Source organism: Drosophila guanche, unplaced genomic scaffold, assembly GCF_900245975.1.
Source record: "Drosophila guanche unplaced genomic scaffold, DGUA_6, whole genome shotgun sequence".
Taxonomy (NCBI): Eukaryota; Metazoa; Arthropoda; class Insecta; order Diptera; family Drosophilidae; genus Drosophila; species Drosophila guanche.
The window spans coordinates 7873214-8015422 of NW_022995744.1; the positions used below are offsets into that span (position 1 = coordinate 7873214).

Consider the following 142209-nt stretch of genomic DNA (forward strand, 5'->3'; position numbering starts at 1 on the left):
AATTTTAGTTTGTCGTCTTTTGTGCTGGCCTTGTTGGAGTCTCCTCTGGGTTGTGTTTCCGCTTTGTTGTCCTTTTAGTTAGTGAAATTAAAGGCTACACAACAGGGGAGCAGCAGCAGCAGCAGCAGAGGAGTAAAATGAATAAGGATAACGCAAGGTGCAAAGTGAGGATAAGCGCGTGTTTGGCTAATCCAAGCCGTTGATTAAACTCCTAATTGGTTGTATTAGAGTTCAAGTCCAAAGCATGTGTGCGTTGAATTTCTCTAAAAGAGCTTTGGAAAATGCGAGCTATTTCAATTTCCCTTCTCGCCCATAAATACGCCAGAAAATGTTGCGAAAATTAATATCCTTTTAACCCCCCACTCAATCATCCACTCCCCCCGCAGTGTCACACATAAATTCTGCACATTTACAACAGATAAAACTGGCAAAAATGTTGCCGCCTGACCCATTTAAAGATCAAACGCCCTTCGGGCCACACACACACACACACACACACACACAGACAATTGGCATTTACTGCCACGCCTCCTCCATCTAATTACAAACATTTTGGTACGTGGGTGGCTGCGGGGTGTGTAGGGGTAATAAATGGCATGTGTTGACCTTATGCTTATGACCCGAAAATAGATTATTGCAGCAAACAAAAAATAAATAGAATGGGGAATCCGCTGCTTATGCTTATGCAGACAGCAAACGAAACCCTAATTGAAACGAGCACAAACCGAACCCAAAAACGAACTCAAAATCGAATCGAACGAGAAATGGCGAAAATCGAGTTGAGCGGAAGAGCGGAAAATGTGCAACACGCGATGAGCATAAATTGCAATTCCAATTTCCGGTTTCTGTTTCAAATGTCGCACGTTCAAAGGGGCGGGCTATGCCACACACACACACACACAGAAAGAGAGAGAGAGAGAGAGAGAGAGCCTATGGCAAAGGGCTTTTCTTCAAAATCACCCACAGCAGCAGCAATGGCAGTGGCAGTGGCCCCGTGCAACGTTGCACAAAATTTGTTGCAATTCATTTAATATATACATTTTTGCCTTTTTGGCAATGGCCATGTGCGGCATGGCGTTGGGTTGGGCGTCTCGTAACGAATGTGCAACATTCTCTTAAGTAGCAAAAGTTTCAATTTGTTTGCCCCGTCGCAGCAGCAGCAACTGCGGGGAAATTGCTCATGTTGCTGCCATTGCGGATGCTGCTGCCTGCAATTGTAGTTCATATATATTTAACCGCCTAAATACTGTTTGGCAGTTGATGTTGCCCCCGTTCAACCGGCCACGTTACTGATGCTGCTGCTGCTGCTGCTGCTGCTGTTCTGCAGTTGTTATCGGCAGCAGCCAAATGGCGGAAAATGCAGCAGCAACATCGCCAGCAGCAGCCACAGCAACAAAAGCAACAACGTCAATGAAAATGAAATGAACCTCTTTTTGTACACTTTGTGAAGGGTATTGCCAATATTTCAGGGGTCTAAATATTTTAGATAATATTGGAAAGCATCAACAGTTGTCAGTCCTGTTCCTGGTTCCTCCAATGTCAGCTCAAAAATATTTTAAAAATCATTTGTTCCACCCATCAAAAGGCATCTACAACGTCGACTTGCGACACTCAATTCCTTCCCCCTGACATGGCATCGCGTGTGTTAGGCTCTCCCCTCTGCACTCCCCCTCGATGGCATTACAAGCTGCTTTTGTTGTTGCAACTACAAATTGTTATCGAACAACGAGCAGTAGAGGCAGAGGAGACCAGTACCAGCAGCAACATCACTAGCTGCAACAGCAACAAACAAAATTGTTGCAGTAGTTTTTGGGCTGGAATTACAACGAACATTGAATGAGCATTTTGTACGGGCTGCCCTGCCTGCCTGCCACTCCCTACTCCTATGTGGCATTATTTATTCACATTTCGCTTTTGCTTTGGCTCTGTTTAATATTTCATCATTAATTTGCTCTCTCTCTCTCGCTCGCTCTCTCTTTTGCATTGCTAATTGCCGTGCATTTTGGTGTGGCACTTTGTGTGTCTGAGTTTGTGTGTTGTTTATGTTTTGATAAGTGCCCTGCCACTCAGCCCAAAGAAAGTTCTCAAGTTACACATTCATTACCTATATAATGCCGCCTGATTTCAGTTGAATGTGGTTAAGTTTAAAGTATGATTCATGGTGCATTGCTTGTGCATCCATAATTGAGTTGAGTAAAATGTGCTTGGGATTCCTTGAATTTCCCTGCTTAGGTAGTTCCGTTTTGCATTAAATAAATTCGATTAAATGAAACATAGTTTGCGGAGAGAGTTCAGCGGCGTGGAATGATTGGAGTTTGATTATTAAGTTGCAGATATTTTGATGGGGAAATCTATCTCTAATCCCTATCCAAAACGGAAACATTTCTGTTACGCTCCTTAAAGTAAAGCCAAATCTGTTACTAGTTAAGTAATTGTATCATTTATCTTTTTTTCACACATCAAAAACTTTACACATTTGTGCAAAACATGCCACACCCACAGAGTCACATGCAACGCCCACTTTTGCCATGGATTCTAAGCCATTTTCCAAGAGTATTCAACTTATTTGATGTGCTGCGCATGATTAATCTTCCCAAAAACATGTCTCCCACTAGAGGGACTGGCGGGAGATGGGGAAATTGAAAGAGCCACAGACGAGGGAAAGGGAGGCAAAGCAAGAGGCAAAAAGCAGCAACATCTCTGGCTAGTGAGAGTGATAGAGAGAGCTAGTTTAGAAAGAGATAGAGATGGATGGCTGGCTGGCTGGTTGACTGGCAAATGTAAAGCATGCCAAGGCGAAATAAAAACCAAAAACGTTCTCTCTGTGTGTGTGTGTGTGTGTTGTATGTGTTGACTGAAAAATGATTAAAAACTTAACTTTCAAAGAAGTTTTTGCACCCTTCCGCCATGCACCTCTGCCTGCTCCAAGCTCCCTCCGTCATCCCTTCTGACAAGTTTTGTGGGTAATCCTTTAATGCAGCAAACGCGTATGTCACAGCAGCTGCAACTATTTCTCATCGCACAGCACACAGACAGCGGACAGCTGTACTACAAAGCCACCCTGCTCCCCGCTCACTTTTCGCCCAACGCCTTGGGTGACATTTTCCCGGAGCTACTTTTGGCTACAAATATTTTTGCCTCACTTGTGCCTTGCCTTTTTATTGCATCGCCCCTTTTTTTTTGTTTGTACCTAAATCCCGGCAAAACATTTTACCCAAGTTTTCCCACACACTCTGCTCCTTCCCCAATGTTTCGGGCACTCTTTTGCCCCACACTCTTTCGGGCGCCTTTCTTCCTGTCTGTGATGCATTCTACCCAAAGATTTTGACATGGCATAATAAATTGTGGTGTTGCCGAGAACGTGCGTTGTTTTTTTTCGGGTGCAAAAACACCTGTACAAACACCTGTACACCCACACCCACACCCACACCCACAATCGCTTATGTATGTGCGAGAAATCTGCTTATTCGCCTGCAGCTATGCAAAACTTTAAAACTGTTCCGTGGATTTTCCACTCTACACTTTTGATCTCTCTCTCTCTCTCTCTCTGTGTGTGTGTTGTCTTGCCTCTGCATTCCTCACTCTTCTTTGTTTCTTGGCCATTTTCGCGCCACAATTTTCCGCAACATTAATTGCTTGTCATTGTCAACAACACCGCCCAGCCAGAGTGTAAGGGGTAGAGGGGCACAACCTAATGCAGCCTCGAGATACGCTCATAAAGTTTTGCACGCGTAAATTGTAAAATTTTCATTGCATACTTTCGTGCGTCACTCGAAAAGATAGAGAAAGCAGGAAAGATGCTCCAAGAGAGTTAGAGAGAGAGAGGAGTGCTTCCTCTGCCACCCCCCATAAACATTTTTGCCTTCCGGGAGCAATTGCAAATTAACGTGTGAAATCTGCAGGGGGGTGGGCTGGCGAAGCTTCTAGCTAAAGTTGGCAGCAGCAGCAAAATACCAGTTGAAGCTTTTGCATAAGTTTGACCGAAAAGTTTCCATCATGGCAGAGAGGAACAGAGATGAGGATGGAGTAGATTATGTTTATGTGCTTTCCGAGTGCTTATTGAGATGGCTTTAATTAAAGCCAGGCCGAGTCAACTGAAAGTTCTTCTCTGTGGGTCGGGGGCGGGCAGAGTTAGTTGCGGGGCAGAGAGCGAACATTGCCAGAATGAGATTCTTAAGCGCAAAATATTCATCCAAATTGTCTAGACTGGTGAAGTGTAAGCGTAATTAGTTAACATAAGTCTTGTTGCCGAAGCACCAATCAAAATGAAAGTGTTATACTCCAAGCAGAAGCGTTCAGTTTATGGAAAAGAGTTGAAAACGGGTTAAAAGCAGTTGGGAAAGTCTTTAGAGAGCTACAAGTCCAGGCTTTTTATAAAATAGAACCACTCCCTGGCTAAATTCTGATAAAAACCCACTGTTATACAAATAAAAAACTGTTATACACAAACAAAATGCATAAAAATCAAAGTTTTCCTCAGAAACAAATGCCCTAAAACTGTTATAAACTCATAGTAAACTGCTATACAAATTGTTATACCACTTCAAAATGCAGACAATAGTCGAGCTTGCACATTGACCTGATCCCAAAAGGCACGCAGACGCCTCTGGCACTCAGTCACGCCCATTCAACCCACTCACATTCCTACCTACAAACGATTCAAAGCACCGCAATCGCCGAGCTTTATAAACAACTCATTTTCTCGGCACGTCGGCATATTAAATGATTGCTAAGCGCAAAAGGCAAAAGGCAAAAAGCAGAAAAACCATTTGCAATTCATAAAACCCCCAACGATGGAGGTATACTGAGAGAGAGAGAGAGAGATTCCCAATCCATGACGAAGTTTTTGCAGGGGATTGCAATGAATTGATGCGGGAGGGAGAGAGACTGAGAAAGAGCGGGTAAAGCGAGTGTGCGGGGAAAATTGCAGACAACGCGCGACTATTAATAAAAATATGCGAACAATGCTAAAGAGCGTAGCGCCGCTCAGGGGGCCGAGTGGGGGAATGCAGGGGGAACAGAACGGAAGCCGCCTTCAACATTGATTTCAATATGGCGGCTCACACACACACACACACAAACACACACAGAGATAGAGACACACACAGCTGCACAATGAATGACGAACGTCGCTGAAATGAATGAAAAAGCAAAACAAAAACTTTAAATCCTTTAGTTAAACAAAAGGAGTCCGTCCGCAGCGCACAATGGGCTGATGGGAAAATGCGGCTGGGGGGAAATGGCAGGATGTTTGTGAGCCAAGGGGGAAGTGGGTGTATGTAGGTCCCTGGCTGCCAAGGACTACACACTGAAATCAGCATATCCTGTCGACTGCGGCTCGCTCTGGTCGGGAACATTTATATTGTTTACGCGATGGATTAGTGGCGACTAAACGTGGCATATTGGCAACGAGACTACAAACCGATGATCTTCATAATGATGATGACGAGAAGGCATGGCATAGAGAAAGAGCCTTGGCCGGACTATAAAACAATGCTGACCGCTTTTTCCGAAAGCGATTAACTGGCGAGAACAGCATCAAACTTTAAATGAAGGCCCGGCAAAACTAAGGGGGAGAGAAGGACTCGTCTGACAAGCAAAATCTTTTAAATGATGGCCGGGATTCAGGATCCCCTACGACCACCCTTAGTCTGCTCTTCATCTAACGTTATTCTTTTGCCATTTCCTTGTCCATCTACTCCTTCTATCGATACTTTCGTTTTGTGTGTGCTCCCTCGTACGTGACCTTTGGGCTAAATTCTTTTAGCAGACTGTCGTCGTTGTCGTCATTGTCGTCGACTGAAACCCAATATGCTTGAAATGAAATTGTAACATTGAACCCCACCAATACACCAACAACAGCCCACACACACACACACACACACACACACACACTTAAAGGCAATGGGCAGCACCCCACGCACATCCCACATGGCCTGAGAGTTTTTTTTTTGGGGCCAAAAACCAATGTTCATGTCGGACATATCTCAAGTGTTTCCCGCCCCGGAAAAAACCCATTCCCACGTCTCTTCATTGAATAATTTTTGATATTTTTCCTTGGCGTCAGAAATCTTTGCTCATTATTATTGGCAGTCAAACGCAACTCGGCCCCAACTGGAGCAAAATTATGCGAAAAAATTATGATGAAATCTTAGACATAAAAGTTTTCTAGAACTTTTCCCGTTGCGTCTCTCTCTCTCTCTCTCTCTGTGAGGAAAGGGTTCCGCAGCGTAGGTAATTATACACCTAATTATAATAAAGAAGGTTTAACCAACAGACGGACAGACAGACAGACAGACAGACAGGCTAGGGATAGTAGAAAAAACTTTGCCCATAAACAAAGGCCCAGAAAATTCTATTAATGTGCTCAATTTGTGATGAAGTGAAGTCTGAAGAGCGTTGAAGACCCATCATAAAATTTGTCCATGAGGTTAGAAGATGGGGCCCAGGGACTTAACCAACTTGAAGTACTTTTACTTACCAGTTTCTAATTTCGGCGGTAATAAAGTTTCCCTAACTATTGATTTGAGCCAAGAGCATTGTCTAATTGGCCAGAAAAGGAAGTTACACAGCAGCAGGCACCCTCCAAAAATGGCGATGCCTTCAAGGATATTCATTAAGTGTAGTCGTAAAGTTTCAAATGAATTTTAGAATTTTCAATTCAAATAAATATCTAGATAAAGTTTTATGTCAGCAAAATGCACTTTAAGCTGGTGTTTTGATGTGTAAAAACACTTGGGGAAATGTCTTGTCTTTAAATTCATAAATAACTTCCAGAATGTCCCGCAGCATCATTCATACGCGACAATCAGCCACAAAATGACAGCCAAGCCATTCATAAATTTCATTAAATTACCACCAAGAAAAAGAGAAACAAATACAAAACCGAAAATTTATTATGTTTAACAAACAATCTTTCTGTTCCAAAAAAAAAACAGCGCAAATAAATTGTACTTCGAAGTACAATTGCTGAAAGCTGCGGGCCAGAGGGCCAGACCCCGGAAATTTATTATGCCTCGAAAATTCATTCAATGCCTGCGCCAATGCAGCAAATGCTCCCCCCTGCACTCCCTCGACACTTGCTACCCCTCCGCTCGGCTGATGCAGCTGAGCCACAGAAACAACAAACAAACAAGCCACCAAAAAATGTGGCAATAAAATTGTATTTATTACATTTCTTGAACTTTGCCACATGAAAAATTCAAAAGAAAAACCCCAAAAAGTGCAAGGAAGCTTTTGCTGTGGTTTACTTTTGAGTCTGAAAGAAAGGGACTACAAGGGGCGGGGGGTGTGGTTTTCCAATTAAACGCAGTAAATAAAATAAAAGGCTAAGAAGTGGCCCGAATTTTGTACATCAATTGCAATTGGTAATTGAAAAAAATTGTTGTGAAGCCAAAATGGCGTGTTTCATTTGTGTGGCATGTCGAGGAAAATGGGTTACTAGAGTGGGAAAGTGAGCTAAAGTAGAGCTGGAAGAGAGAGAGAGAGAGTTTTGGCATTGCAGCGAAAGTGCAGCAGAGTAGGAGGAATAGCAATAAATATCCATGGAAAATGGATTATTTATACACATAACAGACATACACAGCTCTGTAGGACACTGCCTGGAGTGGCATAATAAAGGTCTGTAGTTCTCACAGAGAGGTTAGCTGCAGCTCGTCTCGTCATTTTAATTGAGGCCACAGCCGAGTGCCATTAAAAGTCGCTGCTGCCGCCGTTTGCCAACCAAAAAGCACTTAAAAGATTGCATTTAAAAAAAAACTAAACAAAAAAATACAAAACAAAAACGAAACCAAAACCAAACACGAGACGGAACGGAACGAAACGAAACGAGAAGAAAACGCAAGCCAAAAGCAAAGTGCCCCCAAAAACCCGCCCAACCCAAACCCATTTCAAGCCAAAAACTAACTAACTTTTTTTTTTCCTGGCCAAACAGGGCCTAAAGTGGCCAGGAACCACGCCTTCTGCTGCTCCTGCTCCTTGCTCTACGCCATGGCCCACGCGCTGTTGTCATACGCCCTAATGGATAACGTTATCAACGCCAACGAACGCGAAACGAACACTTAGAGAGAGAGGGAGAGTGAGAGAGTGGTAGGCAAGAGCCTGAGAGACAGAGCAACAGAGATGAGCGGAGAAGCGGCTAAACGCCAGAGAGGCCAGAGGGGTAGAGGGCGTACGAACGAAGGCTGATCCCCAATGAATGGTCCCTGGCCAGAGTCCCCCGTTAACCAAGTTAAAATTCAATTTTGAACACTGGGCTGCGTGCACAAAAACCGACAAAGTAAACAAATTGCGGTTACCGACACATGAGAGCTCAAAAACCACCAAAAACCCATTCCCCCGCCAAGCGACCGACGGACCAGACCAAAAGCTTACTTCCTTTTCCTCGTTTTTCATGACGGAAACGATGACAAATTCTGGCGCACAAACACGCCAAAAAGAAGAAAGAAATCCAAAGAGTAGAAAAGGAAATGCTCGTACCTCCGATTCGTGTGCTCTGCAAAATATTAAATTAATACGTATGTAACCCGATATGAGAGCCGGCAGCTCTGATTTGAGTGGGAAGGTGGAAAAACGTTTGGGCAAGAGGTGGGAAAAGCGGCGGCGGCAAGGAGGCAAAGAGGCAAAGAGGCAAGGCGACGGATGGCAAGGAGTTCCCCAAACATTCGACGGTTGCTTTGAAATTCAAAAGTTAAATATTTAGCAAGCAAATAGCACACAGGCAGGCAGGCAGGCAGGTCGTGCCCCGAAGGTGGAGCATGTAGCATGGAGCTTCAGCATTTTCGTATTTTCCAAATTAGAAACAGACTTCCCTTCCGACTTGCTTGGCCAAATATTTGAGAGCATGGCGCAGAATTGACAGTTCAAGTTTTGTATTTATGAATTTTCGACTGGGTTTTTCTCCATTTTTGTTGCTCAACAAATACGAGTAGTAAACCTCCAGCAGGTGTCTCGCAGGAGTGAATCTGTGTACATTATTATATAATTATTAATGGCCTGAAAAGTAACTTGTAAAAGTTAAGGCTAGCCGAAGTCTTTGGCAAATAGAACATGTCTCAAATTATGGCCGAAACTCTGAGCAAATAGAGTAGTTGCAGAGTTGAAGAATAAATAAACATAGTTATGGGTGCTAGAAGTAGCTCTAAATAAATAAAGTGTGTTATTTGATTTGTGGGCGCATTTCAAAATTGATTGAAGATTGAACTTTTGGAGGCGTCTTTGAGTTTACAATTTGTCTATTGAAACGGAACTGGGCCAATGCCTAAAAAAATAATCCACAGCAGAGCGAGGATCCATTGTAGTGGTTGTAGCTACATTTTTTTTCTTGCTTCTGCTGTTGTTCATATCTTAAGTGCAATATCGTGTCTCAGTTTCAATCACAATTGCTATCAAAGCAAAAGTTTTGCTGCTGCTGCTGCTGCTGCTGCCGCTGCTTCGGGCACCGCAATAAGGCAAAAACTATGCCTTCGGGAGGGAGGGTTTGTGGGGGTTGTGGGTTGTCCAGGGGGTGGTTAAAGTAAAATTGTATTTTGCACAATCAACAATGGGAAAAAGGAAAACACAGAAAACGTCACAAGTGCTTGCAGGCAGATTTTCATACCCATTCGTCGTGTCTCCGTCTCAATTTGCGTGCCATGACATTTGACTTGAACCGGAAACGGAAGTGTAATGCAAACATACACATAGGGCTGGGCTGGCTGCTGGATGGAATGGATGCACACAATTGAAGTGGAGTGGAGTCAGAGTAGGAGTCAGTGCCAGTGCCAGTAGTGATGAGTGTGGCTTGATTTATTGAGCCACGATTGATGCCACATGCCACAAGTGCTTCTTGATGCTTCACTGTTCTGGCAAATCATTGGGCATTCAAGTGCCCACCAAAACCAATCAACTAACTCCCCCCCCCCACTCATCTCTCTCTATCTCTCTCTGTCTTTCCACATTCACATCCATTGACCATTGAGCGTGTGTGTTTGTGAGTGAACCTGGTGAAGCTGATAAGCGCCTTTAGCTCTCTTTCTCTCTACGGCAATTTGATAAGAATTAAAGGCCAACAGAGCCAGTGGCAATGCCAGAGCTGACGCTGCAGCTGAAGCATTGGCAACGACAAGCCTGACGCTATGGAGCAGCTTTATTGTCCAGCATTCTGCTCTCTGCCTGACATATGAAGGAGCACCTAAAAAAACTGCAAAAAGGAGCAAATGGCAGCAAAACACATTCACTGCACAATGGTAAATCACTGGAAAAGTAAACTCCATCAAGAGCTTAGCATTCCCCCTGCCAAAACCCCTTAAGCAGCAAAGTTCTTATGCAATCCAGCGCCCGCCCAACCACCTGACACAATCCCCCACCATACGCTGGCATATAATTTCATCACTGGGAAAATCCTTTTAAGGTTTTAAGCTGCCAAGGGCAACAGTCAGAGAAGCTCTTTGTGTCGGATTGGTTGCTAGTTTTTGGAGCGAAACATCACGCTCCATAAATTCCAGTAATTCCAATTAATTTTTGGCCTTTTTGGTAGGGTTTAGACAATGAATATTAGTGCTGAAAATAATTATTTTGATATTACCTATTGCCTGTGGAGTTTGCTCTTCAAATCAGAGTTTCCAAGGAATCTTTAAGACACCTTCAACTGAATTTTCCAATCACATTCGGCACATCCAAATACGATGTCGCTCCTGTGGCGCCACCCAAACTTTCGTATTCAAAATCTAGTCACAAAAAATGGCACAAAAAGCCGCCATTCCCGTTGCCCTGATGGACCAATCTCATGTTATACAATCTTTACTCTCTGTTTGGGCAATCTCCACCGCCCCCCAACCCATCCCAGTTTCTCTGTAAAACTAGCAGAAGATTTGCACCAGGCTAAAACCAACGTGAAAAATAGAAACCTAAACCCAAACCGAAAGCGAAGGAGGCAAACAGAAAAAACGTAAAGGAAAACCATAAAAAAGTGCACAAAGTGGAGGAACGGGAGGGAACCGATGTCCAGGACAAAGCTATTGAACGGGGTATTTGGGTCGCTAGGTAACAACGGCGTGAACAAATGTCTATAAAACAAAGTTATCAACAGCAGCTACGGGAACGGGAACGGCAACGGGAACGGCAACTGCAACGGCCAACGGCAGCAGCAACTACAGAAAAACCAGAACGAGAAAATGTCTGAGGGCGAATCGAAAAGAAGAAAAAAAGAAAGGAAAATATAACCAGTAACCAGAAGCAAGAAACAACAAGTAAAACAGAAATACTACAAAATAGGGAGAGCAAAAAAATACTAGCAATAGGTATGACCGATCGGTCCGTAACTGAAACTTTAGATGCCCTTACGGAAGATCTGCATGGCGACTGATCCCAGCTATGACTCTCCCTTCAAGCTACATTTCAAGCATATTTCTGTAAGCAGCACTTAAGCTGTGGCAACATTTAAGCTAATTATTGTATTATTCATTTATATTGGGTTGTCTTTTAATGGTCTTTCCTTTGTCTTCAGTCTTTTTATACGATTCCTATTAAGTTTCGCTAAGTAGACATTTTTTAGTGGGCATTGTTAGTGGTAAATATTAATGAATATTTTGTAGGATTGTAGTTTTATTTACTTCTTTCTATTATTTATTATTTTGTTTGTTTCTTTCACAACAAACTGTCACCATTTTGGCTTCTTTTTAGGCTAGAGGATGGGTACATATTTACATTTATTTTCACTTTTGTATTTGCTTTTCTGGTTTTATCCACCTACCCACCCATCTCCATACCGATTTATATCTGTCTTAAATTCTCTATGAAAATTAAGGACGTTTCTCAACCGAAAAGAATTTACAATGAATGAATATTTTATTTATTATTATCCAAGAAAAGCCCCACCTTCTTTACCTTTCCATTTATCACTCTATAAAACGGTTGTACCCGGTTCATGGGCAGCGTATAAAACTGAAAACTAAAACTGAAGATACATGGCAAACGGCTAAAACGGCTGCAATTCAAAATGTTCGAGTGTGTGGGTTTTGTATCTGTGGCATCCACGGCTGTGTGTGTCAGTGAGGATTCAGCTAGCAAAGGTTTTTTTTTTTTGGTAGTAACCGAAAACGAGAAACCGAAACCTGGCCAAAGAAAACCCCTTCCCGAGGATAATAAACGAAAAACGAGTTTCGGGTATTAATTATTGGTTTCAGCTTCGTTTCGTTTTTAGTTTTAGGTTTTTTTTTGCTGTGGCAAAAACAGAAAATTAAAAAAAAACGTTTGACAAAAAACCAAAAAACCCGCAGAAAGAGAAAAGAATGGGAATAAACGAGAAGAAAAGACTGGGAAATGGCACAGAGAGAAAGGGCTCCGACTCTCAGAAGGGGATTCATTCAGAATTTGAAGTTAAGCGCGGAGGGTAGGGAAGGGCTTGTACTGAAATTCAAAACTTATTAAAACACAAAAGAGCACAACAAAAGGATAGCCAGGCGGCATGTCCTGGCCATGTCCTGGCCGCACTAACCCCTCCCAGACCACACTTTGGCAGCAGCAGGCGCGTCAGGCACCGCTTGTTGAATAATTTTTGGTCGCCTTTTGTGTGTTCTATGCCTGACTCAGACCCCAGACCTCAGACCTCCTCCAGCCAGAATCCTGCCTGAGTTTCAGCCTTCAATGCAATTGTTGTCAGCTGCACTTAGAGGACCAGAACGACTGTGTGCCGCCCCCAGCTCCACGCCTCCTCCACAGCATTTGAATGAGACTTAAAATGAGAATTTTCGCTTTTTAGTTTTAATTATGGCTAAAGTTTTGCGTTGGCCTGTTAAATGTGTTAGGCAGGAGTAGAAGAAGGGGGAGCTAAAAATAATTATGAATGGCAGGCTCCAAATTAAAATAATAGAAAGAAAATGCAAGATTCGAGGGGTTGCTGGAGATAACTTCAGGGATTAGAACTAGTTCCGGTAGAGAAGTTCGATTTGAAGTAGGGGGCAGATTCCAGATAGCATTTTGGGACTGAACACCAAGGATTAGCTATTGATTTGGAGCTTTTAAAAAGTTTTCCTGTAGTCAAATTCCCAGCTAAATTTGTGTTTTCCAACAAAACTAATCTTGGGGGAGTTTCCCTAATGTTTTATCCAATTTGATTCATTTAAAAGTCTATAAAAATTATTTAAAAAACATAAATCTAACGCAAACAAAACTTTGCCTTGGAACAAGCTCCCAAGAACTTATTTTCTCCCACGTCTAGCCCTCTGCCAAGTGATAATTCATACGCCATGTGTTCGAAATAGATAGTGGGCCAAGAAAAGAGATCTTCTGTGTGGCATCATCTGGAGTCTGGAGGCCCCAGCAAAATTATATTTTAATTAAAAATTCGCATTTAAAGTTGGTCCGAAACTGGACACGCATGGCTTTAATTGCTCATTGTTCTTTTTTTTATATGAATGAATGCCTCGAGGCATGCCCCCAGCCAAGCAACAGCAGCAGCAGCTGTCACAAGTTGACATCATACTCTGGGAACAAGGAGAACCGCAAAGGCAAGAAATGGCCATGAGAGAGCTGCCGAATGGGTGTGGGAGGGGCAGGGAGGCCTGAGATGAGGCTGCTGATACACAAACCGCACGCGACTGAAGGCTAACCGAAAATCCAGAGTGAGACAAAGACAGACACAAAGACAGATGGAGCAACGGAGACGGCGAGAGAAAGGACACATTCAAGGCCTCAGCTTCTGGTGGTTCTGCAACGCTAACAAAACTGGCAACAGCAAAAACATGGCAGTAGCACAAGTACAAGTGGTAAGGCCAAAAGAGCAGCTATCGAACGAAATGTTACCCGCAAAATGGGGGTAACATTTCCAAAGAAAAGATTTTCTTCAAACTCAACAAATACAAAGATTGTAAGCAGATCAGTGGGAGAAATGCAAGAAAACAAATGCAGCAAAGGAGCGTAATAAATCGAGAAAAATGCGGATTACCAGCTGCGCAGAGATCTCTAATACTTGAATACTTTTCCTCATGCCAGTAAGCCCCACGGTTTACACGTTTCTGCTCTACAATTACCACTGGGTATCCACGAACCAACTCTGGCATTGACAATTCACAAGAACATGGATGGCATCAGTCTGTCTGTCTGTCTGTCTGTCTGTCCTTTCCCCCTCTGCTTGTGCGTGTGTGTATGTGATAATTAAATTTTCCAGTTTTGCTTCCGAGCTGCATTTGTGGACCCTGCCTGGACTCTGCTGTTGCTCCTGATCCTACTCCTGCTGCCGCTACTTCCTGGTCTACTTGCTACTATTTTTTGCTTCCCCTTTTTTTTTTTTTTTTTTGGTTATAGCTTGTGGCTGGTGCACAGTTGATTCGGCTGACTTTTGTCCATTGCCTGCTCACATGATTTGGCCCAAACGTACTCGAAACCGGGCAAATGGTCCATGGCCTTTGGCCTGAAACCGAAAGTGCCAAAATGGTCATTGATGAACGTTTCCGTTATTGGTCGAAGGAAATTGTATTTCGCTGTGCGATGATAGTCGCAGACAGAGACGAAGAGAGTCCGTCGTAAGCCTAATGCGATTTGGTGAAAATGGTTAGGCAGCAGCAGGCGGAGGACAGGGTTCGATGTGCGGTGTGCGGTGTGCGGTGTGCGGTCAGTGTGTGTGCTGCCACACAGCCTTTTGATGGACTCTAAATTGGGGGCTTAGTAGCAGTTGTAACATTGACAGTGGCAGCAAAGATTATGTGAAGAAAAGTTAGCTGCATTTTTAATTGGAACTTACGAACATTTGGATAAAACTATTGAATGATTTGTGGTTAAAAATCTACCCCTAAGGTTCTTCCAATATTTTGGCCAAGAAATTCCAATAAATCTTTAAACAATTCCCTCTTTTCGAACCCCTTTTGTTGAGCAGCAAAAGGAGCTCTACAAATTCCTGTTTCTTTCTTAACTTCCTCTTCCATTTTGCAGCTCAGCTTCAACCCTCTGCATATGCCACAGGGTAGGACGGGGCAGCATGTATTCTCCACATGTCCTTGATGAAACTACCAAAACGTGTTAAACTTTGAAAGTCGCCAAGCATTGCCATTCACCATCCTCCATACACTCTTCCCCCTCCCAACGCTGCTATTTTCTAATGGCGCCGAATTGTTTGCCAAACAAAAAAAAAGAGAAGACAGCGAGGAAGACAGAGAGAGAGAGAGCGGAGAAAAAATATAGCAGCGAACATTTTGTAAATATTTTCCAAGTGTATTTTAGTGGCAAGAAGAGAGTGAGAGAGAAGCACTTCAGCAAAAGACCAAAGTACCAAGAGAAAAGTCGCATGGCAACAGCGATATAACGCACACACACACACACACACACACACACACTTGCCAAAATATATAACTGTACAAAGTGTGGACATTCTCGACAAGCGGCGGCTTATGTTTGGGTTTTGTTTCTGTTGCTGGTTTAAGCAAATATGGCCTGGCCGCTCGACACCGACCCGCAGCTTTTGGCACTCATTTCGAGCAGCATAAATAACAGAGACACGAACGGCCAGAGACATGGAAGAGAACTCTGCACATTTTGGCAAAGTCCTCGAACAGCACAGGACCAGGACAGACCAGGCCATGCCCAAGCCATCCCAGTCATTCGTTCAATCATTCATGCAGTCATTCAAACATTGACGCCAGCTGCTGTAGCCTTTCAAAAACTGTCGAGCGAAACAAATGTGTTTGTTTTTCATTTTCCAGTGCTTTGCTTTCCTTTTCCTTTTCCTTTTCCCTTGCCGACTGCTGCTGATTTTCCCTTTTGCCATTTTGGAACAGTGAAACGGTAAGGCGTTTTTTAAGTAGTTTTTAATAATGCGGCAACACACGCGAAAAAGGGCCAACAAACCCACTGAAGCTGTGGGATCAGGATCAACAAATTAGATATTTTTCAGAGCCAAAGCCAAAAGCGAAACCCCCAAAACAGCTGTTGCCATCGAAAGGACAGCAAAAGAAATAAAGGTAAGAAACAGTAAGCAGAAAAAATAGCATCAGCCAGCATAAATAAAGCTTGGATAATCATATATGACTGTATCCCCAGAGCGCAGAACGTGCTGCGACCCAGCAGAGGAGGGAGTGGCTCTGATTCCACCCAAGACAACACACAAGAGGGGCTGGGAGCGCAAGGACCCAAGGCCCAAGAACCCTCAGATAATCGTCGAGTTTTTCCTTGCTTACTAGTATTTTCCCTCTGCCCGACACAACAACGGAACACAAATTGAATTTAAATGGTTGTCAGCAACAGAAATTAGTTTTGCTTTCTCAGAAATACAACAAAAATAAAACGCAAAAAAAAGAGAAAGAGAACAAAACACACAACAAGAGAAAAGTGCAGTTGGAAATTATGAAACCAAATAGCGGCAAAAGAATAATCAAAGAATACTTACAGCTGGACAAGGCGCTCTAATTAAAAGATGGACAGGCGCAGATTCCATTTAGCCGCAGATCCAAATGATACTGGCATTATATGAAATATTACGAAAATAATTAGCTGACATTTGCAGAAGCAGAAAATGAGAGCGAGAAAATGCCTACAAATATTTTAAGATTTTTTTTTTTTGAAAGAAAATGTGCAAAAATATTTTAAGCTATTAAATTGTTCAAATTTTCATCTTAGTTACTTTATAGAGAATTTACCCAACTCTCTAGGTTTTTATGCGCTTCAAGTCACATCTTTAAATTCATTTATTTAAATATGCGGCTTATTTCTGCTTCCTCTGCTGTGGCAGGCAGCAACCCCTTTGTCACACAGGCCTCTTGACAACATACAAAAAAAAGTAAAGGGGAGGGAACCCAAAAAAGAATACGTACGAAATAAATATAAAGGAAGCCAACCGCAACAAAGTAAAGTCTACTTTAAAACACTTTTGCCCAGTGCATGAAACTGACAAAGAGACGAAGAGGCAGCAAGAGGAGGCTGTAGGGAGTGCCACACACTATCAAGACCAAAAGTGGGCGTGGGTGGGTGGTGGCAACCACAAGGAGCAGCACACTGCAGGAGAGAAGAGCAGCAAAGCGAATGGGAAGCAACAAGGGGTAAGAACAATGATAATGATGATGGGCATGCTGAGGGCTGCTGATGAGTGAATAATGCGGCACACGTTGAGTGCCGGCTAACATATGAGCATCATATATTTTGACAAAAGCCGGAGAGCGAGTTTTGCATTCTCTCTGCATGTGGCTGTGTGTGTGTGTCTCTGTGTCTCTGTGTCTCTGTGTGGAACCAGGACAGGACAGGCCAGGCCCCAAAAGCACTCCAATGTTCACGTGTCTTTGTCGCAGCTGGCGGCTGTCACAGCAAACAGCAAGATGGGGCCGCTCGTATCTCTTACCTGTAGCCTCTGTATGTATAAATATAAATAAATTTATAATAAGGGTTGTCGGGGCTTATTAAATTTACGCCAAAGATAGCCCGCAGTGCACTTTGTGTGTGTGTGTGGAGTGGCATTTGTTTGCTTCGTTTTTGCCAGAAACTCCATGCAAATATTATGACTATTTTCATTTTTTTCTTTGCCACTGACGGCCCTGACACGATGTGTGATATTAACTCAACAAAAAATATATATAAATATCACTTATTATGCCACAGGTGCAGTGCGACACAAATGCAAATGCACTCTAAACCACAAACCACAAACAACAAAAACACGCACGGAAAGCCACACAAAAAAGTGTTTTGTTTGACAAACAAAAATATTTAATCACAATGTATTTGCAAAGTGATTGAAATTGATTAAACATGTGCCGAAATAATGGGAAAATTGAATGCTTATTGAGAGCGAAAACCAACCAAAAAAATAATGCAATAAAGAATAAAGTTTATGTTTAATTTTGTCCATCCATTTGTTTGCTTAATGTTGAATAATGTGCCATTATGTGCCAGCGTCTTTAATGATTTCAGCCTTTCGTTTTTTTGTTGTATTTTTGTTTTGCCTACATACAGACATGGAGCTCTTTGAGCTGCAAATGAAATGCAAATTAGTAACTGGAACTGGAGTCGGGAGACGGGAGAGGGGAAATGTACTTAGCGCTAGTCGAGTCGTCGTCGACTGCTCATAAACTGCAAATGAACTCATTAGAGGTGAGCGTGTGCTGAATCACTTTGTATAATTGAGTTTCAAGTTTCGAGTTTCCACGTTTCCACGTTTCGAGTAGAGTTTTCCGTTTCCCAGTCTTCCCAGTCTCGCTGTGCCTCTCTTTGAGTGCGGAGAGGCTGCACCGCTGATGGACTGGCCACCACCATATTTGTGCTGCTAGATGGCCATGTGTCTATGTATCTCGTTGCAGCATTTTTCAATTGTCAAAGCCAGCCATATACACAGCTGTACCGAGTGTATACGAGAGTAGAGCCCGGGCATCATCAGCATCATCATCAACAATGTGCAATCCGCATGCCTTGAAGGCGACTTCCGACACAGTTATTTCTTCGCTGCTCGCCAGCTGCATCTGCATCTGCATGTGTGTGTGTGTGTGTGTGTGGGTGTTTTTTGTATCCATGTGAATGGGTCGCCCACACATACACTCGCACACTTTCAATAGCACTTTCCATTGACACCAAACAAAAAAAAGAACGAGGAACAGCAAAAAGTGTGAGACCGAAACGAAATGAAACCAAAGCAAAGAGTGGCACAAAATGTTACTGCCAGCAGCCTGAGATACTGAGTTACTGCTATAATGGTGAGTGTGAGTGTCCGCCTGTGCTGCTGTCCGTGTCCGTGTCGGTGTCCGTGTGTGTGTGTCCGTGAGTGAGAGTTAACAGCAATTTGTAACGATAATTGTGTGTATTTTTCAGTGACAATAACGTTGAATGCTGATGAGTTTGCCCGAACCAAAGCCAGGGCCAGAACCAGCATGTACAGAATGGACATTCGCAACAAGAAATGCAGGCAAACCCATGTCCATACCCAAGCCCATATCTTCCCCACTGAACCGATGTCCTTTACATCCTTCACAGCTGCACCCTGCAGCTGCTGCTGGCTCTCTGCTCTCTGCCATAAGTGCTGGCCTAAACGGCAAACATTTCCAGTTGCTGAGTGCTGCGAAAAAGTGGAACTTGGAGCCAAGAGTGAAAGAGAGAGAGAGAGAGCGACTAAGAGAAGTCAAGCGAATGCGGAGTCATTGTCAAGTGTGTCAAGTGTCGGGCAAACACCAATTTAAGGCCAACAAAAATCAGCAAAAAAAGAAACGGAAAATCAACACACACAAGGGAGCAAAATCAAGCAGCAGCAAAAAGCAGTCTGCAGTCTGAAGTCTGAAGTCTGCAGTCTGCAGTCTGCATATTCCCCAAAGGACCTTTTTGGCACCCTTACAATTTGCACCACGTTTCGCGGCAATTAAATTCAATTTGTCAGTGACTTTTCTTATAATTGATTTCATTTGATTTCCTTCCCACATCTCCCACATGTCTCACATCTAACTGCCTTCAATTGTTTCTGACAATTAATAAATGTTGTTGCATAATTAATTTATGTGACGCAGCAGCAGCGCCAGCCAACACAAAAGGACAACTCGCCTATTGACATTGCTGTCAAATATGTGTAGAATGTGTGTGTGTTTTTCTATACAAGTATGTAAAGGCTAATGTATGAAAATATGTATTCCTGCGATGGAAATTTACCAACAGTAATTAAACAGAATTATTTAAATTATTCTGGAAAATAAAATGATGCGCGTAGATAAATAAATAATTTAAATTGCCTAATTTATGTGAAATATGCTAAGGGATATTAGAAAATCTACGGCAAATGGAATGTTTAATTAAAAATGACGCACAAAAACTGCCACAAAGTACAATAAGTTAAAAGTTAATTTAACCATTTTTCACACCAAAAATGTAGTTTGAAAAGTTAATGAAAATTTGTGAGTTTTTCCTAAATTTGCCGCCCATCTGCTGGAGTACCATTTAAAGTTGCTCCTACTTTTCTTTGATTTAACGCTCCTCTAACTCTTCTTGGTTTTAAAGTTCCGTTCAACTTAAACCCTTTTCACCTTCATTTATCGGTTAGCCTCGCTAGCTGCCTTTCAGCCCCGTCACAGCAGAAATCTTTGCAAACGTTTTGTTGCCTTTCGGGCATTTTTAAATACAGCAAAAAACCCCACCCAGAGTGGGTGGCAAAACCCACTTTATGATGCTGAAATATGAGACGCATGTAGTTTGTATTTAGCAAAAGGATTTCCCCCTACACACACACACACACACGCATAAGTATAGCATTTTTTCCTACGTTTTTTTTTACCCCGCTGCTATGCAAACACAGACGGAATGGAGCGAGTCCCTCGGTCCCTCAGTCCCAGGCTTAGACCGCAGCGCACTGAGCACTGGCACACCGCATGAAACACGAACGAACACGTATTTTGTATAACGGCATTTATTACATGTTTACTCAATAACAAAACACTTGAGCTTCTAACCCAAATACCCATAAACATGTAAGCCACACCATCATACATAGTACGGATATACGATATATGACGACCCACTCCCACTCCACACTCTTCCTCTCTTCCTCTCTCCCTCTGGCTGTCGTTTAAGCTGGAACTTGGATTTGGATTTGGGTTTGGATTTGGGTTTGTGACTGTGGCTAAATTTGTCACTCCTAAAGGGGTTTTTATGCGTTGAAATGTTAAGATATTGAAGGCCTTTTTGTGTGTGTAAAGTTCCTGATGGAATATTTTTGTAAGTGCAATTTAATATCCATAACCTGACAGACAAATTTCAGTGGCTGAGGATATTTTTCTTACATAGCCAAAAGCTCACAAAAGAGTATACAAATAATGTCAACAAAAACCTCTATCCAATTCTTAATTAAATTATTAAAATTCAGCAACCTTTGCTGTCTGCCCTTATAAATATTTTAACACGGTTGTGTGTTCCTTTGTGAGTCCCAATATGCACGTTCCAGCTTTTCCAATTATAGATTACATTCAAATACAAATGAAAGCAAACTTAAACTCGTATTTCATATCCAAAAATGTATGCCAAATGTGTGTCCAAATCAAATTAAATTCCCCCAAAGAGCATTCAATCTTTTCCATTCATTTAAATTCTAGCTAAAACCGAAGAGAACATAGTTTCGATTTCAGCGGCAATGGAATTTGAACATATTGCAAATAGTTAACCAAAGCCAAAGCCCCGAAAACGGAAAAGCGAAACCTTACAGAAAATATTTAGCCCGGAGGAAAACGGTTTGCAAATGTTTGGCTGTAAGTGCGGCGGGGCAACATTGTTGAAGCGCACAGAGAGAGAGAGACAGAGAGAGAGAGAATCGCGGAATGGAGGGTTGGAGGAGATAGAGGTGTGTGCATACCATAAACAGGAGCCGAATAAATCAACGGCGTCATCATCATCATCGTCAGGAGTCCCCACACGCGGCGCTAGCCAACAACAAAGTAACAGACGAGACACACACGCACATGCAGAGACAAGGAAGCGGCAAAATCTCCAGCAGAGGCAGACCATAAAGCAGCCAGCGAAATATAAATGCAATAAAATATTTTTAATGGCTCGTAAATGTAAAAATTACGCAAAATATACAAAAAGGGAAAGAAAGCGGAGAGAGTCGAAGGAGTGAATACCCTGGATACCTCGGTATATCTGCGTCTGTAGATGGGTATAGTTTTGCCTTGAAAAAGTTGGATAAATATGGCCATGGGAGCCTCGACATGTTTCCCTCTTACAGTATACCCTCCGTCTAGGGTACACAAAAATATATGTATGAAAAAGAAAGAGAACCGCACAAAATAACGACCCCAAAAAATATTACAAGGATGAACATATGAATGGCCTGCAAATTGTCGCAGGACCCCCCCTCAAAACCCCATACCACATGTCGTAGGATATGCCAAAAAGTATTTTTCCTTCTATTTTTATTGTGTGGGTTTTGTGTGGTAGGGAGTGAGAAGCAGGCGAATATTGAAAACTTACAAATTAGTTAGCATAATAGTTGACGCAACAATGCAAGCGCCGCAGGAGTCGAAAATTTGCCTAATTGAAAGCAGCTCCAGTGATGGCCAAACAAAACAACAACAGGAAGATGCGGAGAGCGAGAGAGAGGAAGTGTTGCATATTGCAAGCTGTGCACAAACATTGTAAAGGCAATTACGACAAATGCCAAAGTGACAAGCTAAAAGCCAAACCCAAAAAAAAAAATAGAAACAATGCAGCAGGAGGTACAAAAGGAGTGGCAGAAGAAGGACACGGGGCTTGATTGAATGGTGAATTAGAAGGCAAAGTTTTTGGGGCCACAACGATAGCTGGAATATACTTTAGCAGATTTTTGCACACAGTATTTTTGTCTCTAGTCCTCAAGTCATTATTTCTCAGGCATCGTAGAGTATCTCAGAGACAGCCCAAAGCAAATTCTGGCCTTGTCCAGGCATGTCATCCAATCGTGTCCTAGCTTGTTCGAGTCTGTGCAACATGTCTGTGTATTAGTTGTTGATAAAATTAAACTCCATTGTTGAAAATCACAGCAAAATGACGATAGAGATAATAAAACAAAAGGCAAACGAGAAAGAAGCATAGATAAAGGTTAGGGCTATGTTTTGGGCTCTTGCGGTTTTGTGCATTTAAATATTTAAAAATATTTATTGCTGAAAAATGGCAAAATATTTATAAGCTCCAAAAATATGCCATGTGCATATAGGGATATAAAAGGGCAATTTTGGACGCATCTATTTTGTATGTACAGCCCTCGAGGCTGTACACAAGCCACAAGGAATGCAAGGACATTTAGAGCAGAACCTGCTGACCCGAAGACAGGAAGGTGGGTCTTAGGTTCAGCATCAGCAGCATATGGCAGGTCATGCGTAGACAGTAGATATTTTAAATATGCAGATCAGGCAAAAGGTTGTCTGTAAGACAAACAGCACAGAGGCGAGAGATGTGCTGGGTGGTGGGCAGAATGTCCAGCTAATGCCTGGCGATTGTCTCCCAAACATAAATACCAACTAGCGCCCCCCCGGGGGAGCAACAACAAGAGCTGCACAACAATTTGCACATTATTAGCATTAGGTTAAGGTTTTATTTTTATTTTGTGTGTGTTTCGGTTTGTCCATTTTCTGTTTTTATTTGATTTGATTTTATTTTATTTTTCCATCCTCCCTGTCCTGGGCTCTGTCTGGCGTTTCTGCATTTGCATTGAGTTGGGTGCAAATCCGTAACAAATCTTCGAAATTGTTTTACTGACTCTGCACAGCATTGAAATTCATTTGATGGCCAAAATCTTTTACCCATTTTTATATGCATATGTGTCGGAGGAAGTTTGTGTTTATTTTGGCTAAAAGGAATTTTCTATTTTAGCTTGAAATAGAATTAAGAGAGATATTTGCGTGTGGCTTACCCTCGCTATTGAATGCAATTCCTTATCCAATTGCAGCTTAACTCAATAAATATTGAAATAAATACACGATAAATGTTGCTTATGGTATTCGATTACCAGTTGAATGGATGCATAACCAACACAACAATAAAGTTAGTTGAGTATGGGCATTCCCGCTGCTAAAGCTTAGCCCATAAATACTCGATAAATAGCCAAAGACATTCGATAAGTGGTCCACAATCATTGGCAATTCCACCTTAACAAAACGAAATGCAAATAAATGCCCCCCCCCCCAAAAGGTCTCTAGAATTGAATGAATCCCGTATTAGATACATGCATTACCCACTCGTATGTCTGTGTGTGTGTGTGTTTGGTTTTATATAAATACGCACGAGATGTTACGCCCACAATCTCCTCCACAGACATATGCCAGAGTCCAAGCAGAAGACGGCAGCCAGCCAGCGTCCGAGGCTGACCCAAAGCCAATTGCCTTTTTGCAGTGACTAAGATTTATTTGCATTTCCGTTTGAATGCATTTCTATTTTATTTCTATGGACTGAACCCTGGCTGAACCATTGCTTTTGTACAGCAGACACGCACATGACTAGACTGAGGGGAGGGGCAACATGTTTCGACTTTTGGCAACTAACTTGCCCTGCGTATTCCAGCTACTGGTTCTCCATCATAGTTGGGTACAGTTGAGACTGCTACGACTACAGCTACGTACAGTCTCGTACTTCCCGCTCCATCCTGCACTCCTTCTAACGCTTTCTACTTATAATGCAGCGCATTTTCTATTTGATTTCCTTCTGCCATTGCCCCATTAACAAACTCAATTTGCAAAGCATTTTTCAGCTGGGCTAAAGGGACAGCCCAGAGAGGACAGCGTACAGCGTACAGCGTACAGCTTCAAGTATAATGGTTCAGGAATAAGAGTCTATTGGGTCTTTGTCTTTTGGCCATGTCGCTCTGCTCTCCATCTTCATCCCTCCATTTCGCTGCTGCTCTCATTCCTGACCAGTGCAACACGTTTCACGTGATGCTGCTGCTGCTGCTGCCAGCCACTGCGACTGCTGGAATTTTGCCCCGCTCCACTAACAATGTGCTTTCCGTGTCCTGGATCCTTGGGATCCTGTGTCTATGCAGAGCAGAGCAATTTAAAAATCGCTTACGGGCACGCCACTGCCATAAAATCAAGCACCATCCTCATCCACCCACCACCATCATCATCATCATCTTTAGCAGCATCATCACGAGGTGCTGGAGAAGCACCAAACCGTACCAACATGCATTTTGGTTACTTTTATTCTCATTTTTGATTTGGATATTCCCTGCTGTTGTTTTTTTCTCTTTCTATTTTTGTTCCAGCTGCAAAATGTACAGTACGTGACAGATTTGTTATAATTAAGATGATTGACGAGCTCGAGACGAGCCCAGACGTCGCAACCAAATATAAAAAAGAGAAAACCTCAACCCGATAGCAATACTTTAATGGCACATTTCAGGCAGTTGAGTTATGGCGGAGTAGAGTTTGTCAATGGGTGTTCTTCTGTCGCTCTAGAGTGCATAAATTTCAATGTTAACAAACAATGTTCCAATGCTTCGCATCGAGACACAGCGCCCAGCCACATGCGCTGTGCTTCGATTGAAATCTAAATTGCATTGCAAGCCCCACACTTCCGCCAGACCCTGCAGTGTGGGTGGCTACAAATTCAACTGTAAAAATTGCTGCAGTTAAATACTGCACTTGATAACAACTACAAATGCTCGATGTGTTAGATGCCGGGTCTAACAAGCGGTAGTACGGAGGCAGAGGGCAAAAGGCAAAAGGCACGGGCGATGGTGAACAAAAACAAACAGGATATGGGCGGTCTGCGATATGTGTTTGTGTTTGTGTTTGTGTGTGCTTGTGTGGGTGCACATATTGTGGCTGCAAGTGTGCGTGGGACATACATAACATTACACTGCAGTTTTTGCAACTGCAAAGAGGGGCCACTGCCATCGGCAGCAACAGCAGCCGAAGCAGGAGCAGGAGCAACAATAATGGCAGTAGCCTCCAACTGCAGGAACAATAATAATGGGGAATTTTGGTGCATTTTTGGGTGCCAGGTATAATACTCTTTGAAGGGATAACTGTGGCAAAACAAATCACAAATGAATCAATCATAGGATGTACATCCAAAAGGGAAATCTATCAATGTGATGTCAGGGAATAGTCTACGATTCAAATAATAATAAATAAATGTTCAATGATCATTCCAGGTGTACCAAAACAGTCTAAAAATCTTTATATTCTCACATTTTCTTGCTCATTCAATGCTTCATGTTTATAGCTCTGAGTATCTCTCCCTCTAACTATACCATTCGAAAGAGTATCACAACAATTACCAGGGACTCATTGGACTTCAACTTCAAATCAAAAGGCCAGCAGTTCCCGCAGCACTCTCCGCCGTATTGCGTTTTATTCAAAAGGATATTGGGCCTGGGCTGCCAATTGGCTGCCCCTTTAACGCACTTCTCTACTGGTTACTGTCCATGGCAGTGGCCCTGTGCCTGTTCTGCGACTGCTTCTGTCATTTACAAGTGCAACAGCAGCAGAGGCAACACCAACGACAGCCGCAGGCATCATGAAAGAGCATTGTAACCGCAAAGCGGAGATCGGAATTGCATATGCAAAAATGTAACTGAAATTCGTGAAATGCGAAGAGGCCAAGCCAGAAGCAGCAAAACGCAGCAACGAGCAGGCAGGACACACCCAGCACACAGAGGAGTCGCGGTGCAGGAGTTCGATGCGATACCGAGGCAGCGGCAGTGGAAGTATCCGGAGCGATGCTCTGGCCAATCGAATAAAAAGTGCATGAAATATGTTTACTGTTATGTGTTGGCGTTTATGCTACCCACACCCCTTTACTCCCCTCCACACCACTCCCCGACACTCGATGCTGCTTCAGTAATAGCTTCATGCCAGAGCTTCCTTCCATTCAATGCTTCCTCCGCCCAGAAGGTCAATAAAAGGTCATCGAGAAGGTTATAACGGCCACAGCCAGCGCATGTGAGTGGACCCCCCGAAGTCTGTGTGGCTGTGTGGCTGTTCATGCGTTTTGCGAATGTGTTCGGTGGGCAGAGTGGCCTTTGTGTAGGCACAACCTGCAGCCCCTAGAGTCAATAGGTAATCCAAAATTGTAGGCGCCTTTTTTTCGTTTGCCAAAAAAATGGGTAAGCAGTGCCAAAAAGTGAACAGATTAGAATGAAGTGTGAAACGCCAATGGACGAAGGCTGGAGAATGAGTAGCCAAAAATGATTAATTTGAAACTCTTTCAGTGGAAAAACTCTCTAGCCCTTGGAGAAGCCAAGCCACAGGCCGACACAAAAGTTGAGCGAAACTTTTTTTGGGGGTAACTTATCATTTTACATTTTACACCTTTTAATTGCCAACTGTCCGGGGGTTTTCCGGCATCGGCTTTTGGCTTCTCATATCAAATGGCCAACACTCAAAAATGTAGCAAAAATTAGAAGAAAAATCCTCTTAGCTGAAATGTAATTTTGGAAAGTTCCCCTCCAGTCGCCCAGCTGCAGCTCCAGCGTATCGTATAAATCAGCTTACTAAAAACTTTCAACGTATATCATCAACACACACACTAATTATGGTAATTTTATAATTTTCTAAAAACTGCAGGGAGCAAAAAAAAGAAAGAGACAGCAAACGGAAGAGGAAGCAGCTAACCGCAAGCCAGAGATAGAGTGCTGGAAGCCAGGGACGACCCAGGAGGCGTTTACTGTTGATGTTTAATAAGCCAAGATACACACACACACACACACACACTGATACACTACTGATACACAAACATTTTGCTGTTGGAGCTGGAAAACAAGTTCTTTTCATGAAATTTGAACATAAATTCCAATGAACGAAACAAAACCAAAGTGCACAGAACTGGCCAAGCACTCCTCCTCCTACCCATTCAGTTTTGCTTTTTGGCATGCAGTTTAGTGTTACCAGGCCCCCAAGGGGTGGACGAAGCCTGAGCGCCCTGAGCGCTCTGAGGAAACTGCCCAGAGTCCCGGAGTCTCAGTCTCAGTCGCTCAGTGGCAGTAAGAAAACGCCAAGCCCAAAGCAAAGGCAAACTATAAAATGAAACAAATTACTGGGCAAGTGCAACGAGTTAGCAATACCCTGTAAATTATAGCAGGGCCATACAAGGAGAAGCATAAATGTCTAAAATAATTCTACTTTGACTTACGATTTTCGTGCATTTCTCGCGGTTTCTGGTGCAATTTTTAGCACTGTTTTTGGGGGCCAGAAAATAGAGTTTTTCATCTGAAAAGAATACAAGAAATAAATATACAACTTAAAGCTGTTCTTTCTACAAGTTGTAGATATTATAACACAGTTTTTCCCAACCAAAGATGTACCCAAAGCCCTGCCCCACATGCAGGATATCAAATGGAAAACGAATACCCAGCAAGACCTAGGCACAAGGAAAGGCGTGGAAGGGACCATAAAGTTTTGTGCCCAGCCACAGGGTGGGCGGAGAGTACTGGGCCGCAGAGCAAGGGCCGAAGAAGGACCGACCCCGGCAGGACAGGGCAGGACAGGACATGGGGAGGGAAGACCACTGGCAAATCAACTTTGCAACTTGAGACTGTTGCAGTCTATTAAAATTACCCCGACGGGCAAGTGGGGCGCTGTGTGTCTTCTGTGTGTGTGTGTGTGTGTGCATGTTTGTAGGCGGTAAAAGAGGGCGTGTCAAGCGCAAGCACAGCAATGGGCGCTAAATTAAAGGCAACTGCAAGGCGATGGCGAGTTCGCTGCTTCTTCTCTATCATCTCTCTGCCACCGTGCCACTTCCTCTGCTCGCTGCCTCTTCCTCTGCCCACTATGTCTTCTTCTTGTGCTTCTTCTGGCTGTACTAGTTCTGCTTTTGGTAGTGCTGCTGCTGCTGCTGCTGCTGTTGCTACTTCTGCCTCATGCAGAGCTATGTTTCCGGCCGCCGCTGGCAGTTAGCAAACGTTCCAAGTCTCAGCCAACTTTCGCAATTAGAGATGGCAAAGCCCAAAAGGCGAGGGAAAATCCTCCAGCTATCGAAGCTCAGCTGCCCGACTGCTGTTCACATTTTCCCTGCCATCTTTTCACGGGTCACGTTGCCATCGCCAAACGTAATGGCAGGCTTCTCTTCCGTGCTATAGTACTTCCTGCCCGTGCACTTGGTTACGCTTGGGCTGGCCTTAGGTTGCTGCTGCTGCTGCTGCTGCTGCTTCTTCGGTTGCTGTTTCTCGCTTATTTTCTTTTTGGGGCTACAAAGATGGACTGGGCTGGGGGGGGGGGCTGGTGTGGATCCTACGGCCTCGTAAATTTAAAGACTATGCAGCTACTTGAAACTTTTGCTGCAAGGCGTTGCCATGTAGTTTATGGCTGGACCTAACCATCAAGCTGTTGTTGCCACCGCTGCTTGATGTTGATGTTGCTGCCCCCGCTGCTGTGTGTGTGTGCCTTCATTTTCATATCTTATAGCGGTAGTTACACTCGTACCCAAACTGCAGATTGAGTGGGGGGTGTGGGCCCACATTGTGGCGGGGCACTTTTGCATATTTCCTTTGAAGGGTAAGAGCTGCGCCGCACTGATTGAGCAATTCCTGATGATGATGTTCCCGCCTGCACACCAGAGAGTCATCTCCAGGGATATTTATTCATGTGGCGGCGCCATCATCAACGTTATTATGATTATTGAAAGGCATCAAGCGAAGTCAACGAGGCGGGGCCAGCACAAAATTTTGTGATGTTTTTTGGAGCAAAATCATCAATATCGCATCTTAGCCCCGGAACCATATCTCATGGCCCTCTACCGCCCTCCGTCTCTCCCTCTTGGGGCACTCACTTTGTGGCGCATTGTTCAAACATAAAATTGATATTTTTATGGTTGTTTTTCATTCCTTTCCCCTGCCCGTTTTGGCTTAATGAGCGGTAGTTGCCGTGTTTGTAGTGGCAGTAAAGTATGGCCAAGATTGTTTTCCGACCAAAGCCAAAAAGAAGAACCAAAAAGATGAAGAGAAAAAGCAACAAAAAACAAAAAAAAACTATGCAAATATTTGCCTCTTGATTGCCGAGTGGCTGTGTGGAAGGTGGAAAGGATAAGGAGTGGTAGATGGCAGCTGATGATACGCTACATTGCTTCATTATGAGTTTAGCGGGGGGGAGGAGCAAGAGCAAGAGCAAGAGCAAGAGCTGATAATGAGTAACTTTGTTTGATCGCATTTTAAATCAAAGAAATATTAATCATCCGCATAGTTGGTAAATATTTTGTGTAAGCGATAAAACATTCATCGATAGAAGCAACGAGGCTGCAGAAGGGATTAATTGAATGCCTTCTGATATATTCCTTGTATATTAATTGGATATATATAATATATAAATTAATTATATAAATAATCGCATTCCTCTGGGCATTAAGTACGAATTTGTAAAAGGATTTCTTGGCTCTCTTTCACTTAACTCCTTATAAATTAATTGCACTTCCCTCTTTAATTTTTTATTCGCTCATATTATTCCGCATGTATTTATTGTATTTATAATACCCTCTCTTTAGTGGCATTTCTCCATTTATCGCAGCCATAAGAATCCTTCTCTTAATTGTTCCAGCAGCTCACGTACTTCCCCCACACATTTTGCTCGCATTTTTCTGCCTCAACAGGCAAACAGAACGTGGCAAATTATTTTCACACCCTAATTAACGAGAGCTACAACCCCTCGCAGCTGCCTACTGCCTACTGGTCCTGCTCCTTGATGGAGTGGCACATGGCCTGTTCGCTGCCTTGTTTCCGCCCTCAAACTTTGACAAACAAAATTAATAACTTTCATTTGTATTTTTCTCTCTAAAGTTGCACCTGCGCTGCTCTCACTAATTTGAGGACTGCCTGACTGTCTCTCTGACTGACTGACTGACTGACTGATATATATGCTAATTTAGTTGCTGATTACTTACTTGCCAGCTTAATTAATATGCATGCGAAAAGTTGGCACGCCATAAAGCGAAATAGATCTGTATCTGTGAGTGTCTCCGTAATGCAATTGCCTTTGACAGTCAAAGTTCTTGTTTGATTTTTAATGAATACTCGAGGCAACATTCCGTCCCCCCCCCCGTGTCTCTGTGTCTCTGTGTAGCCTCCCCAAAAGTTAAATGTACTTAAACTCACATATTTGCTGTCGACTTTCTTGTCTTGTGGTAGCCAAATGATTTGTATGACCAACTTTTTGGGCCTGCTCTACGCCCTCGTTTCGGCTTAACAAGTTTAAGTTTTGGTACTCGCTTTTGCATATTTGTTTGTCTTTTTGTGTAACTATTAAATCTAGTTTTAATTGACTTGATCCAAAGTGGGTCAACTTTGCACCAATCAAAGGGAAATGGGTTAGCTTTACTTTCAGGTTTGGTTTCATCTTTTGTGTTTAGCCAGAGTTAATTAATTTCTTACTTTCAGTCACTGTTCGTCGCTGAAGTCCCACTCTGGGACAAAGCACCACTTAACGGTGGGTGGCAAAAATCACAGAAAATCTCACTCTCTCTCTCTCTCTCTCTCTCTCTCTTACCCCAAGTCAAAGCTTATAAAACAACAGCGCAAAATTCCTAGTTTTTCCTGATGCTGCTCTCCTTCGCTCTCCTTTCATTTCTTTTTCTTTTCGTTTTTTGTTACACTTTTGTAGTGCATTTTTTCGGAACATTAACTGCTGTCTGTTCCCATTATCCCTAACTAGCAACCAATAGACTCACACACTTCGTCCTTCCCTGCTGCTGCTGTTCCCTTGTACACTTTACCAGCAAATGGCAACTAAAGTAGCAGCCATTCCAAGGCAGGAGGTCTGGGGCCTGCACTCAAGTATTCACACGAAAGGGCAAGCTCTCTTCTCTCTGTGTGTGTGTGTGCTGCTCTCCCCCCCTTACTGGCATTTCTTCAGTAGTCTTTCAAATGTTAAATGATGCAGTTACAACAAATTACCTCGGAATGTCTCAGCTGAGAAGGAGAAGCAGTCCTTTGGAGTAGAAAGGAGGAGCAAGGTATGCCGCTTGTAGATTGCAGCTAGAGATGGCAGCGTGACAGACCAATGGCATTCATTTCTGTCACCACTAATTGCAGTTTGAGTCTGCCAGCTGCCTGCTGCCTGCTGCAGAGGGAGCCACAGATTTAGCCAAGATTTTAGCGGGGTTGGCGGAGCGAGTGTTTAAATATTTGGTGGGTTTTTGAATAGTTCGTGTGTGTGTGCTAAAATGAAGTTGTTTGCAGTTTCAATTTGGCAAGAACCAAGCTGCCTCCTTCCCCGAGGCAGAGCTCTTTCAATATCCGTTGTCGTTGAAGTTGACGTGCAATTAGGAAATGTCAGGCGGCAAGTGCTCTCTGCTCTCCTCTACGCCGTCCAAGTGGCAATGTTGCATGAAGTGCTGAAGTTGCTAGAGGGAGCAGCAGGTGCACACACACACGCACACGCACACAGAGGACACACACAGGAGACAGGACACAGGACACAGAGCAAGGAGACATGTCGCGCGGCTTACTGCAAACATAAACCCAGAGAAATGACTGCACATAAAGTTGCTTTAATTGAGTTTTATGCTTTCAATTTTCGGCGCTATTATGGACGCGCAGCGTAGAGAGACAGAGACACAGACACAGGGACACATGGAGGAGAGCGGGATGCCGTGGAGACATCTCTCCACACACATGACAAGCGGCAAAAACCCATAAAACTCATCTGTCAAACACTGGAAACGCCGCCTATCAACATTCATGTTCACTAATCCTTGGCATATATGCGCAAACGGATATATAGTCGAGGCAACCATCCACCAGGACACTGCCTGAGTGTGTGTGTCTGTCGAGCTGCCATTATCAAGGTTTTTTGTTTGACTGCATGTGTGGTAGAGTGAGAGAGTGTGAGAGAGAGCGTGGGGAGTAAAGTGTGCAAAAAGGATTAAGAGCAACGAAATGCGTTGCTCGACAGACAGTAGGTAAAAGCTGCAAAAGAACAAGCTGGAGCAGCAGCAGGAACAGCAGTCAAAAATCATATTTCTCGCTACGTTGAAAGATGATCTATCAAATGGTATTAGTTAGGGGCAAAAGCTGCAGCTAAAAGGAATGTCTAAGCAAAAAATCCAAGCCCCTCACATGACAGCAGCAGCAGAAGGAGCAGCATTAGGTGCAGAAATGTGCAAAAATTCACAGAAATTTATGGATGAAAATATGGCAAGAAATGTCGATTGTTGAACAAGAAATAATAGGCAAGGAAAAGGAATAAAAAAGTAAATACTTTAAAGGTGAAAAAGCTTCAAGAAAGATTGAAGGAGAGGTGGAAACTAATAAAACATGATCCAATGGGGAAATATGGTTTTAATAATGATAAAATCTTGAAGAAATAAAGGAATTATTTTATTAATTTGTACAGAAAGTATTCCAAATATTAATCATCAAGCTTGTTACTACTCCAATCAATAACCTAATGAAGTCTCTGCTCTATTCTCTCCCACTTCCATTAGTCAAATTTCCACATTCATAACTTTCAGCTGCAGACAAAACTTCTCTTTAATGAATGCAGCATACAGAAATTCTGGCTCAGAATAACAATTTGATCCACACCCCGAGGCGCAGTCCAATAGAAATCTTTGGCCGAAAAAGTGGCTTGAAAAAAGTTCTAGGAGTTTGGGCAGTTTGGCCTTGGCCGTTGGTAAGCGGGCAAGACGTCGCATGACATATTTAATTAGACGCTTGTCAGCTGTATTAATTGATGGATTATGCATACATGGAATATATGTATGTGTAGGACTGTGGCTTGGCCATCTAATTTCGTTGTTTGCACTCCCCTTGCCCACTGCCTGCCCTGACAGTTCCTTTATGTTGGCCATTGATGCAGGTTTTTGCCTTGTTTTGAGCTGCTTGGCTAACCAGCGGCAACAACAGCAACAGCAACAGCAGCTACGCTTTTGGTCATAATCTTGTTGTTGACATTTCTGCCCACACACACACACACAAACACACAAACACAAAGCTGTCAACCCTGCCACAGCCACCTACATCTGACAGTGCCACTGCCACTGCCTGTGACTCTGTGTGACACCCACAATTTGCAACCGAAACCAAACTCTGCACACACAGACACAGGCACTGATTTGGAGAGAAAGGGAGTAATGCGAGAGAGGGAGTAATGGGAGAGTGGAGACGTGGAGACGTGGGTGCTGGGGCCTAGACAAACGTTTAGAGTTTGACAACGAGCTGGGATCCTGACAATATATGCCCTAATGGCTGTGGAGGTGGAACTAGCATTGAAACTAATGACATTCCACATAGAAAATCGTTCTAAATTACTGTAGAATTATTAGCTAGACCCAAATCTATGTGGAATATATTATTATTATTATTATTATATTTGCTCTATTTTGCTGCTAAATTCAATTAAATTTGCCTTTAAACGCCTAAAGCAGCCTAAAACGGCTTAACAATCCTTAAAGAAAGTCTCCTTCAATGTTGTTCAACACCAATCAAATGATCTTCAGTTGTTCCTCAGCTCTAATCAGGCTTTTTACTCAGCAAAAATTATCAGGAATATGATTTAAGTTCATTGATTTGCCCAAACATTAATTTACTCTCTTTCAGTGGCAGCTTTGGGCCACAAACGCAAAGATAGTTGCACAAACTTCTACCATTTGATTCACTCTTCAATTTTAAATTCACAACCAAGTCAGCCCCGTGCCTGCCCTGTCCCTCTGTCTGCTAAAGTTTATTCCACCTTCTATCGCCTGCGAGTTGAACTTGCTGAACAATTTTCGCCCTCACGCAAAGGAATTTGACAAACAGAAAAGACCGCAAAACCAATCCACACCCCGACTATTCTCCACCCCACATATCGTTCCAACTCAGACATTTTTGGCCACACTGAGCGCCCGGTGTAGACGAGAAAATTGTAATGCATTTGCCATGATTTGGCGCATAATAAATTATAACCATGTTCGTGGTGTGGTGTGGGGTTGGTGGCTCTCCCTCTTCCTCTCTCTCTCTCTCTCCCTCTCTCTCTGTTTGTTTGTTGCAAAAACCAACAGCACCTACATATGTGTGTGTGTGTGTGTAAAAACACCTGACGGATTTAAATTTTATCATGAGCTCAACTACCGTTGACTGACGTACTGTCTATATGTCTGTCCAACTGTCTGTCTGTTTGTCTTTCTGTCTGTATATGCCACAACCATTCCTTATCTGAAGGCATTACCCAGCTCCATCTTTGGGCTGCCTCCGCCTCTGCCTCTGTCTTTCGCTCCTTGGGCTAAAATAGTTTTTGCCTGACATGTGTGGGTGTGCTTTGTGGGTGTACTGTGTGTGTGTGTGTGTGTGTTTGGGTTTCTGTATGCTCGTTTGCGGGTGTGGGTTAATGTTTTAAGTCTTTAAGCTTTTAATGCTTTACATTCTTTGGCGCTGTGTGTCGCACACCTGTGAGACCATCCATGTCTTTCCCTTTACCCACATACATTTTCTGGGATTTATATTATATTTTTCGGGGACAATTGCATTACACACACACACACACACACACACACACTCACACAGAGAGTAGAGAAGTTTCTGGCAGATTGAATAAACTTTGCAACTGATGACAGGCAGAGCCACAGTGAGGAATTTTTGCAGAAATCGAGACTTTGGAATGCACTGGAAATTGAATATGCCATCAAAATTAAAATAAAATAAAATAAAATAAAAATGCAATCCAATGAAAATGTTATGAAAAAATGTAGAAATTCCTTTGCTCTGCTCGCACTTGACATAATTTATGTTTAAAGGCAACTCAGAAAGGGTTGCAAATCCACCCACAAAAGGCAGCAAAAAGAAACACTTTTGACCAGAGTTTTGAAAGTTACAATCTCTGGTGACTCGCTGGCCTTCAGGCCCGCTGGTTCTTAATGTAATTAATCACAATTTGCGGATACACAAATTGTCGCAGTAAAAGTCACATTTCTTCAACCAAAAAAAAAGAGCAGACAAAAATCAAGGAAAAAGGAAGGCGAGGCGAATGAGACAACAAATAAAAGCAGCCAACGAAAATGGGGCCAAAATAAATTCAGGCTAAAAGAAATCAAATAGAAAAGGCAGAGCAAGAGAGAGAGCGAGCGAAGAGATGGTAAGGAAAAAACGGGCTGCACTTCCGTTGCAGAGGCTTCCGTTGATGGCCCTGCCCTGCCCTGCCCTGCCCTGCCCCGGCTGCTGCTGCTGCTTCAAACTTATTCGCAGTCGAATAAATTGCGCCCTCAAATGGAAATGCAACCCAGACTCAACTATTTGTCTCACTAAAAATGGCGAGACCATTTGGACCTGCCCCGCATCCTTCAAGGGGGCTGTGAAAAATCTCAAAAGGATGTCGTTGCCATTGTTTGCCTTTGACTGCGCACTTTCTGGTGCCATCTTTTGCCCGGCCCCTGGCTGCGGCCCTGCCATTTTCTTAACAAAAGTCAATGGCAATTAAGCAGACGTCGCGTCGCGTCTCTGGCCCTGGCGCAATGCGATCCCCATAGCGCCCATAGTCCCCCATTGGCAGAGACGGAGAGACAAACCCACGTTGATGGTCAAAAGTTTGTCGCAAAGAAGACAAAAAACCGGGCCAAATTACTGCCCGGGAGGCGTCCATGTGAGTGGGCACACAAGACGGATGAGTTATGCGATAAATACACACAAATATTACTTGGAATTTATTCTGCAAGTAATATTTTAAATCATTTTTGAATGCCATTTTAGTTGTCGCTTTGTGGGCGGTGGGCGGTGGGCGGGCTAGGATATGCCTAATTAGACTGTAAACTTTGACCTACAACTGGAGGTCTGTGCAGACAGCTAAATTATGGCAGATTTATGTACATTTCTGAGCGACGGGATGGAGATATACTTTAGTTTTGAAGAGGTCCTTGGTGGGTGAGACTGCGCACAAACTCATGGAGTGCATAGTTTTAAAGTCGGTTTGTATGTCGGACAAACGTGTGGGTTTTGTGGATGTACGACTAAGAGAGAATTTCTGTATTAATTTAGGAAATTTATAAACCTATACCTTTTCCACTGGCAGATCACTTGAGCTATAAAATCTAGCAGAAAATGTTGCAAATTATTTACAAATAATTAGCTAAAGTCCTCATACATCGGACCATTCATTTAAGTTTCGTTTAAATGTTTCTTTCCCCAAATCTTTCAGGCTTATTTATCACTGTGGCCAAAACTCACATGTGAGTTATCTGCTATTCACATTTGTATGCGCCCTACGAGTCTCCGCACCCATTCCATTCCTTTATCCTTTAGCCCCTCTGGTTGCGCATTTCAATTTTAAATGACAAAGTTATGGGATGCGATGCCCCGGCCCATTGCCATGCCCAACCAAGATTCTCCGAAAGAGACTTTCGGGAGCAACAGACAACTAAATGTTTCCCTTGAAACCGGATGTGTGCACAAAGTCTCTCTCTCTCTCTCTCTCTCTCTGCGTGTGTGTGGTGTGTGTGTGTGTGTGTGTGTGTTGTGGTTGCATTTTAAACAATGAATATTGCACATGTGCTGGTGGCGGCTTCCTTTAACCTTTTTATGACTGACCCGGCCAAAACCCGCTGGGGAAAAACGAAAAAACGAGCGGCAGCCAGGGAGTAAGCAAAAAACGGCATAGAGCGGAGAGCGGAGAGCGGCAAACGGGGCTGGTCCAAACCATTGCACGAAAAATTAGAATTGCTAATGTTTGCGGTAAAAATTTTGCTACTACCATGCCAAGTGTGTGTGTGTGTGTGTGTGTGTGGGTGTGGGTGTGTGTGCGTTCAACCATGTGTGAGTGTGTCGCGTTGTCTGCCCTCCCTCCCTCCCTCTCTCTCTCTCTGTCTCTTTTGGCCATGTTTGTGTTGGCCAGTTTTAGTTTTGACTCCAGCTTGCAGAAGCATGAAATTAATTTAAATTTTTGCGCACTTGGCTAATTTCTTTTGCTTCCCCAAGCAAAAAAGAAGCAAAAGAGCACGAAAAAGAGTAACAAAAAATGCAAAAAAATAACCAAAAAAGCCAACAAAACAAAAAACAAAAAGAGGAAAGACAAGATGAAAGCGATGGCCATGGAGTCGCAAGTTTGGATACACTGGCGGTCTTTGAAGTGGGTTTTTGTTGATTTCTGTGGGGAAAATATAGAACTAACTCTGGTTGAAATTCAATCCAAGGAATTCTATAAGGAACTTGAAGAATCTTCCTCCCATAATACCCTCGGATAGTGCATAACTTATGGGCTGCTCCTGGTTCTGTCTGTCGAGGGTACGGCACTGGTTTGGAGATTGTTTGGTAAGCAGATTCTCCCCCTATATCTCTCCCGCTCTCGCTCTCTCTCTCTCTCCAAGATAATAGTTTTAATAGTCCCTTGAGCGGCCTTAAAAATGTATGCGCCGCGTTATGAGCAAAGAAACGCTGCGATAACTGGCAACTGTGAACCCAGGGACCTCTCTGCCTGCCCCTATCCCCACCGCCTACTCTCTCTCTCTCTTTGGACCTCTGTTGCCCTGAAGCCCTGGACACTCGCTTTCTGCTTCGTTTGTATGCAAAATCGTTTTACATTTTCGTTTCGTTTCATTTCATTTTACTTTACGCTACACCCACCTCGTTTTGGGGCCAGTTTCTTTGGGGGATTGCGGTGGGTGGGACCCGTGGTCCGTGGCTGAGTGTAATCTATGATTAGCCGTGAATGTAGCAAAAGGTAGCACTCGGTCTCCATGGACTTGCAAAGTACGTTTTGCTGCTCCATTTCGGTATTGATATTTTATGATAATTTGGGGAACACTTACATGCAAATTAAGAGAATATTTTGAATAATATCTGACGTGGAGAGGGAGGCATAATGTTAATCGAAAGATTTTGTATAAAATATAATGTCTGTAGGAAGTTTCAAAAGGTTTGTTGGCATTCAAAGTCACGAGGGAGCTCGTCTTAAAATGATTCTCCACGGAACAAGGCAGAGGAAAAATCCATCCTGAATTTATTTACAAGTAAAAAACTATTAAAATCCCTCAAATATAGTCACCAAAGATAGTTTATTTGTAGACTAAAATCCTCTCATAAATCTACATAAATCTCCACCCAAAAAAATACTCCATGAAAATGTTGCAAACCCCAAATCGAAATATTTGACAGAAGCACAGAGACCCTCGCCACGGAGGGGACCCTCCACCTCTACCCCTCCGTGTGCCCACTGGAACAAAGTCAAACAACACTTGCAATTAATCAAAACCCATAACATCGCACAGTGCCTGCAATTCGTATGCAAACACGCATATCATATGGGGAATACCATGGGGCAGGCCAAAACTTACATGGCGCCTGCTGGTGGGGCCTACATTGAAGGATGTTGCAGGATGTTCGGGGCAGGATGGTACTTGGGATGGTAATGGGGTCTGAGGACGTCTGGCTGTGGTAACGCATTAAGTATGCGTTTTAATTAACTTTTGATGGCCGGGGACGAGCAGCAGCTCGAAAGCAGGCAGCAGGCAGCAGTCGCCAGTCGCCAGATGGCAGTTGGCAGCACCTCTCTCTCTCTCTCTCGCTCTTTCTTTCGGTAAAGCAACAGGACAACGGGACACGACGAGGCTGTCCAAAAAACCTTTTTTATGCTACAAAAAAAAAACAACACACAAATCTCCACCTCAGTGTGTGTGTGTGTTTAAATGTTTAATGCTGTTTTGAGAGTCCAAAAAGCCGGCTAATGAATGGCTTCGCTCTCGCTCTCGCTCTCGCTCTCTTTGCAGATTTAGCGTTTGGTCAAAAGTGGAACCTAAAACCAGAACGCATGCCTGAGCGTGCCAGAGAGACTTAGAGAGGGAATTGGGGAAGGTTCGGCAGCGTCTGCGCTGTGGCAAATGCCGGGGCAGGCAGCCGTCGGATGCGATGGCTGGCTACTACGCCAAAAAGGCTCAACAACTGAAATGCGTATACACACCGAAATACTCATGGATCCTGAGAGGGTAACGGGGCACACAGGGAACATGGAGATGGGTGGGAGTGTTACTCCCGGTAGTAGGAGTTACTACAGCGAGTGGAGGCGGTGGGTGGCGGGGAGTGCAGTTTGGAACAGCTGTTGCCGCGCCTGCAGATCTGCACTCTGCACTCTGCACTCTGCTCTGCGCTGCTCGGCAAATTCTCCCACTGTCCACTGCAAAATCTCTCACTGTCTTTGCTATCAAGTATTTCTGTGTTTAATTAGTCCAAGCAGCGAGTAAGCCTCATCCTCTTTAGAGCCATAATCAGCCTCATTCTCATCATCATCATTGACCGACCGCTTGCTGTGTCGGGCAATTATTGTAATTTAAGCAGACCATTAATAAGCCAGCCACAATATTTGTCTATTCATTGGAGCCGCCAGCCAAATCGAGAAATCCAAAAGTCCAGATTGAACCAGGAATGGGAATAGGAATAGGAATAGGAATAGGAATACGCCCAGTAGAATACTCCCAGCTTGCCATTAGGCAGACAGTTCAGGCAGTGGGTTCGTGCTTTCAATTAAATGCGCTGTGCTCTGGCATAAATCACGCATACGCCGCGTGCAACCCACCAGCAGCATTCGATTGGGTTTTAGGACTGTAGGAAGTGAAAGATGAGTGGAAAGTCGTGGTGCTCTATTAATTTTCGCACTGTCACTCGCCACACAAAAGCAATTGAAGATGAACTATTGCAAATGTCTGAAGCGGAAGGGCGAAGTAGGAGCAGGAGCAGGAGCAGGAGCAAAAACAGGATAAAGGATAATCAATAAGTGGCAATTAAAGTTGTAATTTAATGGAATAATTTTAGCAACTGGGGGCTGTCTTCAGTTAAAGAAATCTGCAAGAAGTTTTGGGTAATATTTGAATTGAAGAAGTGTAAGCTGCACTTTTGCCTGCTAAACTAAAAGCTAGACATTCTCCAATGCATTTGACACATCTCTAAGCAAACAAAATCAAATCAAAATCAGCCAAGCCCGATGCCACCCGTCCCTCGATTCATAAAGAGATGCAAAACGGCATCAAATATGCCAAACTCTAAATGGGCAGAAGAAGCCAGGCCCCAGCCACGTACAGCTGGCGACACAGACAGACAGACAGACAGATGGATGGATAGATGTTTGGTTGGTTGGTTGGTTGGATGGATGGATGCGAATGATTTATGCACAAACTCTAATTAAACTGTTGACTCAGGCAAATGAAACATGCGGTGATGTGTTATTAACACCAAAAGCACTTAAAATGTTTAAATAGCAATTTTCGCAAGGCAACCAGATCCCATTTATGGGCACCATAATTACAATAACCACATATGCAGCAGGAGCAAATGCAGAGAGAGAGAAATTTGGCTACGGATACCATTGCAGATAGAGAAAGAGAGAGAGAGAGAGGAGCATCATTGGTTGAATGACAAGTCAAATAGAAGACTACGACGGGGATCCACATGAATTATCGCATCTAAAACCGATAATGTGGTGCGGGGCTTTGCTTTGCCTTTGCCTTTGCCTTTGCCTTTGGGGACCTTTGCTGGCTTATTTAATTAAACGATTTTCATTTTGCCCGATAATTGGAAAGGAAAATCTTAAATTTTCCCATTTACCGGGCACATGCAGGACACATGCATGTACAGAGGAAAAAGGTTGTTAAACCAAGTCATCTCTCGGTGTATTACGTATACGTCATGTTGTAATGAACTTTCGTTCCAGAGGCCAGAGCCTCTGCCTCACTTGGCTTTCATTTGCGTAGCCTGCACCTCCCCCGCTTCTCATCTTTCCAGCGCAGCCATCATTTATCCATTTGTCCAGCCATCCCATCCCATCCATCCATCCCATCCCATCCAACCCATCCAAGCTCCTGCTCTGCTGCTGGCTGCTCTGATTATATTGAATGGAGCGCAAATTGCGAGCAGGCTGAAGTCGGCAAAGCCGAGTTGCAGCAGCAGCAGCCATACAACTTATTCATGAAAAATGAAATGAAATTAATTGCAAATATGAAAACTTTATTAAGCGAATTTATAGCTGCACAGAGCACAGATTTCAGACTTCTGTCTCCGCTTGGCCCCCGTCACTCCGGAAAGGTTTAAGCATTCAAATTGTGCAAGTTCCACATAAAAACTGGCGCCGACCCGCAGCAGTCTCTTTGCTACACGTACATAAAACGGTTGGTAAATCCAGTTTTATTTTTAAAACTAATCATTTTCGTAAGCCCGAAAAAGTGCTAAAAAAAAACAGAAGGGGTCCAATGAAAATACCAAAAACAACGCAAAAAATTACAAATCATATCGTTGTGGGCAAGGCAGAGGGGGGTGGCAGATTTTATGACAATGAAGATAACATTTTGAATGGAAAGCAGACAAAAAGATTGAGCCAGAAAGGCTTATCGAAACAAGATGAAATGAGCCAAAGGGAAGTAAGGAAATCCGTCGAAATATTTCCAACGATTGTAGCAGCATTTCTACTCTTAAATATGTTACATTTCAAAGATTTTACTAATAATATTTAGCGTATATTTATTGATAGAACTCCCAAGAATGCCAATCCAATTCTACTTAATTTTCTCGCATTTATTTCGCAGATTTTGGCCCTAATTATGGTTCATTCATCTGCGATTTTGGCTGGCAGCATTTGCCGGAAAAATTATGCGCCGCAATTAAGAGATAAACAATCAGTTAAAGCAAAATGGGGAAATCTTTTGGACATCTAGAAGAGGAAAATATGGAAGGACAGCAGAGACAGAGACAGAGACAGCGGCAGATGCAGAGACAGAAGTGGGTGACGTTGCCAAAAGCCCAAACACTCAGTGAGACACACTGAAAAGAGAGAGAGAGAGATAGTGGCAGTGTCAGTGTGGCAGCATCAAGTTGCAAGTTGACTTGTGCTGACCTTAATTACACTCCAAAGTGCATGCGACATGCGGCGGTGGCAAGCAGCAAGCGACAACGACATCAGCGAGTGTTGCGGAAACGGTTGGGCATCAGGGTCAGTCCTTCATTCAGAGCATCCAATGACATGCGAAAAATGCAGTTAATTAGCTATGAAGGACCGCACAGAACCAAACAGAACGGAGAGAAACACAAATAAAAATAAAAAAAAGAGAGGAAAATGGAAGCACAAAATTTATGTGCATTCAATTCAATTGCAGTCTCGCTCGTCATCGATTGAGGCATCGGCCCTGGCAGCGGCCAGTTTCCCGTTTGAAATATGCCAGAAACATTCGCGCACACACACACACACACACACACAAGCCCCCACACAATCACAATTGGGGGGCCATAAAAATTCACTCAATGGCAATTAAGTTTGGCCACCGCCGGGGCCTCTGACCAGGCAACCAAACAATACCAAATCAAGCAGAGAGTCGAGGAGAGTCGTGCCAAAGCCCCCCAAGCTCCCCCACCCAGTTACCGCTGACAAAAACCTCTGCAAACCGTCCGCAAACCGTTGATGACAACGTCGACATCGCGGCATTATGACTCTTGGCTTTAAGCCAGAGATCGAACAGCAGCAGCACCGTTGGTAACCGATACCCAAAAACTGAAGCAAAAATCAGCCAAGCAGTCAGTTTAGTTTTTGGGTTTTAGGTTTTCCATTTTCCACATTTTTTTCTACTGCCAAATGTGGCATAATGAAGCAATCCAGTTGCAATAGAGAGACAGAGCCAACAAAAAAAAACATAACCAAAACGTCCGAAGGGGTGTTCTGAAGAGGGAAATCCCCTGGAAATTCTACCAGGAAGAGTGCAGAAAGCAAATCAACAAATTGTAGAAGCACAACGCTGCTTTTCCTAAACAAAAAAAAACAGTTTCTGCTCCTAAAACACGCAAAATGTTTTACCAGAACATCTTCCCCCATCAAATATTGCAGCCTGCAATTGCTGTAAGCCAAAAGACATTCAAGGTAAGCTGCAGGCAGGTTGCTGACTGGCTGACTGGCTGACTCGCTGCCAGGAAGTCAGAGAAAGGCAGCTGCTTGGCAGTGGACCTGGCACTGGCACTGGCACTGGCCAGACCAATTGGCCGTGGTCACGCCAATGGGCCAACTCGGCAAAGACGTCTCCTACACCAGCCATGGCGTAGAGCACACTCAGGAGAGCAGTTTTACTGTGGGTCTGCACATGGTCAGCGTTGGCCCGAAACGATAAAATATCGCAAATCTATGAAGTGCCCAATGCAATACTTTTCTTTTTTTTTCTGCTGTTTCAAAGGGTTTGGGTACTTGTGAAAATGAAATTGAAAAAAATTGCATTGACGCCATAAATCAAATGGTTATGTGTCAAAGCATCATCATAGTGTGTGGCTGGCTGGAGGGGGAGTGGTATAGTTCCTAGATTGCTGATTTATCGTAGAGTTTGGCCAAAAGGCAGAGCTGCTGCAGGAAAGTTAATGGTATTGCGCTTAATGGAAGTTTGCCACGAGCCAAAAAGGAGCGAGCATTTTATTTTACATTCAGTTTTTAGCTTTTTACTTTATGGCACTCGAAGGAACCTTTTCTTTTGATACATAATAACCATTTAGCTGACATATTTCCATGCACTTTCCAGCTCTGATTTCACAGCATTCACAGCAGTGAGAGCCATTCAGTGGCTTTACCATTTGAATGCCTTGATTTGGCATAAAATATTGCGAGTGGTTTCCCCTTTTTTATTGTCATAATTGATAATTGCAAACGATTTACATTTTTACATTTTTACATTTTGCTGCAACTGAATTAAGGACCTGGACACACACACATGGGCAAAGTGTTTAAATATGCAAAAGAGTGAAAAGTTTGCCACTGCCAACTTGTTGCAGCCACAAACCACACGCAGGGAAGAGAAAGAGCGGAACATTTGCTATGCGCATATATGAAAATTTGGTACAAAAAGTTGAATTCCTTTCTGGAATAATTTTCAATTAAATGAACAGAAATTGCCATCAAGTTAAGTAAAACGTAGATGCACATTCCCTCTCTCTCTTACTGCTCCTCATACAGCCATAAAATGACTTAAGAACAAGCAGAAAAAACATTTATTAGCAACATTAAGTGCAGACACAAGCCGAGCACTACTTATGTGCACTCTGTTAGCCCTGGGAAAACTTTTAACTAAAACTCGAACAATGCCCGTAGAACTGTGAATGGGCCATGCGCCTGCCTGTTAAGTGACCTTTTTATTGTGCCCCCGCCGTAACTATAAACGGAATCTCAGTCAATTGTGATAACAACAATCAGAAGAGCTACAAGAGAGCTACCCAGCCAAGTGGACCATAAAAAAGTAAGCAACTGGGCGAGGAGCGTGCAGGGTGGAGGCTCTTAAAAAGCGAAGAAACACAGAGAAAAGTAAATTTTAAATGAAGCGCATTGCATTTATCCCAGAGACCTCTCGACAAGATGCTTAAAGGATTACAATTGCATTGAGCAGAGTGGTGTGCGGAGTGGGGGAAGGACACACGAAACTGTAGGAGCGCAGCAGCCCATCAGTGCAAGGACTCGAGGATGAGCGCCGACTTACGCACAAAAGCAAAGAAATAAGAAAAGAAAATGCAACTTTTCGCCTTCGGATCGAAACGAAACGAAACGCTGCTCAAAAATAAGAATACAAGTAAGACGACAGGCAGGAGCCAGGAGCCAAGCTGTTGGCAAACGAAGCTGCAGATACACTAGCAGAAGCAGAGCTTTGGCCATGAGATATATGCACAATATGGTGATCAGATTTATAGCTACAAATCTGTGAGAAATTAAGGTAACTAAACCCCCTACTAAGGGTTGTAGAAGTCAAAGAATGTCGCACAAATTGATTAAAGCTCAAAAGCAAAATACAATGCAATATATTAGCAGCTTCAATTAGCAGGTTCTATGGCAGAGCCACCACCGTCTCTGGCTGCAGGGCAACTAATCAAAAAGTGACATAACGGGAAGGTTGGGAAATGGAAACCATGGCAACCCACCGACCGACGACAAGTGACAACCACATGGCAATGACCAGAGTTGACAGCCAGGCTGAGGGCTGTGCTCCCCGCCATCGCTAATTTGCCGACATTTAACAGCAAATGGCTGCTACATCCACACACACACACTGCCTGCCTGCCTGCCTGCCTGCCTGCCTGCCACACGGTGCAGCAACAATTGCCATGAAGCCAGCCAATGCATCAACGCTGCTGCTGGATGAATTAGCAGGAGAAGTCCTGGAGGAGGAGAGGTTGAGCTGCGCATTGGCTGGCTGCTTGGCAAATTGGTTATGGAATGAACAGCAAATATGCAACAATTATGGATGCCATATGAGCCAGCGGAATAGTTGTAATTAGCCAAAGATATCCGATGGATAATGCACGCTGGCAAAATGCACATTGCATAAGTCCATGGCGAACGGAAATGGAGTCTAATAAATGATGCAAAGTAGTGGCAAAAAAGTGTGCAACGAAGAAAACTTTTACAAATGTTCGCTCGAGAATGCACTACGAATAAAAGGCAAAAGGCATCACTAATTAACCACAATCCACAATCCGTTTGTAGCAGCCAGTGAGTGTCTCTCCAATGCACACATCAAATGCTCATTTTCTGTATCAACCAAATTGGATTTTGTGACCAACACAAATGAATGGAAATGAATGAAGCTGCTGCTGCTGCTGCTGCACATACAATTTTCTATAAATTTGCATAATTTGATTTCCAATGCATTGAATTTAATGCAGCCAGAGAAGAGACACCCAAAAATATACCAAAAACCAACAGCTGGAACAACAGCAACGAATATCTACGAATACGAATATTTGGAATAGGCTGCTTCGGCGACCACTGCTGGACACTTCCTGTCCCAGGGAATTTTCGTGTTTCTACGTGTTTCGTTTTGCTAAGCAGACAGCAGACAGCCAGGCTCTCCATGTGCCAAAATAAATGTAAATTGATCGAAAATGCTGTAGGGCCGGGTGCCTAGTTCAACAGTATAATTAAAACCGAAAATGATATTTGATTTTCGGCGACAGGCTGTCTCTCATGGGTTAATGTATTTGTGGCCTTGCATTTTGCATAATAGATTCGCTCGGCGTGTGTGTTCTGGATTGCGATTGTGTGAAACTGAATTATGGACCCCGCACACAATAAGGCAAAAACACTTGCACACAAAAGTCAACGGCATAAACAAGGCTCGAAAGTGCAAGGAAGAGAGAGAGCAGAGTAGCAGCGGAGAGGAGGGGGTCGAGGTGTGTGTTAAGTCTCAAGCGCACTTAGCACTTTTCTTCTCTAAGAGAAAGAAAGAGAGAGAACAGCAGGAAAGTGTGAAGAAAGGGTTTGAATGCCTTGGGGTGGGGCAGAACCGAGTTAAATGCACTTACTTCAAAGCGCCAACAGCAACAAAAGAGCCAACGAGTTGGGCGCCAAAAAAGAAAGAGTGTGGCCAAGTCACACACACTTAGTTACACACACACACACACATACACACCGTAAGCAACAAGGGAAACCACTTAAAAGTAAACCCAAAAGCCATCCATGTAAATTTCTTGAACTTTTCTCCTTTACCATTTCATTTTCCACTCATATTTATTTAACATATTTTCCATGAACCAAATGTCTGTGTGACTGACTCTCTATCCATGTGAGTGTGCGCCTGCCACGCCCCTAAATTAAATGCCGCCCCGCGTCCTTGTGTACATTTCATGCAATTGGATTACATGGCACTGCTTTCTCTCTGCACTCTCTTTATATTTTTCCCAACGACGTTTTCTTACATTTTCGTTTCGTTTCGTTTTTCTTCTTTTTTTCCGCTGGCTTGCCTTTTGTACAATTTCATTATTTCATTTTGTAAGCAAAAAAAAAAAACAGGGGAAAACTGTTTTGCCAGTGGATTTTCTTCTCGTTACGAGTGCGAAATTGGGAGTAACTTTGCATACTTTGACATTATTTCGGTGGGTTTTCATTTAGCAGAATGGATCGGGGACAGAAGCAGACAGGTGGGCAGAGGTTGGGCTCCAAGCAGAGCGAATAATAATAATACTAATCAGGAAATTGTTGCACGAATGGTTTCCCTGTTGAGCGAACATATTCAATACAAATTAATAGAAATTGAATTTAAATTCAAACATAATAAAAATAGAACAAAAGATGAACCAAAATAAATCCAAGAAATATTGCTGGAAACCTTGTAAAGGCCCCACACACTTTTCCTTTGTTGGCGTTTTCATTTGGCACTAATTGAATTTATTTCTTATAACTCCGCCATTTAAATGTACAAAGTCAATCAATTATGTAACTTTCCATTTGCCTTGGCCCCAAAGCTTATCACATTATTTATTTAGTTGAAGAATAGCCTGGCCTGAATGCCTGTTTAAATTGGGGGGGGGGGGAGAAAATAGCTCTCGAAAACTGCCAACTAGGGACAATTTATGCCTGAGTAGCCAAGGCACGGGGCACGGGGCATAGAAATACTTAATAATAATTGAACCGGCAATGACAAAACTTTGGAGTGGCCGCCTTTTGTTTGTCTTTCTTTGCCCCGGGCATATTTTCCACTCATTCCCATCAACAAAAAAATGTAATTAAAACCTCGGGCATCGCGCAGTGGAAATTTTCTACTCATTTTCCAGCGCTCCACTGCTGCTGCTCTGCTCCTTGTTAAATAAAAACTTTATTTGATAATTTATGACATTTCGCGCCGCGGGTAAAACTATGTAAGGATCTGCAGCAAGCAGGACATGGCCAAGATGTTGAGGCGTCTTTATCTCCACTCCAAAAAAAAAATCCAATTAAATGCTCAAGAGCTAACCACACACACACACACACACACACAGGCGCATTGATGTCACCACAAGCTCATTCATTGTGTGCGCTTCCGTTCTGACATCAAGGACATGGACAGAGCCATGGGATAACGTCCCATCCCACCCATAATGCTGCTTAAGGTTAAGGAATTTAATTACCTTGCGGTTCGCTCGCATAACTTTTGCACCCAAAAAAGAGAGAAAGAGAAAGCGGAGCAGGGAAGGGGCATTTTCTGGCCTATTTTCATTGCATTTTCCACACACACCCACACACACAGACACATTGACACCTGAACGGACACCCACACCTACTGCTGCTGGCTGTCTGATGCTGGAAAATTTATAATTTTACCCTTGTGGCAGGTGCACATATTTCTGAGCGAATAAATCTTGAATATTTGTGTGTGAATATTTCTGTTCATAACTGCTGCCAGAACCCTCGCACTCCTGATAATCATCTGCATAAAGTTTGCCCATGCCATTCGCTGATATTTGACAGCAAATATTCGAAGCAGAGAATAAGTCATTTAAGCCCGGCTCCTCCGGGCCCTCGCTTGGCATTCACTCAAAATGATGTTTGCAAATGTAACCAAGAAAAGGCGAACCGCCCCCACGAGCTTTTAGTTGCCAACTTACTGTGGACTTTGCAGCGCACCCACGCAGCAGCCATTTGGAACGCACTATGCCAGCATCAGCGAAGAGAACGAATCAGGAAGGGCAGGGGAAACGCACCATTGCCTGGCAAATTGGTTGATAACAATGGGTTTACAGCAGCAGGAGCAAACATCAGCCACGCCATGCCAAACCAACACAATAAACCATTCCGAAAATCAAACTAACTAAGTTCCAAGTGGGTTGCAGCAGAGGCAAGAGGCTACAGAGGAGGGAGGCACGTGCCAAAAGTGCCAAAGTCGTTTGTTGGCTGTGAAGATGTGAAGCCAGAAGCTAGAACCTATCCAAGTGGCACACAGTTAGCGCTAAAAGAATCTACTACTACGACCCCCTGGCTGCATGTCAAACATTTGCATCCCAGCAGATAATGATCCTGATGGCCTCCACACACTCACCCCTCCCCGCACAAATGTATGGGAATGTTTAAAGTTTTGTTTGTTAGTTTCGATGTGGTATAAGTCCTTGAGCTTTGAACTTTTCAAATGTGTGGGGGGGTCTGGGTGTGTGTGTTTGGGGGGAAAAAAAGTTGTTAATAACAATTCGGCTAAAAGAAAGTTTTTGGGGCAAAATCTAAAAAAAAAACTGGAACAAAATTTTGAGCGGTGGGGTTTGCGGGTGCCAAAGCTCATTTATCACAATGATGAAGTTGCCAAACAAAACGAAGAGATGATCGAGTAAAGGTTGAGTGGATGATAGGGCAGCCTTCGATACGGAGTGTATTTTGCAATGCTTTTACTTTAATCATAAACCAGAACACGACGACACTGACAAACACTTGAAAAAATGCAAAACAAGTTCGAGGCACAGACTGGATGATGCTTTGTAGTCCCACCACACCCACACCCACACCCAACCCCATATCCTTTCTCCTCTCTCTGTTCAATTTTGATTGCAGTTCTCCAACTTCAACTTATCGTTGATGACTTTGTTTTTGTCAACGTCATGGCTGTCATGCAGAACGTGTTCCAGTACCCTCACTCCCACTCCCACTCCCTCTTGTGTGTGTATTGTGTAACAGATTTCTAATGCCCGCAGCCTCCTGCTCCCCCTCTTGAGGCAATATTTATTGTTTTCCAACTCATAATCCTTGGAGTGGAGTGGAGCAGCAGCAGCTCCTTCTGCTGTTACTTGTCGGGCTGGTCCTTCGGGCTGGTTGCCTGGTTAAGATGGTTTCCAGCTGCTTATTGGCATTGAAGTCTGTTTGAGTTATGGCTTTGCTGTTTGACTTAAGGTGCAGGCAGAAGCCATTAAAGTTATTATTGGGTGAGTTTTTGGCTGTCCACGTTCAGCTTCAGTGCACTGTAGAGAGCGGTGGAGAGGTTTTTGGGTTGCTCAAACCCTTATCCATTCATCATTCATCCATCAGCTACTATCGAGTATTTTTCGTAGCTTTTTTCAGTTATTCAAATAAGAGAAAAAACCCAAACCCACCATTAATTGAGAGCAATTAGAGGCTGCGGCAAATGTCACTTTGATGACCTCCCTCTCCATTCTGGATAAATATCCGCAACCGAAATGCCGCAAAAACCAACGCTCCACATTTCAATTTGATGACCCAATGACCTCGCCACTGTTTTCTGGGCAGACACCACGGATGCAGGGGCGTGGCTGAACTGTGCAACTCTGGTCATTGTTTGCCATCACGAAGGGTTTAAATGCTTTAAAGTCAACATTCCAAAGCTTTGTGGGGCGGGGGGGCAAGCAGAACCACTTTAAGGGTTATATGTAACATCCCTTAGCCTGGAATCCCTCTGCTATCGCTGCTAAGCTTTACAAATTTGTTATTAAGATGTTTAACCCACAAAAAAGCGAACCCACACAATCGTAGGAGGAAGGCCACACAAAAAATTGCCACAAATAAATGAGCAAATAAATAACAAGTTGCCCAAGCGAATCTTTTGTGTGTGTGACTGGCATGATACGAACACAAAACTGCTAGAAGTTTCTGTACACAGATGAAAGCTCTTGCAATTGCTTATACGAGTGGATGACTTGCCCTGCGGCGACTAACAATGTACCTGCAGGAGAATACAGATACAGACAACACAATTGGAAGGGAGAGTTTTGTAGCCAAAAACTAATTTCATCAAATGGTTATAAATTGCATTTTCTGTGGCAAACAAATCGGAGTTTAAATTGTAACTTAAACAAGTAATTAGCTCTTGTAACTATTGGTTTACATTTGCAGAATTATTTATACATTCGAGCTATACTGCGTCGCTGAGTGTCAGTGTATCAATCCCACAACGCTCTGTCACTGTTAACATCCATTAATTAGTACATTTCTGGTGGCTTCTTGCTACCATTTCCCACAGTCAACCAATCCTAAATCCTCTCTACACCCTTACTTTTTCCCCCATTACTATTACCATCCTTTATTCCTGTTCTACTTTGCTCTTCAATCTCATCTCTAACGACCCCACTCAACATAAGTGCATCCTTGAAAATTAAAAACTTCGCCGCACACACATGAAAAATTAAATTTAATGAAGCATCTACACAGTCGCCACCATTCACACACAGATACAAGTGCCTGACAGCCTGGCCTGGCCACACTCGCATATGTTACGCATACGCCACGTGGCACAGGGCACAAATTTAAAAATGCTGGTCACTGGCTGTCCCTGGTGCTCCTGCGGTACGCAATTGCGTGGCTAAAACCATAAATCACACTGTGCCTGCACAACGCCAACACCTGCCAACCGAATTGAGGTTTACACTGGAAACGTTCCGGCCATGGACAGTGGACAGAGGACAGAGGGCAGTGGGGCAGTGGGGCGAGCAGCCTTGAGCAAATGCACCAAATTTCGATGCACCTTTGCCATGGATATTGATATATCAGCATAAAACTATCAATGCACATACGGGAGGGGGGCGTGGGCCGTGATTATGTTTGTTGATGACAATCGTTGGAGGAGGAACGGAGCCGAAGGCCTTGGGGCAGCGTCATTAGCATCAAAGTAAATTTACGCTTATAAATTAGCTAGAGGCCAACAAACCGAACTCAGTGTCGAGCCATAATTCAGGTAAATCATATAAACCCACAGATAAATAGAGAGCGAGGACCTGTACGGGTATATCCACCCACTTTCCACTTGCAATGTATACAAAATATATTGCCGTAATTCCTTTTCGCTTGCCTGCTTGCCTGCTTGCCGGGGCACAACTTATGCAAATTGGCGGACAGACGGGCTCTTTGTCAAGCAAAAGCAAGTTGCATACCAGAGAAATAGAGCTCAAAAGTGTACACTCCCCCCCACACCCCTCTATATAATATACTATACTCTAATATATATGTAGATCTATATATATATATATATAGGAAAATTGCATGTTTCACTGCAATGAAAACAAATCGCAAAATTACCATAATCAAAGCATAAAAGGGATTTCTGTCTTATTCTTTGGCCCCCCCCAGCAAGCTCTCTCCCCAGCTTCCTGCTCAGCTTTGCTCTGCTTCCCGCTTCTGCTTAGCTTGTTGCCAGGCTCCATTTGGCTTGTTCTCCTCAACACTCTCTTACACTCTTTTCCGCCCCTGCCGACTGAGACAAAAGAGCGAACCTCTTTTCTGCTCGTTTTTTGCTTTTTTTCTTGTCTGTGTTTTTGAAACTTGTCGACCGACCAAGTTTGCTCGACGAAATATTTTAAAGTAATTGGCCTCGTTTGTTGGCTGCCCCGGTCGCACGATGCGAGATGCGAGATGCGAGATGCAAGTTGCTAGAGAGAGAACAAGAGCAAATTGAATTTCGAAATAGATCTATTTGAGTTTGGTAATTGGTGCGGGGCTTCTACGAATTGTTTTTGACAAGTTTCCCTCTCGTATTTTATTGCGGTCTCTTCGTCCACGTCCACGTCTGGTCCCCAATCCCCTTTCTCCCCCTCATCTAAGTCTACCCATGAATGGTGCGTGTAATTGCAGCCAGGCGCAGAAAATGAGAGCGGCAAGAGGCAAGAGCGGAACCACAGATAGAGATACTGCTGGACAAGTCTCAGATGAGTGAACACTGAGTGGGAGATATATATCAATGAGGAGGGGTTCTGATTTCTGATACTTTTGATAGTCAAAACTTCTTCGGTTTCTGTGCCTGTATTTTGCATTTGAATTTCATTCATGCTGACTTTGACATGTATACCCTGAATGAAAACTTCAGGAATATTCTTTGTTTGAACTAGGTCGCTGTCTTTAATTTTAAATTGAAAATAGAAAGACTTAAATTCCCTTTTGAATTTGAACTACAACTTTTTAGATATCTTCTCAGAGGGTATATCAATTGGTGTAGAATACTTTTAGCGTTGATTTAACATCAATAGCATCAATAACAATTTAAACCCCATCCGTATGCTGAAATCTTCTTATTAAATAAATTAAATTTCCAAACCCAACACCAAGTTAATTTTTAAACTCAAATTCAAACTTACATGCAATCGAATTTTTGAACCAAGGGTTGTGGTGCTGGCTAGACGATTTCGAAATTTTGAATACATGTCGGATGTTGTTTCCGAATGTCGAATACTTTTGGATATACTTCGAATGGTTCTAGTCCTTGATAGCGGTATTTCGAAAACCTATTAAAAAGAATAGATTTAAATATTGTATGTTCAAGTCACAAACAATTTGAATCTTAATTAATTTTCTCCGCATTGCAATGCAAATTGAGACTTATGTTAATTAATATTAAAAAGAATCCAAAATCCTAAAATTATTAACAATACCATTCCCGAGTGCTAATCGAATTTCAAAACCAGCCACCAAAATGTAGACAAGCAATTTCGAACTTACAATGTCATTTCTCAACCGAAAAGCTTTCAAATACTCCATCTTGCAAGGGTTGCAGTCTTGGCTAGACGATGTCTGTGTCGACAGCCGAATACTTTCTTTTGCGTACAGTATTTCGAATGATTCCATTCCTTGCTAACGGAATTTCGAATACCTATTGCAAAAATTAGATTTAAAATTAGTGCGTTTTCCGTGTTTACTTATAATTTAAGTTGCTTATTTATATATTTTCTTAATTAAAAATTCCTAATTAAAAAAATAAAAAAATATATGTTCAGTGTTTTCTTTTGCATATATATTTTTTTTATAGTTGCTAAGTACAAAAATTTGATACTAAAAAAATATTGTTACAATTTTGTTGCTAATTTAAAAAAAAAGTACTACAAAAAAGATATGTACATAAAATGTGGAAGACACCAGTTGACGGATTGGACCCGCAAAGTACATGCACAGATAAGTACAGTAGACACTCCCCTAAACGACTATGGACGTAAGATACTTGGATAAACGTGGACTAACAGCTAGGAACACACACACTGAACGATACGATACGATGGGGTAGACATGGACTGGATTCCTGGATTGGTTTGGAAGAATGGAGGGGGAAATGGGGGTGTGGGTTTTGAGACTTTGGGAAATTCGATTCAATTCTACTGTGGGGATTGGGTTTGGTTTTGGGTGGCGCAAAATTCTCCATAGATTGTATTTGGAAAAGCGCTTACCACGCCCACTTGGGGGACACCTTGTCAAAGTTCCACTCATCGGGCTGGCCCTCGTGGCCACCGTCCTCAATGGGATTCATGTCGGACCACTTGAAGGGTCCACTGCCTGTTCGCCGCATGGCAATGGCTCGCATATCATTGCGCACCGGTCGCCGCTCCGTGATGAGTTCCATTTCGGCCAGACTGGCTGCATCATCGATGGTCACACTGAGACGCTCGTCGCCAATGGAGGAGGGCACACCCTGATCCTGCTGTTGCAGCTGCTGATCCTCCTGGCTGTCCTCATCCAGCGCACGCGGCTGTACATGCTGCAGTCGCAGGAATATGGGACCCGCAAACGCATGATAATCGCTCATGCCCAGTCGCGCATTGTAGGAGAACAACTTGAGGTCGATGTTGCCATAGGCAATGGACTCCTCACCGCCCAGCAGATCGCCACGGAAGCCGTGAGCGCGCAGATACTTGTCCACCGATTCGAGGTTCGTCAGTTCCGCCTCATCGGCGGCAGACAGCTGCTGATCGTCGCTGTAGTTGACGCCGCTGGCCTCCAGGGTCTCCTTGAGGTAGGGCACACCATTGGCCAGCCACGAGGTGTTGCCAACGACAAGGAAACTCTGAGTAACATCCCGACTGGGCATGCGGCCCGGCAACTGTTCGGCAATCCAGACCATGTCTTTCAGCTGATCGTGACGCGACTGTATCGCCGCCTTATCCTTGTCATTGAGCGGCACAGGAGCATCATCGTGCTTGTCATCAGTGTCGAGGACATTGTACAGATTATCCTGCACGCCCAATTTGTTCAGATCGACGGTGATCCATTGCTTGGCTCCTGTTGCGGGATGCCTGGCCATGGCCCTGGCCCAAGTGCGTCTGTTCTGCGCAATGCGATTGGCAGCCATTACACGCGCCACCAGCGGCACCACATCCTTGGTGTCCACCGACTTCCACAGCTGCAGATTCTCATTCTTGATGCCCACGCCACCGACAATGGCCTGCACCTGCCTGCCCTTGATCACATAGAAGTCATCGGTGGAGCCGAGTATGCCGGGATACCCTGTGAAGGTGATGTCCGCACCGGGCACAGTGTTGCTCCGCTGATTGGGCGAGAAATGGTAGTGGAATTTGTAGCGCTTCTGTATCCGCAGCATCGAGGAGTAGCTGCCCGCCGTGCTGTGGCCAAAAAGCAGCTGCAGCGTCTGTGGGTTTTGCTCCTGCTGGATGATCCTCGTCAGCATCGATGCGCTGGGCAGAAAGAAGTTCTTGGGCTGATCACTGGCCTCCTCCTCCAGCACCGTGCTATTGGGCAGCACAAAGTTCTCGTAGTAGATCTTCAGGTCTTGTATGTCAGCGGCGGCATTCATCAGCAGGAAATCGGAGAGTGGAATCTCCTCCTCCAGATCGGAACGTGCACGCGTGGCGCCTCGAATGTAGCCCGTCTCCAGGCCCTCCAACTGATTGAAAAACAAATGCAACTGATGCCAGTAGTGATCGTGATCGGCCCGGATGGCCGCCTGCTTCTTCAGATGCTCAAAGTTTGTCGTCAACAGAACCCTTAGCCACTCGCAGAACTTTTGTGTGCTCTCATCTCGCTCACAGGATGAGGAAATTGTACTAAAAAAATGAAAAAATCCATTACAATCTATGGTTACATTCGTTTGTTGCTTGAGCTTACTTGGCCCACTGATTGTAGATGTTCTTCCAGGTGAGTGAACCCTCCAGTATGCCCGCCGCATAGGCCTGCACCCAATCCGGATACGTTCGCTGCGTCTCCACCTCAATTTGTGCCCAACTAGACAGGGAGAATGAGGGCTTATTAGAGTACGATCAGTTGGAATGTTTGCCAGTTCTTACCCATTCTCATAGACCGAATCCTTGTAGCATATCCTCGCCACACCCTTGGGTATGTTGACCAAATCATTCTGCTGCTTCCAGTTCTCAATTTGAAAGCCAACTTGCTTTGTCCAGAATGCCGTTGCACAGTAGGTTCCATCATACTCGGGTCGATCCATGTAGCCAATGAAGAAGGCACCAATTACCAGTAAACCAGCTCCGATGAGTATGTAAGTCCCTATCCGTGTTTTCTGCCATGATGCACCAACAACTTTAAGCATTGTTCCGGCCGTCGTGAAGCTGATTTGATAACCAAAAGCAAATATAGATCACACGCGATTGCTGCAGTGTGCGCAGTTGCGGGTCGTATCGGAGTATCGGTATCAGTATTCCTGGCTATAATTGAGATCGGCACGTGCTGCGTACGAGTGGCCAAAACGTTGACGAATCACTTGGCCAGTGTGCTGTTGGGGTATGCAGGCGCTGGTGCTGGAGCAGGCGTAGAAGCGGGAGCAGGTGCTGTAGATGGTGGCCACGCTGTACAGCGATGTGGCCGAGTAGTTCATTGGTCTTGCAGCGATTCCAAACAGTTCAACTGGGTTCTATTGTCGGGGTTTATCCTATGGTTGGCTGGATGGATGTTGTGGATGGTATTTCTGATGTTATCTTGGGCTATGTCTTTTTTGAGGTTCAAGTTGTATCCCTGAAAGCAAACGAGATGCAAAAATAATAAGAATATTTATTGAAATTTGAAAAAGAAAATGATGCCCATCAAAGTGTCCATTTAGTTTAAATATTTATTCAGCGCACAATCTCTCGCTTCCATAATAAACAGATTTTGGAAACTTTTCTGATCTGCTCAACCCCCGGAATTATTACCCATGAGAGTGTTTCCCTTTACTCTTTGCCCTTGAACCATTTTAAATATTTACATATATCCACTTTCTTCTACTCAAGAGCTGATCTGATTCCCATCTACTATACGCGCATCTATCTGTATGTTTATTTCACACTTTCCCTTGTGAGATTCGCGAACGGAATTCCACATTCAATGGGTAAACAAATTGTTAAGCATTTGTAAAACTAATAAATTAATTTTATGGCACAAAAAAACAGCAGCTAAAGCCACTGCTGGTCTTTGGTTAAATTGGCTACGAGAGTGTTGCTCGAAGATAAGCAGAACATCTGCGGTTCCTCTACCCTCTACCTCTACCCATATCATAAAAGAATCCACAAGATCGTGCCTAAAGTGTTTAAAGCAAGTTCATTTAGCTTATCTGATGGTGGTTTGTCTTTGTCCTACGGGTAAGTTAATAAACAACATTCTAATTACAAAACCAGATTTCCTTTTGCCAAAAAGATTATAAATAATCGAAGCTAAATTATATTTGGATACAAAGTTCTCTTGGCCAATCCACACTTACCAAAAGAATTTAATTGTATGGAGGAAATTCCAAAATTGATTCAACTAAAAGCAAATATCGAGCAATACCAAAACACAATAATATCATTCGTCTGGCACGTGGAGTAGCAAATTCCTTGTGCAAAATGTTGCTTAAAGAAAATCGAATAGTATTATAGCATCAGTCAGTCAGCGGGTAAATACAATTAAACATTTATATTGATGCCTATTACGAGTACTAGGCATGTACCGCATAATACTTTGCTGATTCTGATTTTGCCTTTTTGCATACAAGCGGAAATGTCTGAGAAGGCGCAAATATTTACCAAATGGAATGGAAGATTCTACTACTAGATGTAATTGTTTAAACTGAATGTAAATCATATAATTCTCATGTAAACAGAGATTTTAAGACCTTGTCTTACCTTTTGTTTCCCGGGTCCAGGAAGCTGCAATATCACAAGTCAACCCATTTGAAGAACTGCAAAAAGACGAGAAGAAAGAAAGGGAAAAGTTAATGTTTAGTCTGGAGGCGCTTATAATTTTGGGTGTTTCTTTTATTTGTTTATTTTTTCAATTGGTCGCGCGTCGTCTTGAGATTTGTCTCATGTCCGCCGACAATATCCACAGAGAAGGCGAGTACCCCGCAGTCCGGAGTTTCCGCAGAGTCTGTATCTGAAATAATCGCATCGTCCAGAGCTGGTCTGGACACGAAGCACGCGTGTGGTGCTCTGAATTTTGTTTGTGTCATAAAATGTTGATCGTGGCAGTCATTTGATATGATATATGACCATGCTAATTGATTGGTGGTCTCTGTGGCTCACTGTGTAGGAGTCATAGCAAATTTAGGAATCATTGCCATTGAGTCGTAAAAGCCAAAATTGCTGACAGTTGGAAGGAGGAGCCCTCCCCAATGAACTCGTTCAACTCTTCATTACTCATTACCTTTCTACTGTCTAAAAGTTTTACTAACTGTTGCTCAGCACGTATACCCATCTCCTGACATTCAATTAAGTAATCCCTAGAGCTGTCTCTCTGTGTGATTCATATTGGGTTCGATTTTCAAGGCTTTTGCGTTGAGAGAGCGGAATGTAAACAATTTAAATGCAATTGAAAGGAGAAAGAGAAGGAAAATTAAAATCGAAACATAAATTCGTTTTCCATTTCCATTTTGATTGCCAGTTCCATTTTCAGTTTCAGTCTGTGAAAATAAACAGCAATCAAGTTTGAAGTGAAAATGGCAGCAACAGCAACCTCAAGACAAGACATCAATCGTACAAAAATATCAATGGAACAAGTTTATATATTTATTGAAAAAACAAACAATATTATCTGTGTGTTAAAGGTAAAGCAGACTTAATTTTGCTGCCCTCTAGGAAGGCCAGAAAGGCTGTCAATATAGATAACATGCAGATCCAGTGGCAGGTCCAGTGGGAGATCAGAGTGCAGGGTACACTTTTGACGTCAGGAATTAGCGCTAACACAAAAGTGTCTAAAATAGCATTGTGAGCATAAAAATGCGAGTGGGAGAGTAGAACCCACTGACGTCTTTTGCGGCTCACTTAACTTACTTAACGCCGAATTAACATTATTATCGCTGTTTAAACACAGTTGTTTTTTGTGTGTGTTTTAAGCTTAGAGTAGGTGTACCATAAATGTACTTCAATTCTGTATGTCAGTCTAGTTGGGTGTTCAATCAAACTATAGCCTAGAGCAAATAGTTTACCTTTCCATCGTTGACCGACCTGAAACTGTCACTAAGGGGTTGCAGAATATATTGATAAGATTACGCCCCAACTTTCATACATATTTATGAGTGGAAATATTTAGATATGGAACGTGTCTACCTTTTGGCATATTAAGAACACAAGTTCAATCAATCGGTGGGATCGCCACAGATAAGATATAAATAATTAATCAGTGTTCCCATAATTTGAAGGGGATTTTCCTCTACCAGTATATATAATAAATTCTAACGCTTACAGTCTGTACTTCGATCATAATGGATTTTTAAATTGTTGAGCCCATAAATTAAATCCCACATCATTTTTAAAAGATTTATAAACTAAATAAACAAGAGAAATGTGGTAGATACTTTTAATTTTGTTTCTGTTACGTTTGCCGTAAAAAAGAAGGCAATTCATAATCTTTCCTAGAAATTTCAGCGCAGCGCCACATGTGGCATGTGCTGTAGCCGACGGTACGTGTCTTCACGTGCCACGTGAATGATACAGGAAATTCATACAATGTATACTCTTCACAAGGGTTCTACGAATGTGGGAAATGTCTCAATGAATAACCGAATAAAATAAAATCAACGAAACAGTTGACGGTGCATATAAAATGCTGACCAGTGGACGGCCAGGTTTCAGGGCTTTTAATCAATTGGGTTAACAGCAGCAAAGAGAAAACGAAAACTGCTTACTTGGCTGCTGCCACGCGTCGCCACAGATTATGATAAGGTCCCCGCCGGTATCCCGGGAGTCCACTGATGCCCCCACAGAGTACCAAAGTCCAGAGTCAGCTATGCAAATGCTCCACTGCAATGGCTCTTGTAATATCAACTGGCAGGCACATGCAGATACTATATCTTTTGTGGATCTGGCACATTTTCAGAGTTAACAGACAGTGCAGTGGGGAGAGGGAACAATTGTATAGTATAGTGTGGATGACCAGACGAAAGCGTCGAGACGTCTGGAACGTAGACGTCCCTGCCCGACTGGCACTCTGATTTTGATTCTGATTCGTACTGAATTTCTATGATATCAAACACGTGGACAATGCCGGCATCCGATCGCACATGCAAACGTGATTGGCAGTTTAACAAAAGGTCTGGGAAGGACTGAAACCTGAGGCGTAATATTTGCCATTCCCATTCGTGGCACATTCCCTAATCGAATGCTAACGATTCAATGAATGATCAGAGAGCGATTAAATGTGAATATATTCACTATATATAAAACATATACAATATGCATATGTATACATGATGATTAACTGTGATGTGGAATTAGCGGGAAACTCTTAATTAATAGATACAATATACAAATGCAAATTTGTCAGAGAATCAAATTAGCAAAGAATTGATCGTTGGTTTCCCTCTGGGAAAACTTGTGCCACAATCAAAGTGATATAATCCATTGTGAAAGATCCTTTGGTTTATATGTATTTGATTTTTATATCATTTTTGTTGTTTTCTTTTTTTACTCTTTAATCCATTTGTTTGTATCTGCAGTTTGTAAACATTGCAGTGGGATTTGCCTTGTGTTTGCAGACCAATTTTTATAGTTATTTATTAGCAACTTTTCGTGTGCTTTGTTCTTTTTTTAAGCTTTTCCACTGTATCTTTTGCACTGTTTTGTAATTTCCTCTGCTGTCAGACAGACAGAGAGACGGGGAGAATTATATTATAATTCTTAAGCACAAATTCTCACTAATCGGATTTGAAATTTGTATCAAAAAATGATGCAACTGAAACCTGTTATTAAAGAACTCTCTTCTCTTCCTCACAGCATGACGGGTCATTTACCTCTTTGTTAAATTTTCGGGGGGTTTGCGGCACACAAAAACCTCTTGAGTTTTAATCCCGCACAGGCACTGCAAAAATCTATTTGACGTTTCCAATTAACTGCAATTATCTGGAAATTGGTCAAGTGCGCGCGCGACTTAAATTGATGGGAAAACCGGAAAGATCTGCACCGAAAATATACTTTTAAATGGAATCCTCCTTTTGCGTCAAAGGTTGATCTTTTTTCTATCTCTTTGAATATATTCGTGTTTGTTCGTACTGATCCGTATGCCTTGACGTTCCCACCGAAAATGTCGAATGGGTTGGTGCTTTTTCGGGGTTTTCTTCGGCTCTTCGGGTTTCGGGTTTTTCTAGCCACGACGAAGCACTAACCGACTGGCAAATGCGAGGAAAATCGTCTTCGTGCAATTTTTTTGCGTTGTTTTCAACGATCAAAAGTTCTATTGAACTTGGCCGCTACCGAGACACTAGAGGGAGAGCTGGGCAGATGCTTCTCAGGGAAATGAGATAACCTATCCACCCAAAGAGGCGCTCTTTTGGGGGTCACTTGAGTGCTGAACTTTGCCCTTGTTGTTGACCGACTTCTGGGGCTTGTTTCCGCTTGTCTACAATTTTACAATTAGAATTGACATTTAATTGAGCGCAGCCGTCCCATCATTTTCATCAGTGCGCAATTGTCGAACGGGGAGTGTGTCTATGCAACATGAGTTTTCCCCACGCATTTCACTTTCTTTGCCTCTCACAAATTGATAAGAGTCGGTGTCTGTCTGTTTTTGCCTGTTTGTATCTGTCTGTGTTGTGGGGTCAATCAAATTCTTGGTCTGCTCTCAATTGAAATGAATTGAGAATTGAAATGGCGACAAGTCGTGTGTACCAGAACATTTCATTTACATAAGTCCCAGGCTGTCGTCAGCACAATGGGAATGCGAATGGGAAAAAACCTTGATTAATCTGCTAGCCACATATATAATTATATATCTCTCTTTCTATCTAGCCTTACCTAAGCAGCAAATTGATTGACAATTGTCGGTCAATATCAAAGTATACACAGAGACACAGACACAAATCCACTAACCGATCACAGTCTTGTTTCTCCTTCTATTTTTATACTTTTTTTCCCCTCTTTCCTGTTCTGCTGGTGCACGAAACATTCCTGTTGCTCACAAATATCCCACAGTCCCGACGAGCAAGCCTAAGCCAGGAAGGACAAGAACCCCAAGGATTTTGACCTCATTTGTCTGTCGTACAATGGGGCTCGTTGGCCGACTGGTTGCCTGTCTGCCTGCCTGCCGGGGCACTTCTTGGAAAGACCTGCCTCTCGCTCTCTGTTGTTGCTTTAATAGTTTTTATTGCCTTTTATTTGTTTGGCCGCTCCAGACGCCGAGAGGAGCAGGGCAGAAGAAGCCTGAGAAGACGCCGTCGCCGTCGCGCATGCGCAGTCTACAGTCTCCCCAGTTTTTCAACTCCAACTTGAATCCCATGTTGCTAGGCAGAGACTTTGCTTTAGGCTCCCCCTTCAACCGATTTTGGAGGTAATTTGACACGTTTTTTTGTGGGTTTTTTCTGCTGTGTAGTTTTGTATTCTAGGCCATTGGCTTTTGAGGTTGAACTCTTACTTTTATTGACTGAGAAAAAAAAACAAGGTTGCAAGGTTTTCAATTTGTTGGAAAACGAAACTCTTTTTAGAACTCTCTGTGCAAGCAGCTGCGTGGTAAGACCTTAACTAAACTGTCGCAAATTTTGATATTGTTTGGCCTGGTTTGGACTGGTATCATGTGCAAAATTAAATGTTATCTAGCCACAGATAAGGGAAATTTTTAAGCGAAAAGCCACTAAAACCGGACAGACTGACGGACCGATAACTATGTAAATACATCATCAAGTACAGAGTATTTTTGGATGCCACTGCGTCTTGGCCATTTTATATGGCATGTTTATTTGACAAACTTCAACGGCAGAAGTGTCTCTTCGTTGTGTTTGTCCGGGGTCTTCACCCATGTCAACGATTTTCTACCTTCTGTCCAACACCCATGTGATCTTGTCTTGTTCCGCATGTCTCATACACGTCGTATCTTGGCAAAATGTTATTCAACAAATGAGTCACAGCCAGAGGGCAGGTGGCAAGGTCTAGCTGATATCGGGCATGTTGGGGGAAATATACTTTAATCAATGGAATGGCAACATGTACTAAAAATAGGCAATTTCCATTGGGTTTTACCCTGACAAACCCCAGATAAGAGTACCCAGAAATCCTCTGAAGAGTGGTTGTTGTGCAGAGAGTAGAGAGAGAGGAGAGTATCATCCCTATACAGCACTGCGTCTCATCCTCTCTCTCATCAGATGTTGACCCTATTTCGGTGTTTTTTTTTGCCAGTAAACAGATATTGCGCGTCGCCTTTCTTGATTGTCTGTCTGAATGTTAAATATTACGAGGTCAATAATCAATAATCGAGAGAGCCTTACTAATGGCACTGTTAACACTAACACTTAACACTCGATGGAAGCGGTGCATTCTATATATTCGAAATCGAGATCGAGGACAACTTACCGGAAAATTGAAATGGCTCGTGACTCAGGCGAATGTTGCGCTAGCACTTGAGTGAAATTCGCTGGGGAAATTTGTGGTATGGAGGAGAATTCTTTGGATCTTTGCTATAGTCGGCCACTTTGTACGATATTTGAAGAGTTTAACACGAAACTGCTATATAGTCACACAACGCTCTCGTGTTAATCAAGCGTGAAGGGCTACATTGGAAAATCACTAAAGGAGATATGACTTTTTCCGGACTTCTCTCTTTTTGTGGCACTGGACAATTTGCACGCGTTTTGGTTTATAACAAATGCACGTTGATAACGCTTGAAATTATAGTTTATTTCATTGAAATTGTTGGGATTGTTGTTGCCATGCGGTTTTTTGTTTGAAATTAATTAAATATAGTGTGTTGTGTGTGTGTAGTGGAGAGAGTAGTTTTGTAGAACGCGAGAACGTGGCACTCCGTTAGCTAGCGGCTGCTACTCTTTTTAATGTACGTATTGTATTTTTAGCCGTCGGCAATTGTACAATTATACAGCAACAATAAATACTCGCACACGTTGAACACGACACGATAAAATACAAAAATTACAAAAATGTACGAAATAAAAGCACCCAAGTATTTTTCCCTTCCGATTGCGACGATGAGTAAAAGAGAAATAAGCGTTGAAATAATCGGCCCCAAACGATCAGTCAATATTTTGTTCCGACTCAAAGAGCGAAGAAATAAGAAGAGAGTGCGACCGATTGTCTGCCGTGAGAGTCGTTCGCTAGCGAGACTACACTACCCAACAGGATTAGCGGTTTTCTCTATAAATATATGCGGTTGGGTCTATTTCACACCCAAATACAGTGTGAAAGCAACTTAAGTAGCAGGCTATAGTGAAAACATACACTGTCATGTGAGATGAGAAGAGACAATTGAAAAATAACCCCAATTTCGATTATACACAACATCTCGCCTAGCCCAAATTTTGTAAGACAGTGTACGACTCTCACTCATTGCTCTCTCTCCTATTTGAGTTGGATGCTCTCCTCGCCGCTCTCTTCTACCTTTCCCACTCTCTGTCTTTGGATCGTTGCGAATTGATTTCAACATGCATATGTAAATTAAACAGTTATTCGTGACGTCAGACAGAGACAGAAAATTCCGCTAGCGACGACTTGACTCTGAAACTCCCAACATGTGGTCCCGCCCCCTAAACCGCCCAGCAGACGAATCACAATCGGAAAGAGCAAACAAAACGTGCCGCGATAAGAGATAAAAGTCATGGCGTGGAGGGCCGGCTGAGGAGTGAAGTTCTTAGGTGATCTAAAATGCTCAAATCCCACTCAAAGTCACAAATAAATACACCGTAACGGAAACGTACGGTACAGTAATACACTCTTATCTCTGCATGTTTGTTGAGCCGGGTATGTACCTGCAAAATCCAAGGTGTATTTACACAAAGGTAAGGCATTAATTACCAGGAAGCAGCGCTTTTGCAATTGTTTTTTATTTCGGTTAAATTGCGTTGATGCCTCAATTAGTAATGCATTCATGACTACATCTTGTCTGCCCACAGCCACCTTGCACCAGGTACCAAAATATGCAGCAAGAGAGCGGAAGGAATTTAAACCAAACAAATGGCGGACAACAAATGCTCAACAGAAAGAAAGATATTTAATTTATTAAATTATTAATTTCCTTAAGCGAATATGCAAATGAGCAGCAGTCTGTGCACAATTTCATCGTGCATTTCAAAAACCACTTTCCAAAATCATTCAAATAAGAATATTCCTTTAATTTTTGGCGAAGGCTTGGTGCCTTGGCTTGTGTAAGAACTCTGGCGCGAGAACCTCAACTGGTTCCATAGTGTAGCGGTTATCACGTCTGCTTTACACGCAGAAGGTCTCCGGTTCGATCCCGGATGGAACCAGGAGGAAATTTACTTTTTTTAAATTATTTTATTATTATTATATGTAATATTTAGTTTTTTTCTTTGGTTAAAAATAGCTGAAGGGTGATGCGAATTAAAACATAAAATATAAATTACATAAAAAAAAACCAAACAAAAAAATAAACCATCTGGTTCCATCCGGGATCGAACCGGAGACCTTCTGCGTGTAAAGCAGACGTGATAACCGCTACACTATGGAACCAGCTGTTTTCGTTTGGCCAAATTTCAGTTTTGTTGAGCAGCAACGGCAGAGCCCTGATTTAATTTGTTGCATGTTTTGCTGCTGAGAATTTCCCCCCAGAACCCAGAAAGCTATTTTGACTAGACAATTTCCCCTACAGTAGGTGTCGCTGCCTCGAAATGTAGCATGTACATGGCCATGTAGATATTGGCATGTAAATTGTACATATCCCTCACTAAGAGTATTTTTAGATGGTGCAAAAGGCGGCACAAGGAATTCGCAATCTTTTCTTTGATATTATCTTTGGATTATAATATTTGCTATTTATTTAAAAGCACATCAATAATAGTATCTTTCTTACGCATGATTTGTGCCTAGGGTGTAAAATCTTGTCCCTGCTTAGTCGTAAGTATCGTAGAATAAATTATAAACAAATGTTAATTGTAGACATATTGCACCGTTGATCAACCTAAAAGTATGGCCTAAACAATAAATCAACAAGAAACTAAATACTATAAACGAAAATTCGCTGAGCAAATAAACTTTAAGCCGTAGAAAAGTAAGAGCAACAACAAAAGAAACCAAAACTGGGCACGTAGCCCGGTTAAAACCTGGACTTGGACTAGCAATGGACCATTGAGAGTGAGACTGGGACTGTGACTGGTACTGGGACTATTACTGGAACTGTTGTGGCTTCAGTATCGTCTTGCTGTTGTGGGGCGTGGCACGCCGGAGGTGCGTGGCCTGGCCGATTTGGATTGCCGCAACGGATTGGAGACGCCATCGGTGTTGTAGCTGAGATAAACGTGCGAAAGATCGACAAACTCTGGCTCCTTGCCGCTGGTCTTGTGGGCCGAGATGTGCTTGCGCATGTTGTTGCCCGTGTAGGCGACGCACTTGAGCTGCCACTCGCCAATGTCCTCGTTCCAGTGCGTGTACTGATTGATCATCGACTGGTACTCCTTGGGCACGTACGAATTGAGCACCAGCTCGCACAGAGCCAGCTCCCGCGACAGACTGCGTATGTTCTCGTAGATGCCCTCCTTCTCGCGCTGATGCTCCTGCTGCTGGTCGGCCAGCTCCGACTTGACGCCCATCAGCATCTGCATAACCCGATGGATCTTCTTGGTTATCCCTGTGCTGGCATCCTGCAGCGTGGAGTAGCGCTCCTCAATGTCGATGCGTTCGGTGGCCTTTTTCTGCAGCGTTTCCCGCAGCTGTTCCTCCGTCTTTTCGCGCTCATCCAGCTCGGCAATGGATTGCTCCAACAGCTTCTCCTGCGTCTGTGCCTTCTCCAGGAGATTCTCGCCACCCACTAGGATCTTGCCCTCGAGGGACACCAACTTGTTGCGCAGCTGCTCCTGCTCGGTCTTGGCATGCTCGATCTCGCGCAAATGCTCATCCTTCCGCTGTGCCAGCTGCTCCTTCTCCTCGTCGGTCTTCTCGCGCTTCTTTTTCGGCTTCTTCTCGGCCACCTGTACAGTGGAGGACTCCATTTCGATCTCCAGCGGCGCCTCCAGCTCATCGTCGGCAGTGTCCTCCTCCTCCTCAGAGCTCGGCGGCTCCTCCTCGAGTGTGCCCTCCTCCAGCTGCTTGCGCAGGCGAGCAATCTCCTCCTGGAAGTGCCTCAACAGCGCATCCTTCGGCTCCTCGTTAATATGCATGCGATTCTGAATGTTCTTGGCACGACTGGCATAGCGCAGCGTGGAAATCGTCTCCATATAGTTGCTGTCCGCTGGGCTAATGGTAGCACACATCACGGTCTTGGAGTTGCCGCCCAGCGAGTCCTGCAGAAGGCGCGTCAGCTTGGAGTTTCTGTAGGGAATGTGCGTGCTCTTGCCATCTACCAGAGCGCTGATGACATTGCCCAGTACCGACAGCGACAGATTGATCTTGGTGGCCTCCTTCAGCCTCTGTCCACTGGCCTGTGTCTTCGACTGCCGCTCCGAACCGGCCAAATCCACCAGCTGAAGTTTACCCATCCGCACATGCTGCACACCGCCTTCGCCCAGCTCGCTGCGCTCCACGGTAATGGAGAAGATGGCATGGGAGCGAGAGGATTCCTGATTCATTTTGGTGGCTCCCACAGCGCGATTCTTGTTGCCCAACCGCATAATATTCTCCAGATCGTCCGCGTTGTGCACCACATAGCCGCTGAGATCCTTGACAAAAACGCCAATGTCCGGCCGCTCCTTCACCTCCAGACTCTTGCTCACATCCTTGCCTAGGAGATCCCGCACCTCCTCGTTGTAGATCTCCATGTAGCTGACGCGCACCAGGAACTTTTGATTCTCTCGAGCCTTGGCTATGTGTCCGAAGATATGCGCAAAGGCATTCGGTATTATGCCCTTTGTTTGTGGCGAGTCCGGGTTCCCCGACATTGTGTACGTCTTGCCGGTGCCCGTCTGGCCATAGGCTAGGATCGTGCCATTGTATCCCTCCAGCACCTTGTCGACAATGGGCCGCGCCGTGTCCACATAGAGGTCCAGCTGATTGGAGCTGAGATCGAAGACGTTGTCAAAGTAGTAAGTCTTCGGCGGCTCATTGGCCGTGGCATTCGGCTTCATCACGGTGATGGCTCGGTTGATCTTATCCACGGATATGGCACTCAGTGCACCAGCAGTTAGCTCATTCTTGTCCATGGGCCTCGTCCGCACCACCACACGAACATTTTCGATTTCGTCATCGAGCTGCTGCTGCTGCGGCTGCGGCACTTCCGTTCCTGCGGTTTCCTCCTCCTGCGGCATGGTTTATCTTGTGACTCGTGTCTCTGGACTATTCCCCAATATCTGTCGGCAGTGAGCAACTTTTTCTGCCAAGCGCAGTTACTGGGAATCGATTAGAATGGATTTTCTTCGCATTTGTTTATGTACACCGTTGCTATGCTTGTTTCTTTTTTTATTTTTTTTGCATAAATACTGCTGTTATCGATTGTAATGACAAGGTTGCCAGCGTTAAGAATTTAAAGCGCTGCCAGATGCCAGAAAATACCAAATAAATTCATGAAAATACCGAGGTATTCAGGACTAGACAGTAATAAAAACAATTAATGTAGATTGTTTTTAATTTTAGAGAGTAGTTTTAATTAAAAGAAACTATCTAAATACTTCGAAATAAATGCCAATTGACTAGACAAATAGATTATTTGTCTTCGTTGAAGACTTTCGATTCGAACTTTTAATCAGAACTTCCCCTACACAAAATGAAAGAGGGGAATTCAAAATAGGAACGTAAGAACTGAACCAACAGAATCATGAGGGGAAAGACATAAAGAAACGTCAGAAATAGATCCCACAGTAAAGGAGAAAGAAAACGTAAGATCTTATCAACCATCAATCATCAAGTGGTTGGAAATAAATTTAAAATAAAATTTAAAATGCAACAGATTGCATAAAAAATGTAGGAAATTAAACAAAGCAACTTATAGACATTCAAAATATGAAAAACATTCAATAAATTTGAATAATCAGTAAAAATATACCAAAAACAACCGTGGGAATACGATGAATTTCCCACGCCAACGCGTCCACAGCCCCGAGCGAACGAGAGCCATTGAGGAGCGAGTAAACATCTGCGAGAGAGCGACGACAACGACGACGAAACCAGTGCCAGAGGTGGAATAGATAGATTGGCGCTGCCCTTAGAGTTTCCTTTACACGACCAGACGACGCATAAAATTGTACTCCGGCCACCATGGCAGCGACATTGCGAAGATTCCATGGCCTGCGACTGCTTAAGTCCACGCCAACGCTGAATCTGCAGCAGGTAAAATGCAGCCACACGACCGTGGAACAGAAATTTTCACGGCCCCCGCGAGCCACTGGGGATGATGATGATGATGTCAAATGGCAAGATATCCCCCTATTTTCAATGCAAACGGGTGAAAGGCAATTGTGGGTGCGCGAATCAAATGGAAAAGTGTTTCACATCAGTGATAAGCAATTGCCTTTGGCCCCAGTGCAGTGAGATTGCCACCGTAGACCACCCAAATTATGTAACTCTGTGCAAAAAAATCGTATGCCAACGACATTTGTCTGAGGCGAATGCCTAATCGATTGTTCTCTCCTTGCAGGCCAAGAACCTCTCATCGGCCAGCAGCTGGGCCAACAGCAACAAGAAGGTAAGTCCCGAGTCATCAATCTCCGATCCGCAAACCATTTCATAATAGCCGAACGTACCTAACCTCAAAACGCGTTTACTCTCTCTGCCTCTGCTTCTGCTCCGTGCGTGTGTGTGTGTGTTGCGAACAGCTGATTGGCGCTGTGGGTGCCATTACCGGCGGCGTTGGTGCTCTCCTGTTCGCACTGGAGCAGTCCGTGGATGCATCCGATGGCACGGTGCATTCCCCTGCCCAGCCATGGAACCACAAGGGTCTCTTCTCCTCGCTGGATCACCAGAGGTAATGACTTTACCCCCTTACTCTTGGGGATTTTTCTTTAACTCTCTCTCTCTGCTCTCCACTTTGCAGCGTGCGTCGCGGCTACGAGGTGTACAAGCAGGTGTGCTCCGCCTGCCACTCAATGCAATACATTGCCTACCGCAATCTGGTTGGCGTCAGCCACACCGAAGCTGAGGCCAAGGCTGAGGCCGAGCAGATCACGGTAAGAAGTCCAGTCCAGTGAAGAGACTTCCATTTCATGCTGTATTTATTTCTGTGCAGGTCAGGGATGGTCCCGATGATACCGGCAATTACTACAACCGTCCCGGCAAATTGTCGGACTACTTCCCATCGCCGTATCCCAACGAGGAGGCGGCGCGTGCTGCCAACAACGGTGCCTATCCACCGGATCTGAGCTACATCGTGTCGGCCCGCAAGGGTGGCGAGGATTATATCTTCTCGCTGCTGACCGGCTACCATGATGCGCCAGCCGGCGTGGTGCTGCGCGAGGGCCAGTACTTTAACCCGTACTTCCCAGGCGGCGCCATTTCGATGGCACAGGTCTTGTACAACGAGGTGAGTGGGAGCACAGGATGAAGATGGAACGTCTCTTAATCAATTGATATTCGTGTTGTTAGGTCATTGAGTATGAGGATGGCACACCGCCAACACAGAGTCAATTGGCCAAGGATGTGGCCACGTTCCTTAAGTGGACATCGGAGCCGGAGCACGACGATCGCAAGCAGATGCTGATCAAAGTAATTGCCATTCTAGGCTTCTTGACTGCCATCTCGTATTACATTAAGCGACACAAGTGGTCCTCGCTCAAGTCGCGAAAGATTGTGTTCGTGCCCAAGGAGAAGTAGAAATGTTTGAAATTTGATTTTGGTCCGAAGAATTGCAGTGTTAACTCGGCTTTACCCGACTAATAAAGATAAATCAATTTTAAGCAAAACCACAAACACACAAAGAACAAACCAACAACATCAACTACCAAATCATTGTTCTATCTCTATCAACCGAACCCACAAGGAACTAAACGATCTGTAACCAAACATTAGCTCAGAGCACGAACGGACGGACAGGATTGTATGGGGAGGAGTTAAAGTTTAAAGTAAATCAGCAGGAAACCTAGCAAAATGGATGGATAATATGGCATTGATAGTGTATAGAAGCTATAATTCAAATTATGTATTTAAACAAAATATAAAATTGACAAATAAACGGAGATAATTATAGAGGGCAGGCGCACTTGGGATCATTGGAGAGGAGTAGCAGGACAATCGGAGCAGTTGGGGAACACTTGGCTTGCCGCTGACTGGGCTTTCAGGCTTTAAGGAGGTTAAGGAGATATCTTGGGGATCATTTATGGATCGTTTTATCAAAAATAGAAGATGATCCAGCTTACCATTTGTTTTTGTCTATTAACTCGAAGTGTTTCCCAATTTTGATTCAGCCTTTGCCAATTTTATATACAGGAATCATCTTAGTTCTGTCGTTTCTGTAAAATGCAGAAAGATTAATCATTAATCAAGGAATATCTTTGGCAGAATCAGTTGGCATTTGTTTAAGCAACTCGCAAACAAATCTCAACAGATCCCTTGCCAATTTTGTGGGTGGGTTGTTGGAGCTTTCTTTTATTGGATTATTAATTGTTTTATTTAGAAGCTTAAATTAAAGTATTATATTTAATCATCGTTCAATCTGTCCGCTCGATTTCCTCATCAGTTTATAGTGTGTGTGGGTGAGGAGTGGTGTGTGGGTGTGTGTGGCTGTTGTGTCCCTTTATATACTCGCATATGCTAGATGTATGAATATATAATTTCCACAAAAGATATTACAATGCTAACCCCCCCTCGGGAGTGGGTTTGAGGGGGGATAGCAGATACATACTAATTCAAAATTAAAACTCAAAACAACTTAAATGTTTACTACGGTGTACGGTGGAATCGCACTCTTTTGCCTCTTCAAGTAATAAAAAAACATTCGCGCTGGCGCCGACTTGTCCTTCTTGTTCGAGCTTAATGCTCTACAGAAAATTCTCTTCGATTGGTTGTTTCTTGTTTTATTTAAATTAATATATATATTTTGTTTTATGTATATAATTAATAAATTTTTTAGTTTAGGCAAAAAACAATAATTACGCATCAACTCTCCAAAGAACACGGGCGGCTGCTGCGGCTGCGGCTGCGTTTGCGACTGCTGCTGCTGGCTCATCCATATTTTTCTCTCTCTAGAGAGAGGTTTTCGCTATCGACTGGATTCTCTATTTCTTTTCTCTGCTTTTCGATTAGTTTACGTTTACGTTTTACTTTGCTTTTCAGTGAATTTCTTTTGTTGCGTGAGTGAAAAAAAAAATCAAAAATAAACTGAATTTCGGTTCGTTTTCGTAGGCCTTTTTATGGTTTTTGTTGTTGTTGTTGTTGTGTTTAGTTTTACTTTTTTGCTGGTTGTGTGGTTTTTTGTTTGTTTGTTTCTTAGCTAAGAAGGGAGGATCGTTGATGTTGTGTTTGGGGGGAGACTGGCTGGGGGGTAAAAGTAACCAAACATTGATGACATAGTTTATGACGGAAGGGACGACGACGACGACCATTATAGTGACGTTGTTTGCTGTTCTTGTTACTTATAGTATAACTTGCATTTGGTTTCTGGTTGCCGTTGCTGCAAGCATCAACGGGCCACATAACCACTCTCCTCTTCGCTTCTCAATCATCATCTTCACGCGGCTGCCGCAGCTCAGAGACGCGCACATGCCACACACACACACACACACACACACACACACAGCTCTCATGGCTGATTCCGGCTGATATTATTTGCTGGCTTGGTCTTGTGGTCTTGCTGTTAGTGTGTGGTGGTGGCTGGGGCTCTGGCTCTGGTTTGTTTTCTGCAGCTGTCGGGTTTTTGCTGTTGGTGTTGTTTTGCTGGTTGTTGTCGGACTAAAAACAGCTTCCTTCTGGCGGCTGTGCCAGCTTCAGGTTCTCTTTCATGGTCATAATCCTACGAATTTCCTGCAGCATCGTTTTTATAGTGTTATCACGATTCCACCGGGCCAACATGGGCACTGATCTATGATCAACCTGTGGGAGAATTCCATCAGTAATTAATCATCGCTGAATCAATTGTAGAATTACAATTGTTTGTGTTTGCGTTTACTTACCACGCCATTGTTCTGGTTAATGCAATTAATATTGACTTTAGTTAAAAATCTTAGCGTGGGCGGCTCATCCGGATAGCGTTCGTTGCACTCAATCTTTAATGAATACATTCGATTCTCAAATGGTGTCTGCAAGCAAAAAGGATTATCCAGTTTCCAATTTTAATTAGCTGCTCCAATGTACACAAACTTAAAACTCTTTAAACGGCTCGATGAGTCAGGCCCCCCCTTAGCTGCAGCCAGCCTCTGTTCCGTCTCCGTCTCCCATGAATCATGCGACGCGACGGCGCGCGCAACATTCCACGACTATACAAATATTTATTGCATATTTATGAGTTGAAACTAAGCAGAAGGATCGGATTTGTATATAGCTTTGCAGATGCAAGAGTGTGTGGAGATCACACCTGAATATATTCTGGATTTATTCCCATCTGAGAGTAAAGATTATAAGCTTTAGATTGGCAGTTACTGATTCCCAAACTAATGCCTGAAAATCCATCAAATTCTCTTCTTTCATTGACTTTTACATCAGTTGCTGTCGTCCCCATTGACATAAAGCTGCCATTTAGATAATATTTACAGATTCTCTACTCATTAAGCACCTCAAATCAGTCGGCAGACATGCAATTTGTTGGCTTTCATTACAAAATGTGCCAGTCTCATATTTTACGCAATCAAAATGATAAAATGTCAATAATCCAACAGAAAGCACTGATAAGAAGTGACGTATCCAACAGGAAAAAATGTGTTCCAATCGGAACCAATATATCGGTCGGTTTGCAGCAAAAGGTAGTGGGAGAACAAACTTACTCTAGGCGGACCAATGATCATGCCAATCCAATAGGTGAGCGTCATATCATCGTCGTTCTCCAGACCCCACGAGATGGTGCCATCACCTACACCCTTCTGGCCCTGATCCAGCTCCTCCAGTAAGCGGAAATTTCGTGGCACCACTGCAAGAAAGAACAAGAAGCTCGTATCAAAATCGATGACATAATAAATTTCCATTGAAAACGTTTTGCAAATAACTCTAAATGATGGCCTACAACACCGTCAACGTTCCAGCGACGGTCCCTGCGCCTGGCCTGCCTCCCCGCCCACCTACGGTTGGGGTCATATGGGGACGTGCTGCTGCTGCTGTTGTTGTTGTTTGCTCTTTGCTTTGTTTTTCTTGACCGTGTGACTCTTTGCACGCATTTTTGCAAGTTTAAAGAGAGCAAAGAGGGAAGAGAAACAAAAAATGCAAAAAGAAAACTAAACTAAACGAAAAAAAAATCATATTCCACTGGCGGAAGGGTGTGGTGTGGTGAGGTGAGGTGCAGGGGAGAACCACCCCACCCCAATTGCAGACATAATTTTTGCATTTGCAAAAACAATTTCAAGCAAATGAAATTTGCAGCTAATTTAATTAGAAAAGAAGCAGATTGGCCAGCAGCAGCAGCGACAGAGCGAAAAACGCACGAAACACCAGTGTGGCGTGCGGTGCGGAGCGCAAGAGGAAGAAAAAAACAAGAAAAAAAAGGAACACAGCAAAGGGCAAGCGGTGGCGACGACGGGGCCAACGACGTGCAAGAGGGGGGGTGTCGTCGACCGACCCGTCCGAAACTGTCAAGTCACGAAACGAAATTACTGCAATTCCTGCATTTGAAGTGAAGTTTTGGGCACCAGACACAGCGGTGTGGCTGGCCCCCGATCAATCCAATACGAATTTATAATCACACCGCACTCGCGGCCTAGCTTTTATCGGCTTTCGGTAGTCGCCCGTTTTTGCCTCTGCTTTCTTTTCCATTTTCACACGGGGCCCAGGCAGCAGAGACGGCCGACAAGGTGGCGTTTTTTCGCCTATTTCGCAGGAAAACCCGATGGGAACGCGACAGAAATGTGGCGCACATATTGCCCGAGTGTTTGGGCAAGTGCGGGATGAGTTTATTCATTTGCAAATCGTTAATTTAACAAATTATTTTCTTACCAACGCCGGTACTTGATGTATTCGCCATTGTGGTTTATGTACAGTGGGACCGCGGACTTTTCGACAAAATATACCGACTGACCCGCAGAAACATACGAACAGAATTGATTTAATGATATACATACTCTACCGATATACCGTAAATATACTTGCAATGCGGAAAATCGTGAAGTGCAATAATAATAATTACCACCAAGACAAACATAGAGCAAAAGAAAAGTCTATTAAGAATACAATTTCAAATTACTTAGATTAAGGATGGATTGTGAGGACTTCAAAGCTGTTTTCAAATATGTTCGTGTACAAATCATGTCACCCAAAAACGCGTTAAATACCAAAACAAACATGCGCTAAAATACCAGAACGTGTGACAGCTGCTCAGCCGCAAAAATTGCAACGCGTCAGCTTTTTAAACGAACGAGTAAATTTCAATATAAATTAATAATTAATTGGCAACCAGGTGTCACTATATTGATGCAGGCGCACTAAATAACCCGCTATGGAATCCCTGTACCATCAAACGAATCACACGGTCAAGGAAATCGAGCATGCCTTTCAGCGTCTCGGTCAGATTAGTTCCCAGGAGTCGATTGACGTGGAAAACGCAATTCAATTGAAAATAACGCAAGCCAATTCGTGAGTCATTAAAGTCCTAGTTCAAAGAGTCTGTCACCTGCTATAATTTCGCCATACCCAACAGCAATTGCGACCGTCTGGATGTGCTGCTCTTCAAGGTGCCGCCATCGCAGCGTCAGAGCTCGAAGCTGCGCGTGGATCAACTCAAGTACGACCTGAGACACCTGCAGACATCGCTGCAGCATGCCAAAGACCGTCGGCATCGGCGTGAGCAGGAGATCTCGGAGCGGGAGCAGCTGCTGAACCATCGGTTCAGTGCCAACAGCACGCAGCCGGAGGAGACATGCCTCCAGCTGGACTACGAGCTGCAGCACCACACGCAGCTGGGCGGTGCACACAGAGGAGTGGACGATATGATCTCCTCGGGCAGTGGCATACTCGAGAGTCTCATATCGCAGCGCATGACACTGGGTGGAGCGCACAAGCGCATTCAGGCTATTGGAAGCACACTGGGTCTGTCCAATCATACAATGAAGCTAATAGAGCGACGGCTGGTCGAGGATCGCAAGATATTCGTGGGGGGAATGCTGGTCACGTTGCTGATCATTGGACTGATTATATACTTCTTAGTGCTGTAGTGAAGGGACATTCGTATTCGCATTCGTTGAGTTTTAAATTAAATTTACTCTATTTTGTAAATGGTAAATGCCAGAGAATTGTAGTCAACTGAAGACTGAGACTAATCGTCATTCTCCAGCGAGATATTGCTACCAAAGCGCTGGTAGAGATGCGCTTTGAGATCGTCCATTTCCACTTTGATTGCCTTGGCCTTGGCCTCAATGTTGGCTATCTCCTTGATGACCATATCCTTGGTCTCTGCCAGCAGCTCCTGTGTCTTGCCCAGCTTGTGTGACAGGAATACCTCCCCAACCAGAAAGGGTATGTCCTCGTCCTCATCGAACAGCTCAATCTCGTCCAACGCCTCCTCCACACACTTGAGTTCGTTCTTCTTCACGTCCAGCTCCACCTTCAGGTCATCCAGGCGTGCATTGTGCTTGGCAAAGCGATTGATGCGCAGCTGATCCTCGAAGGAAATGTGTACATCATCGTGCTGTGGTTTGGGGAACGAAACGATGGAGGAAAGATGTGTAGGAGTCACCGCAAAGTGAGGTTACTTGTAGTTGACAGCTGTTTGGGCAGCTCTCGAGGATGATTCACTAGCACTTACGTTCTGGAACACTTTGTTCGCGGTGCTTGCTACTTTAGCGGCCATTTTCTATTGGTTTCTAATTGTTTTTATAAATAATTAAGAGAATTTTACAAACAGTTGCTGCTTGGTTAGTGTTCCGCCGATTTATCGGCAAAATATACCAAGTGCCCTTCGAAAATATACCAAAATATACCGTCGCATTTTCAAATTATGTGAAACTGACTAAAAATATTTAAATTAATCATAACAGAACTTTATTTCCGAATTCGTAGCAGATGTGACCGCGATTTGGGATTATATTTGCATTCAAAAAACAAATCAAATTAAATGCGGAATATATAAATTAGAAAACACTCTTCAAAAGGTTTCCATTTATGCCCGCTGGTGGCGAAAATGCAATAGAAAGAAAAAACATGCAGGGGGAGCCACGGGTCAAAGTCAAAGGGAATTCAATTAGCGAATTTCTAAAATATTTAAAAAATTAAATAATGTAAAGAAAAACCCCACAATAAATTTAGACAAAATATAGAAAATAATAAATATTGTTCATAATATATGTAATGTCCCTTGGAGCTACTAATTTCCTGCCTAGCAAATAAACTCCATTAATTTCCCAAACTAATTTGTGACCAAGAATCAGCCTCAACAGGAAACGGATTAGCCAAGTTATGGCCGATTTCCTTGCGGTTGACCAATTATTCGATTCGTTTCGATTTGATCACTAATTGTCTGCACATGTTACAAATTACGCAAAAACTAATAAATAATTATGGTTAATCGCAATAATTAAATTGGAAATACTTCTCTCACCCGAAAGCAATTAAATTTCCGTTGGCAGCTTAGGAATTTCGTTAACACCTCTCCCGCCGCCACCTCTACCCATACCCACCCACAAAACCCGATGGGTTGGGGGAAAATGGCGAATATGCAGAATGCATTTGCCACTTTCATTTCCCTTTTGGAATATTATCAGAATATGCAAATGCAATTAGACATTAAATGCGAGGACAGCAGAGACTGCTGAGAGAGAGTGTTAATATCCTGGAGATGACTTTGGTTTAGTTTACTTTGGATTCGCTTTTCCGCTGCTCCACACTTTACCCGGAAAAGCGAAAATCCCTCTGGGCATTGTCATTTTACAAATTGGAATCATTTTGGTTTAAGGCAAAGGCAAATATTTGCATTTCGGCAAACAGATGGCATGGAAAGTCACTTCTCTGGCCCACAGACATTTGCGTACTGCCCCACGTTTTTGTGTGTAAATTGAGGCATAATTTTTTGAATTTGCAGCGCATCGCATTGCAGTTTGAAAGCGACAGAAAAAGCATTCACTGCAACAAGTAGCACGTTGATTTGTATCTTTGTATCTGGCAAATTCCATCAGTTTATCAGTTTAGCCTTACAATCAGATTATCCGGCGCTGCCTGAGGGATTTTTTTAAAATTTATTTCATTGAAAATTCGTTGACCGAAAAATCGCTGCATGTTAAATTAAAATAGTTTTGTGTTGATTTGGGGCAGAATTTATTTGCCAAATTTTCTCTGTGTGTGTTAAATAATCATAAAAGAGTTGTACCAAATTTATCTGCATTCAAAGTTTGGGTTTTAGGAGAATTAAAGGCTTGATGTTGTGGGTTCAATTTGTGGTTTTATTTTACACTAAGCTGCATAAATCAAAGGCAGCAAAGAACTCTGAAAATGTTGTGTGTAATTGTTAGATAAAGCTTAGAAAGAACTTTAAGCTAAACATCTATCTATTCCCACATCTTTTTGCTACCAAATCGCTGCTTCCCCATTGAGCATTGACCCAGTTTCGGTTCATCAAATGATGCCACATTGAGTGTCACATATGGGGCACGCCTTCAGTGCAAAAAGAAAGACTTTAGTTCATGCTCTTGCTCATATAAAATGGTGGGAGGGAGGTTCCTCACTGCTCAAGTGCGTTGATGAGTCCCACACGAGGGAAATCAAATGACATGGCGTCAATCAGATTGCCACCAAAAGCAGGCAAAGGCAGGCAGAAGCTGCTGCAGCTTGTAGGTTTCAGCTCACATATTTTCCCACTATATGCTTCTCGCAGGTCTCTCTTTTTGCCCACACATTCGCTCTATATTTGGTGACCCGCAGCACAGTGCAGCAGAGCAGGGCCAAGAGGTAGTTAAACTTTGCTTAGTTCGGTGTATCTATCTATCTATTGATATATTTGGAATACTCGTATCCGTATCCGTATCCACTTGGTTTATTTACTTGTGCATTTGCCCAATAGAGAACCATTTCATTGTTTGTCCATTTTGCTGGATGGATGGGGCTGGATGTTCTTTGATTTCGATTTCATTGCACACAGGTGCACAGACACATACAGCGAAAGAGCGAGCACGATAAATGCTGTATCTGCTGCTCGTTGTGTGGAATTTTTGCACACTATTCCCAGCTGATATCCCAGCGACTCTATTTGCCAACTCCAACTCTCAGCGAGTCGAGAGTGTCCCCCTCACTGAACAATTGTTAATATTTAATGGCAGTCTTCGCTTATATATGCAAAGCTTTAAGTTTATCTCCTTCCTTCCCCACACCGACAAATTAAGATAACGTTTTCTGGTGTCTCATTTCGCATTCCGTTTTCGTTGCTCTTTATTTTGGATTCGATTGCAATTTGTGTTATTAAAAGCAGTAGGACATCGGAGCCATGCCAATGCCTTTGGGGGGCTAAGAGCCGCCGCTTTAATGCGTTAATTTATCACTCCACTCCACTCCACTCCACTCCACAAAGCGGCAGCGCCAGTCGTTGTCCTCCACACAAGAGAAAGTCACGTTCTCTCCAAGAGTGACTCGAGACTCAGAGTCGACTCTTTGCTTGCTGTGTTGAGAGGCTCTGAAAGGATTTATTGGTACACTTAAGTACTGTGCCTTGATGAGGCCCCATTTGAGTTTTGTTTTGGCTTCTCGACAGGTGCAATATATAATCTAGGAATGAATGATAATGGGTTATACCCACGCCACTCGTATACTCGTATGATTAACCCGATGAGTGATATGCCAAGTGGAGCTACGACATTTGTTAATGTTGTTTTAATGAGCCTGCGAGTGGGGCAAACCTTATGCATCAGGCAGAGAGAGAGAGAGAGTCATTAAATAATGCCATGAAACAGCCGCTGAGTGCAGGCCAACAAAGTTGTTCGCTTCATTGTGTGGCTCTCAACTTCAGGCATAACTGATTCTTTGTTGCGCTCTAATCGAATGTAATTGAGTGCAGCTTTTGGTTAATTATAAACCGCTGGCAAACAAAGCTCATTTGTCTGTCGCTAATCACCCGAAATGCTGTTGAAAACCAATGGAATGTTTATGACATGCGGCAGACAAGAGGGAAAAGGCAGTATTTAATATGTAGGCAGGGGGGAGGCGTAACAAAAGGGTATGCCAGAGGAAGTAACCGATGAAAAGTACCTCCCAAAATGTAGACAGTCTGCTAGTCTGCTGCCTGCTCATGAATAAACCATACAAAAAAACTCTCACTCTCCCCCAACCACAAGAAGGTTGCTTCAATTCATAAATAATAGGTGGAATCCAAGTGAACTCAATGCTGTGCTCCTTTGATATGCAAATAAAGAGCTGGACATCTTTTTCTTATTCAGCCACCACCACACGGCGTATGCGCAATCTAACTAGAAATCGTTTTGTCTTCTTGTCTTTTGTTTATTTTGTAAAACATTTTTACAATTCAATTGCATTTTGTGGCAAACTGTCCAGTAAAATGTGTGTTCGGGGTAGATGTAGATTTGCCTTGGGCCAAATTTAAATTGTCAAAATTGTAACGAGCTTTCCAGTCTCTTCCAACTCTCTTTTTGAAGCCCGTTGCGCTGCCATAAACTGCATTGAAATGTCATAAAAATTGAAACACGTTTCTTTCACGTTCTGCTGTTGCCCGGTTGCCCGGTTGCCCGGTTTCCCGTTTCCTCAGTCCGCCGCAGCGCATTTCAGTTCCCGCTACTCCTCACTGCACCTCCACCTCCACCTCCACCACGCCTTTCTGGACTGACATTGAATGGCAGTTCTGCTGATCCAGCCCGGACCCCTCTGTGTTACATTGTTGTTGTCGGTTTTTGGTTTTGGCCTGCTGCTTTGCATACAAATAACGGGTAATCTTTAGCTAGCCATGCCACTGGCTCCCACCCATATCCCTGCTCATCCTTAGTCTATGGCCTCTGACGAGCGCTTCCAACTTGGTACATTTCGCTGATGCTGCCGTTTTGCACTTTACACGTGGCCTGCCTGCTCTTGGGTCCTGCCTGCCTGTCAGGGTCGCGGCCAACACGTGTGTGTTCCTGGCCTCCTCCAGGCAGGGATATTATGAAAATTTATTGTTTTACGTGCGAGTAATTTTGTGCAATTTTTGAAAGACTGCGCCAAAGGTCTAAATCAATGTGTGAGCGTCGAGTGGAGTTCCTCCTTTGCGGCAGTTTAAACTGAATAAATTACTCGTCATTCTCGTCTGTTTGCCGCAATTATTTTCAATTAATTAGTTTAATTAGGTTTGAGCATTCCCTTTGACAGACAGACCGACTCACACAAATCATAAATGCAAGTGAGGAAATGGATCTGTGTCGGTCAGTCAGCTGCTAACTTCAGCCTAGGGTTAGGTTAGCCATCCAGCCTGCATTTTATAGCACAACATTCCGGAGAGGGAGAGGGAGAGAGAGAGAGAGACTGTGTGTGTGTGGGCGTGACGACCCGCTGGCTCACCCAAATAACAAACAAAATCGATTTGCATTTAATTGCATCTGCGGCTGCACAAATTTCACAGAGTGGATTCACATATTATGTAGGAACAAGAGGACCGACCAAGGGGGCAAAGACGAGCAAATGTTCTAATCAGAATTATTGTTCAAATTGTCGTAATGTTTATCCAATTTGTTTTGTTGGTTTACTTGTTGTTGTTGGGCAGCCAACACTCCCCTTTTGCATGAGACTTGTACCGTGGATGCAGTTGCTGGCTGGCACTGGTTGTTGTTGTTGTTGTGCGTGTGTGTTTTATGGCCATAATCCGATTAGAGTGTGTTAACTGCTGTGCAGCACTTGGCCAACACCTTTTGTTAATTTCGTAATTGTTTGAGGTAAATATTGTCAACAGTTTTGGGTGTGTGCGGCACGCATTTCGTTGATTTCGTTGGTGAATATTTTCATTTTTGTGATTTCACTTTATGGAGCTTGATTTTTGCTGGATTTATTTCACATTAAAAATGGCAGCAGAGCGAGCTCTGCATAGATTTTTCCTTGTTTATGTATGAAAATATGTAAATATGTAAAAATGTATGTACATATGTACGCACATTCCTGCCAACATTCCTGAACCTTAGCATAACTTGACTTCTCTCTTTATCTTTGTCATCAAGCCAGTTCCGTTCATAATTTGCATTTTCCAGCTGCAATCAGATGCATTGAGTGCCGACAAGCAAATCCACTCGATGCTGGCTCCTGCCTGGCTGTGTGTCTGTGTGTCTGTCTCCCCCCAGGGCTCGCTGTGTGCGCGCCCCACACAGCCATGTAATGTCATACCGGGCAACGCTTACATATCCAAACTCCATCTCCATGTCCTATCCCTATGACTATCTTTTTCAGCATCGTTTTCGCTCTCTTTCTTTGGTGCTCTCTCTCTCTCTCTCTCTCTTCTGCTTGTTATGCATTCGTTTGTCGGCACTTTTTTCATAGCGATTGTTCCTTCCATGTTGCTGACAACGTCGTTAGCTATTCAAGTTTGTCAATTAAAAACATAATCCCCAATCAGAAGCCAATAATACCAGGCCCGTTGCCAGAGACATGCTCCCCAGACTCCCCTCTCTGTGTCCTATTCCTCCCTATCATCTTTCTTGCTCCTAGTTCCTCGTCCTGTGCCTGGCCCTAGATAATCTGGAATGGACTGGTACTGCCTCTGGCACACACACCATCAAAAAGTTTGCCACGCTGAGGGAGACACACATTGTCATGGCAAAAGCAAATATTATTTTCTCTCTTTTTTCCCACTACGCTCTGCTCTCTCTTGCTCTCCCTATCGTTTTCTTGGCATTTCTTTTTTTGTTACATTTCTGTGGCAGTCTGTGGAGTTCTGTTCGGATCAGAAATGTGAATATTGGAAGAACCTGGTGGGGCGCTGCTGGCTGCCGTGTAATTGCTACCATTTCCATGACATTTTCTGCTGCAGTGCCGGCCATTAAAAGGGAGAGTAGGGAAGAGGGAAGTTAAAGTTTTGATTGAATTTCAATTATAGGGCATTGTCTAATCAAGCGAACTTGGTCAAGATTAACAGGAAAAAGCCACTTGAGTAAATAATAAAGAATGTATGCAATACGGAATGCGTTTATAGCTAAATTCTATGCACAAAATGCCATTAGTTTTACTCAAATCCACAGCTAAATTGATTGAATCTCTTTACTTCGTTTTACATTGTTTTTCCTTTGGGTTTTTACAACTCATTTTGCTTTGCCCTTATGCGCAGCTGGCTGCTGTCCGCCTGCATCAAAGGCTTTGGCGCTGGCAAACACTTTTCAATTACGCTCTTTGATCCAAAAACAAACTCCATAAAAAGCAACAACATGAGAAAATCTGCACAGATTTTGTTTGGCTTTAGAATGTGAATTGGATTGCAACTGTGTGTGTGTGTGTGTGGATTCTGTTTGCATTTAATTTGCGCGCTGTTCAAATATATTTGAAAATACAGACAGAAAATATATCTGTGCCAGTCAATCTATCTATAAAAGGGCGAAGCTGCAGCAGCTTAAGCTGCAACAGTATGAATAAAATAATGAGCATATTCTAATTTACATTTCACTTTGCAGAGCATGTGGGGGACACGTCACGCCACGCCAATCCACTCTTCCGAGTGTGTCAATATTTGCTACGTTAAAGTTGCCACAGAATGTTGAACTTTCGACCAACCAGCCACGAACGAACGAGAGTCATTGTGGCGGATGCTGGGCAAACATAGCCCGTTCTACCGCACATTTGTTGGCCTTTTCCCGTAGGGATTGGCTCTGCCTTTTGCCTGTGGTTTGGCTTTTGACCAGACACCCGGGGGCAACCTCATTACTCAAGTCTTGTCCGACTTCCTGGTGCATTTCCATAAATAATTTCACTCTCTTTTTCTTGTTGTTTGATAATGCAACTAATTGCATTTATCTGCAATGACTTGAACCTTTCCCAGAAAATCTCGCGGTACATTTGTCAGCTGATAAAACATTGAGACTAATGCAGAGATATACAGAATGAGAGAGAGAGAGAATTTGCGAAACAACGCACAAAATAATCAGATTTGGGGCGGGTAAAGTGAAAAGTGAAAAGCCAAAAGCTTTTAATGGCATTTGCGTAAATTAAATGCTATTAAAATTATTTTCATAGCTGCTACTGCCAGTACAGAGACACGCAGGGAAAGAGAAATAGAGCGAGAGAGCGTAGCAGATTTATGCAGAGAAAGAATGTCTGACAGTGGGAATGTGAGTGTAGTCACAACCCCAACTATCATCAGACTTAAGGCAGAGAGAGAGCGAGAGAATGGTAGCTACATCCAACATTTATGCAATTGAAATAATAATAATTTTACCAGGCATTTAAATTAAAATGCCAAAACAGCTAACATCAGCTGAAAGCACTCAAAAGCAAGGAGCCAAAGGGAGAGATAGAGAGAGAGAGAGAGTCAGGGAAAGGCTAAAGCAAAAAGCGTTGCAGAAGTGTGTGCTATCTCGGGAATGGTATTAAAATGTGGCATCTCTAGGGCTCGACTATCCCGTGAATGCATATCAAAATGGTTGAAGCAGAGAAAATATAAGAAAAAAAGGATTAAAACCCAAAGAAAATATTATTTTTTGTATGCAAAAGAAATCTGACAAAAAGAAATACAAAAACTAAATGCATAAAAAGCAAGAAATTCTAACAGAAATGCAACCAAATATCGTTGGAAGCTTTAATTAACAATAAAGTAAATTTAGCATGCAAAAATAATTAATAATTTCTGGCAACAGTGTAAAACCTTAACCCCAACCTAAATAAACTATTCAAGTCCATCATTCATTGAGAATTTACTTACATTTCATGCTTAGTGTCAACTGAAGTGTCCTGCTTGCACAAAGGACTTTGTTAACAATAATTTAATAGAGCTCAACAGACACAAATTCCAAAGGAAAAACTGCAAAGAAAGGGGGAAAAAAAACCAGAAATAAAATGAATGAATGAAGATTTGTTGAGACCAATAAATTTGTCTGCGTGTCTAATTTTTGCATGTTGCACACACACACACACACACACACACACACAGAGAGACAATGTATCTGTGGAGGCATCACCATAAATTATTCTTATCTACTTCGTCATCGGGAGGGGGACCGGCGGGTTTTACCTTGTGGTCAGCATGTGCGGTCAGCATGTGGAAATTTAACCGCAGACTTTTGTTCAAGTGCAACATATGAGGCGGGTAGGGGATAGGGTACTCTGCCCACCCCCACAAGGGTTAGAGTGAAAGGACCATGTCTATGGTGCGGATCCTGTGTGTGTACAATAATGGTCCAATGGGTCCATATTGTCGAAAGTACAGACGCATTTATCTGGCCAGTACGCAGTTGGCTCATAAATTAAATCAGGGAACAAGGGAGCAGGCGGCAGCTGCCAAAGGGATGACTGCAATTGCAGTTGAGGCTGCAGCATCGATAGATACTCGTAGTTAGCCACACAGATAGACAGACAGATAGACAACGATGGATAGATACAAGGGGACTCGCCTGCAGACAAGACAATGGACTCGGGCTAGGTCTCGGCTCTCTGTTATGATACCCTTTAGAATGTCCCCACAGGGAAAGCATCTCCGAGACAACTACTGTATGTTAATGTACCCATAACTACAGTAACCTTTAGTCGTTATGTCAACCTCCTTGTACCTTTCCTGCACCATTCATGAGTTCCAGCAAAACCCACTTGGACAGCGACTACAACCTACAAATGTCAGAGTCAGTCGGCAATCTCTGTGTGCTTACTGGCTGGCTGGCTGGCTGGCTGGCTGGTTGTAGTGTGTAATCCTCTTTCTGCATTGTCTTAACAGAGATTGGACTGCGGGGGACCCCTGTCCAAGCCTTTCAATTCCACTCCAATTAAGATCTATGCCAGGACAAAATGAATTGCTGTTGTCACAAGCAAAATTTCAATGCAAATAAGAGTCACTTGCAGAAGGATCCTCAGCCCCAACCCCAACCCCAACCAATACTGAAATGATTTTTCATTATTAATATGTTTGTGTATGGGTGTTTCGGGTTCGGGCTCTGGCCGCAACTTACAGGGGTTCTTTGGGATGCGTTAAAACTTTGACACTTGCCCCTGACCAACTCAAACGATTTGCTCGGTTAGCCAACATGACCAACAGCAACAACATTGACAAGCAAGCAGCAGAAACCCCTCTAAAACCTATACACAAATGCTTAGCAGAAGGAGTGTGAGTGGAACCTTTAAATGACTGCCAAAGCCTCAAATGGGTGTATAAATCCCCATGGCAAAGAACATCAACACAAACAGATGCTGGACTCTGAGCCCAAGGGCCTAAAAAAGGGTTTCCCTCTGTGTTTGTGTGTTTTTTGTAAACCCACAAAATCCCCTCCCCCCCAAAAACTAAATCCGTGTGTAAACTTTAAGGACACTTTGCTCCGAGAGCTTTTGCATATTTAATTTCAAACCAAAAACAATCTCTGACAAGAAAGTTGAGTTTGTATCAGAATTTCCAAGCAACAAAATCACTTTTGTTAATGCCTAATAAATATTTTAGGTTTAATAAGTATTTTCCCATGAACTTGCATTAGAGATAAAGATACTTTTTGGGGGTAATGGAATATGCTTAGATAAATTTGGAATTTAATACAATATTCTGGCAGCATTGCAATTAGCAAATGATGCTGCAAAAATAATGGCTTAAAACCCAAAACTATATTTTAAAGTCGAGACTCCACACAAAAGAATTACTTTTAGTGGCCACAGCAATTTAATTCCATTGTTGCCGCACAGTTTCCAAATCCAAAAACAAACAAAAAAAGGGTAAAGAACACACACAATGGGGCAGGGCAGGCAGCCAGCAAGCGATTTTCGAAGCTCTTTTGTTGTTCAGCAAAAATGTCACAAAGCAGAGAAAACGAAAGCAAAAACCAGAGAGAGTAAACTGCCAGAGCAAATGAAATGCATGTGAATTTGAAATGTAATTCATATTAAATGGCAGGAAGTGCAGGAAAATGCTCAAATAATTGCTGCTTCAGCGGGCATTTGTAACAAAGGGAAAGTGGCTCAAGGACTCTGCCACGGCGGTGGATCTGTATAGTATCTTTCTCTGTTTCTGAGTGCAAATTGAAAGTGCAAATATTAACATTCAAGACAGCGCGTGCCAGGCACACTTGTGGCACACTGTCTGCCGCCTGTCGCCTCTCGTGTCCTTGCCTGGCCCCCAGCAGCACTCAATCTTCGGTGGCACCAAAACCATGACTGATGCAGGACCAGCACAACAGCTGCTGACAAGGACTCGCACTCTCTGCCACTCACACGAACCATGTGAGTTGCTGTGGTGCTGTGTGGACAGGGCAGAAACTTTAATTAAATTATATAAGAAAATTCCATTTACCTTTCCACATTTCTTGTGTCTGTGTGCGGGGTGGCAGGCAATGCATAAATTGATTAAACAGATTTTCTCACACAACAACCACGAGGAAAGGAGGTACGGTCCTCCACCCGGATGTCCTCCAGGTGTCCAGACACAAGAGTCTTAAATATTAATAATGTCAAAGAGAGGAAGCGAGCGCCTAAGAAGGTTGTGGGCTACACGACAAATATTTTGGTGTCGGTTTATTTTTGTCATTCACACGAAAATAAACACGCTGCAGCCCAATGGGCATGGAATGCAGCAACATCTTTGGAACATATTAAAAAACAAATCAAAATATACTTAAAACTGTTTGGGTTTGCCCCGTGGCACGTGTGCTTGTTCCCACGGGCAGCATCGCCAACGTGTAGCAAGCAGATTAACTGGAGGAAGAGAAATGGCGACCAAAAGCCCCATAGAAAGAGACAGCTAGTAGAGAGCGAGAGAGAGAGAGAGAGAGAGAGATGATAGACCAACACATAATTGTTTTGAATGCCTCATTAAGTGTTTGAGAACTTGAGCCCAAGTTCGTACCAGGAGCCACAGCATGTGTGGCAGCAGCAGGAACCAGCAGGACCAGGACACACACAGCAGGGGATTATAATGATTATTATTAACTTTAATGAAATTCTGCATGTGTGTGCATACGTGTCTAAGCGTGTGTGTGCCTGTGTGTGTGTGTTTGTTCTGTTTGGTTTCTGGGCATAAATGCTTTTTCCCCGGGTTTACTCGCTTTTAAAGCCACTTCATGGACGCTCTAACGTCTGCCCTTCTGTTTCGAATTATCTTTCTGGCTGCCATAATTGCCAGGCTGCCATGTACTATGTTGCCGCCTCTCTCTCTTTCTCTTAGTCCTTGCAGCTCTTTCTTTCGGCGTGTGTGTGGCTCTGTGTGTGTTTGGTTTATAGGCAAAGACAATCATTTGGGCGTTTCATTGTCATTATGTCAATCTTTTGTCCCCACCACCACCAGCACCAGCACCAGCACCAGCACCACTCGGGGCAGTGTCACGTGTGTGTGTGGCACAGAATGATAATGAGAACACTCGTTATCTTTTCCAGATGCTGTTCCAGTTCTGTGTCTGTTGCTGGTAGCTCATTTCGATGTCATTAAATACACGTGCCAACTTAATCGCAATAGGCAGAACCTCACTTTTGTCTCCTCTTTCTCCCCAGTCTAATGGTTGCTGTATTATTTTTAATTACTGCTTAATCGGTTGATCAGCTTAAAGCGCTACCTACTACACCCGCACATTTTTAATTCAATTAATTTCAGCAGGGCAAAACAATAAAAAAAAAAGCGTAAGAGACAGAAGATTTGTTTTGTTTTCATGATTTTTTCGCATTTAATTTGAATGGCATTTTTTCACATAATTTTCAGTCATTCACAGCTCAATTAAATGCTCATTTTACATAACAATAATTGGCAAAAACCAATGACGCATGTGACCAACAATAAAGGAAAGCAAAGGGGGGCAGGCAACACTTGGCAAAAAAAAAGGCAGAATGTAGCCCTCAGATACTTCAACAAAAACCTATTGAACAACAACTTTCTTTTGGTTTAAATTTAGTTGTAAAACAAAGAAAGTTCTTGTTATGGCATAGTTTTGGTTTTTAGAAAACTTGTCAACCTTTAAGCGAACTTCAGGGAAACTTAAAGCCCACAAAAAAGGGTTGGACGCTGCTTTGTCCCCTCCGCATCTTCAGCATCATAATAATAACTCAAGCCGAACAAATCGCTTGCATTAAATATTAACACTTTAATCTACGGAATGGAGGGAAGGCGGCACAGCCGTGCCTCTTTCCCTCTCTGTCTCTCAGGGCCTCCTTTTGCATTCTCTGGGGGGGTCTGAAGGCAGAGTAGAGTGGCAATAAAAAATAGCAAAATATCTGTAAAATCAGACAATCCGACAGTTGGAGCCTGGCAGACAAACAGGGGAGTGCCTGGCATAGTCGAGACGGAGACTGGAGAGACTCTCTTGAATGCTAAGAACGTGTTTAGAGCTGCGAAACATATATTTTATGGCTCACTTGCAAATCCAGGGGCAGTGGTACTGGCTGTGGGGGGCTACAGCTAAAAACTCTTCAAGGAGCAGCTGAACATTCCCTGGAGTTCGCGTGGCTCTTGGCTAGCTGCAGGATTAAAGCATCTAAGCCCACAAGTTGCCAATAATTATACGCTTCGAGACCCGAAAAATCAACAAGACACACCTCCTGCTGCCGCCCCCACAATCATATTAAAAGCTAAACCTCAATGGAAAATAAAATATGAGACATTAACATTCACGCCCCGTTGCCACGTGAGTAGGCGGATCCACTGGGCACTGACCTTTTCTGGGGACCCAACGGAGCAGCAGGAGGACTTCCTGACGCCTCAAATTATGCCATCAAATGTTGCCCAAGGGATGAATTCATTTACCCGCACACCACACAGCCAACAACGAGCACACACATCTATGGGCATTAAATCACCCAAAAACAATGAGCCAGAGTCCTGAGCCCCCGTGCCTGAGCGTAAGTCCTGATCCTTGTCCGGCTGCTCTGGCCTCCTGTCCTGGCCTGAAGTTTACCTGCCGAAATTAATTTCATTTGAATTAAGCACAGGCAATAATGTCGAAATTATTCACAGACACCATGACGGAGGATGAGCATGAGGACGAGCCGCCTCTGAGGCACATACAATCAACGCTCCGCTCGATGCCCATTCCTTCGGGCAACCAAAATTGTTTACCAGTCAAAACCCCTGAAATGCCAACCCACGGCTGGCGATGGCTCTTTGTCGATGTTTAAGGGTTGCTGATTGTGCGCTTCTGATGGGGGGCCAGGCCTCTGCGTGCAACGATTTCTGACAGCTAATTGAAAACATTAAATTTTGTTTACCTCTCAAGGTCTATGCGGGGACTAGTTGTGTGTGCGTGTGTGTGTGTGTGGTTGTGTGTGACTTTTGTGGCTTATAAAATTGAATTGAATTTGGGCAAACGCTACTTGTAATTCGAGCACAAAAATCTTTTGATAATCCACACAGCAGCAGTACTTAGTAGCAGAGAAAACAATTGGTAATGTTGATGATGATTTTTGCTGGCTACGCATTTACAGGCACAGACAGTCAGGCAGACCAGGCCTGCTGGCAGGCAGCTGTCCAAGCATTTTGAACATTTTGCCATTCATTCGATTTTGGACTTTGGTCAAGTGCTGTGGGTCAGGGCCCGTCAGTTCATACAGCGGCTGTCGGCTGGCTGGGGTATAAAGCGCTGGCCTATGCATATTTAATGCCACACAAAAACAGACAATTCTCTCTGGGGATAGATAATATGAAATATTTACACACGCCTCAAACTGCTGGCTCGTACTCCTGCCTCTGCCGGCTCTTGTTCCGCTCGCTCCTCCTGCTGCTCCTAATGCACACAAATCCACACTCACACATGACACATGTACACCGGGGTATGTTATAATCGCATAAATATATGTTGGAACAATGATATTACATTATTGTTGTCTTAACGCTCCCCAGAGAACACCCCGAAACGACAAGCAGTAAGTAAAACCATTTGCTTCGACAGTTGTTACAATTTTTATTAGGTTTCTTCACCCGGGGAATAAGTGCTAACTAATGAATAATGTCACGTTGTGTGTGGGCTAGATGCTGGTATTTATTGTGGCAGAATTTGCTCTTCTTTCAAGCAGCTAAACAATTCCACTCAAAGCTCTTCCAGCTATGCAAAAAGGTTTCGACTTTTATGTTCATCCATTTTAATATTATTAAAAGAGCAAACACCTTTCTTTTCTTTTCTTTTCTGTTCTTTCGAACTCTTAGCACAACTCTATTTGTTGGCAGCAGCAGCAGCAGGAGCAGCAGGATTGTTGTTCTGCTTCCTTGGGCAATCGCAGTGGATGGATGGATGCAGCCAGGCAGCAGTCAGGCACATTCATAGCCGTTTACATGTGGAAATTTTTTCGCCTCAGGTTGATTGCATTTTTCACTTGCCAAAGAACGGAGAGAGAGAGAGAGAGAGAGAGAGAGAGAGAGCGGAGGTGTACAGGTAGCCAAAGGAAAATTGTGAGTGTTACGTAGGGGGAGAGGTGCAGCAGGGGGTTTGTCAACTCCCACACACACACATACAGACATAAAGAAAACAATCCGTTTGGAGTCAGAGTCCGGCTTTTGTATGCATCGCACGTTCGTTTTTGGTTGATTTCTTGCATTTCTCATAGCTGTAGGGATCGACTACGAGCCACTGTGACTGCTGCTGTGCTCTCTCCACTCCCACACACACTGCTACACCTTGCATTTATAAATCCTGGCATCGCGGGTCAATTTCATGCAACAGCGACGAACCTGGACGACCTGCAGCTGAAGCAGCAGCAGCAGCAGCAGCAGCAGCGGCAAGACCTGGACAACGGCACGTATGCGCGTTTTTTCTTCATGCCACTCACTCAGATTCAACCTCCTCCCCGCGCCCTTTGCAGCTCCTCAAACTCACTATGTGGATGGGAAGTGAAGTGGGCGTGTCTGGCGGCACGTAATTGATTGTTCAATCTGTTCCAGATCAAACGAAGTTTTGGGGTCCTTACACCTGGGTGGAAATTTCTCCGCGTGGCTGGCAGTCGTATCTAAAAAATGCCAAGGGGCTACGCTCCACAAATGAACTGTGAGGCACTCAGCTGATTGAGTCTCGCTGACTGGGAGGAGAGGCGTGGAGAATGTGCAGCCAAATGAGCAAGCAAACGCTCTAGATCTCTAATGATGTTGACCACAATACAAGGTCCCTCCTCTCTGGCTGTGGGACTGTCATTTGCATGCAAAGATTGCTACAAAAGCCTCGACATCTGTTGAAATTGTTTGGCCTCGATATTTAAAAGTCATTCCAACACTGCAGCTGTCACTGATTGCTCCACTAAATCAGCATTTCGATGGCTGCACACATTTTGTTTTGCAAATTGAACGACGAGTCAGAGATCTCTGTAACTGCTGCCAAATCACAGCTCTGTTCGGTTGCTGGGCCAACTGGCACTTGGCCAGCACAAATACTTTGAATATATATATTTATTTCCTAGCAAAACAGCTGGCATCTCTGAGGGAATTAGCTCATAAATAAAACTGGAAATTGTCCCAGCTTAATGCTGATGAGTGTGCACCGCCCCCAAAAAGTGGCATATAATCGTTGTCAGGAATGTCTTTACAGCTTTGACTTATTGCTTGTAGTTGACTCTGATAAATCCTTGGCAAAATTTCACTTTTCATGCCATTCTTTACACTCAAATCAATTTCCATTCAATTACAAACTCATAATTCATGAGCCTCTCCCCCCAGCTTTTCCCTAACAATTGAATATGCAAAAGTTTTTCAGCCTTTATCTTTTTCTTTTTCTTTTTCCCATTGGGCATTCATTGGATTTTTGTGTGTTACTGTTTGCTGTAGCTGCTGTTTGCTCCCATGTCCACATTTTTGGAAAGTTTGTCACTTTAATTGAATTTCCATGCAGCGGCAGAGTGGAATAAAAAGTTTTCATAGTTTGGTCATGCGATTTATGGCAGCACACAGAGATCGTCCATTGTTTTTGCATAAATTTTGATATGGAAAAATGTTTAATTCAGGCCATATGGTTGGTTCGTTTCTCTGCCTACCGCTCTGTACCTCTTGGCAAATGCAAAACATGCCCCCAGATGTAGTACAAATGTGTAGCAAAAGTGTGGTATACTGGATGGTACATTATGGCAACAAGAGACGCACAATTCACGCTTCTTAGACATCATTGTGGTGACGATTTCCGTTCGTTGGCACAGCAGCCACAGCTTCCATCGCTTGGCTCCTCCTGCTTGTTGCCACACACTTTTTCCCTGTAGATTTTGCACTCCTTTCGCGCAGGTATGCTCCACTCCATCCATGCCTCAAAAGCCGCTAACAATGCTGTTGGAAATTTACCCAACGCTCGCGGCAGTGTAACCTGCAGCCTGCCTGCCGTTCTCCCCCCGTATGGCTGCTTGGTTCCTTCCTTCCTTGTTCTGTTTGTGGAATGTCTCCTTCCCCATAAAGCTATGCAAAGCATCTAACGCCTTGGCGCAAAAGTATCTGCTGCTGATGATGTTGATGTTGTTGTTTTGATTGAAAATATCTTTGAGGCGGGTCGGGTAAACATTTCACATCTTTATAATAAACTGTGCGCGGTTGAGGCAACAATAAATGTTGACAAATATCTTGTAGGAGGCAGAAAACTTGATTCCCAATGGTACACACAGATAGAGCACTTTGTGGGCATTAATGCACAAGTTTATCTTTGCGACTATTTAAAGAAGTTTTGTGACAAATAATAAAAGTTGCCCCCCAGCCATTTGGCTTTCAATTTCACAAAATTTACATCAGCGGTCGGCCATAAATGTTGATGATGATGATGTTGATGATTTCACCGGAAAGAGACTTTTTATTGACAAGGAAATGCTTTTCCCTGCAGAAGGAAACCAAACGGAGGCGGATGTCAAACAAAATGTTTCCTTCTACCGCCACTCGGTTTGGCCTTTGACCAAAAAGTAGCATAAAATATATAAATTATAGGAGAAAACTAAAGCCAAGTTAAGGCTGTGATATTTATTAATGTTACAGTGTAAGTTTCATTAGCAGCTTGACTTAATCGCAGTTGTCCCAAGAAATTGGCCAAGGAAAAACTCATTTCAACTGAGGCCCGCACTTCCCTCCCTCAAGTGCCACACAAATTGTCGCCTTAGCACCTTGTAAATTATGAGCCAGGCAGGACAAAGGGCACTCCAACTGTGTGGGCAGGCACATAAAAAGTGTCGGCACACACACAGAGCGACAGATCCAAGAGAGGCTCAAAGGAACCACAGACAAACACTCATAAACACTTTATGAGAGAGCGGCAGTCGCCTGAGCAGGTGCGCAAAATGGTGTGGGGTTGGGGCAACCCGTTTCAAGTCCATTGCTCACACTGGGGAAATCAAACGAACGTGCGGAGGGCCAAATTCCTCATCTGCCCGCAACGGCAGAAGTGGCAATGAAATCAAACTGATAAATGAGAACTGAGAACCGACACAATCGACAGAGAGAGAACTGTTTGGAGATTCTGTGTGCGAAGCTGCGGGCAAAATTCAAGCAGCTCTATCGACTGGTAGATATCCATTAATGCAAAACAAACGAAGAGAAAAGGTCGAAGAAGTGATACACGTATTCTGTGCAATGTAATATACCCTTGTACCTCGTTTAGAGCCAGGCTATATCCTTCGATTGAAACAGAGCTAGAGCTAGAGGCGAAACCACAACCCTGAGTTCCACTCCTCCCCCCCCCCCCCCCCCCCCCCCCCCCCCCCCCCCCCCCCCTCAGCGTTGTCCTCACGCACGAATGTGTCTTCATTGTGGGCCAATTGTGTGGACCATCATCAAGTGCGAAATTTCCAATTTCCGAAATGTTCAATTGGCCAGCAAAACGGCCCGCAGCAACAGTACCCAGTCCCCAGTCCTCAGTCCCAGTGCCAGTCCGTGTCCAAGGTCCAACTATTGTCCTCTCAGGGACTTCCACTCCTTTTGCCCATGGGTTTGCTCAGTGGCCTCCCAGTGTTTCAGTTTCTATTTACATTTAGCGTTGGGCATTTTTATCATTTGGCCATTTGTCGTCAGTTGGCTTCGTATCTTCGATCCAGGTGGAGACACATCCTGTAGCCTGCAATCTTGGCAGTTGCAGCTACCATTTTAGTGGTTTACTATTTGTATTTGTTTTTTCTGCTTCCATTTGCTTTTCCTTTCCTATTCTTTTCTGCTGTTCCTGCACAATTTTTTTCTGTTGCAGCATTCGATGTCCTGGCTTTTAATTGTTTCCCGGGCCCCAATTGTCTCTCGTTTTGGGATAGTGGACAACTTTTGACCTTCCTCTCCCTTCTGGCTATTTTTTTTCGGACTAAATAATGCAAATTGGTTTTTGGGGGAGGGCGGAGCAATGAATGTCGCATAAATTGTGCCCTGTGTGTGTGTAGAAATTCTCATTTGAATAATTGAATGTTGAAAGCTGAAATTAGAGGGAAGCCCTGGCTATTTCCTTAGATATTATCAGGGCATATAATTACATTCTGGCAGTGGGTGGGCAAATTTTCGATGCTTTACCTAATGGTTTGAGGATGAAATTCTAATCGAAAAATGATTCAAGACCACAAAATGTTGAGATAATTGCATTTTAATGATTGTCAGTGAAGAAGTGGAGAGTTTGGTGAAAATTTGACGAAGATTTGCTTTGAAATTGTCAGCTTTAAGTGCTGTCAAATGTCAAACTTTGGATTGTTATAATAGGAATCAAAAATGAAGCCAGGAAAAGCCTACAGCTTGGACATCTCCCCAGCAGTTCATTCAAATTTCATTAGTTTCAAAAAACTTCCATTCAAATCTAAATGATTGAAGGGAAATTCTAGGAGACTGGGAATTGGTTTACCTTACAGAAGGCTTACCCAAACATTCAGTTCGCATAGTATAGCCTGCCTTTCCCTTAAGGGCATCACTTTCATTCATCCTGAGCTGATTGAGCGCGACAATGGTCGCTCTTTCTCCTGCTCCTTCTTCTCCTTCTCTTTCTGGGCTGGTTCTTTGAATAAAAATAAATCATTTGGCTGTTTGTGCGGGGCACTTACACCTGTCGAGTGCCCTCCCTTTTGGCGTTTCTTTTTGCCATTTCCACAGCCAAGCCTCATCCTATCCTAAAGTCTCCCTGTTCCATTTCCATTTCCACTTCCATTTCAATCTCATACCCCACTGTCGCAATAAACTTTTACGCATTCATTAAGACCAACATGGAAAATGGCATTTTCTTTGTGCTTGCCGCGTTTTTCCCCGTGTTTTTCCTTTGGCAAACGCGAGGGGCTAAGGGTGGACGGTGCGCGGCGGGGTCGGGCAGGGAGCAGCATTAAATGGCCGCCGCGGTCTCGTCACGTAAATCGCGCTCCTTACTTTTCACAGGGGCTTTTTCCTCTTCAATCGCGGTCTCGCTTTCTGCCTTCCTTTTCTCTTTCCTTTTTTTTTACATTCTGCATTTTTTGGGGGTTTTGTCGGGGGGTCTGCGGTTCTGCCTGTGGGCTGCGCGCTGAGGGGTTGACAAAATGTCAATAAAAATAAATACTGTCGACGCGGCAGCTCGCGTACAAAATTGTGGGTGTCGATGAGGAGGCTTTGGATGATGAGGAGGATGAATACCACAGCGAATCTCTGTGTAGAAAGTGACACTTGTTGTAGCTGTCTGTGTGTGTGTGTGAATGTGTGTCTGTGCCACGTAAAGTATCTTTCAGTTGATAAACATTTGCACGGAAAAGCAAGAGCCTAATTTTAGGTGTGCAGCAGAAACTAGCTACAAAACTCCAACTAATTCCTCTCCGCTTAATTGCTAAATTATGCTCTCAGTTCATGTGAAATTAAAAGTCCCTTAAATTCCCCTCCAACATGAATTTCCCAATGCATTGGCCCCTAGTGCTGTGGCTGTCCCTTCAATTGGGTTTTTGGGGCTAACCATAAAACATAACCCAACGTTCGGCGACGATAACCATAAAATGCTGCTGCACCGCACTCCCCTCTATGGCCGTTTCCCTGTGGGACTTTGACTTTGCCTTTTTCCCCCCATTCTTTACATTTACATTCCTTTCCCTGCCATTCCTTGTTGTTTCTTTCTTTTTATTGTCGTTTGATTTCAGCATAAAGGACGGATTTGGCAACAAACGTTATGCATTTGCTTCGGTTTTTTTTTGTGGTGCGAGGGGGGACGCGGTTTCATCGGGTTGGTGCGGGTGTATTAGCAGGATTTGGTTTTACCGCCTGTGTGACCCGAGGATTGTTGTTCGTTCCTCTGCTTGTTTGGGTTTCCTTCCTTTTTTTTTGCCCTCTTTGTTGGGCTCCTCTCGAGGCGTTTATCGTTTTGCTTTGCCCTTCCCCTCGATTTGCATGTCGACGACCAAAAGCCCGTGCTGGCTGGCCCCCTGTCTTTATGTTGTGTGTATTTTCGCACTAGAAGTGCCAGATTACGCATACGCAATGGGTGTGTGTGTGTGTTTTGTGTGTTTGCCACATTGTATTACATTGTGTTATGTTTGTTCTGACAAATTATGCAAATCATATGGACCACAAAGCAGACAGAGAGAGAGAGCGAGAGCGCAAGAAGTGGCAACATTTGTTTGCAAATGTCTTTCGTTTTTAGCCGGACATTTGTTGGGCACGGCAATGGTCTTTCTGGAGTGAGAATTAAACACAGAGAGCAGGCTATAAAGAGGTTGGAACAGCAGCAGCACAAAACTCATTGTAAGTGTATCAAAACCTTCGACTTTCGACCCACTCCCGAGTAATTTTTCCATTTCATTTAACGAGTATGACTTAATTTGGTTTGCGTGTTGGACACTGGCACCCCCATAAACAGCTTCACACAATAAACTTGTTGACATTTGCCTCTCGCAGCAGTCGTGCAAGGCACAAGAAATAGCCAAGCATTTGTATTTGTTTATAACTTAATCCACACCAGCAACCCGCACCAAAATGTCAACACGAATCGCGCCTGGGAAATTTCAATGAGTCCTGGTCACGCACATTATTATTTTGTCAGGCTGTCAAGTCTATTAGGGGAGAGAAAGAGAGAGAGAGAGAGAGAGACAGAGAGCGCTGCCTACTAATAGAAAATATTTAGACAAAAGTTCATTTAATTTGTTTGTGCTTGGGCAACTTCTTCGAGTGCCTTAAAGCCTGTGGACACATAAACTGCAGCCAGCAAAGATATATGCCTTTCTGCGGGGTTTACGGACTGCCTTCGGGTATGGGTTTATTGCAGGTACGTGTCCTGAATTATTGTCAACACTTTGCCACGTCTTGAGACATTAACAAACGTTCACGCCTGACACTTGACTGGGCTGCCATTGCTCTCTCCTAGTCCTATTCCTGGCGCAAAAATTGATGAGCGTGTAAACATGTGTCTGTGCGCTTTTATTTATGGATTTCCATAACAATCCAGCGTAACATATGTGTCTGAGCTGTTGATTGAAGCGCTTTTACCCCCGCACAGCTATCAAAGCGAGGGTAATGTGTCTTAAACTGGGTCACGGTGCGAGTTTTGCTCTGGTTTTTGGCCACCCGAGCACGAGTGTTTCTTAAAGCAAAGCAAGGAGTAGCCAAGGCGCTCAAGCAAATATGTTTGCGTGCCTAATTCTAGGTCGTACTTTCGCTTACCTGTCTCACAGTTTATTCTCTAGCAGCAGCTTGTCTTTGTGTGTTGCTTATAAGCGGCGTTTGGCATCTACTCTGTCTCTCATTTGAATGGAGTTTGTCTGAGAGTTGTAGAAGTCTTTGTCTTTGGCTGGAAAATAAGTATTTAGGTCTATCAAAAATCTAGTTTTCTCGATTTTAAGTGCTATGTTTTGGGTTAGTAAAATATAAAATATATTCCAGGGACATTGTAAATTAATTTAGTACTACAAATAAAGCCTAAAGTGAGCTGAAGTTATCTTGTTACCTCAAAATCCCTTCACACAGTCTCTAACTTGCTTCCAGCATCATTTTTGCTCCCAATTAAAGATCTTAAAGCACTTCACAGCTACCTCTGGTCACAAATCAAAAACCATTTAAATCATATTTATGCATAGTCCTTCTTCCTATCCCGCTGCTGCCACCACTCACTGCGCCTTTCATTCATGTGCCACATTTAACCCAAGACACTGTTTTTCCGCTAAGAATTCTTAAAAGTTTTTGTACATTTTGCTGTTTGCTTCTTTTACTGTTTTTTTTTTCTCTGGGAGTTCTGCTGGAGATGTTAAACTTTTGTTTGCCTTTTGTCATAAGACGTTCCCCGCATAGAGTCTGCGTGGAATTAACATGAACGGATCCGGGTTGCCGAAACCCGGCTGGGGGTACCGGCGGTTCCGTTGTCAACACGGTAAAATGGTTCAGGTTCAGGTGTCAAAATTGTTTTGGTGAAAGTTTGTGGCTGCTTTTACGGTCACGCCTTTTCATGCACAGGGTTGAGATGTGCCCGTGCTCCCTTCCTACACCGCTGGACACTTTTTAGCTCTGCATTTCCCTGCATGGCCACAACCCCTCAGCCAGCATTTACCTGGTTAAGTGGTGCAGGCGACGAGGCTGTCGCTTTGGATGAAAAGTTTTATGTTGCATCAAAGGCAAAGCCATGAGAGTATTACAGGCTATATTAGGACTATTTAATACCCTAAAAAGACACAGTAATGTTTCATATTAGCAGAGTTTTCATTTGTAAATTGTTAATGTTTTTTTAAGCATAAATTCCTTTTGGCTGTTACATTTATTATCACCAACAAATATACCCCCATTCTCCACATCTGTACAACAAAAACTTGCGTGGAGAAGCAAAATATGGTGGGATTTTTTTAACGCTTCCAAGTTTTGCCGAGAAGCGAGCAGCAACGACGACAGCTTGCCCCAGGTAGGTGCAGCAAAAGGTGGGCTAGAACGGTGGCAGTGGGTTGCGTTGAGGCAGAGTAAACTATTACATAACACGCATTATACAAAAGGTGCCTCAGAGTTGAAGGGAGAGAGAGGGAGAGGAAGGAGTGCAGGCTGCTGAGAGTCCCCGGGGAGTAAATGCATAAAAAGCGCATTTTATTATTTCACTCGAAACTTGTTTACGAAGCAGCATTTTCCCAGCGCTTTTCGCCGCCCTCCCTGCGCCCTGCTCCCTGCGCCTCTTAAGATCTTTCACACCCTCCGCGAAACCGATTCGTCGCCCACCTTCATTATGATGTTATATGTTTTAAACATTATTTTTATTATAAATCAACGGAATGCACTCAACGCGACTTTCAGCTGACGGCGGCAACTTTTTACAGCCCAGCCAGCAGGGGAAGAAGAGGCTAAAGTGGAAAACCCAGAAGGGAATCGAGAGGAGGAAAAAACAGCAGCTTACAGATTGGACTGTGATTTACTTAATGCTATTATAGTTATGACTGTGAAGGGTGCAGGGACAGGCACAGGAATTATAAAGATCAAAGACAGTTGGTTTGCTGCTGGAAAAGTTCCACAAAGAAAATTGCAGAGAAAGTCATTCAAAGTGATTCCCCTTTGGGGAATACAGAAATGACTACAAACAATTATCATAATGGCTCTAATTAAATCTCAAAACTCCATTCACGTTTGCTGATTTTTCTACTATTTTCTGTGATTTTCTGCACATATTTTCAATTGAAGTTTCACTTTAAATGATACATTTCCAACCCACTTGACAACCACAGCAGCATTCATCTTTCGGCAAAAACAACAACAAAATGTCACAGCTGTCTGTCAACCCAAAACAAACAAAAAAAAAACAAAGCCAAAAGCAAACGGAATATTCGCATTCGTATCTCCAGGGCACAAATGCAGCTGAGAGAATGTTTGTTGCTGTTACATTTCAAGGATAAAAGCTTTTCCCTTCTACTTATTAATATTTGTTGGAATGCCACGCAAATTTGTCAACTTTATCATCAAGAAGGCTGCCAGATAGCGGCAAAAAGTCCTTGGAAAGTGAAAGCAAGTGAAAAAGTAAGGCAAAGAGATGAGACAAGGATTTGATGTGAGGGTTCTCTAGATGATTCTCTACAGATAACCAAAGTCTGTTTCATGTGTAGGTGTGTGTCAAATATCTGTGGACTCTTACTGTAAGTGAGGCATACAAAGAAATAATTTGAATTGCATGCAACACATGTGAGAAGAAGTCGCTCAACTGTAAGAAATATTACCATTAACCTGCCCTGCTCCCTCGAGTGTGCATTGAGTTGTATGGAAATCTGAGAGCTTTGCTAGGTTCCCCCGCTTGATTAATGTGACTTGTCATAATATTTCTACCCCCCATTTGCCAACCATTTGCGTGCGTGTGCCTGGAATGCAAAAGCGAAAGCTGAATGGCAGCACGACGACAACCCATTATTCCTACACTTTTTGCATTGCAATTTCCGCTCCTTAGTTGGCGAGGCATTTGCATGCTGATCTCATTAGCACAAAACAAGTTCATCTGCTGACTCGACTTCAGGACTTTGCTTCTCTCTGCTTCGTTCTGTTCTGACTGCAGCAGGTACAGAGGTCCTGGCTATTGGCTGCCTTGGAAGCTTCTGCTGGGCTGGCTGCTGCATCATTTGCATGCAAATGTCGTTTGGTAGGCCACTTCCCTTCATACACACTCTCCGGTGCCCCTTATAGCAGGAAGGGCCTGCTGCTCCCAACTGTTTGCCGCCTGTTCATTTTGTCCCTTTGCACGCCTTTGTTGCGGTTTTGTCCTGGACTTGGCTTTTCGCTTCCTTCCCCTCAATGTTCCTTTTGGACAAAGGCGGCTTTAGGGCTGACTGGGCTCATAAACCAGGCAACACAGAGAGAGAGAGGGAAAGAGAGCGGTTTAGAATGGGCTCACGGCTCACAGTTGGCACTGCCGTTGACACTTTGGCCAATATTCAGTGCACTCAAGAGGAGTGGGCCTTGCCCGCCTTTATGTAAAGTTTCTTTTGGTTTGAGGCGACAAAAGTTCTTCTTTGAAAATTGTGCTCGCTGTCGGCCTGTCGCCTGTTTTTATTGGCCACGCCTGACCCACTCTTAACCCATTCATTATGAACAGTTTTACAGTTTAGTTGCACTTTCAGCCACGACCACCATAAAAGGAAATGAACGCTCAAGCAACCACTGGTGGTGTGCCTCCTCGACTCCTCCCCCTCTGTAAGCCACTTCAGAATCTGCACTGGCAGAGCCCCACCAAGCATTTCGTAAGCCCCAAGCTCGTGTGTTCTGGATGCAAGCATAATTAATTGAATTAGAAACAAAAGCTTGGCCTGCAAAAACAAAACAGAAACCTGCAGAGCACCGCCATCCTTCCCTATAAGATCTTTAAAAAACTCAGCAATCCGCTTACCGAAAAGCACTTGGAATAATTTGAGCAGTGAGTCTCAAAGAATGCCCTGAAGGATCCTCAACTGCTGCTGCTGCCCCGTTAAAGACCAACTAAATAACGCCAAAAAGGTAAGTGAAGCATCCCCCCCCACACAATAAAAGCGGAGCCTCAAGTTGATGCCCATTAAAGCCATGCGCTCCAACGCTTTCGTTTGGCGCCAAGTACAATTAAGGATTTCAACGAACGCCAAACGCCAAACGCCATACACCAAAACATATATTGTGGGAGCCAAGAGGAAACAATAAACAAAAAGTATAGAAACCATAAAGAATAAAGAACCAAAACAGGAGTAGCTGCCTCAGCCCCAAGGCCAAGCACGAGTCCAGCAGAAAAATAAACAAAAATGTAATTTGCGCCACTTAGCAGCAAATGGACAATGCCATTAATAATTCCATTTTTTTCTGGGGTATTACGAGGGTGGCGCCCACAGATAATAAGGAAATATGACTTTGTTCTTGACCGCAAAAATTGTGGAGAAAAAGCAAAAATCTGTACAGGAGAAAACCTGAAAAATCAGAAAGGGCAAACACAAACAGAAGTTGGCATTAGTCATAAGCTGAGCAGCAAAGCGGCAAAATGGAAATGGAAAATACAGGAAAATGGGGGAGAAAGTGCAAGACTTTAAATGAGTGGAAATTGTGTTTAGATTTTAACAGAAATAAGAAGAGAAATTAAATTAGAATCTGAAAAATAGAAGGCAGACTTTTAGCTGCAGTATTTTAATCCCTTAAATTAATGAAAATTATGTTTAAATTGTAAGCGAATGATTATAAAATAATTACAATCTGATACAAGGAGAAATTAAATTAAAAACACAGGAAGGAAAAATTTTTATATACAACTCCCCTTTGCAGTTCCACCAAATAATCCTCCAAACCAAACCTGTTGCCAATCAAACTCTCAGTAGAATTTTCTCTATTTCCGCTATTTATTTTCGCTGTGATTGCTGCTGGGGGCATTTGTTAGCCAGAACTTTTGGCCCTGTCTCATGGTAATTCAATTTTGAGCCACTTCCCTTTTTATTTTTGTATTTTAGAATAAATCTTGCTTTTGTTTCGTTTTGTGGCATGGAAATCCAATTAAAGTGACAAACTGTCTGAATTTATGACATGGGGACACACACTCACACATACAGAGGACAGGGACTACCCAAAGGACACAAAGGACAAGGAGCAAATGGTTTGGGGATTGAGACACACACACACACAAGCGACCCTCATTCGGATTCAGAGACCGATTCAATCCGCATCCTTTATGCATATTCATGGGCAAGGGCCCAAAGAGTCAGTGTCAGTTGGCTCCTTTCATAAAGCGGAGGCGTGGCTCATGAATTATGAAATGTAATTGAATGAAATTGAATAATGATGACCAACCGAGCGACCAACCGACCGACCGACCGGTGTGTCAGTTGACAAGAAAAGTGAAATTCCACTGAGCGATTTATGGTCCAATTGAATTTCTGACAGCCGCCAAATGTCAAAGTCAAATGAATAATGCAATCTCTCTTGTCTACCTTATTTCTGTATTGTATATAAAGCACGGGGCAAAAGGAATTCCAATGTCAGTGTCTACAACAATATGGCAATGCATTGGTTAATGCTGCTGCTGCTGCCTGCCATCTCAATCGGGGCCCAGGAGCTGCCATTGGAGGAGACTGGCGGGGTGCAGGCGGAACCCTTGCGCACTTCTGTGCTGCAGAGCAGCCTCCTCGTACAGTTCTGTGTGCACTACCGGCATATACCACGGTTAACCTACTTCACGTGCCGCAATCCCGAGACCAGCACTAGGAATGGAGAGGCACTGCGTGCGGCATTTGCTGCCAAGAATGCGCAGCTGATTAAGAGCCTCTACCGGAGTCAGCTCTTTGTGCGGATTGTGCAGCTCGATGTGTTGCAACAGACGGGCGGCGGCTATGGCGGCGGCTATGGCAGCAGCAACACTGGCCCCAGGCGCGGTGGCCGTGTGCAGGGGCCCCGCTACGGTTTTGGTTTCGCTCAGTCACAGAGCCAGGCCCAGAGCCATGCCGAGTGGTTGGACAGCGTGCTGACGGTGGATGCCCTTAGGCAAATTGTGGCTGTGGATTTGGCATGCGGCGCCCAGAGTCGTCGCTTCCTCGAGTTGGTAAGACTTTGAACGGGCAGCCCCCAAGGCTCACCTGCAGCTCGCTGCTTCAGCCTTATTAAGTGCTCAAGTGAAATTATTTCAAAGGCTTCCGCCAAGATGCTCTACAGCGACAAGTTTCACTGGCTATTGATAGAGGACTTTGGGCTGTTCAACGAGCTGGAAGCGGCAACAGGAAACCAGCAAGAGGTGCTGCCACAGCAAGCCAAGCAACTGCAAAGTACAAGGGAGGAAGAGGAAGAGCCAGATATACAGCCAACTATCGAGGAGTTTACGGAGGGTATGAACTTGTATATGAACACGGAATTGATGCTGGCCAAGCGACTGTCAGAGGCAGCTAATTATACGCTCTATGATGTGTGGTGAGTGGCACCTCACGAGTCACAATCATTAACCTCGCTTGACATTGAGTTCAAGCGGAAAGCGTCATTAGATCGAAGGCAACCACTCAAAAGAACTTGCCAGAGTTTGCACTTTCAAAACTGTCCTCAAATGGTACACCAGCCAGAGGTCACGCAACTGTCTGGTCTCCAAATCGTGCAATCATCGCAACATCATCATCGTCAGACTAATTTCCATAACCCCCTAAAGTCCCGATTTCGACTTTCGCTTAGGAACCCCGGCCTGAACTATGGTGGAAATGTCAATCGAACGGAAATTGGCAGCTTCACGCCGTCACAGGGTGTTCGATTGCATCACTGGTATCGCAGGACATCAACGGTGCGTCGTCGCATGGACATGCAGCATGCCCGAGTCCGTTGCATGGTTGTGGTGAGAGAGCACCGGTTTATCCATGACTCGCAGTTCAGTTTTGACTGTCTGTTATCCGACTCTAACCTGCAGGTGACCAACAAGAACATGACGGGCACTCTCATGTACTACCTAACGCACACGGTGTCGGGTCACATCGATACGATGAATCGCTTCAACTTCAATCTCCTGATGGCCGTGCGAGACATGTTCAACTGGACGTTTGTCCTCTCGCGCACCACCTCCTGGGGCTACGTGAAGAACGGCAGATTCGATGGCATGATTGGGGCACTCATACGCAACGAAACGGACATTGGTGGTGCGCCGATATTCTACTGGCTGGAGCGACACAAATGGATCGATGTGGCCGGTCGCAGTTGGTCCAGTCGGCCGTGTTTCATCTTTCGACATCCGCGAAATACCCAAAAGGATCGCATTGTCTTTCTGCAGCCCTTTACGAATGATGTTTGGGTGCTGATTATGGTGTGTGGCGTGGTGACGGTTTGTATTTTGTGGCTGCTGACCACAATTGAGTGGAAATTGGTGCCGCACGATGGTGCAGCGTTGATCAAACCCAAGGGCGGTGCACCACCGCGACATCATCATCAAGTGCAGCAGCAGCAGCAGCAGCACGAGCTGGAGGCCAGTGTGCGTCCAGTCACCGCTCTATCGGTGGAAGCAGAGTTGGAGGATGCCTCGGAAATACCAAAACAAGAGGAAAACTCAACCATTGATCCCTCAACCCTCTGGCAGCGCTGCTACCTTAAGCTCAATAATTATCTAAAGCAACGCAAAGCCAAGCGCAAGGCACCCGAACGCGTGGGTTTGTTCCTGGAGTCGGTGCTGTTCTTTGTGGGCATCATATGTCAGCAGGGCTTGGGCTTCTCCACGAGCTTTGTGTCTGGTCGTTGCATTGTCATCACCAGTCTGCTGTTCTCCTTTTGCATCTATCAGTTCTATTCGGCCAGTATTGTGGGCACGCTGCTCATGGAGAAGCCAAAAACAATTAAAACTCTCAGCGATTTGGTGCACAGTTCGCTGCGTGTGGGCATGGAGGATATTCTCTACAATAGGGATTACTTTTTGAACACCAAGGACCCAGTTTCCATGGAACTGTATGCCAAAAAGATCACCAGTGTGCCCACAACCAAAGAGAACGAGGCGGATGAGGACGAACCAGCAGATCCCCCACCAGCAGCAGCAGCTGCGGGCACAGCAGATCCTGCCAAATCCTACAGAGATATAGTCCACAGCCATGAGACGGGCGCACATGCCAAAGATAATTCAGCCAGCAATTGGATGGATCCCGAAACGGGTTTACATAGAGTCAAAAATGAACGTAAGTTAAGGGCAAACTTTTGAAAATTCTATGTCAAAATTTCCCCCCTCAGGCTTTGCCTTTCATGTGGATGTGGCGGCTGCCTATAAGATCATAGCCGAAACCTTTAACGAACAGGATATATGCGATCTGACGGAGGTGAGCATGTTTCCACCCCAAAAGACGGTGTGCATTATGCAAAAGAATTCACCAATGAAAAAGGTCATCTCGTATGGGTAAGCTGGCAAAAGGGAGAAGCTAACTAGGGATTGGTTTCATGAACTTATCTTGCAGCCTGCGACGCGTCACCGAAACGGGCATTCTCACATATCATTTCAATGTGTGGCACTCGCGGAAGCCGCCGTGTGTGAAGAAAATTGAAACCTCCGATTTGCATGTGAGTTAGGACCAAGTTCTGAGCAGCTCTCAGATCTATTATATTTCCCCAGGTCGACATGGACACCGTGAGCTCGGCTCTGTTGATTCTCCTCTTCAGCTATGGCATAACCCTCATGATTTTGGGCACAGAGATACTCTATTCCAAGTGGCATAAGCGCATCATCATCAAGTTCGGTTAAGTGTTGAATAAATGAGTTCAAGTGGAATTAATTTTGGCGAGCCCGAGGAAGTTTTAACGTCGATTTCCGTTTCATTAGACGAGAAGGGAAATGTGTCAAAAGGTAAAAGTTTAATTCAATTAAGTTCGATTTGGCACGGGGAAGCAGCCACAGGCACAGCCACAGGCACAGCCACAGGAAATTGTCGACAGAATCGATTGCATAATTAAATTTTAAACTTTTTTTGTTGTCTGGCGACACGACAGCGTCTCGTGTAATCCACTTAGAAAAGACAGACATAATAAGATTGCGAGTTGATTTAATTGTAGAATTGAATTGAATTAGAATTTATTGCGGTTCCAGGGTTAACATTGAAAGACAAAATAACAGACAGCTAAATGCAACAAGATGTTTGAGTTTTGGCTACTTTTTTGTATAGGTTTTGGTGGCTGCAAAGTGCCTGCCTGGAGTGTGTCAATTTTAACCACAAACGAACTACAAAATATCCATTAAGATAACAAGTTTTTGCAGTAGTTGTAACATAGTTTCAATCCCTTGTTGCTCTTCGCCTCTCTTTTTCATATTTCCTTTATTTTTTCTGCCTTTTAGGAGGAAGCAACCAAACAGGCGGCTTCTTGTCAGCGCGCACACACAAAAGTTGCTGTTCTTGTCGCTGGGTTTTTGGCTCTTTGCCAAAGCGACGCTCTTAGGCATTTCTTTTCTTTTCTGTCGCTTGTTTGTTAAATTTGAAAGGACTTGTTTTTCCCCCGCCTTTCACCAGAGAGTGTCCAAGCCAAAGCCGCAACAATCATCAGGCAGGGAATCAGGGGCCAGGGAAGGGAAATCAATTACAAGTCGTGGAAAATCAGCTCGAACCGCTGCCGGAACAAGCTGCCAAAGTTGTCACCATTTTTCCTTGAACGTCCGCTTCCTGTACTCATTAGAGAAGCATTTGGGCACCCAAAAAAATACACCTACGAAAAAATTAAGTGAGTTTTTGGATTCCATTTGGAACACGGAGCACGGAGCACGGCTGATTAAAAAAGTTTTCAATACATATATGGGTTCGATTTGCTTCAGATTTAATGCTACAATATATATTATACTCTTGGGGTTATTTATCTGTGTGGGGGGGACAGCCATAAGATGCAATTTCGACTGTGACAATTAAATTGTTTTGGCTTTGTTTAAGCAGCAAATTGTGCAACAAAACTTTGGCGGTTGCCAAGAAAAATAAGTAACAAAAAGAGTGGCACTACCAGTGGCAACAAGGAGTCGCGTCGCGTAGCGTCGCCTGCCGGGACCTGCAGGAGTCTGGCATAATTAACAAAAGCGCTCAGCGGGGCGCGTAATTTTGCCCGCCTTGCCAGTGTGTTGCCAGTAGTGAAATTATGCTATTTTCTGCTACCCCTCCACATCGTCATTACTTGCCCTGGCCCTGGCCAGCACCAAAAAGTTTCCGCGCAAAGCCAAACTAAAGTAGTTTTCCCCCAAAGACCCCGGCAATGGCAGAGCCAGAGCCAGAGCCAGAGCCAAGATCGGGCCGCAAGATTGGGCAGCAGCCGAGACGAAACAAGACGAGACGAGACGAGAGAGCAGAGCAGAGCAGAGCATATGCTTTGGGGCTTGTGTCAAAGTGTGAAAAACTTTATGCGTCTTAATTAAATTTTATGTACAGCACAGGGCGGGAATTATGCGCCAAAATATTGCTACAGCAGACAGCAGACAAACAGAGAGAGAGTGAGAGTGAGAGAGATCCACCGACAGAGAGCGCAACTTTTCAAAAGTGACAGCTGCAATGACTAAGAGATGGAAGGACCTGCCCTCGACTTGACTTTAAGCCAACCAATTAGTGAAAACTTGGGCGATAATTGAGTGCCTGATTATGAAGCTTATTTGCTATACCGTTGCGGTATAGTTTTCACGATAAAAGTAGAGTCGAAAGTGATGCGCTAGAGCACCTTTATTTTTGGGCTACACTTTCCCTAAACATTTAATAAAACATTTTCTGCCGGCTAATTAACCTTGGCCAGAATTCGGTGAATTCTTGTGGATTCTCATTATCATTCCAGGCATGTGTGTGGGGAGGGGGCGGCGGCATTTCTGGTGGCAGCCAGCCACGTGCCTAATTTCGAGTGTCACCAAACAGATTCTCTTTTTGTGTCCCTTACGAGTGGGATAGTGTTTGCCTTTGGGTGTATTTCTACTCTAATTGAATTGAATTGATTTGTTTTTATTCGCTTCAACAAGTGGAGTTTGTTTGAGAGGGGATGGCGTGTTTCGGGGGTACTTTTGGGTCTGATTTGGTAGTTTAATGGAGGATTGAAATGTTTGAGCAATGGATTTTAATTAAATTTAATTAATTTCTGTTTGTAGTTGAGTTTGAATACTTTGAATATAATTTTTATATACATTTTAACAACAAATTCCAACTCTGATAGCTTACATTTGCCACACAAAACATTTTCCGATTTATATCTTATTTCCTCCACACCTACAGAAATTTCTTTCAGCCACGCAGCAACTCCGAAAGACTCTCCACAAATTCCATAGTTCTGCCAACAACAATTACGTGCTAGCTTAATTAATATAGATGTCCAATGGATAAATTATTCAGGCAAGTCAATGGCTACCATAATTGAGGTCTATTCATAGTTCGCTTCGCTTGTTATTTAATGTTTCTCTCGACTGTCCTTTTTTTTCCCCCAAAAAAAGTTGTACATAAAAGCTTAATGGCATTTTTGGTCTTTGTTGTTGTTGCCTTTGTTATTTGCCCTCTCATAATAGTTGACAACTATAATTTATGATTATTTTTCTGTGATTTTTTGTGCTGTTCTGGCGGCGGTTTGGCCAGTTGCCCAACTATTTTTTATATCTGCATTTTTTTCCATGCAGCGTGTAGGGTTTTTTATGTTATCAAACATTGCAGGTGGTAAAGGTGGACAAAAAAAGTTAGTTATGGAATTGTTAACTAATGTACAAATGCATTAGGAATGCAAATATAAACACACAGACATTTTAAGTGATAATAAATACTGTTGAGCATACAATTTGTATTCAAATAAATGCCAGACATGGCTGTTGGGCGGAAGAGCTTTTAAATTGTATTTAAATTTAAGCGAGTCAATGGCCAACTTTTAGACAAAAGTATCGCATTGAATAGTTGGCAGACGTCATGGAACATCATTAATACGCATTGGTTTGCATTTCCCATAAGTTGCGAACCGATCAATTGTCATTTATTTGCTTTCAAGTTGCGCTTTTTCAACTGTGCAAGGTTTATCCCGAGCCGTCTTTTTTTTTTTGCCCTCTCTGTCTAGCCGATGGCACCGGAAGTTTCCCAAGGAGCATCCACAGCCAGACCCAAGCAGAAGCAAAAGAAAAACTACAAGAAAATGGAAAGTTTTGATTTATAATCGCACAAGTTTATAGCTCCCCATCGTTGTCGATGTCAGTTCAGTTCTGCAGTTGCATTCGTTGAATCGGAAAACGGGGATTTGTCAGGGCTGCTCAAGAATGAAGAATTGGATTGCTTCGTCTATAGAATATTTAATTTATTTGCAATTTCCGCTTTCGTCCTGCCCGTTGTCAGGTGTTGAATGGACATTCCAACTGAATGAATGCCCCAACAATAAGCCGCCTTAAGCCCAATAAATTTCAATTAAAATGTCAACGTTTAGGGACTGCCTTTTACAATGTAATCCTTGCATATATTTTGTTGCATGAGAGGAGTAGGATTTATCGCTGCCATTTGCTTATTGACAGCCAGGAAAGTGAGCGTGACATGATGGAAAGTAATCTAATGGAGACGGCATAGACCAGCTGACTCAGGTAATTCATCATAAATACGGAATACGAAATATGGAGAGCAGCACATAGCCCACATCACACCTGTGGCTCGGCTCACTCCTCCGCGCTGGAAGTCATCAATCTTCTAAAAGGAAAGTTGACTTCCCCTCCATTGAAGGGGAAATTTAAATAAATTGTATTGCATAGAGAAAGCGAAGAGCTCTACAATTTATTCCTTCTATTGAAAACATAAATATGACATGTATTTTAAACTTTTCCCTGAAATGCAACGGCTGCCTGGAGGTCAAGGCAATAGTAAAATGTAATGGAAAACTACTTTTAAAATATTAATCTCCTTGACCCTTATCAAAAACCCCCCAAAAAAAAAAGGAAACTGCTTGTCAGGCGGATAAATTTCGAATTCTTTTTTTGTACTTTTTTTTGAGCCGCCGCTGGCAAAACGTTTTAGGGCTTAAACGTTTCTCTTTACCAGCATAAGGAAAAGAAAAACGAGAAAAAAGAATTTGTGTTTTTGGCCTTTTGCGCATAAAATAACAGCAAAAGAAGCTGCTCTGCAGCGAGTGACGACGACGACGACTACTGTGACGACCGAGCACTTTTGATAAGCCGCACAAAGGCAGAAAAGGGGTTAAGAGCGTACTAACTGGGCGCAAGAAAATGAGTGAAAAAAAAAAATAGAAATAGCGTAGAGCCCCCCAGTAAAATGTTTGAAATTGAAAAGGTCTTCTGGGGGCATGCCACTGGAAGTGGATAGTTTGCGTCCTTTTCTCTGCTGCTGGCTGATGAGTGTGCGTTCACTTGATTGCCGGCTTCCCCATTTTCACCATTTTCGATATTTTCGCCCGCTAAATGGTTTTCCAACTTGAAACGAAACTTAATGACACAAAGCGCACTAATTCAGTGCGCCACTCTATCCACACTCCACACAGACTGCACTACGCCATGCACTGTCCTTCCTCCTGCTCATTCTCAACATCATCCCATCAATGACAAGCGAATTATTGTAATCCAATTGAAATTCAATCGCTACTGGAGAAAAAATGACACAGAAATTGGTGCAAAAACGCACTGAGTGCAATTATCGGGTATTTTCCGAAACGGAAAAGATTGGTTGGCTGCTGGCTGATGGTTGTAAGTCACAAAGGAGATGGACGATAGGGCAAGGAAGCCTAGAAAAGGCAACGACTGGGGTCCTAAGACCTAAGAATAATTTCTGGATACATTTGTATGTTCAATTTGACTTTGAATTTACTATAATAAATAGTTATAAATTACTCGAATTTACCATAAATTATGTACTTTAGTTCAAGGTCTAAAAACTCGAAATTTATGTTAATCTTTTTATATAAAATTGATGGACTTGCAATAGACACACAAAATACATTTCAAAGTCTTTCTATACTTGTTATTCCTCATCTCAAAGTGCTGTCTAAGCTTTAACTACTCGTTTTGGTAAGCACTTTAATGCTACGTTTATGGCCTGACAAACGTTTTGCCTTCAAGTTTTCTTGGTGAATGGCCAACAAATAAAAAGGTTTATGTTTTGGATTAAGTTATGCAATATTCAAATGAAGCGAAAGCAGGGCAGGGCAGGGCACGCAAAACTTTTGCCCAACCAAACAACTCAAATGCGACTCGTGGGCATTCAAATGATACAGATACAGATGGGGCGCTCAACTCAGTTTGGAGGGTCTTGGATGACCACCAATGGGAATACGAAATGAAGGCACAAAAGCTGCAAATCTGTAATGATAATTCCACGATTATGTTTTTGTGCTCTGACTCTGCGTACTCTCTGGACTTATGGCAAAGTTGTTTCATGTTGTTTCCCCTGCTGCTGCTGCTGCTGCAGTGCCATTGGGAAGGGACGAGATGAGTAGCTGGCAGGCAGAGCAAATATTGTTGAAGGGAAAATATTTATCTTGTGCCTACGCTTAACACGTACTGCCATACACTCGTACGCCCCCATGGTAATTGCTGCATAATAAACAAGACACTGCTCTCCCTCTCGAATCCCTGCCAGAGCCATTCTTTTGTTATTTGCATTGTCATTTGTTGGACAAAAGCGTTTTGTACTCTGCCTGTGGGTTTAACTAATAAATACAACAGCAGATAAAGGTTCCAACTGGGAAACGAAGTATTTTGTACCCTAGTGGATTGAAGTGTTTCATAATTATTGGGAAAAAGGCCAAGCTGCATGGACACGTTTCATTATTTGCCTTACAGATAGCCCTTAAAAATCATAATACCCTTCTGCACAAAACTCTGCCAAGAGAGAGCGAGAGAGAGACTGCTCATTGTCAGAGAACAAGTACAGGCAAATGGTCCATGTTAAGTCAACAATAAACCGAATGAAACCAGGCGCCAGGGCAAATGTAATTTCAAATACCAGATTAAATGCATTGGGTATGTGCATTTTTTTTTGTGTAAGAGCAGCACCGATTCTCGCACCATAATTAACTGCAGGGATTCCTACACCTTCTCCTGCTGCTGCCATCGCATTGATTTTGCAGCAGGACAAGAGTCCTTTCGGTGCAGTCTTTCAAAAATTGCGCAAAATTACTCGCACGTAAAACAATAAATTTTCATAATATCCCTTTTTGGAGGCGAGAGTGGCTCTCTAACTCGAACCTCTAACCCTGGCCACACGTGATGGCCCGCAGCGCGACCTCCTGCCAGGCAGGACTGCCACGTGTAAAGTGCAAAACTGCAGCATCAGCGAAATGTACCAAAGTTGGGTGCTCGTCAGAGGAGAGAGATGTAGGACTAAGGATGAGCATGGATATGGTAGTGGGTCGGGGTGGGAGCCAGTGGCATGGCTAGCTAAAGATTACCCGTTATTTGTATGCAAAGCAGCAGGCCAAAACCAAAAACCGACAACAACAATGTAACACAGAGGGGACAGGGCTGGGACCGGGCCAGCCGAACTGCCATTCAATGTCAGGCCAAGAGCAGAGCAGAGCAGAGAGCAGAGCAGGAACTGGATCCGCTGGATGCAGGATGGCAGGATGAGGAAACGGGCAACAGCAGAACGTGGAAGAAACGTGTTTCAATTTTTATGACATTTCAATGCAGTTTATGTCAGCGCAACGGGCTTCAAAATGACCCATGGAAAACCCTTGCCGGGTGCTGCGACCGAGTGAATACGACTGGTCCTACAGAAAAGCTCGTTACAATTTTGACAATTCAAATTTTCCCGAGGCGACTCACAGGAACAGCACAACAGAAAACAAAAATAAATCTACCCGAACACATTTCTGGACAGTTTGCCACAATTCAATTGAATTGCAGAAATGTTTCACAAAATACAAAAAAATAAAGAGCAGAAACAAATCTAGAAAGAGTGCGAGAGAGCAGTTTGGAAGATGGACAACAAATTGTGAACATATGTGGCACATTGCTCTGCTCCCATTTTCCCTGGGCCACAGATAAGCAGTATTTTTCCTTTTTCCTGGCATGGATTTGCATATGAAACGCATTAGACAGAGGAGGAACAGCCCCAGACCAGGCTAATGGCCAACTGGCAGCCACCTGCATTGGCGCCTGAAATTACCTGAAGCTCATTTCGAAATGTTTGGCACGCAGCAGCATCCCCCCAGTCCCAGCCACTTGATGTTCATTTTATACATTTTTATATGCTTGAAGTCCACTCGAAGGCATTATTTATGGCCAAAACGTTTCGCTTGTGTGGTATAAATATAAGCATCTTGTGGGGGGCAAAGGTTGAAGAGCATCCTGCCATAATGATCGAAATATGTATTGCGGTTCTCATTAAACGAGTCTTAGACGAGCATGTTTATGGGAATGTTTCTTTTTTTTTAGAAATACTTTTCAATGGACATATGAATGAATCTCTTATGTCTTGTTCGATGTGGCACCTACCAGTGCTTTTTCTCATTTTTAGAAGACTGTTAACCTTTTCTTTCATTGAACGTGAGAGTCCCGGAGTTTTGGTTGGGGTAGAGAGGCATGCAACATCATCAACAGCAACTTAAGTAGCTCAATAAATCTTGAGCTTAACATTTGTTGAAGCTTTTGCCAGTTGGCAAACGTGACTTGAGTGCGACACAAAAAACACACACAAATGTGTGTGTCTGTCTACAGTCCTACATTCCCTGGCTGTAGTCCTATCTGGCTGTGACTCTATCTCTTTCTCCCTCATGTGGGCTGTGCGCCTCAAAGTATGCAGTAATATTTTACAAATGCTTTCATTGAAATGCAAAAGCTTCTTTCTGCCCTTGGTAACGTGGCCGCTTGTCTCTGGCACCTGGATTTTCCATACTCTCAGTGCGAAAATGCGTGCGTGTTTGTGTGTGTGGGGGGATGAGTGTGATAAATTAATGCATTAGCTGAAAGTGCTGCTGCTGAGGACTCTACTCAACTGTGGTAATCGCACATTGTACACACACCCTGCTCCCAGTCTGTCTCCACTTAAACTGCTTCCAACATATCAATTTGGGTAGGCGGCGGTCTGTAAGATCTGCCCCCGAGTTGACTTCATCACAAGTCTAGAGTATTTTTTCTACTTCTTTGGGGGCCCTTGGCATTTGGCAATTAAAATTAATTAAAGGGTTGGCGCTACGCGTACTCTCCTTATCTATACAGGTCCATCATTCCGACAGTCCACTTAACAATTCAGTTATTCAAATTAAGACGGAAAGAGGTAGAGGAACGCAGAGAACCAGAGACCAAAGAGAGAACAGAGATGGAGAGAGAGAGAGACAACAGTTGGTAAAAAATATTATCAAGACCAGTTAGTCGACACCCCCGACGAAGGCGACTGGCCGCGGATTAAGTTTAATTTTATTCATTGTGCACACAAAGATAAAAGGTGAAAATTCAAATGAATTTTAAATGCTTATTAAGCATACGACCCCGCCGTTCTCCTACCTCTGCTAGTCTTTTTTCCTATATTTGGAGCTGTTTTCGATGCGCCCAAAAAAAATAATGGCATACAATAATATGCCAAAAGAAAATTCTAGGCTACATTTTTTGGTCCTAAATTCAAGCAAAAGTTAGAGCAAATATGTATTAAATCTATTGAAAATATTTAAATAATTAGAATTAAAATAAAATCGAGCAAAAGTAAGAGAAAATATGTCCCAAATTAAACCCATAAATGCATACAAAACAAATCCACTAAATACTAATCCCTTTTGGAAGAAGTTTTCATTGAGAAGTTTCAGTCTTTCATTTTAAGCTTTAGCTTAATTTGATTAGTCAATTCTCTGGCCGAAATCCCAACCAAATATCCAGTACATATCCCTTTGAAAATTAATTGATAAAACATGGCCCAAAGTGTGGGCGGGCCATGACTTATGGGCTAGTTAAATAAATTTATGCTCTGTGATTTTCGCATAAAATTGATTTATCACATTAACCACGGAATGAATTGTGGGATGGTATGGGAAAAGCGGCTAAGTGGAGTTGGACTTCATTTCATGCTTGTTGGCTTTGTGGCTCATCAATTGGCCAAAAGCCCTCTGGCAGCGAGACGGAGGACAGCAGAAAGGAGTTGGCAAATGTTGGCCATATATGAAAGTGGCATTAGATGGACCCAAAAGGGGAAAGGCCATAAATCCCACTGGTTGGCGGGTAAGGTCAAGCGGGGCAAAAAAAATTGTACAACATTTCATGTCCTCTTGTCAGTATGTCCGTCTGTGTCCCCTTTTTAAGCCACCACAAAGATCTGGTTAATGTTGCGGTTCCCTCTCTTTGGTTCCCCCTTTTCTCTTTTTTTTTGCGTTTGCAAGTTTTTCGTTCTACTAGCGAATATTTATCACATTTCTAATAGGAATCTTTTGCAGAGGACGAGAGCCAGCCGTAAGCGCATTTATTTCAATTCATATTCCTTCAGAGAGAATCCCCGCCGCTTGGGATAATCAACATAATGAGTGAGCGAATTCTGTCCCATGCTCTCCCAATGGACCCCCTACAGCCTTTGTAGGGAATAAACTAACCTAAAAAGAGGGAGCCACACAACCAAAGACAGAGAGAGGGAGATAGAGATAGTGCCACAGGCGAAGACGAGTTGTGTCAGAAACAAATGCTTTTCATTTCAAATGCAGCTGTTGCTTGGTTACCATCTTAGTCTCTCCCCAAGGGACACAAGTCCCATGGACCAAGCTCAAGCATATTCCTTATCCTGCACAGAGCAATAGTTCGCTCCTTGAAGGACAGCAGATGTTTACTGTATCTTGCTGTACCACTTACTCTGGGTGGAGCGCAAGGGTCTATAGTTTTTTTTGTTTGTTTAGGTATCAGAAATATGTGCTTTTTTCCAGGGATAAATTCCGATTATTTATGAACGTTTTGGGTGTGAGGATTTGCCAAGTTGTGGCTTAATTTTAAAAATCGAACCAATGGAAGAATTTGTGTAACATTAGTAACAAGCTTTTCCCTTTTTCTTTTGCATTAATTGGAAGATTTTCTACAATTAATTCACACTTTATTTTATTACACTTTTCATTAATGGATATTCCCATAGTCGCATGTCGCCCTACCCTCTGTTCTTTCCTTTTTCGGTGCATAGATTCATCTTCGAGGTATGCTTCAAAGAGGATAGGCATGGGACTAAAACATGTCTTGCGGTTAGGATTTCTTCTCACGCTTAGCTTGTAATTGTGTCAGCTTGTGCTTGGCCCTGTAATTGGAATTGACATGAACACCGAACATTTTGTAGGCGGCTTTAAGGAAAGGTTTCAGCCACTTTCCAGCACAAGGTTATAAAAGGTTTTCCTTTCCCTTAATTTGGGTATAGGTTTCCCTTTGGCAGTTTGTTTGCCTCCAGTTTGATTTGTGCCTGGGAAAACGAGGAGAAAAATGAAAATCGAATGCGTACGCATACGCATGGTGGCATTAGTAGGATTTTCCCCAGCACACAAACACAAAAAAACACACATGAACCATAAAATGGCATCAATTGTATGTGGCATTGGGGCAGAGCGAGACCTGTGCGACCCAGAGGCAGCAGCAGCTTGCCTCAAGGCGTTTATCGTTTGTAAAATTCTAGATTTGCATGTATTTGCTTGTCATAAAAAAGAGCATCAACGACAGCAAGAATGAAAGCTAGGAAAGAGCAGGGAAAACACAACAAAAAAAAATACAAAAATGTTTGTACATCTTTATGGCAGCAGGAGAAAGGGAGTGAATGAGAGGTTTCAAGGATCCCCCAGCAAGTGCAAGATTACGCATACGCAATGTGGCCCCAGCCACTTTGTGTTACAGTATGCCATAGAAAAAAAGGTCTGCGAGTGTGTGCAAGGATTCCCTCTGCATAAATCATACCGATTTCGGTGTTTAAGATTTCCTTAAAGGTTGTTTCCTTTTCTCTTTTTTTGGCGTGTGGCCAAACAATTAAGGGCTGAACGCCACATAAAACTTGTTGACATTGGGCGTCGCCATATCTCTTATAATCTTTTAAATAATTATACCCGTAATGTGCTGACAACATGCCAACTTAAAGTCCACTTGAACTTTGCTTTAGAAATAGTTTTTCTTTCTATCTTCCAATGACCAGCAGCTAAAGGAAATATAAGTATTTTAGAAACAAAAAACTTTCCGGCAAAGACCAAAACTTTGTCTCAAAAACATTATCAAATGCACAAATGTTTTGGTTTATTTGTGAGAGTTTTCACCAAAGATATTTCTGTCTGGAACGGACTCCATTCAACTGCAATTGCGATTATCTACAAGTCTTTTTTATTTAGTTGTTCTACAATTGCTACTCCTTTTCCAGTCGCTTATTTTACTGTCTGTGTCGCTGTCTCTGTCTCTGAATAAGTTGTCGCGGAAATGCCAGTTAATTGAGTCGTCCTGTTTAATGTTACTGACAGGACCAGACTCAGTTTTACTCTCAACTGGCTTGGGGTATGTTGATTTTGAGATAATGTTTGCAGTGGTAAAGAAGGAGACAGAAATGTTAGTCTCTTTATACATTAAATATTACCCAAAATATATCTTAGAGTATCAAAACTTTCGGCCTTCAAAGCCCACACTTTTTTTCTTGTTCCGTGTTTGCTTTCTGTTTTGCTCTTTTGTTTTGTCCTTTTTGGTTTGTTGCTATTTTAGTCCTAGCATTTGCATGCTTATCTCATTAGCCACCGAACAAGTTCATTTGCCAAGCCATGGGCACGTACTCTGTTGGCTCCCATTTGACATTTGGCACACCCCATCGCACACCCGCACACCCTTTCAGGCATCCCCAACTGGCTCACCATTTGCATGCAAATGTTGTTGTCCCTTTTAACTCTTGAGTGCTTGCAAGGGCGCGGTCTGCATCTGGACCACTTTGCCATGCCATGCCAGTTGCTGCTATTGCCCCTGCTGCACTTGACACAATTTTACTCTGCCGGCTGCTGCCTTCTGGCATTGCGTATGCGCAGCATCTCTCAATTTCTAAGCAATTATAGTTCTAGTTTGCCGATTGTTTTCAATAGCCAACAGCTGTTCCGCCTTTTTTCTTCTATATAAATATATATAGATAGCTGAGCAGAAAAAAACTTCAGGCACTTTCACTTGAATGAATCTTTCATCCACAAGGAAGGAGTCCAAAAGCTACGCTGCCGTAGGGTAGCGCGAGAGCGCTTCTCATCGCCAGTGATGTGGACTGGAAATTATGTAAATTTAAGTGTTTTTTGTTCTTCCGCTGCATTTTTCTGCATTTTCTATGCATTTTTTTTCTCGCTGGCTGTTTGTTCATGGCACTGGAAAACATGATGAGCACAGCACCATCCACCCTCGAGGGTAATGATGGGTCCGGGTGTGCTGTCGGGTTAAAGTAAAGTAAAGGACTTCAACAAATAAGCCATAAACTTTGCCTCTCGCGCTGGGTAATTGTTTTTATAAAGAATGTCTATTATATATTTTTTAAATGGAGTACTTCGAGTGCCCTAAGCTATGCCATAAAGCGCGTTGGCACAAAACCGATTAAGTTTATCCCTAAAACGACCCAAACGTGACGCAAAATGCAATGGATGAGAACTTCAAATAACTCCGCCATTATCTGCTTGGGCAGTATGTAATTTCTAGTACTTTCAATTCTTCCAAGCATTGCTGGAAGTGCCTGCCATCAAGTAGCGAATAAATGTTTGGAAACTTATCAAAAAATAAAATTGAACTGCTATTTGTATGTGGAAAAGGTTGGATGGCAGCCCATTTATACGCACACCAGAAAGTGGATTTTGTGTGGAAATTGAATTATCATTCATATTGAAGATTCTTTTCTGCCTTGCGGCTACCATTTGGCTGGATATTTCATCTATTTTCTTTGTTCTTTCATTTGGCTGATGCCCTACTGCTTCTGCTTTAACTCATGAAAAAATGCTTGAAAAACTGCTTGCATTTCCACTTACAGAATGTGGATGCAGCCTGGAAGCTAGGCTAGCTGGCTGCTTCAATCTTTCTGCCACTTTGCACCTGAAAGAGGGCGGCAGGCAGGCAAACTCAAGAGCATTTTGTCAGCTCCGATGACACACGAGTGTCGGGAGGCAAAGTAAACTAATGACGACAGCCAGGCAGCACAGCACAGGATACAGCATGCATAAATGTCACACTTTCAGTTGAGTTATGTCTAAGAGATCGGTTGACATAATAACCTAACCCAACCCCCCCTACTTCAACAACATCAAACACACATATTTAAATGCCATAAATATCATTTGTCAACTGTCTGTGTTTGTCTTTGGGTTTTAGGCATATTTTATGGCATTAAACCCCATAATATAAATATATTTATTCAGCCCTTAGGCACAGGTTTTTCTTGGATACACAGCAAAGAGAGAGAGATACACATCTCAACTGTGACTGTGAAAACTCAATTTGGCTACGCAAATAAACAGCACATGTGAGTGCTTGACTTCTTCAAGGATTCTTGAATAAAAGTTAAGGTAACTGTGATATATCCTGAGGGCAAATAGTACATAAATGTTAGTTCTCTGTTAGTTTTTGGGCTACATTTTTCATTCTGTTTTGGAATTTGTTATCATTTCCATTCACCATTTATATTAGAAAATTGCAACAAATGCAATATGCCCAATACCCAATTCCCATTACATTTCATGTGCATCCACCACCCCACTTCCACGTGCTCATTATCATTTATGCACATTGTTATAAAGTTTTGGACGCTCATTGGGGTTGCCACCAGCAGCAGCAGCAGCAATGCTGCATAAACCCCTTTTTGATTTTGCGTACCAAAAACCATTTCAAAATTGTCACTCATAAAAGTTTGATGTTGACAATTACGTATACGTTGCGTGGACGCTGATTGTCATTCATTTTGGTTTACCCATTTCCCCGTCTCTCTCTCCCTCTCTCTCTTTTTCTCTCTAAATATTGTTGCATTGTCCATTTGTGAGTGCCATCGAGAAAAGTTTTTGTTGCCGTGGCAGCTCTCATAACAACTGACAACTGTGGAAATTAATGTTGCCACGCCCCCACTGCCACACCTCCTCCACCCATAGAACTCCACCCTTAAGTTTTGTGCTTGAACTTATTTGCTGGCTTTTACCTGCAATTAGACGCAATTAAAATCGCAAAATGTAATTTATTTTAATTGCTGTTTCGAAACAACTTTTTGGCCAAAAGCCTCAAAATTGTACTGTACAGGGGGGCTGCGAGAGAGGGTGTTGGAAAGGGGTGTGTACCTGCATGTTTAGATAAAGTTTGCTGAAGTGCTTTCAAAATAATAAAATTATGCACGCAATTTTGGTTGTGAATTTGATGAAATTAGAAAGTTTCCGCCCGTGTCCAGAGTGGGCGAGAAAGCGAAAGACTCGATGGCACACTAAAAGCCATCGCTGAAAAGAAGCTAAATCTAAATCCGTATGCTCCTTCCTGAGTGGAAGAAACCCCCCAAAAGGAATCGGTAGAACAAACAGCTAATTGATTCAGCTCAGTGCTAAGTAGTCAGCTTTTGGGCCTCAAGACTTTAGTCTGGCCATAAAAATGAACGCCCTTATTGCCTTTGGCTTTTGTCGAGGGAAATGTGTGAAAAGGTTCTTGTCAGCAGGATTTTATCTTTAGCCCCCACTTGTTGAGTAATTAAAGCTGCAGGGATTGAGCGGGGAATCGGAACCCTAGAGCACTCAATTTCTGGGCTTTCTTTTGCTTTCCTTTCCCTGGTGCAAAATTTAACATTGTTGGCAAACAATTTGAGTCAATTGCTGGAAGGGAAATGATTTGCTTCCTCAAACACATAACTCACATCCGATTCGCATTTCTTTCTCACTTTCTGCCAATGCTACCTTCCCTCCCCCCCCCCATGTGTGTGGGTCTCTGAAAGGGGAGGCTGTAATATGATGCCAACGAAAATCTGTTTAGCTGACACGGCACCAAGTGCCTGTGTGTGTTTGTGAATCAAACTCAAGGCAAATTGCTTTACTTTGCCGCAGATTTGTCGAGGGATCCCTAAATTCGCATTAAGCCCCCACAGCATCCTCGACACTCTGAAAATCTTGTCAACATTTGGGGTAGGAAATCATCAAGCCATTTTGGGGTAACATCAAGTTGATTGCCTTTGGTTTGGTTATCGCTAGCAATTAAAATAACGAACCCGCACTCCCCTCCTTCCTCTGCTGCTGCTGAACAATTGATAAATGTTAGACAATTAATCAATTTGAAAGCAACAAAAAAGTTGTGTTAGGGGGGCGGTGTGCATATTAAAAATCAAGCAATATGTAGATGGATAACACATCAATTACCCTAATGTGCCAATACATTTTTATCCCCCAAACGCAAAACAAAATAAATTAAAAATATTGGATAATAATTGATGAGTGAATAAAATATCAGAAATTTCTGGGAGACTTTCTGGGAGATTACATTTTATTTATTTATTTTTTAGCACTATTATTCGATTTAACAAGCGTTAACTTAAGCTCAAATAATTGAAATACAATTTTGTGCTAACAAGTTTTCTTCTCTGCCCACTTTTGGTTCGAATTTATGTGTTTGTGGGTCAGTGCAGCAGCGACGATAAACTCTGAAAGTTAAACCTCAGAGAAGAAGCCAAACAACAGCAAGGAGAAAGCCCAATTCCCTCCACTCCTATAAACCAGATAACAACATATACAAATACGCTGCACAGTGTACCAACTTTCAGGTGGAAAGACAAAACACCTTCGGGGTTAAAAAGTTCACTGGGAGGGGCGCTGGCTAGCAAAAATAACAATAAAAATCAAAACCCAATGGCTCTGGGGTTGAGGTTGGGCAACAAAAAACACTTTTTGGGTAAGCCAAAAAGTGAGAATTTAATGTTTTCAATTAGCTGCCAGACGATTTCGGGTGTTCGTCTTGTGTGGCCAGAAGGCGATTATCAAAACAATTTATGTTGCAGCTTAAACTTTTTTTTATAACAAACTTTTCATGGCAAAGAGATGGATCTGTCTGCCAACCAAAAGGAGGAGAGTTCCTGCAAGTGTCTATTGGTTGATTTAATGGATTTCGTTTGAAAATTATGTGCAACATTTTGTTGCGGGCAGAACATAATTTTCAGTGCGGCGGAAGTGCCTGGCATGCCACGCCTATTTATGTGCTTTTATCATGGGCGTGAATATTAATGCTTCATATTTCTAGCGCTTCAAAGTTGTTTTTGTGGGTTTTTGTGCTGCGCTGATGGCGTAGGAGGGCGTTCTGCTTGTTGATTTAATTTGTGGCCGCTGCTGTGGCCGTTCCTGCTGCTGCTGCTGCTCTTTGGTGTTCCGTTTGCCGCTTTGCCCGGCCATCCGGTATTTGGTCTTTGGTCTTAGGCGTATAATTATTTTGCAAATGGGCGTGTTCTAGCATGTTTCTTCTAACAAATTTATGTCCCAACGCGGTCTTCAGGGGGGTAGACTCGCGTGCTGGCCCGGCATAGCTCTCCCGTTCCATCAACAGTTCCCTCCCCAGTCTTACTCTTGCCTATGGTCTGTGCCTCTCCCATGTCTTGCCATTGCCTATACCACACCCTGGCTCTCTCTCTCTCTCTCTGCTACACTCACTTCCTGTGTTTGGGGTTTTATGTCCTTTCTGGTTTGTTTTATTTTTCAATTGGCAAATTTTTGGCCGTTCTCAAAAACTGTTTAGCATGCAGCGCACAAAAGTCCGTGAGTGTTTCGCTCGGAGGATATTATATAAGTTTGCTAACTTTATGACCGAACCCACATACACACACACACACACACACACTCACACACACACACACAAGCACACACAGAATAGAGCGGTAGTGTGAGCAAGAGGGGAATATTTACCCCCACATACCCATCGAGTAGATTAAATTGTTAATATTTAATGCGCGCGCCGCTTTGAATTATTTCTCCCGTCTGTCTGTCTGTCTGTCTATATTTCTATCTCCTCTTTCTCTAGCGGATTCTCTTTTTGGATTATTTTTGTCGGCTTCGATTTTCTTTTTAAAGCCTTCCCCGCTCACCGCGTTAAATTCCTGTCAAATATTGATCTTCCTTTCGGCACCAGCCAGCCAGCAGAGTCCTTGGCTAAGGCATTAGGCTAACAAGTTTTTGCCGTGAATTGAGTTCTTGGCAACGTGCCAAGGTCGCTTAGAGCTGCTTGCGGGTATAAAGCGAGATTTCATATTGTTGGTAACACTTTAAGGGGGAACTTGTGGAGGCCTAAGATACTCTCAAATGAAACGGGCGGAATGTACATAGCTGTTGCACATTTTCTAGCACTCCTCTTTCTGTACAAATTTCTTTGTTAGAGAACCTGCAACATGTTTGAGCTTCAGTTGGATCCAACATCTACTTATTTATGTTCGATCTTTAACTATAGCCAACTTATCCGCATCGAACTTTTCGCTTGAACGAACCTCACAACACTCAGCCTGTAAGCCTGTTCGATCGGAATTGCTGTCTGCTTGGCTTCTAACTCAGGGCTTGTGGTCTATCAGTGTACAGCTATGCTATACGATTGCTTTATTGCCCTAACTTCTTGGCGAATATTACACAGACAGATTCTCCCTGTGAGGGTATTTCCACTGCAAGTTGGTTGCAACAAACAATTCCCAATCTGTTGGCCGTTACTTACAGCTCGTTGCTTATATGCACTGCTAGCCAGACCTTCGTGTTGCTGTTTTTACTGCACCCCTTATCTTGTTGATGCACCCTGCCTCTCCTGCACTTTGCACCCTTCCTCCTCTTACAGCTGTTGCTTCAAATTCTCTTCGCTTGTGTCTGTTGTTTCCTTTTATTACTCCAACTTGCCACTCTCCTTCGTTGCAACTCCTCAAACATTAACAAGTGCATCAAGCCGGTAAAGTTTTAAGCCCAGCCCCCGAAAGTTTTCTGTTCGTCGCATAAAAAAACGAACCTTAACGTCCGCTATTTGGAAAATCAATTATCGCACAAATAGCTGAGAGTGTGGGTTACCTATAGACTCCACTTCGACTTCCTGTCTGTGTGTCGTCGGTCTGTCTGTCTTGTCTGACGACAATGGACCAACATTTTATTTAATGTCGCCGTTCATTAGCCAGCCGCAGGCATCTATCGCAGATAGAGAGTGCTTCAAACCGCACAAGCATTTAGTTGCAACCAATCCACGTAAACATCACAAGCAGTTGGAGCTGGGAGCAGAAGCAACCAGGAAGCAGCAGCAGTAGCAGCAGCAGTAGCAGCAGCAGTAGCAGCAGCAGCAGCAGCAAGTCGCGGTCAGACCGGTTCAAGTTGCAACCGCAGCATTAGAAGCGAAGCTACTCTCCCGCCTTATATCCTGTCCATTTCATGCCACCCTTCCACTCACTCGATCGTGTGTGTGTTTGTATCTTAATCTGATAAATACGTGGCCTGCCTGTACGCCGTCTCACTCTTACTCGTGCTCTGCAGTTGGTTATTGATGGTCTCTGACCCCCCCACTACCCTATTGTTGTTGTTGTTGTTGTTGGGGGATTTCCGTTGGCAGTCAAGTGCAGGGATTTTCCGCTTTAGAGCAAGTGTGAGAGATACGAGCTTCCAGCACGAACTGTTGCCAGTCCTGTGCTTTAAGCAAAAAATTAAATTGCATTTATTTAATGTAGATATAAACCAGAATCGGGAAATTTAAGCGACTTGGGGTTATTTTTTTAATTCTTTAAGCAAGAAATTGAATACAACTATAATAAAAAAGACCATCAATAAGCCACTGAAAAAATGCTTTACAAATTGACACCATTACTATTATTATTATAATAAAAATCCCCTCAAATCGTTTAAAAACTCATCAAATAAAAACCCATAAAAAGTTTAAAATTTTCAAAAATATAATTACACATCAATTATAAAGATTTTATCAATCGATTTGTGAAATAGCTCCAAACGTGCACTTTAAATCATAACAACAAAAAAGGGAAAAGCCCTTGGCATCAATAATATTAAATTAAAATATTTTTGCGGTGACAAAAGGGAAATGCAACCGCAAATCGTTAAAAAATGAGAAAAAAAACGCAAATTTCATTAGGAAAAAAATGGGGTAACAGGAAATATTTATACCACTATTGGAATTAAACATTTAAATACAATTTTGTTGCATTTTTACCATTAATGGGAGGTTAAACAAGGCGCAGGTGATTCGATTGTGTGTGTGCCTTTGAATCAGTAACATTATCTGCCAACAAAGAATTTATTCAGACCCAAAAAAATGAACACACGAAAGAGACACGAGAGCAGTGTTGACTTGACCTACTAAAAGAGATTTTCATTTAATTAACTTTCACATATATCGCACGGAGAGTGCACACATACACACACATACTACGGTGCAAAAATGTGCAAAAGCTTTTCCAGCAGTGATTTATGAGCAGTGCAGTTCCAACCATCTCGCATTGCCAGTGGCCCCACAAAAGTTTGTTCAAGAATATTTGGAGACAGTTTCTCGGTTTACTGGTTACACATTTGAATGTCAGTTACATTTTTGCTGAGTCTGAGGGCCACAAATGTAATTTAATATAATATTTGCCCAAAGGCAAATTTAAATTTTTAAATTGATTTATTATGTTTTCTTGGAGTATCCTTTTTTTGATACCTCTTCTGTAAAGTTGATTGCCCTTTGGTTGCTCCCTGCTGCTGCTTGATTGTGATTGTGTGTACACTCTGTCACCTTGTCAGTTTTAATGGTAAAACTTTTTCACTTAACCTTCACTCATGAATTGATTTCTTTTCAGCTTTTAACGACTTTTCACTCGCTACACGAGCGGAGGAGTGGGTTGTGGGTGGGTGAACTTCTTTGCGCTTCTTGAGCAATCACTTTACATGCGTGTCTAACATGTGTGTAAGTAGGGATATGCTCGTATATGTATGTATATGTATATCCCTGCTTCTTCTGACAGACTAAGCTCTGGGTGTCATAAGCTTCTCATAAGTTTGTCTGTCTCTCCATTAGAGAGACTCACCCCCACAGAGTCTGCTGCTGCGTATTTGAGAGAGTCTTCTCTGCTGACAAATTATGTAATATGTTTGTAGCATTAAACTTAAACAAAGTTTGCTCGTAAAAGGGAAATTAAGTAAACTATAAAGTTGGGTGATACTTGGGAGATTGGGAGATAAAGTAGATATGCTTTTAGAGGGGGGGGAGGGCGTGTGTGTGTGTGTGACATATGGATAATGCAATTGAAATGATTGCTGTGTTAATCTGATTTACGTTTGTCACTTCGCAGTGGTTTCATGAGCTTGCCAATTGTTCGCTGACATTTACCGATACTAAAATAATATTATTCAGCAAATAAGCTGTATCACATATCGATGTTCTACAGCCTTAAGTTCAGCTGCAAACTAAAATCAATTAAATTCAAGCTCATTAGGCACGTAAATCATTCCATGGAATTCTGTGCATATAAAGTTACCATCGCTGCGTAATCGATATCTATGTACCCATCGGGCAATTAATTATCAGCTCTTTGCCTAATGCAGAAAATTCCCCAGGCTCCGCCGGCCTTGCCTTCATCTCCAAATCGAAAGAGATTGAAAAATGAAAAACTTCTCGCCATCTCGGGCAGGTGGGGAAAGGCACGGTAGGGAAGTGTGTGCTGTATTTTGTTGCTTCTGTTGTTCCTGCCGCTGTTCCTGCTGCTGCCTTCTTTGCATACATCAATAAACAATAACAGCAAGAACATCAATTTACATACATGTGCATGTCAGTAAGGAGGCAGGAGGAGCAGCAAAAGAGGGGAGGAGTCCGGTACTTCGGCAATCATTCATTTTGTTAATGAATTGCCTCAACTCCAGCGCAAAAAAAGCGAGGAGAGAGCCAGCGAAAGAGGTTCGGCGCTTCAAAGAAAGAAGAATGGTTAAGGCGTAAAACAATATTTCATTGCAAAATGCATGCCATAATAATACAGTGAAAAAGTAGAGTATAAAAGGGTAAATTTGGTTGAAAATTACAAAAGGGGAAAAAGAGAGTTTCAAGTGCAGCAGAAAATAGGCTCTTTCTCGATGGATATCCCAGCTTTAATAAATCTAGAAAAATACTTCCTTACCTCCGAAACCCCAAAACTCTTCTAAAAATCATTGTACCCTCCGAAAGCATACAAAAACCAAAGGAAAAGCCACCGCCAGTGGCAACCATAATTAATATTGCTCATACGCAGTGGATGACCCACTAACACACAAGCACACACATATGTACTATGCATAGCTTAAGTTGTGCTTTTTCTTTTTTATATGTATTTTGTTGTTGCTGTGGACATCTGTTCTATATGGCCGGACGTGCGATAAATCTTCCGCGCGCTGATTTCACATGTGCGAACCTTTCGGGCAAATTTAGATTTATTTGCATGCGAAATGTATGTAAAATACGAACCGGCGAATGGTCGCCGACAATGCCGCAAAACTTTTGACATATTTCACTAGGCAGCGGCCGCAAGACAAATGCCTTTTTAATGTCCATAAATTATGCATTCGATGCTATCGATGGTCAGCCACACACCGCACTATCCGTTCTGAGAGTGGAAAAGATAACTACAAATTAACCCCAAAAACTCCACCATAAAGTAGAAGTTTCAATGGTTTTCCTTGTGGGTTTACGGAAATACTTTTCTACACAGCAAACAGCACTTTATGTGTGGGAATAGCTGCAGCCTCTGCACTCTGCTACACATTTGTCCAACATTTTCATGTGGCTCATCAGAGGAGGATACACACAGGACACACACACAGTGGGCTCTCCTCCCTCTGCCTCATGTTTCGTCATAAATCTCATTCTTTAGCTTCAGTCTGATTCGAGGCAAACAATGAAATTAAAAACATATTTCCTGCTCATTCTTGTCGGGCATCACCAAGCTCAGGATTTAGATTCAATTAAAGTGTCAATGGGGATTGGGGCAGGGACTCTTCCACACTTTTGCTTGTCCTGTCGGCACTCACCTGCCACAAGAGACAAGCAGACAGATGGACAGATGTAAGACAGACAGGAGGACACTTGCAATGTTTGTCATGTCAAGCAGCGGGCATTAAATTCGAATTAGCAGGTGGAACATTGAGAACAATCTTTCCTCTTGGGGCTCCTACCTGCCAGACCGCAGCCACGATTATGCTAAACACTTGATGAAAAATTCGATTCTAACACCCCAAAAGATTTATTGATGCTGGGCAGGGACAGGGGAAGGGTCTCTCTCTGGGCCAAACTGTCAGCCGAAAACCGCAAAGGCCATCGACTTTTGGGCCATCGAAGGACAACAAAGTGAAAATTAGGCCGCGAGGAGGAAGTGGCAGATGGCGACCGCAGTGTCTGTCAAGGGGAAGGACAACCGCGGACAGTGTTGGGACATGGAACAAGGACACCTGTGGCTTTTCAACTGGCAATAAATCAATTTACGCTGACGTCTTGACATCGTGTCTAATGGAGGAAGAGGGGCAGGAGCACAGGGACTATCTAACCGAACGGAACTGTTCGAACTGAGGGTCTCTTGGCTCTTGTTTGACTCTTCTGTTGCTGTTTGCTCGACATTTGCATTGTTCCGAGTGGCATTTTCCCCCAAAACTAACTCTAAGCAGAGCAGAGGGAAGTGGAGAAAAGTCTGGTTTCGTTTTCACCATCAGCTGCGGGGCAATCTTCAAGTGTAAAAATCCTTTAAGAACAAATCCCAAACCAAAAGGGGTTTCCCCTGCTCCTGCCACATCCGTTTAAGGTCAGCGAATGGTGACCCACAACAGAGCCACTGAAATGGAGTCCTCCTCCCTGTGAAAATCTGTCAATTTCAATGAACTTTCGCCCCTTCACACATCCCTCTGTCTGTCTGTCTGTATCGGATTCTGGCTGTAAAATCTTCAACTTGAATCAGGGCGAACACAGAGCGAATTGTTTGCTCAACTCAAAGTCAGACAAAGTGCGAAAAAGATTCGTGGGAAGAGAGTGAAACGAGACACTCCACTTGGCCCCTGTCTGACCCTTCCCAATTAATAAAGGAGTTTAAAGCCATTCCCCGACTGCCACTCTCTGTGAACGATTTGCAATTTGAATTTGAATTTGGTTCGGGCAGCCCCTGTCCCTTGGGGCTGATCCACTGCCAATGAATGCCAACAGCAGCAGCAGGCAGAATGAAGCACTCGCTTCGGCATTAGCCAGCCTCGATTTATGGCCCCCACTTGACCATCCTAAACATGCCATTCCCCGCCCCATTCCACACTCCCCTGTAATCCCTCGAATTGTCTGCATTTCCAGCACATCCTTTGTCCGGGAATCCCACGCTGAATCATCCTCCTGCCACGGAGGGTGGGGAGGAGTGCATTTTGGGGNTGAAAATCTGTCAATTTCAATGAACTTTCGCCCCTTCACACATCCCTCTGTCTGTCTGTCTGTATCGGATTCTGGCTGTAAAATCTTCAACTTGAATCAGGGCGAACACAGAGCGAATTGTTTGCTCAACTCAAAGTCAGACAAAGTGCGAAAAAGATTCGTGGGAAGACTCCACTTGGCCCCTGTCTGACCCTTCCCAATTAATAAAGGAGTTTAAAGCCATTCCCCGACTGCCACTCTCTGTGAACGATTTGCAATTTGAATTTGAATTTGGTTCGGGCAGCCCCTGTCCCTTGGGGCTGATCCACTGCCAATGAATGCCAACAGCAGCAGCAGGCAGAATGAAGCACTCGCTTCGGCATTAGCCAGCCTCGATTTATGGCCCCCACTTGACCATCCTAAACATGCCATTCCCCGCCCCATTCCACACTCCCCTGTAATCCCTCGAATTGTCTGCATTTCCAGCACATCCTTTGTCCGGGAATCCCACGCTGAATCATCCTCCTGCCACGGAGGGTGGGGAGGAGTGCATTTTGGGGCTTGGGGCAAGTAATGAGCCGCTAAGGGTCTTGAACTTTGAATAGCCTCCGCTCCATGCCCATAGAAGTCCTTCCTCATCCTCTTCCACAGTCAATGCAGATTCATGGCGAGCCTCCGCTCTGCTCTGCTCTGCTCTGCAATTGACATTTATCGCTGTTGCCTGAGCAGCAGACAATGCTGAAGGGTTGTATAATGCCACATGCCACATGCCACAGGAGGGGAGTGCACGTGAGGGGCAGACTCTTTCGGGGAACTTAACAACTCATTAACACGCTCCCCGACAACAATTGCTGTCACGGCCATCGGCCATTGGATTCGGATCTCGACCCTTAAAATGCGGTAATTCACGTGTATCGCACAATTATTCGCTCATTTGCGACTACGAATAATGAATAAAAGCCACGACCCACTTTGAATCTAATTGAATCGGAAGATGGGAAGGCCTTCGCATCCATGGAAAGAGATTCGAGAGTAGAACGGAACCTAGAGGTAATCCCTTCATTGTCTTGGCCATTCAATGGATTGTGGAAGAGAGATTTGTGTGGGAGTAAAGTTCATTAGAGAACCACAACAATCGACACTTATCTGCCCCGAAGGTTTCCTCCTCTTTAAATGCTCCAGAAATTATGCAAAATGAAAACAGAATCTCCTCTGCAAGGTGTAACCTCTCCATCAGTCATCATGCCTGACCCTCCACTGGGTACGCACATGTGGCCTGCTGCCTGCTCTAAGACAACCCAATCCGTTCTGACACGATTCCAGTGGTGCTCCTGACTTCTCCTCTGGCACTGTCCCTGACTCGACCTCGACAATTTTTGAATAACTAATGAAGGTGCCTGTTAAATGGAGAAACAACAACAGGCAGCAGCAGCAGCAGCAACAATAAAACAATAACTGGGGGAAAACATGAGGAATGCCTCCGACTGTCCGTCCGTCCGTCCGTCCGTCCGTCCCGTGTGTTGAGACCCGAGGCAGTGGCTGCCTGAGTGCCTCGGAGGGAGCAGGCCTGGCCTGAATATGAAATTCGGATTCAACTCAACATCCAACTGTCGACATTCATCTTGCCAACTGTCTGTCTGGGCATTAGAAGGAGTCTGTCTCTGTCCCTCTGCCTGGAGTCCACTCCGTCCGGGACTTATGCATCATTGTCAAAATATTAACAGCTGGCACATTCCAAGTCCGATCTCTGCCACCCTTCTCATGTGAGCATTTAAGCCGCCCTGTCCGAGGCGGAGGGAGGCCAAGGCTGACTCTTCGGATTGCGATGAAAAATATAAATGGAAATTTAAGTATTTTGAGATACATTTTGTTTGGCCAACAAATGGATTTACGACTGGCCATGCAAGATGGACAAATGGTTCAAATCCTTTCTGATTCGGACTCGCTTTCGTCTGAGCACTGAAAAGTGTCAAGAAGTTGGCCTCTGACCCCCTCTGATCGTAGCACAGCATCTGGAGTACATAAATCTGGAGTACGGATGGACGCTGACTGGAGAGAGGATATTTACGCATTTGCCTGAGGTTTTAGAGGGGCATAAATAATGCCAGAAATTTATAAATCAACACGATAGGGAGGTGGGGTGCCTCTTAGGAAACTCATTAGAGTGGAAGTGGGGGAAACGGGGGGGTGAAAATGGCATCCCGTTGAAGACAATGCACTGGCAATGTCCCTCCTGGAGAGTGCTGCAGTGTCATGGAATATCGATTTCCATCCATCGATGCTGCAACAGACAGACAGAAGGGGAGGGGACTGTTGTGAATGACTTTTGTCTGGTGTGTTTTTTGGAGGATGCAGCAGGATACAGCAGGATACAGCAGGATACAGCAGGATACAGCAGGATACAGCAGGGGGATGGATAGAGGGGGAATATCTAAGTAAATTTGCTTTTAAAGTAAATTAAAATCAAACAACAAAATCAAATATTAATACTCTCAATCGGATCAGGGGGATAGAAATACACGATAAATATATGGGAACGAGACTTTGTTGACTTTTCCGCGAGCAAACAGCCAAATTTAGACACGGAAAAAATCATTCATTTGGTTCTCTGTCTGTGACTGAGAGAGGAGTCGAATCCCAGCGAAAAAAGTGTCACTTAGTCACGCTCGCAAATGAAGATACATTCCCCTCCATCCTCCGCCCCACTGGACAGCATACCCCAAATAGCTGCATGCCTCCAAATAGAGTCATCTCGTCTCCATTTACATTTCCATTCCATTCTCCATCCTCTCTGGCATTCCCCCTCGGTCCTTCCTTCCCTCGTTAGTCTGCGTTGAGGCAGAAAGAAAATAAAAAACCTTTTTTGGTATTCAAATGTTATTTTTGGCGCAACATTTGTGGAATTTCAACCCCTCCCAGAATGGGCGAGTAGAAAAACGTGTGAAAAGCGAAAGTGTTTTCCTCGTTGTCACTGAGTTTGGGAATGGAAAACGCTTTGAGCGGCGACCGCAGCAGCCATGAAAACGCCTTCAAACCTTTGTTTCCTTTTTGGCCAGGAAGGGGATACAACACTTGGGTTGATTTTCCCCCAGGATATACTAGTACTTGTGTGTATCCTTGTAGGCCAGTTGAGTGCCTCTCTGATTGATGGAAATCCTTCGCAGGAAGTCAGGAGTGAGTAGTCGCGTACTTGCCTGCTCCCTCGGCTGCTGCAGCTCCTAATTTCATTGTTCATTGATGACCCAACTTGTGCACCCCACACTCTGCATCCTTCCTGTCCACACACACACACATCATCAGAGTTCATTTGACACACAACTACATATAGAATCCAGCATAATGCGACGATTCCTGATTCCTGGCACTGGCACCGAGCCCCAAACAATAATTTCGATTACAGAATTTGAGAGCCAACATTGGAGGCGGCCGCAGATGCAATTAAATGTTAATCGATTGTTGCTGTGTAATCGGGGAGGCTGCCACGCCCACACACCTGCATACAAGAGTGAGATAATCAACAGCAGGGGGGCGAGAGGGAGGCCACCTCCTTTTGATTTTGAAGGAAAGCCCAAAGGAGAAGTAGCATCCGCCGATGGGGTGTTGTTTTCGTGTCACTTGCATAATTAATTGTAAATAATTGTGCAAATGTCAGTAGCCATTTATTTATTTGCCAAAGTCATTCCGGAATGACCCCCCAGCGATGAGGAAGGAGTTCATCTTGATCCCATTTGCCCCTCCCGCTCTATTCTTAAGTTTCCTTAACTCATTTGTATGCGGAACAGCCTCAGGAATGGTCAATAATAGAGATACTTTCAGGGATCTTGGGCATAGCTGACCCTCTTTTGCTCTAGGGTTACTCGAAAGAAGAACTATTAGGATGCCGCTGCAGCGTGGTCCCTCCCATCTATAATTGCCATTCGACAGCCAGAGGCTGTGGCTGTGTCTCTCCCCGAGATATTTGCATGTCAAACGCGTGCTAATTTCAAATTACTGCGACACTCCAGCACTGTCGCGCACCTTCCCTTCCATGTGCTCCACCCTGCATCCTCCTCGAACGCATTATTTATGACTTGTACGCTTTCTGCGTCATTTTATAAACATTTTCGAAACATGTTGGCCAGCAGGAAAGTTCCCTCTTGGTCGGGCTGCTGCATAAAGTGTGTAAAATATAAAGAAGGGACTTTATGTTTTATTTATGAGCCACGCACACAAAAAGTTTACATGGGTCCTCCACAATGCGTGTCGCCTTTTAATGTGTCCAAAGGAGGAACGGAATCTTCAGAGAGAGTGCGTCAAGAGACGATGATTACCTCGGGAAGGAGCACTATTAGGAGCTCATCGAATCGATACTCTCTGTTACTTTGGTATGCAGATGCCTCATTATGCCCGCAGGCGGATGCCATATGTTTGCAGAAAGGGTCAAAGGTCCAATGCAAGCACCAAGTCTCAAGTGAAGATTCCCCGAGCAGCTTAAGCTGCCACAAAACCCCAAGCCGCAAATCGCCGTTTAAATATTAATACATCAATCCACTTAATATGCGAGTTTATGCCATCGAATGATGTAATAAATATAAAAAGAAAAGCGACAGACCAACAGACAGGAACAGGAACAGGAACAGGGAAAAGGGATATAAAGATGATGCCCATATGCTGATGTTATAAATCCTTCCATGACTCCTGAACTCCAGCATTGCAGCTGCCAATATTCGTACTTTTACTCGTATCTGTATCTGGGGGGAACGGTTGCCAGAGGACTCCCTCCTCCCTCATCCACTCTTCAGTTTATGATGAGTTTTCTGGTGATGGATTCACGGGGGGCAGACACACACACACACACACACACCCACACACCATAAAGGGACCACAAAGAGCAACTCCATTAAAGTTACAACCGAACTTCAATGGTTATTCATATTTTTCGCTTTTTCGGGGGGTTTCTGGCTGCCTCCTCTTTCTCCTGCTGCTCCTACTCATCCGTCTGGATGGCAAGGCAAAAGTCAACCGCAATATGCCAGTAAGGCAAACAAGATTGTAATACTCCAAAGACAAAACAAATTCCTGGCATAAGCGCGCACTTCCTGCCATTGCTGTGGAGGGGCAGGGCATAGTCCTGGGCACAAAGGAAGTGCGCTGCTTGTTTACTTGAGCAACTTATAAAGAAAACATCAACTTGGATTTCCGACAAAAGGCAATGGGCATGCCCTGCTCAGCAACAGGATCCAAACAGCAAGCCAACCAACAGTACAAGGACACGATATCAAAGCAGAATTTTTGCATTAAAACTTAAGAAATCATTGGACGCTGGCACAGTGTTTTGGTGGAGTGGCAGGAGGGCAAATAGAATATTTTCCTGGCCCAAAGATTGTGTAACGATTTTCCCCAAGTGCCTGTGAGTGTGTGTGTGTGTGTGGGGGGTGGAGGTTCGCTTGTGCGTTATGATTGCACAAGCATAACCAAAAATATAACAAATTTGCGTAGATACGAATACGACAGACAGACAGACAGTCAGAGGGCGTGCCAGCGCCCACAACATTCTGCAAATGACATTCTGACGTAAACCGAATGGGTTTAGCACAAAAAGAAGCCAAGATTTATGTTTGAAAAGATGCAAAAATGCTGCACAAAATATTTATGGAAATATATAAAAAATATTTACAATGAGATTTTATTATTTTTTTTTTTTTTGCCTTTTCTGCTAGTAAAAAAATGAATCTAAATCTCATTCCAATTAACAGGCGTAACTATGTTTATCACAACTATAGAGCACTTTAAATTCAAGTATTCCCCTTCAAATATAGCCTTAAAATTCAACCCATTTTGTGTGTTAACCTTTCCCACAGCCACATAAATCCCCATTCAAGTTCAAGTCAACCCTTAATGTTGCATGTAGGCCTCTTTCTGCGGGAAACCACAGAGCCAGAACCAAACAGGAACAGCATTTGCCGGGCGCCAGATGGAATTAATTTTGGCTTACACTCATTCTTGGCCAATGAGATTTATGCGTTGCGTATAAGTTGTTGTTCCAGTTTTTTGTTTGCTCATTTTTGTCGCGAGCGAAACTGAGATGAGCAGCGAACTGCAAGAAGTTCGAAAAAAAGTAAACGAGAGAGACAAAGAGAGAAAAGCGCAAAAGGCGCAAAACAAAATTTTGTTTTGATTTGAATTCCGTTTTCGCCCACAAATTCCATTTCGAAACGAAGCACGTGTTTCGTTCGAAAAAGTGGAGACGCCTGCGCTGCCCCAACAAAACGAGCTCGAAACTTGACGAAAACCGAACCCGCCGGCACACACGACAGCAAACGAAGAGAAGCTGAAAAGAATGCATACGAAGGTGCTTGGACACACGAACTCCGCCGCCGAGAGCCACGAAGGCTCCATTCCTTTTGCCAATGAAGCGAGGATGAATCGGAACTCAGTTTCACTCGAACCTGCACCGGAAGTGGATGCCAGTACCGCGAGTGTTTGCCAAAGGAAAACCGCAGGCATAAATAAATCAAAACCTACATCCAAAAATAAACCAAAGCGCTGTGTAAGCGCTTACTCTCTCTCTAATAAACGTTGTGGTGCTCGAATAAATCAAAAGAAATTTAATATGATATTGCAATTACCAACAAAAGTGTGCAACCATTAAAAATATTATATATTTGAAGTGTTTTTCTGTGTTCCGAGTGGTCATAAAAATTATTTCAACCGCAAACAGCAGGCGACAATAAATTCTGCGGTCGGATCGCTAAATATTTCGTACACCTGCAGTGCCCACCGCAGCAAAATAAAGAAAGAAATGAGTATGGAAAAAGCAAGAGAAAAGCATTGCAGCTTTTCCTCTTTCATTTGCAATTTGCATTCTACCTAAAGGGGGGTGAAAATTCATTAAAAATACAGTTGAAACTGAGAAGCTGAGACGACGGACCAGGCCAGAACAGAGCCGGTTGCTCACTCATCCCTGTGCCACATAAATTTCACGGCAATCAGCCAGCAGCGCTGCAAGTCATCCAAACTTCATTTGTTGCTACTTGGGCTGCTTCTGCCGGTGCTGCATGCCCCTGATGCTGATGGTGCACTTCGTCAGAGTGTGCTGCTGGCTCCTGCTGCTGCTAGAACTCTCTCCTGCAACTGAAATATTGCTTCCATTATTTATGTTAAGTTTATGCAACATTCTCTCCTGCTTCCTGCAGCAGCAGCTTCGGTGGCTCCTCTCTTGTTTTTAATATCCTTCAGCTTGTAAAGGAATTACTCCTCAAGCCATGAGACTAAAATATCTATCCTCCATCATTTGCCTCGTTATGCCAGTACAAACATCATCATCTTTCTGGTTCATTGCTCCTGGCGGAGCTATAGATAGATGGAAGCCAACAGGCAGTGTATTATCCCCATCGAGTGCATTAATAAATCCATATTTTTTGCATCTCTAGGTCCCTATTTAGCTGCAGGGATTGACAGTTTTGTGATGGCACATAAATCTGAAATGTAATCGCTGCCAGACGATCCAATTTGCTTAGGGTTGGAAAATGAACTCAAATTGGGTTTGAAGGGACAACAAGAAAAGGTAGATATCGGTGGGACAGAATGGAGTAGAAATAGAAACAGCGAGATTGATGGATACAACAAATAATAGAGATGGATAGGCAAATTTATTACAAGGTTGCGACATTTATTAGGAGATGTGGATAAATTGAAAAATATATGGATGGCAATGGGTAAATCAATATATGTAGATGGTTTTGTGGAAAGCTGGTTGGAAAAATTAATCACAATACATATTTTTCTACCAAGTTTTAGACGGACTTTTATGTAGATCAAGTATTTCCCTTCATATGCATTCATCAATTAATATTTCAAACATTTTTAGAAATTTAATTACCCAAAACAAAAAAATAATTTAATCTCCCAATCAACAAAACCTCCAACGAGCTCCTTCATTATTTTACCACCTATTCCCTTCTCCCTCTCAACTACAAATTCATAGAAACTATACAGCAAAGCACTTGGTAACCACCAAAAAAGAAAATGGACCACAAGAGAATACTTCTGAGGGCGGGATGTGGTGTGCTCATTAAGTGCTATTTCCCCTTAGAATTGGTTCCATTCCGAACAACCAACTGGCTTGAGGCACATTTTCTTCCATGTTTTTTCGTTGGTGGAACAAAGGATAATAAGTAGAGAGGAAACAAAAACATTTACTAATTAGCTCTTCAAGGATGCTCCTGCAGTGGCTGCTGCTCCACAATGAATGTAAAATTATCAAATCCTTTTCTCCCTTTTATTTTTGTGGTTTATTAATGTAAAGTGTGGGGTAAAAAAGATTCGTTTGCTTTGTGTGTTGGCAAAGATTCTGAGAATGGAAAACCGAAATTTAATGCATTTTCTTTGCCGCAGCACTTCATGTCATGCCGCTGACTGTCTCCTGCCACACTTATTCGTCTGCCTTTTCCTTCCCTCATCTCCCTCATCAGCGAACAATTCCATTTGCGTCGGCTGTCAGATCTCATGGCATTGCTCAGCTGACTGGCAGACATTCCCTGCTCCTCCTGCGGCTCCCTTTTCGCTCCAAATGCAAAATGCCACAGACACAAGAGGAGATGACAGACCCCACCAGTCCCGCCACCATCACCACTGCGATGAATGCCATTTCTTTTACTACCTCGGAGCATAATTTACATTGTATTCCATCTACATCCTCAGCATCAGCTTCAGCACCGAGCTTGAGTATGCAGTTGAGGCTGTCTTTTATGGTTTTGTCTTGCATCCTTGGTTCAATCTTCAGCTTTTCCGGCGATTCCATTGCAATTCGCGCTGCCATTGCCACAAAATTTCACTTGTCACAACGACAAAGCCGAGCAGCGAGATGAGAGAAAAAAGGACGAGAAATTGTAGCCACCTCAAGCGGAAACAAGACTTAACTTCAATTTATACATGTCAGGCTGGTTAAGTTGTGATTTCTCAGGACATACACAGAGCTGGACTCTCGAATGGACTGATTGCATCATAATTACCTCCCTCCCCCTCACTATAGCAACAACAACAAAAACTGCTACTGACTGACCTTTTCTCTGTTCTGCGCCCCTTGATTTTTGTGTGCCCCTAAGTGCTTTTTAACGAGCTCAGCTCAGCACTGTGCCCTCTCTTGTGGACCTGCCGCCGTTTGTTACGTTCTTGTCCAAAATAGAAAATTTGTTTCCCAATTGTCGACCGTAATTTTCACCCGAATCGGACCCAAACCATGGAACCATTGGCCATGGACACATTTCTCTCTCTGATTTCTGTCGTAATAATCTGGTACATGAACCCCATAATTTGTAATTTCAACCTAATTACCTCGAGCCCGAGCCAACAGACCCTCAACTGAGAGGCAGGCAGCCTGAAAACACTGTTGTCGGCAATAATATGTCAAAAGCAAGGCAACAAAACGCCCATTTTCGTTGCACAGAAGCACATACAGATGTACACAGGACAAGAGACACGCCCCCATATAGCCACATGTGTGTCGAGGATTTGTATATATCCTTTTTCTGATGGGGGCGACACATGTTAATGATCTGACATCCATTTCGAGGTCATTTCAATTGTATTTTTTGTTAGCCTCCGTCTGGTGTTATTTTCAAAAGGAAATTAAATCATAATGACATGAAACGTCATATTGTAATTAAAATGTGGAAAACAAGGGGAAAATTAGGGGATTGAGCTTAAAAATATTTTCCATAATTGGTTAATGTCAAGCTATAATTATATAAAAAAGTTAATTTAGGTTTTGATATAAAATTCAGGGGAGCATAGAACCTTTATAGGTAATTCCCTCTCTTTCATCTTTTACCCACATTTCGGCAATCAAAACCTACTACCACTTTATGATTTACATTTCGAAAAATGTATTCAATTTTTGGGGTACCACATAAAAATTGCAATGGAAACGTAAAATGTCAATTATATATTAAATACTGGCCATTTTATACCCATCTGGCATTCGGAAACACTACAATGGAGTATAAATGCTGCAAAAATAACAAAACATAAAAGGGAGCACACAAAAAGCTCAAGAAAAGTCGAACAAGAAATACACTTCAATTTCGAAAGCTTTATCAGGCCAGCAGCTGACCGAAATCAATGGGAAATAAATGCAAATTTGAATAGCAAATAACTCCCAAAAAAACTGTAATACCTCCATCAAAAAGAGTAAAGAAATGTAAATTATAAATGGGCACTTCACTTCGTTTTTGTTGGCTTCCAACATTTGGTTGGAAAATGTTACGACACTCATTCCAACAGCCGACAGTTTTAACTACTTTAAAAAAAGAGACAACAAGAAAAAATATATAAAAATCATCTGAATAAATGCCCACACATAAATATTTGAGGCCTTCAGTCAGACAGCGGGGGTCTTTTCGCAGCAGCAACAGCAGCACCTGACACTCGTATACGAGTATTTGGCAACGCAATAAAAACACGGTGGAGTTTTCCTATACGCATCAAATATTAATACATCGAAGCGTCAACTGAGTTGAGAGTTTTGAGTGAGTGAGTGAGTGAGTGAGGATCAGCGGTAGTCTCTGGCAAACGCAGGAAGCTGATATGGAATGTGTTCATTCATAAATCATTTCACAAAATTGCCCGTGCTACCAAGTGCAGCAGGAGAGTGCGCGCTGGCAAAAATGTCAGAGTCTAACCAAATGCATTTCGACGAATTTCCCATGCCCAAAGAGTGATTGAAACACAAAGATACGGTGGAATGTTGAGAGGTATTTGATCGAGAGATTTGTTTAAAATGTTTTACGTACCTGTATGTTGACGTGCAGCGTAACTTCAACAGAAAAATTAGCTTCTGGATAACGTATTTTTGGATATCTGTAAAAAAAAAAATGGATACCAAGATATTAGTGATTGTTAAATACTAATTTAAAAAATTAAGAAAATTTCTAAGGCTATCTCAGGATGTTCTCCCTAATGAAATTGTATTGTTTAGCAATATAAAGAAAAAAGATAAATGGCAGCAGATTTTTTTCGAATTAAACCATTTCAAGTATCGAAAAATTCAAAATAAATTTCCAAAGAAAAATTCCTTTGCTTAAACACGGATGGATCTATGAGCACATTCTCCCATTCCCTTCCACTCTGATTTCTGAGGGTCTTTCTTGGTTCACATTAAATAAAGCCGAAATAAAAATGCATCCAAAATTCCAAAGTGCAATGGAATGATGGCATATACCATACAGTATGACGGTAAAAACCGTAATAATAAAAGTTATGGTCACACGGTGACGGTAACTGTAACAGTAACCATAATAGTAACAGTTACAATGACACAGCCCTTTACTGGCGGCCAACGGCCATCCAATCCATCCTGCTGGCAGCCACTACAACGCATTTCCAGGGACCATAAAATAGTAACGTCAATGAAACGCATTCATATGTGTGAGCAGTGGCAGTGGCAATGTCCATATATCCATAAATACATATAGACGACGACAACTGACCGGAATAAAGTGCTATTAATAATAAATGTTGCAGGGAGCTACCAGCCAAATGAACTTGGCAAGC

The 142209-nt window shown here is 43.3% G+C and overlaps 9 protein-coding genes and 2 non-coding genes across 12 annotated transcripts; 4 read left to right on the forward strand and 7 right to left on the reverse strand.

The window, feature by feature from the left end:
• Positions 1 to 16304: 16304 nt before the first annotated feature.
• LOC117579098 lies at positions 16305 to 53609 on the reverse strand. The gene is made up of 4 exons (XM_034264821.1): positions 53466 to 53609; positions 53105 to 53251; positions 27532 to 27608; positions 16305 to 16427 (listed from the first exon to the last, which is right to left on the reverse strand). Exons 1-4 carry the CDS (start codon positions 53589 to 53591, stop codon positions 16406 to 16408), a joined length of 372 nt encoding a protein of 123 aa, XP_034120712.1. The 5' UTR covers positions 53592 to 53609; the 3' UTR covers positions 16305 to 16405.
• A 435-nt stretch (positions 53610 to 54044) lies between these two features.
• Positions 54045 to 56327, reverse strand: LOC117580225 (putative phospholipase B-like lamina ancestor). Its single transcript, XM_034266639.1, has 3 exons — positions 56036 to 56327; positions 55857 to 55973; positions 54045 to 55795 (listed from the first exon to the last, which is right to left on the reverse strand). Exons 1-3 carry the CDS (start codon positions 56293 to 56295, stop codon positions 54181 to 54183), a joined length of 1992 nt encoding a protein of 663 aa, XP_034122530.1. The 5' UTR covers positions 56296 to 56327; the 3' UTR covers positions 54045 to 54180.
• A 43-nt stretch (positions 56328 to 56370) lies between these two features.
• Positions 56371 to 64128, reverse strand: LOC117580230. Of its 2 annotated transcripts, none has more exons than XM_034266645.1 (3): positions 63494 to 64128; positions 57842 to 57897; positions 56371 to 56717 (listed from the first exon to the last, which is right to left on the reverse strand). In XM_034266645.1, the coding sequence occupies exon 3, from the start codon at positions 56578 to 56580 to the stop codon at positions 56398 to 56400; it is 183 nt and encodes a 60-aa protein (XP_034122536.1). In that variant the 5' UTR covers positions 56581 to 56717; positions 57842 to 57897; positions 63494 to 64128; the 3' UTR covers positions 56371 to 56397. The 2 variants fall into 2 exon arrangements, with proteins under 2 accessions (XP_034122536.1, XP_034122537.1); XM_034266646.1 differs by lacking the exon at positions 63494 to 64128 and adding an exon at positions 60946 to 61205.
• Positions 64129 to 65324: 1196 nt separating this feature from the next.
• Positions 65325 to 65397, forward strand: Trnav-uac. Its single transcript has one exon. It is a non-coding gene; the product is annotated as a tRNA-Val (tRNA).
• Positions 65398 to 65547: 150 nt separating this feature from the next.
• Trnav-uac lies at positions 65548 to 65620 on the reverse strand. Its single transcript has one exon. It is a non-coding gene; the product is annotated as a tRNA-Val (tRNA).
• Positions 65621 to 65907: 287 nt separating this feature from the next.
• Positions 65908 to 68514, reverse strand: LOC117580224 (kinesin-like protein KIF3A). Its single transcript, XM_034266638.1, has one exon. It carries the CDS (start codon positions 68344 to 68346, stop codon positions 66295 to 66297), a length of 2052 nt encoding a protein of 683 aa, XP_034122529.1. The 5' UTR covers positions 68347 to 68514; the 3' UTR covers positions 65908 to 66294.
• A 671-nt stretch (positions 68515 to 69185) lies between these two features.
• LOC117580226 (cytochrome c1, heme protein, mitochondrial) lies at positions 69186 to 70939 on the forward strand. Its single transcript, XM_034266640.1, has 6 exons — positions 69186 to 69364; positions 69672 to 69719; positions 69850 to 69998; positions 70068 to 70200; positions 70260 to 70553; positions 70616 to 70939. The coding sequence occupies exons 1-6, from the start codon at positions 69293 to 69295 to the stop codon at positions 70841 to 70843; spliced, it is 924 nt and encodes a 307-aa protein (XP_034122531.1). The 5' UTR covers positions 69186 to 69292; the 3' UTR covers positions 70844 to 70939.
• A 1440-nt stretch (positions 70940 to 72379) lies between these two features.
• On the reverse strand, positions 72380 to 75226 carry LOC117580228 (ubiquitin-conjugating enzyme E2 variant 2). Its single transcript, XM_034266642.1, has 4 exons — positions 75104 to 75226; positions 73945 to 74087; positions 73138 to 73263; positions 72380 to 73057 (listed from the first exon to the last, which is right to left on the reverse strand). Exons 1-4 carry the CDS (start codon positions 75129 to 75131, stop codon positions 72917 to 72919), a joined length of 438 nt encoding a protein of 145 aa, XP_034122533.1. The 5' UTR covers positions 75132 to 75226; the 3' UTR covers positions 72380 to 72916.
• Positions 75227 to 75450: 224 nt separating this feature from the next.
• On the forward strand, positions 75451 to 76385 carry LOC117580227 (probable Golgi SNAP receptor complex member 2). The gene is made up of 2 exons (XM_034266641.1): positions 75451 to 75739; positions 75804 to 76385. The coding sequence occupies exons 1-2, from the start codon at positions 75603 to 75605 to the stop codon at positions 76315 to 76317; spliced, it is 651 nt and encodes a 216-aa protein (XP_034122532.1). The 5' UTR covers positions 75451 to 75602; the 3' UTR covers positions 76318 to 76385.
• LOC117580229 (probable prefoldin subunit 4) lies at positions 76349 to 77047 on the reverse strand. Its single transcript, XM_034266644.1, has 2 exons — positions 76908 to 77047; positions 76349 to 76790 (listed from the first exon to the last, which is right to left on the reverse strand). Exons 1-2 carry the CDS (start codon positions 76950 to 76952, stop codon positions 76419 to 76421), a joined length of 417 nt encoding a protein of 138 aa, XP_034122535.1. The 5' UTR covers positions 76953 to 77047; the 3' UTR covers positions 76349 to 76418.
• A 26972-nt stretch (positions 77048 to 104019) lies between these two features.
• On the forward strand, positions 104020 to 107208 carry LOC117580537. The gene is made up of 7 exons (XM_034267130.1): positions 104020 to 104562; positions 104650 to 104924; positions 105177 to 105333; positions 105406 to 106651; positions 106704 to 106866; positions 106925 to 107027; positions 107080 to 107208. Exons 1-7 carry the CDS (start codon positions 104020 to 104022, stop codon positions 107206 to 107208), a joined length of 2616 nt encoding a protein of 871 aa, XP_034123021.1.
• Positions 107209 to 142209: the final 35001 nt, after the last annotated feature.

Excerpts from the sequence above, each read along its gene's own strand:
- LOC117579098 (XM_034264821.1), bottom strand. The coding sequence starts at position 53,591 with ATGGAATCATTCGAAATACTGTACGCAAAAGAAAGTATTCGGCTGTCG. Across the intron at positions 27,609-53,104 it reads GTTCAAAAATTCGATTGCAT|ATGAAAAACTCTATTTTCTG; the intron begins GTAAGTTTGAAT and ends TATTCTTTTCAG. Across the intron at positions 16,428-27,531 it reads GCGAGAAATGCACGAAAATC|TATCATTTGGATCTGCGGCT; the intron begins GTAAGTCAAAGT and ends ATATAATGCCAG.
- LOC117580228 (XM_034266642.1), bottom strand. The coding sequence starts at position 75,131 with ATGGCGAATACATCAAGTACCGGCGTTG. Across the intron at positions 73,264-73,944 it reads TGATCATTGGTCCGCCTAGA|ACACCATTTGAGAATCGAAT; the intron begins GTAAGTTTGTTC and ends TTTTGCTTGCAG. Across the intron at positions 73,058-73,137 it reads TTAACCAGAACAATGGCGTG|GTTGATCATAGATCAGTGCC; the intron begins GTAAGTAAACGC and ends ATTCTCCCACAG.
- LOC117580229 (XM_034266644.1), bottom strand. The coding sequence starts at position 76,952 with ATGGCCGCTAAAGTAGCAAGCACCGCGAACAAAGTGTTCCAGAAC. Across the intron at positions 76,791-76,907 it reads CGAACAAAGTGTTCCAGAAC|CACGATGATGTACACATTTC; the intron begins GTAAGTGCTAGT and ends CCCAAACCACAG.
- LOC117580227 (XM_034266641.1), top strand. The coding sequence starts at position 75,603 with ATGGAATCCCTGTACCATCAAACGAATCACACGGTCAAGGAAATCGAG. Across the intron at positions 75,740-75,803 it reads AAAATAACGCAAGCCAATTC|CAATTGCGACCGTCTGGATG; the intron begins GTGAGTCATTAA and ends CATACCCAACAG.
- LOC117580224 (XM_034266638.1), bottom strand. The coding sequence starts at position 68,346 with ATGCCGCAGGAGGAGGAAACCGCAGGAACGGAAGTGCCGCAGCCGCAG.
- LOC117580225 (XM_034266639.1), bottom strand. The coding sequence starts at position 56,295 with ATGCTTAAAGTTGTTGGTGCATCATGGCAGAAAACACGGATAGGGACT. Across the intron at positions 55,974-56,035 it reads GATTCGGTCTATGAGAATGG|TTGGGCACAAATTGAGGTGG; the intron begins GTAAGAACTGGC and ends CTCCCTGTCTAG. Across the intron at positions 55,796-55,856 it reads ATCTACAATCAGTGGGCCAA|TACAATTTCCTCATCCTGTG; the intron begins GTAAGCTCAAGC and ends TCATTTTTTTAG.
- LOC117580226 (XM_034266640.1), top strand. The coding sequence starts at position 69,293 with ATGGCAGCGACATTGCGAAGATTCCATGGCCTGCGACTGCTTAAGTCC. Across the intron at positions 69,365-69,671 it reads CAACGCTGAATCTGCAGCAG|GCCAAGAACCTCTCATCGGC; the intron begins GTAAAATGCAGC and ends CTCTCCTTGCAG. Across the intron at positions 70,201-70,259 it reads CTGAGGCCGAGCAGATCACG|GTCAGGGATGGTCCCGATGA; the intron begins GTAAGAAGTCCA and ends ATTTCTGTGCAG.
- LOC117580230 (XM_034266645.1), bottom strand. The coding sequence starts at position 56,580 with ATGAACTACTCGGCCACATCGCTGTACAGCGTGGCCACCATCTACAGC.
- LOC117580537 (XM_034267130.1), top strand. The coding sequence starts at position 104,020 with ATGGCAATGCATTGGTTAATGCTGCTGCTGCTGCCTGCCATCTCAATC. Across the intron at positions 104,563-104,649 it reads GTCGTCGCTTCCTCGAGTTG|GCTTCCGCCAAGATGCTCTA; the intron begins GTAAGACTTTGA and ends ATTATTTCAAAG. Across the intron at positions 106,652-106,703 it reads ACATAGAGTCAAAAATGAAC|GCTTTGCCTTTCATGTGGAT; the intron begins GTAAGTTAAGGG and ends TTCCCCCCTCAG.